Below are 142,767 nucleotides of genomic sequence, written 5' to 3' on the forward strand. Positions count from 1 at the left end.
GCTTTTTGAGCCATACTGGCAATAGAAGTCTAAATTTATTTAGAAGGCCCACTGATCGCGAAATTTTTTTTCTTACTTGATTAATATGGTCAGTCCACAACAGGTGTTCATTAAATATAACTCCAAGGAATTTTATTGACTGTACTCGTTGTAAAATATTCGAATTGTATAATATGATTGGCTCATTATCTATGACTTTATTTTTAGCTCTGAATATTACATACTTCGTCTTCGTGATGTTTAGTTCTAACCTGTTGGGATGATTATCGCAATTGCATGCTATATTAACAAGCTGTTCTCACTGGAGGCAGTATTTCACAATGTGAAAGAATCTTCACTTGGTAGCGCAAGACAAGCGCTTGTCTAACGTCACTCGTACGTGTTTTTCTGCACGCTTTATGTCAAACATGGTTCGCCGACTAGTCCCATACCTTACTATGTTTCTAGCCTTGCTTTAGTCGGTAAACATGCCTTGTTCGCTGCAGGGCGCCTTAGGTGACGCCCTGTGTCACTTATATGTGACCTGCAGTGAAGTGTCACCATACCTGGGTGAGCAATGAGATGTACTATCGGGAACAAGTTTCTCCGGGACGCGTAAGCGGCACTCAATTCCGATAGCTTTGTTTTAAGACAGTGGCTCGAGACTACACTTGTAGAGATGAAAGTTTACTCAAATTCTCTTATTTCATGTAGAGAAACGAAGCAATCTGTCAGAGACGTGGTCGTTAAGTGCCTAGATTGCTTTTCAAGCGTCCTGGAGACCCTTGTCCACGATAGTATACTTGCTTAGTCACGGCTTCCCTTGCAGCTCAGACGAGCCATTAGCGCCTAGGTATCTATACCTGAAAGTTGGGCAAATTTGTTCCCACGTGACATATTTACATCAGCGTATATAAATCCAAGGAGGAAAATGAAAACTAAGACAAGACAGCGCTGTCTACCAACTGATTCATTGAGAAGCCGCGCACAAGCATGGTACAAAGTGAAAGAAAAGCAAACACGATAGTATGAAGATAAAAGATAAAAGCCCCACGCGCAGGTCAGGCAAATGCGAAGATGTGCAGCGGGTACCACCACTCTCGAAGTGCAATCAGCCACTAGAAGCCAGAGTAGATTGCGACACCGCAGTAATCCTCTTGTGTCGATTTTTTTGTCGCTTCGCAACGCATGTTTCTCCTCCTTTTTATTGATGCATTCCCAGAGCAGGCGTTCACGCTGCGTGTCTGCGCTTGACTGGCCTGCACACGTGGGACTTTTAACTTTGTACTTCTGCTTTTGCTTTTCTATCGCTTCAGACCTTGTTTGTCGTTCTTAACTTTCCCACATAATCAACGCTTCATGAATAAAGAAATCAGACGATAGCCCGCCCTGTTGTCTTCACTTTTCACTTTCTTCCGCAGTCTTACGCACTGTTGTGACTGTGTCAATTGAACACTATAAGTTAAGCTACTTCGCTCATTGAAGCGAGTTAGCAGAAAAATCAGCAAGGTTCTGGTTAATATCTTTAAACCACTGCAGTGGCGCATCCTATTGGATGCCGCCTTCTGTTTCGCAAACAATGCCGCCCTCCAACTAAACCTCAGGAGCAGCTCCTGCTGCATACAAAACTAAGCCGATTTTCTTATACTTGTAGCAGCCGGTACAAGTAGGATGTTCACGGGTATCCACCAATTAAGGTGGAGTAAATTTGTAATAAGGGAGTAACTGTCTCCCTTATTAGCTTGTCTAGTCCCTGCAGTGTTCTCAAATTCATGATTCCAAACATTTTTCGCATCTTCCCTTAACAGAGCTTACATTAATGTGATGAATTCGGTTATCGTGACGGTTTATTTTGAACTCCTTGGAGAGTCTGTAATTACGGTTCCTCAAACATATTTGTTACTGCTTCACATCTTAATGGATGCTCCATTTGTTTCGTGGAAGTCGATGGGGAGGGGGGGGGGGGGGACTTGGAAGTCGGAAATTCCATGCTTTCCGCACCCCACTTACTGCGGCACAGCTAACAACCTTTGTTCTTAACAGTGCTGTTTGCTAGACTGCCTGAGCGTTGCCCCGTTATTGCAAGTATCAATGGGAAACGACCAGCAAATAAGGCACTGAGAATTAAGGCAGCCCGATAACTGGTGATATTATGCTGATTAGTTGTCAGGTAAAATTTCTTGAGCACAAATTTAGTTCCGCTGCTCATATCCAGACAATTCTAAACGTGCACGTCTCGCTATTGAAGGCGCAATTCAGCACTTTTCATTCTTTGTACATCCACGTCACCGTGGGTGAGCGGAGTTTCTCACCCCGTCTGCAAGCTGTGCGGAATCAAACGCGAAGTAATGCGATGTGGCCGTGGGATATAAACTCGATAAATTTAAATATCCCGCGAAAAGCCCACTTGTATGGCCGTTTAACCATTTGTTGGCGGCTCAAAGAACCTACCTTCACTATTTGATCAATGGTGGGTGAGCGGTTTTCGGGGGTGGCCCACTGTGGGCCTGAGGGTGAAGGCTTCGGACAGACAAGCCACGGCGTTTCTGCTGCATGAGATGCACACTGCTCACGCAGTAATCGTAATCGTCTCACCGGCTGCTTCTTTTCTCGCATGTTCACCGCGCAGTGCTCTTTACAACACGACCCACGGCCAGAGAAAGAGGCCTCTCAGCTTCTGGAGCGGCATTGTCGTCTTCTCATTGGCCGTCGTCGTGATCGTCGCGTGCCTCTCTGCTTTCTACCTGGTGGCAAGAGCATTCGGCGGCAGTCGCCACGAAGAATACTTGCTGAGTTTCGGCTGCAGCAGCAGCGACTGTTTCAAGGTCGACGGCCTGCTCGGTGCATCCCTCAATGCGAGCGTCAACCCTTGCGACGACTTCAAGGCGTACGTGACATCGCGCTGGCTTGCGGATCCGAGCTGTCAAGTAACGCAGGAGTGGAGGTACCAATGGGACGTGAAGTACCGCTGGATGCGCATGCTGGCCGACGAGATGCGAAGCCGCCGCTACTCCACGACGCAGCTGGGCGCCATGGTGGCCAAGTCCTTCACGGCTTGCGAGAACCGGTCGACAGAGAAAGCTGACGAGACCCGCCGGATGTTCAAGCAGCTGCTGCGAAACCTTGGCGCACCGTGGCCCGAAGTTCCTCTACGAGACGATGACCCATTTGAAGTCCACCTCAAATTGTGTGTCCGGTGGAACATGCCGCTCTGGTTTGACGTGACGCTGCTTCCCGGCCGCACCCTCGCCGGAAGGCAGGCAGTCTACGTCGGCCCGAGTGTCTATGCCAAGTTTTGGAGAAGCCAGTACACTTCCATGAACAGCGATTCCGTAGTGAGCCAGTATATCAATCAGTACCTGGCATACTTCACCAGCCAGAGCGATACAAAGCACGCAGAGCAGATTGCTGACTACAAGAAGGTCTTCAATTTTACAAAACACGTTGTGTTCAAGCTAGCGGAAGTTCACCGGAACAAAGGTTCCGAAACCTTCTCATTCAAGACGTTGGCGGACGCGCTCGGCCAAAAGGCGGACCACTTTGTCTCGCTAATGAACCGATACTTCCGTCCAGAACACGCGTTCGTGCCAGACGATGTGGCCATCGTGCAGAAAAAAGGAACGAGTGAGGTTGCGCGCTACATCACCGAGAGCCACGACCCTAAGCTCATCCTTAGCCACCTGGGCTGGTGGGTGGTTCAGATATATGCACCAATAGCGGACGCCAGATTTTTCATTCAGAAGTACGGAAGCAACGAATTAGCGGACCTTCTTCGTCCACTGTTCTGCGAAACCCAGATGGAGAGCTCCTTTAAGATACTGCTCCTCTCCAAGCACTTCGCTCTCAAGTTTTCTGAAAGAGTGAGGCAAAATATAGACGATCTTCTGCGCAACGTCCGAGAAGAGGCCGCCACCATGTATGAAGAATCCAACTTAGCGCCAATGACCAGAACACGACGGGCACAGAAGATCCGATTAATGCGAATCGATTTGTGGCCAAAAGTGGAGTACGGATCGAGTGACCAGCTCCGACAATTTTACCTTTCCCGCTACAGCACTAGAAAGACGGCGCTAGACCACTGGATTGGCGAACGTCAAGCCAACGCCGATCTCATTGGAACCGAGGCCTACTACGAAGACAAAAGACTGCCCCATTCGTTCTCCAAGGACTCTGTCTACTACGACACGTACCTCAACACGGTCAGCATGTCCATGATCGTGGCGCACGATCCCTTCTACTTTGCAGACGGCGAAGCCGCCATAAACTACGGAGGCCTGGGAGCCGCATTCTCGAAGACTATCGTGGAAGGTGTTGAAACCGATACTGATACCAAGAACGTTGGCATAGTGGAACTTAACGCTGCGAACAACAGCTTGCAAATGGAAGGCGACGAGACAGCATCCCAAGGATCGCCTATTTCAGTAGCGAGATTTCTTCCGGCCTTTCGTGCCTTTCTATCGCAGAAGCGCAGCCCGCCAGTATCGCCCCAGTTTTCTCCGGAGCGACTGTTCTTTATCAGTTACTGTCACACTCAGACCAGGATTCAACCCGCCTTCGACTGCAACAAGGAACTTCGAGGTGTCCCTAATTTTGTATTTGCCTTCCAGTGCGAAAAGGGTTCGCATATGAACCCCTAATGACCGGACACAGTGTGAAATACGTACTGTGGCGCAATCTTTCGGCGTGTTGTATAATGGTGGAGCATACCACCGTGACATGCGCCATTTAAGCCTCCCCGTTTTTTATTTTTCTTTCAGCGATGTTTTTGCTCATGGACGCCTTTGTATCGTGTGTGTACCTTCTGCACCTACGCTCATGCCGACTCTTGAATAGGACAATTGTAGTTTTTGTTTTTCTTTGAATATCAGAGACTCCTAACTGATGCTATGTGAATTTGAGCTCTTGTCACACTTTGTTGCTGTTGACAACGAGAATGCCGACCTTCCAACCTAACATTCCAAACATAATGTCTCAGCTATAGACCGGCTGCACTTTTGTATGTTGCAAGATATTCGAACATATATCTTCATATATTCATTTTTGGAAGAAAACGATCTGTTGTTTCCATTCCAACATGCATGGTGTCCGGTCAGGCCTTTCGACATTGACACAGTTTGTCGAAAATACAGTGTACTAGAAACCAAAGTTGATCGAAACCATGACTTTTGTGAGGATATAGGGTCAGTGGACACCTCAATCGCGCTTTGAGGTACTCGTGCCACCAGCAAAAAACCGCGCTTTCGCGCAATATTTCGTGCTCAGCAATGCTAAACAGCCTAGTAGTATTGTTTACCTTTAGTGTGGGCTGCAAGGCACGGCAAATTATTCATGGTTGCAGAGTTAACCTCGGCCAGCTGCAGGGACTTCGGAATATGGGAATGAGGGGGAGGTGGGGGAAGAGCACCCCAACATTTGTCCAGAGCAGGCAGCGACCCCCCCCCCCCTCCCCCCTTACCTCCATATTTCCAACTGTTTGAGCCCATTATAGGTTTCAGCGCTTCAATTCAGGACGAAATTTATGTAAAGAACAGTACGTGTGGTTCTGTGGACGGTCTCAGCTAGGTTTCCGTTTGAACAACCTAAACCAACCGTGTTCCAAGAAAAATCGCTAACTGACCCCTGTTCATGAGCACGATTATAGCCAGCCAATGGCGCCGACCGATTTTCGTAACCTCGCGACTTATTCTTGGCTAATTCCCGGTCATCCCCACGTAAACGAGATTAACGACAGATGAACCGCGACGCCATGAACATCTGTTGACGTCACTCCCAAGCAGCACAGGTATAATCGGCCTAATATTTGAAATGGCTGGTTTCACTCTGGTCCTTCGTTGGACCGGCCTTTGCCAATGCATTTCCAATATCGGGCCGGTTAGCTGTGCTGCCAGGGTGGCAGCTATCGGCCTCCTTTCAGGGGCATTCGACGCTTCGTACTCCAGTTGTATCCAAGAGCAATATGTGCGTATTTTTAAGGCGAAAGCCTTGCTAGCCCCATCAGACGAAATTCCGTCGGCGACCATTGTTGAAATCGAGAGGTGGTCACAAATTAAAAGATGTCATCGCAGCAGTCGTCGTCTAGCCACCGAAGCGGCAAGCGCGACGACGGCATGCACAACACAGACGTGAAGCAACCACCTCTCCCTCGCCCCCATTGCCTCCGACGCGCCATTTGCTCGCACGGCATGATTGGCGGACCTCCATGTGGCGCCATTCATGTGGTGACATTCATACCAAAATTGTGACGCAACAGTTTGTCGTACAGCGTTCCGGATGGTAGCATGTACAATTTCACGTTGCATATGCATACGCCTCGACAGGTTGGAGGCTAGCTCGCGACAGATTCGAACCGGCGACATATATACCACGAAATGGTTTTCTGCTTAGGGTTCATCCAGACCCTACACTCAACCGAGGGGGGCCTCGGATCAGATCCCGTCATACTAGTGGGGGGGGGGGGGGGGGGGGGGGGGGTCCGAGACTTCTAAGCACGGAACGCCGTTTCCTTGGGACGATGCGTCGAATTTACGCCCGGCGCGCAAGTGCACCGCCTTCGATGACGAGTTTCTGACTGCCCCACCACTGCTACAACATGCTTGGCTACTAAGCCGGAGTACCCGGGTTCGAATCTGGCTGCAGCGGCCTCGTTTCAATGCATGCGAAACGCAAGAGGCGCCCGTGCTATCAACGTTACTAAATCCCTTGCGTGCTATGTCAGTGCGCGTTAACGATCCTCAGGTGTCGAAATTATTCCGAAGCCCTCCACTACGGTTCCTTTCTTCTTTCACTCCAATCTTCCATCCTTCCCTCACGGCGCGCTTGAGGTATCCATCGATATGCGAGACAGTTACCCAGTTGCTGCGCCATTTCCTTTCCACTAAAAAGCCGTAATTCCAACTAATGATTCGCCGTGCCATACGCCTTAGTTGAATATTTGTGGCTCGAACCTTCCATTGCTAGGCAAACGACTTTTTTTTTTTCCCCCCAAAGTGCAGGTCCGACCTGCACGACCGGATTAAAAATTGTACAAATAAATACAGCACAGTGTGCATTTGTCTTCACGCATCATTTTGCACTTTATTTTCGGTTTTAAAAAAACGCGTTTATTTCGGTCAAAAAAATATATACGGTACTTTGAATATAAATTGCAAATCCTGGGACTTAGCTAGGGACACCCCAGTGGAGGGCTCTTTCTGGAATAAACGTGACGTCAAAGGGGCGTTCCCGATTGAAGGGCAAAACCATCCACTTTTGCTTCTGAACCGGTTTTGCTTGCGACGACCGCTCCCCCGCCGCCTTTACTCTTGTTACGTGCCGCTGCCATTATTCTCCCGATTATAGCCTCCTTAGAACACGGAGTCTTTTGCCCGTCGGACGCAAAACACGTGCTCTGATGAGGTGGGCTGGGAGAGATCTATTTAGACCACCTGACGTTCTTTAAAGTTCGCCGGCATCGCACATTTTGCCGCCCTTAGAGTTTCGCCTCCATCGGAACGCAGCTGCCGTGGCAGGGATTTAACCCAGGTCGTCCAGCTCAGTAGCCGAATGATCTAACCACAGAGTCATCGCAGCGTGGCTGAATTTAGACATCACTGATCACTAAAATATCAAAGCACGAACTACCCATTTCTTTTTGCGTAACCTTAACTCATCCAGCACATCTACTAGATGTAAAGTGATTCTCGCTTTCTTCCTGTTGTTTAGCACAGCCAATTACCATCCCACGTGACTTATACCCCTGTCACATGGCATTCCTCTAAGGCCTTTCCAGCAAAGGCACCTTTTTTCACCAAAGGAGCGAAAGTTTAAAGGAGCAGCGACGCAGCTAAACGGTGCAGCCCAAAGGTGAAACGGTCGTTCAGGCTTAGCATCCGCTGCTGTGCTGGAGGTGGCTGAAGTGAGCGTTTTAAAATTAAAGTGGGGTGTTCTGTTCATTCGTTGAGCACAGACAATTTTTTTATTCTGATAGCTTCCTTAAACGTACTGCAAGAGCTACTCTCATCATCAGCAGCAGGTATTGTGTATTGCCTTGGCCGCCAGGGGCATTCGGTGTTGCTGCAACACTTTCACTGTCTTGAAATCTGTGCATAAAATATAAACACCCGCACCAAAAGCAAAGCCAGGCACACCTTTCGTATTTAAAAAAAAATATTTTCAAGCATTGTCGGCTGTATCTTTTTTTTTATTGCTTTTACCTTTGACGGATGGCACTGCGATCGCAGGTTCTCTAAGGCCACGCCTTTGGGCTCCAAAGGTCTCCGACGAGCGCCTTCGCATCCAGAGCCCTTAGTGGCAAAGGCGCAACATTTGTGCCGTGTAGCTGCACACCTTGTGCCTTTGAATATAAGGACTTTATTCTTAATGGCCTTTGCGGTGTCCGTGTGACAGGGGTGTCAGTCTGCTCAGCCATTACAGCGATTTCATAACCCAACAAAATTTTTCAATTTGCTTTCCTTACAGTAGCGGCCCTCGGTCTTCAATAGAACAGAATCAGCTCTTTCAACTCAAACCATCAAAATATAAACACTTTAATAAGGTACAGTTTCACTTCCTCAGCTTCCGCAGCTACTGGTCACCAGGGCCCTTGAAGAGGTCAGGGGTGCTGGGAATCCCTGTAGGTGGGGTGTCTGGCTGGCATGATGGGTCAGCCTTTTTGACAAGTGGGTGCTGCTGGAGTGCCTCGTAGATTCTTCGTATGATTGGAAACGGCGTCACATCGACACCAAAGCGGTATGCGTTGCACACTTGCGGAACAAGGCAGGCATCTGCAAAGGTCACTTCATCTCCGAAACAGTACTTGCCTGCTGTCTCAGCAAAAATGGTTTCCAGAGCTGCAAATTTATAGTGGCAGGAAGAAGGGGTGTGGGAAGAAACAGAAGCACTGAAGTCAGTTTCAAACCTTCGCACCTACACCTATATTTCAGTGAGCCTGAAGTGTCCAAAAAAGCAATGAGAAGTTTTATGGAGTTTAATGCCTTCTCTGGCTCCTTGGCGGTAATAAGCAGACAGAATGTCAAACTTCCCCTAGCTTTCTAAAATGCCTGGCACAAGGTACCAAGTGAACAGAACTGCAGAATTGGAGGTTACAGAGAGACGCAAGCATGAAAGACCAATCTTCCAACACATTCGACTTAAAACAGGCACACATACTATATAAGAATTCGTCTTTTGTGCTAATCTCTGTTATACCTCTTTCTCTAATTCCATCTCCTGTGAATCAAAGATCACAACTAGCTCAGCTGTGCACCATGTTACAAGATATTAGCTTACTTTCAGCATTGAACACAAATGATTGTGACATCACCTGTCAAAATGAAACAAAAGCATGTGTGGTAGAGCACTGCACAGGACTACCAGTGGAGGCTTAGTCCGTCCTGTGCCCTCAAAAGGCTTTTACCGCAAAATGTGGATTTCGAGTTTCAATAGGCCAGTAGCCAAAGACCCTTTTCCTGAACATCTCACCGCTGGACAGCCAAGCACCAGGCGGCATAAAACCGGTCGGTACCTGGCAGCACAGGGTATCAAGCCTTGCACCTCTTGCACATGAGGTGGATGCTCAAATCACCAGGCCAGTGCTCTGGTTATTGCCCCACCCTGCCCATTCCCTACCTTACAGATGATCGCTCTACACATGCCTGGCCCACGCTCACCCAGTTAGCTCAGGCATCTGGGTTAAGCGACAAAGGCATCTGGACTCATAAGCACACATCTCTCACCAGCCTGTCAGATTAAGGGTGAACAAAGTACAGCAGCCTGTAGGAGTTATCATACAGTGGGCACTAAAATCATAATGTACCAGTGACTCTTATAGCGATGAGTTGAGAAGGTATATGAGTATTTACTTAAATTCTGAAGATATGATCGTACATGATGTTTAATGTCCTGAAGTGACACATAAGTTACAATTGGAAGGCTTCAGAATAATTAGGCCACCTGAGGTTCTTTGTCGTGCATCGACATCATGCAGTACAAGGGTGTTTATGCATTTCATCTCCACCGAAATGCACCTGCTGCGATGGGGATCGAACCTGTAAAGCCAATGAGCCACTGCAGCAGGTATATTTGTGAACATAATCGAAAAGAGCACCTTGCGGCTCACCTACAGGCCTTATATGACAAAATGCAAAGAAAGCAAACAAGAAGACTTATACGGGTGCACCCCTCAGAACTCTGCTAAGACAAGACTGCAATTTTGTTCAGCTGAATTCCTCACGTGCTGGAGGAAGTGATATAGTAGTGCTGCTCTGAAATGAGGAATGGAAATGTCAAGGAAGCTCCTGTCAAACGGAACCAGAGCCTAGAGATAAGGGTACAGAGGGCATGTTTATTACAGTGCTCCTAAAGAATAAAAAGAGACATATTGAAAAAGTATAAATTTAGTCTAAAAAAATAAGATTGCAATTACAATATATGAGCATTCATCAACGTTAAGTATGAGGTGGTTTTTAGGGCCTTTCGAATGCTGGAAACCTGCACCATTGCTTTCTGTACTGCCCAGCCGGTGGGCTGGACCAGGTATGGGTCCTTCCAAATGCTCACGCTTGACCTAGGCCTGAAGGAGATCTGTGCTACTTGAAAGCCGGAAAGACAAAAGCCGTAAGCCTGGCCCGTGGACCAAGCTCAGCCTTCCGTGTAGGCCAGGGCCCGTGCAGTGCTCTCAAGTGTGGTACCCAGAGGATCCTGTGCCTTCTGTTGCATTTTATACCCAAGCAGTGCCTATTCATGACCCTGATTGACTGAAAGCACACTTATTCAAATGTTTGGAGCCTTTTGGAGCATCTGCTTTAAAAATCAAATCGGATAATTACAGCCGGTAACCTTAAGGGTATGACAAGTGATAAGTGCTAGCTGGTTTCCAAAATTCCACTACGACTGTGTTCATGTGATAGAAGAATCACAATGAGCACCACTAAACTCAACGATATACTGTAAGGTGAAATAGATGCAATAGCATATGAATAATTGGACGCATTCATGGCTAAGGGGATGCATACTCTTCCCCTCAGTAAAGGTCCCCTATGTTGAATTCAGTTGCCTAAACTGTCCTTTACCAAAGAATGTGGACCAGGAAGAATTTTTTTTTTTTTTGCTCCGAGTTCTCCTCGCCTGGTGCATTGTTACTCTGGGGGAGGGGCCATGTGGACGGAACAACTCCAACGCAAAATGGGGGAATAGGATAGTATAGTACAACTAACACTACGATATCCTGCAAGATAATGAGCCTGCCCATTATATGGGAACTCCTTGCTCTCCTCACTGTTAGCACAGTAAAGAAACCTGGCTGCTGCAGCTATAGCTTGAAGCTTAAATGTGCATTACTAGTTTGACCACAGTATGCATTAGAGGCAAAACATTCACATCACTTGCGAGAGGTACTGGGTTCAAATCCATGATGCTGCAGGAAACTAATTGATTTTGCTTATGGGACCAAGCATCCCATAAGCAGGTGGCTGGCTTCGTGTGGTGAGATAGAAACATCTGGCAAAACTAGTTTTCGTGCAAACGCCACCAAGAATTATATCTGAAGGTGCTCTTGCTAGCAGTTAAACTTCAACTGGTTAAATAAGCAAGCAATAACTGCAGATATAAATCCCTGCATAGTACGCAAAAAAAAAAAAACAGCTAGACGAATTTTTTCGCACTTTTGCAGCCCAGGAAATCACCACTGAGAAAATTAACCCTTAAAAATACAAGACCTGGGCACGAAAGGCAGTGATCGTCATTTATGGTTCAAGCACGACAGCAAAGACATTCGCAGTACAAATGAAAGTGGCAGCAATTCTTTTTCAAGTAAATGCTACAGCCAATCTTGGCCTCAGCTTAAGTTCAGTCCAACAATGCTCTTGCATGACATAAAAACGTAATAGAATACTTTCCCTTCACAACAATTTAATGAAGGTGACAGACCAGGCCGATTAGAATAAGCAGCTAGACTTGCACAACGCATTTGCAAGTGCAGTAACATCAAAAACTGTGTCCTCTAGAAATAAGACATAAGGCAGAAGTTCTCAATCTTTCTTGGTCTCAGGGGAAACCCAGCAACTTTCAAAAGGAGCTAAGGCATACTGTTGTGTCTTGACATCAGTCCCTTCCCCCTAAACATGAATGCAAAAAAAAGAACACAGCAACCCATTCATAAAATGCTAAAATTTGATTAATAATCACTGGCTGTATGATGAGACAGTCTGCTACGAGAAGTCCCAAAGCAATGTGTATGAAGGAACGATGGAGAGGCATGTGTGGATTTAGGTACAAGTATTCCAAGGAACTGAACCGTTCCATAGACGCCGCTTTGAGAACCCATATTACAGTAAAACCTTTCTACAGTAAAGTGACTCGGAATAGCAAAAATGTTTACTATATCAGTTGTTGGTGATGGCACGGCTCTGAGGCTGCTCTCTGGCAATTAATTGGCTACTTAGTAAACATGGTATTGGTTTATAAAACAAACACTCATCTAATATTTTCCATCCTGCCCTTATTGTCCCTTTATGAGAATTATTTATTTACTGTTATCACGTCATGTTATGTTTTCGATTTTGTTTACGTCCTGAGGAAGTACCACATTTGCATAAATACGATACAGCTACAAATAAAACGAGCGAAAACAAAAGTTTCGCATGAACCAGTCATTTTCTGCAGCCTCAGCATCGTTTAAAAGGCAATAGTTGAACGCGTGGCATGGTCGAGGCACGGCAGCACCGCTCACGCAGTGCCACCGCGCGTCCTTTTCTTGCCGCCACTTCTTTGCGCTTCGTGCTGCGAATGTCCGCCTTTTTTTCCCTTCCCTACTCTTCACTGCATTTTTACTGTTTTCCTTATCTCAATGCTCTGCGCCTCCTTCTTTCTGCATTCATAGCCAGCATTACTTTTTTTTCTTTCTTGTGCGCGCCGCACGCTTTGCCTCACGGCCCCAAGAACTTCTATAATTTGGCTTCTTCTCGCAGCTTCTGAGCTTGGGTGGTGAAGCTATCTCAAAGAGCACCGTTTTATTGTCTTTGGTATCCATTTTCCGCCAAATGTCGGCATCACGCGTGCCGCGTTGTCATCATTCCATGATAGGAAAGTCGCCACGACCAGACGCTCTTTACTATAGCTGTCTTTTTGAAAAAAATCTTTACTATAACCAAAAAAAAAAATGTACAGTTGTCTATCGGAGGCGAAACGGGACTGCAGTTTCACTTTACTACATCCGAGCTTCGACTATCTCTGAGCTTACCATAGCGGGGTTCTACTGTATAATGAAAAGTATCAAAGACCACAAAGCACTCATCAGTGACACAGCACAAAGCCCACATAGTCGTACTCTGCTACCCACTCCATCATGTGCATTCGTCTCAAGGAATCACCAAAATAGTTTTCACAGCTGAACGCTGGTCCTGGCAAATTACATTCGTCAGTATGGGCCATAAAAATAAGAAAGAAAAATACCAGTGCCCTCCCTGCACAACCTATGGCACTATGGCCTCTTGCACAGTACAGTCGAAGCAACTCACAATGAAGATTCAACCTAATTTTTAGCCCTGTTTTTTTTTTCGCCAGGTGTACACACTGTCCTCACCTGCGAACCCGCGAGTGATAGTGCGGTCAGCCCACTTCTTCCACTCAGCCTTGCCAAGAAGCGGGATAAGACCAATGCTCTGCAGTGGCTGAACTCCGGAGACAAGCAGTTCCACGACCTCACGGCACTGCGAAAAAAGAGACGCATGCAAAAACTTGATGCGGAAAACAACCTCTAGATGCTAGGAGACTCACCGCCATCAACTTCATCAGCCAAGCCAAGATGTGGACATTGTGAATGTATTCAGCTTACCAGGAGTTCCGGGCGACAGAGGTGCCTCAAAATACCAGGATGTGCATAAGAACATACAGGCACCATGAATACATCAAAATCAAACAAGCACTAAAAAAAAAAATGGGTTTGTCAGAAAGAAATATGTAGGAAGCATTCTGAGAGTGAAACGTTCACCAATTTTTTAACACAAAAATCACAATTAATTACTCACTTAACGCCCACTTAACACCCAATGAGAGTCAGCAGAAGGCTATTGACTATCCCTTCATGCTTTCAGGAAAAAGTTTTCTTTGAAAGGCAGAATGTTATAAAACTACACACTGAAACTCATCACTGCTTTTGCCAGGTTGGCAAAATTCCTCTACGCAAAATGTGGAACAGTTACAGCTTGCCCTGAGGGCACTATCTTCAAGCTACTTCTTCAAGCAGGACACAAACCCCCAAATAAGTCTGACTTCACTCACATATTGGACTTGATAAAAACATCAAACATTGTCAGGTCTCGCTCTCCAGCCGAAAAACTTTTCAGGAGATTAACAGACTCCCTGAGTTTAGGAAATTTAGCAGGAAGAGGACGAGAATCACTGCTGCAGAAATATTTTCCCATTTCTCAGTGTGCGTAAACGAATAGAGTAGAGCCTCTCTATAGTAAAGCAGCTTGGACCAGCAAAAATCTTTACTATATCAGGGTCCTTACTATATCAGTTGTTGGTGATGACATGGCTCTGACTATGCTCTCTGGCTCCTTACTAAGCACAAAGTATTGGTTTATAAAATCAGCACTCAGAAATACCTTACATCCTGCTCTTATTATCCCTTTATGTGGCAATTATTTATTATTAGTTATCAGACGTCACGTTTTCGAGATCGTTTACGTCTTGTGAAAGTACCACATTTACACAAATACAACATGACTACAAAAATAAATAAAGTGAGTTTGATTCCATGTGGAGCGTCTTAAATGAGGCTTCAGCCTCATTTAAGACGCAGTAAAGAAACGCGCGTGACAAACCCAAGCACGGCAAAACTGCCTACGCAGTTCCGCCGTGCCTGCTCTTCTTGCCGCCGCTTCCCCATGCTTGCTGCTGCCAAGCTACGAACGCACACCCTTTTCTTCCCTTTTCTACTTACCACTGCACTTATACTGGCCTTCCTTTCTGAGCGACACGTGCCACCTTCTTACTATGTTTATTGCCAGCTTTATTTTTTCCGTTCGTGCCGCACGCTTTGCTTTACCGCTCAAGGTCTTCGAAAAGTTCTCTTCTCCTCGCGGCTCTCCAGCTTGGTGTTGAACCCACCTCAAAGAGCATATTCGGTATCTATATGCCTCGCAATTCTAGGCTTCGCGCTTGCCGCGATGTCATCATTCCACGGGAAGTACATTGTCATGACCAGACACTGTTTACTACAGCCGTTTATTTTTTAAAAATTTTTACTATTACCGAAAAAAAATGTACAGCCTATGAAAGGCGAAATGAAACCACAGCTTCATTTTACTATAACAGAGTTTTTACTATAACAAAGTTTAAAATAACGGAGTTCTACTGTAGTGCAATAAGCTGGCCCAATTGTTGTGCATGGATATAGTGTAACCAAAGCTGACACTGGCAACCTAAAATCCTGCTGAAAGCATTTCCAGCGCAAGAAATAAATATAAAAGAAAAAGGCCCGAGTACTTATTTACAGGAGAAGTACATCCTGCCCCGTAGAGTTTATAATGCGAGCAACGCGTACGCATCCATTCTGTTCAGTGAACCTGTTGCACTTCCTAATCAAACACTTGTTTCCGACGGGTAGGCTCTGCGTGCCACACAGCTGCAGCTCGACTACAACATTTTTATTTTTTCTTCTTTGCAACTTAAAACAGGTGCACATGGAATGGAAGACACATCGCAAAACCACACGTACACTGTTCGAAGCTACACTGCAGTGCATTATGTTACGCACAGTTTCTTAGCCACTGGCTGCACACAGGTTGCTACCATATTTTAAATCGCATAATGAACGCACTTTTTTCTCTCAATATGTACGTATTTGCAAAAATTTTTGGGTGCCTTCATTACAGAAGGCAACATATTAGCAAAAAACTATACTTACCAAAAATATCCTATTCAATCATTCATTAAGTTAGTAAATATGATAATTGCTGCATAATATGTTATGTACGTGTTGCAAATCATTTGAACACATTTTAACCAAACACTTAATGGAATTTGCTGAAGCAAATGGGTGCTGGGAGGCCACCAGCATGGTTTCCAGCGTAGATATTCCACTATTACCATATTAGGTGAAGTTGTACATGACATTGCCAAATGTATCGACGAAAGAGGGCAAATAGATATCATCTTTATCGATTTTAGGAGAGCGTTTGATTGAATATCCCATTAAAAGCTACTACTGAAACTTCACAACTTATTGAAAAATAATATTGTAATAAAATGGATTGAGGCGTACCTAACGCATAGACAGCAGTTTGTTTTTCTTAATAACGTTGCCAGCTCAAATAAAAATGTACGATCAGGTGTTCCACAAGGCTCTGTGATAGGTCCTTTGCTTCTCTCTTTGTATGTTAGCGATATGAGCACCGGCTTTTCACCAGAGATAATGATTAAGCATTACGCAGATGATACTATTATTTATTGTAATGTAAAATCTTGTGATGATCAGAAGAAACTGAATGACCATCTGGACATAATCAGTACCTGGTGCAAACGGTGGCAAATGGACATGAACACAGAGAAGACTGTTTGTATGCATATAAAAAAGAACCCCTTGTATTTTCTTATAAAATTCATGATGTCATTCTAAAAGATGTCGCTGAGTTCAGGTACTTGGGCCTCAGATATGATGTAAATTAGTCATCGCATGTAGATTAAGTTTGTGATAAGGCGATCAGAAAGCTTTGGATGCTACGGAAGAAGCTAACTGATGCCACGCCAGATGTAAAGTTGTTAGCATATAAAATGACAGTCCTGCCACTATTTACTTACACAAGCCCCATTTGGGAGCCATACACTGAGCAGAATATTTTGAAATGTGAACGTGTGCAGAACAAAGCTCTTAGGTTCATATATAATGCTTATTCTAGAATGCAGTCAGTTTTAGAACTAAGAATAAAGGCTGGATTAACCACTGTTAAGAAGAAAATGGAACACAATAGGATTGTTTTCTTTTATCATATTTTACGTGGCTATTACAAAGTAAACCTCGAAAGGTACATTGTAGCAGACAGTTCCATCCAGTCAAGGACAAAACACAGTAAACATATCAAACCATTGACTTACAGGACAGACTCTTTTCATTATTCTTTTCTCGTGAGGACAATAGATGACTGGAACAAACTACCCAATGAAGTTATAAATTCTGAGACTAAGGGCTTTGAAGCTGCACTATGGGAATATTCTATGAGTGCATAAAAAAATGTTTTGTTACTTGTCACCCTCTAAGTGATCTACGTGTACATTGCTCTCTGTTTTCTTTTATTTAACTTCTGCCAGTCGGACCTACTCTTAACTACAATTGTTGTACTTTGCTATTACGGCCACACGTCTTTCTTCTTCACATTGCACCACAGCGGCTGACGTTTTTGTGCGCTATTCAAATGTTTTATTTTTTTCCTGCCGTCAGTGACGTGCAAAAATTCCTAATGTTCAAAGAGTTTCTTTTTCTGTTTTTGATTGCATTTTACATGCAAAAGTTCTAACAAGATGTGTACTTTGTAAAACTGCAACACCTGCCTTGGCCTGTGCCGGCAGTATGAATAAATAAAATAAAATAAATGCATGTTATGTTATAATATGTTATGTTATTAACACAGTCATTTCATCCATGCACCCATAAATGCTGCTCTATTTAGCTAAATGCATTGGATTAAATGTTGCAGCCTTTAAAACATTTTTGTTGAGTCATGACAGGATTTTACCTGTACAACCCTGTACTGAAATAAACTTCAAACTTGAACAGCAGTTACCTTGACAGCTGCAAAATTGCTCGTGCCAAAGGGAAATTTTCTTTGTTCCTGTACTCTAACTCAAGGATCCGTCAATGTCTTTGAGAATGTGAATAACACACCAATGGACATCAATCTTTTGATTCTTGCATGTAAGCGCAGAAGTAAAGAAAAAAAATTGGACCAGTTATCATGTGCAGCTCCTATTATGCCATGTCAAGCACGCTTGTTGGCTTATAATTCAAGACTGTAGCAACGCAAGGTAGACACCGCCTTTGCTTGTTTCATGGGGTTTAACATCTCAAAGCAACTCAGGGTATGAGGGACACCGTAGTGAAGGGCTCTGAAAAATTTCAACCACCTGGGTTTCTTTAATGTGCACCGAGATTGCACAGTACATGAGCCTCTACCAATTCACCTTCACTAAACGAAATCCCTATTTCTTTGCAGCAGTTCCAATTAAACTGTTTGCAATAGAAGAGCGTCTAAATGACATGCCATTCTCAAGTCTAGAAGTTTGGTGTAGAACGTTCAGAACTGCCAACTCTTCGTGGCAAGTAAAACCATGTGATGGAACTTTAGCGTACCTCTTACAGTCACACTTAAGTAGCTGTGCTTCGAAGCAAAAGAAATGCACCATATAAAAATTTGCAAAGAAAAGAAAAAAAGCTGGAGTTTGCACCAAACTTATACACAGGCAAGAAGCCAGCTAGAAATGCTCCTGCAGGACAAATATAAATGTCACAGTTTTCATGTTTGGTTTTCAATTTAGTACAAGTGTGCCGGCAACCATGAATTATATTTGTTGTTTGGTTTTAACTACTTGCTTTAATGCTGTCATTTTGATTGCTTGGTTCCAATATTTCACCACAGGTGGACACTGATTACAAATGTACCAGCCCAATCACTAATAGTCAAATAGGGCCCAATATTAGCTCATGCCTATTCAACATCGATTCTTGCTACTCCCATCTTCGCAGGCAATACCTGAAACTTGCAGATGAAAAGAATATGCTAAGAAGAAACTAAGCGGAAGTTCCAAAAATGCAATCGAAGCAACCACGTGAAATTAAAAAAACAACTGGACCCTTAGGAAAACCAGTTGAAATCAAAGTGGTTGTAGTTTTGTTTTTTTTGCCACTGATATCAAGCATGTTTTTGGAACTTGCCGTTTCCTTTTTGTTGCCATGGTAGGCACGGCATAACATACGTCGGAACAGCAAGGCCACGGTTGCTGCAATGCAGTCCTTCAACCCTTCTTCTCACATCTCTTTCAACTCTCGGCACTGTCCTCTTCATTCTTCCTACAACCACAACAACACACGGAGACTGGCTCTATCAGCATAAGCCATCAGTTGTGCCTATATTAGCCACGTGACTTCCCATTGGAGACGCCATTAAGCCACGCACCTACCTTGGCCCTAAGGTAAGCGTCTGCAGGCAGGAGTCTCGGCTCTGGATACTTCTCCTCTAGGTACTCCATAATAGCCACCTGTGGTGCACGCAGAGTATACATGCCCGTCAAACAACGTGCAATAGCTTAAAAGAGACACTGCTAACGCTGGCCAACACCTCTTGCCACTGTTCATGCACTGAAATACATTAAACCGCCGGAGGGGCCTGATTATGCAAAACTCATAATGCTCGGTCAGTCGTACATCATTATATTCAGTCTTTTTTGCTTCCTCTTCAGATTGTGACCTGGCTGTGAACGTGGTTCTTATTTCTTCTCGCATGCAGAGATCGTACCTTCGTCACTCTAAGCCATTATTTTAAATCGATCTAATGCTGCTGACTTTAAAACATGTTACACAGCTCAACTTTGAAAGCAGGCCCTATTTATCTCTAAACACCACTTTATCTGAACAAGCATGCTACCCAATCTTGTTACCTTGCAAAATTCTGAGAAACACTTATATAAATATAACGAGCTTGTGTTTATCCCTATTTACAGCACAATCAGCACATTTTGTTTCTTTGTTTCACACGTCACAGTGGCAACTACAAAGTCAGCTAGACTATCCAAAAATTTGTTGTAGTTTATCAGTGCTAGAAAAAGAAGTGTGACATGGTGAAGTATGCACAGAAAACACTTCCAGCACAGCAACATTGGTAATCAGGCTCTCATTTTTATCAGGAAATCGGAAACAGGCAGGTGCTTATAAAGATGGCAAACTAGCAGTAGCACCTCAGTAGTAATCAAAAAGGGCACTAACGATCAAAATACAAAAGTAAAGTATGACCTTTTACCTTCAAGTCATGATAGTAAGCTGGCACTCCCAGCATGAAGTACCATATTTACTCCAACTTAACATGAGTGCTCTTAGATATTGCTACAGTGGAACAGTCCCCTCTCGAATTCTAACCGAAAATAGCATTCCACTGCTAGGAACAGTTAAGCTCTTCCTAAAAGGACAGTTTGCATCATGTAGTTTGCTGTGTTTGAGCCCCGTTCATCTTCCCCATCTGTTTCCAATCTTGTGTACCGAGTTCATTTGTTCCTCTAGTTTTCTTGCCTTGACAGATGCATCAGGAAGGCCAGTCATGCAAGTGCAACAACTCCAGTGGCCCCGTTATGCCTAGAAGATAATATTAGAAGACAGTCCAACACCGCTACATAAATTAAAGCTGTGCTGTCTCACAACAGGAAAGAAAATGCGCACTATAGTACCCCACTGAACCACCGGCACATGTGGCCTGTTTTTAACAGTCGTCTACACTATTTCCTGCCTCAACAGGGTTCAACGGATGTATATTTTTCTTTTTAAAGTTCTGCTTGGCCACAATACAGCACACTGTTGGGAAAAGATAAAAGAACACCATCACAACCTGTCGCGATGGTACTGCACCAAAACAGGAGCACCTGTGTGTGCAAGGAGCTGTTCTAGAAGTCCGCAGAATTGCATTGGTCCGTGGCGGGGAAGGTGGTGTAGACAAAATGGCAACTCAGAAAACTCACGCTGCATTGTGATGTGTTGCAGAATTACAAGCAAGTGCATAACCTTTCAGTAATCTGCTCAAATTAACAGCACTTAACACTTGCTGATGCACAAGGCAGCCAGACAGGTGACATGACATCCAATTCCTTAAACCGCAATCTTTGGACCTGGGACAGAAAATTTACATACCACAATAATGTGATTACAAGCATCTCCTTGAGGAAGGGGAACATGCTTAGCACCGAAAGGCACATTTTGGTTCACTGGTTTAATCTCCTATACTTTATTTCAGTAAATCCGTGTGCTCAGTATTACAGGCTGACCATTTCTGGGACAATACAGTAATTTAAACGCTGGGTTTATGATGCCTGGATGTACTAATTGGCAAGGATAACAATTCTGAACTTAACGCAACGGTAGTGACTGAAAATTTTAACAAATGCCACGTGACAGGCATGGCACATTACCGACTGGCTGATGGGCTTTCCATCAACGAGCAAGACAGGAACCTGGCCCATAGGGTTGAGTGATTTGAACTTGTCAGTTTGCTGAAAAATAAAAAGGATTGCAAAAGCATGTTAAGCTCAACAACCTACAACTTCTAAAGCTGTAGCCTAGAAGACACTATGAAAGGCAATATGAATTTAAATGAATGAGTCAGCTTCTGTTGCATGCTGCAGTTAAAGACCACAAAGGCTATACCTGTAAACAACCCATAAAACCAGCTTTGCTGTTTTCAAGACAAAACCTAAATCATAGAACAAGGATCCTTTCCTTACATAGCCCTCCAAAAGCAAAAGTAATTAGACTGGAATGTAAATTAAAGCATGAGTGAGCTGAGATGTGCAAAATTCAGCATGAATAAAGGCACAGTATAACTTGCCTGCCTATGCAGTCATACAACGCTATGTGCAGGAGGCAAAGAAACTTCAAAGGATGCGTGCGCTCGGCATTAAATTTATTGTAGCTGACTCACTACCCAATCACCAGGTACAGAATTCCTCCGTGACAAAAAGAAGACTATTGCTAAAGCTTTGCTTATTAGTCAAACAAGAAGCTAATCACATGACGAAATTATAGTCTAAAAAATTTTGATGCATCCGTCTTGTTTGATACAGACAAACATTAAAAAGCTGATTATGCTCACAGGCATAATCGTTCAGAAGAGTAATACACAATGCCATAGACTATGGCCAGTGTTACCAACTGCTGTTTCTCTAAGCTGCATCCTACTATAGTTTCTACAACACATTTTTGTGTGTTGTCATTTTGTTGTTGTATTACTCGCTCACACTTTCCGAGCTCACAACCCCATTAAAATAAACAATGTTACCACTTCCCTGCCAGTGTACAGTTTGCAGCAGCTCTGACCAAACTATGGCTTGCATTCTTTGTGTTGTTTCTAGCCTTGTACTAGGCACTGACTGAATTACACAAAAAAGATATCCAAAATGCACTCTATAAGCGAGGAGGCATGTGTCAAAAGAGCTCTTCACAAATCCCAGATAAGTGCATGACTACAATATGCTGCCACTCCTCCCAAGTTTTATTTTGGGCCAATGCCTTCTATGTGATAAGCTTACCTCCCAGAAGTGCTCTAAGATAATAACTGGGGAGCAAATATTGTCGTGTAGCAGGAGACTTCCATGGAAGCGTTTCTTATCATGTGCCCAGAGCACTCTAGATAGCTCTCAGTATTAGAGCTAAAATGCACTGACTGGCTCACTATATGCGCACTATTTGGCTGAACTCCCTTTCTCCAATAAATTATTTTATAACTGATGGCACAGTTTAGTGATTAGCAAAGCAAAATTGATGGCAACAAATATGGGGGTGCGGATCAAAGCATGTAAAATTTATTTTGTATATTCTATGAAAACACATTTATAAGGTGGACAGTTGTGATGCACTTGTTTTGATTACTTCCCTACTTTCTTAACTTGATGCTTTCTTTTTGAACTATGTTGGTGAAGGTAAGAAAAATAACAGCTAAAAAGTTTGTTTATATCGATCTTGACCAACATCCGTGAGCTGAGCTACCAGGTTATAAATACTAATTAAGCCACACACCTGCTCACCATCCACAGGCTTCAAGTCCACAGTCCGGTACTCGTACGGAATCTTCTTAGCTTCCAAAACTGTTAAAGCGACACCGAGAAGACCATTAGTTTAGCAAAACTGCTAACACAAACATACTTGCCTTACCTGCATACATTTGAACATTATGTATTTAACTGAACTGCTAAACTGAATGTGTTTCATACATTGTGTTTCAAACTGAATGTGTTTTGAGCTGAATGTGCTTCATTCAAACTGAATGTCTTTTTATCTGAAGAATGTAAACTGAACACAGTAAACTGACGTTTTTTTCATTTAGTATATTGTAAAATAACTAGTGCCGAACTGTACACAGAGTTTTCTACGCTACGGCATAAGTTACGTTTGGTTGATAAACAGGTTTTCAAACGCTCACGCGCTGCACACCTGAACACACATCGGGGCATCGCCCAAACTTTCGAGGCCACTGCAGTTGCCGCTTTCAATGCTTGCTGCCGCGTCGTTCACCGCAAAAACACTCACCAATGCGAACCCGCCAAGCGCAGGAGCTGAGGTAGTTGGACAAGAGAACCGGCTGGGGGCAAATAAATCTTGTCATCAATCGCCGATAACATGATCCTCTCAAACATCGATCGGACAAAGTTTTCAACTCACCTTCGACATGTTCAACGCTGTAAGCTCCAGGTGCCACTGAACGGACCGCAAGCGGAAAAACTGAACCGCCCCTCACCCATCACACACTTGCCGACTGCTGCTTTGTTATGCTTTGTTTTCTGTTCGCTTCGGCAGCAGAGCCATCTGTTGCTATCCATGAGAGTTCCTTCGACAACTGGAGTTGGAACAGTGGTGTGAAAGACCAGTTTGCGTATGTATACTCTCACGTGTGCCGGTAACACATGCACTATAGCGCAAACATTTCGCTGGTCTCAGTCAATCTCCGTCATTCTGCTACATTATAATTCTGCTAGATGACGACCATATGACCGCTCGGCATGCCTTTATTTTGACGCCTTGCCACCTGCCGGCCGGCGTAGGAGGTGAAGATTGCTTTACCACGGCTTTACGCCAATTCTTACACCGTGTTTGCGCCTTAATAGACACCCTAGTGTTAGCAGCGAACATTTATAACATAGAAAGCGCGTGGAACCTGACGCAACCGCATGTAGGTTGTTGCAATAGGTGCAAAGATTTGCGCGTGGAAGATATCCGTGAAGAAGTTAAGAAAGCGTGTATCTCTTAAAGACGTAACATAAATGAATTAATAAACTTTGTTTTTATTGAGACGAAGGAAGACCTAGCTGTGGCCAGGGCTCCAGTACGGAAAGAGGGTATGAGTAACCCACTAAGGTGAGTGATAAGCCCAACCTCTACGTAGAAATCAACAACCAAAACCCGCAGACAACGCTTTTTCGCTGAAGGGCGGCAGTGGCGCCATCTGTTTTCGGCAGTGGAAAGCGTCATGACAAGGCCGCTGAGACGAGCGTTGAAAGGTAAAGCCTCTTTAAAACTGTTATTCTGATATATTTTCCGCTCAATTAGCCAAAAATGTTCCAAGCGCTTTAGTTGAAGCAGACGAAACGGCCGCAATGGCATATTCAAAGAGCCGCGCTTCTCGAAACGCTCGCCTCGGCGGCCTTGTCGTGACGCTTTTGACTGCCAAAAACAGATGGCGCCACTGCCGCAGTTTAGTGAAAAAACGTCCTCTGCGGGGTTTGGTTCGCCGATCTCTACGTAGACGATTGCGTTTTCGCATCATGCACGGCTCAACTAAGTAAGTACCGTTGTCAAACTTGCTACGATACAAAAGTTACCATAATACGCAAGCTCTGTGTGCAGTTTCACGGCAAATGAGCCAGCGGTTGAGGCAGGGAAAATTTTTTAAGTCTTCACGATAAAAACGCACAACACTATATGTTTGGCTGCCAAGAGGTCCCTGTCTTGATAAAAGAAGGTGTAGTGCCATATTAGGTGAAATAGAGTGTTTGCAATTAAGGTAACAGTGCGGGAATTTCAGTAATCATCCGCTCATGCGGGTTCGGCGACGACGATCGCTAGCGATGGGGCGCGATCGATTTGCGGAGAATGCTATTACAAACTAAAAAAAAAAATAATGTGCACGCATATTTTTACCTTGCACTAAAATTGTTTCAGGTAATCGACAATGCGGATTCAGTTTGAATAACAAAAAGCAGTAGAGAGTGAAAAACAAACTTTCCCTCATTAGCTTTCCTTTCTTCTTGCAGAAAAAAAAAAAAAAAACACTGAGCCACCGGCCGCGGTGGCTCAGTGGTTAGGGCGCTCGACTACTGATCCGGAGTTCCCGGGTTCGAATCCGACCGCGGCGGCTGCGTTTTTATGGAGGAAAAATGCTAAGGCGCCCGTGTGCTGTGCGATGTCAGTGCACGTTAAAGATCCCCAGGTGGTCGAAATTATTCCGGAGCCCTCCACTACGGCACCTCTTCTTCCTTTCTTCTTTCACTCCCTCCTTTATCCCTTCCCTTACGGCGCGGTTCAGGTGTCCAAAGATAAATGAGACATACTGCGCCATTTCCTTTCCCCCAAAACCAATTATTATTATTGTTGTCAGAGCGCCAAATTCAAACATGGTGGTCATGAGCGAGTTTTGAATGGACGGTGCTAGATATAGCGCCTTATTGTATGGCCATTTAGTCCAATAAATGAAGAAAGATTAAATTTTGGCTTTCACAAGTTGACCTAATTTCACCAAAATTTCCTTAAGCACACTTCAACTGTTTATCAATTCAGTATGATGTATCAGCCGCCGCGGTGGCTCAGTGGTTACGGCGCTCGGCTGCTGGCCCGAAAGACGCGGGTTCGATCCCGGCCGCGGCGGTCGAATTTCGATGGACGCGGAATTCTAGAGGCCCGTGTACTGTGCGATGTCAGTGCACGTTAAAGAACCCCAGGGGGTCGAAACCTTCGGAGCCCTTCACTACGACGTCCCTCATAGCCTGAGTCGCTTTGGGTCGTTAAACCCCTATAAACCAACCAGTATGATATATCAGCGTCCAGGGAAGCGATGAGAATTGAGTAAAAGCTGACTATAAAACTTGAGTTAAAGGCTGACGTACTACTACATAATAATTCACAAAACTCGGGGAGTTCGACAGTGATGATCCGTCCCCACAGCTACGGGTGTGCAAGGAATGAGAAGGGAGTGGTCACGTGACAGGTCCCTCGATCGGTGGCCTCTCGAGCAAGTGCTTCTCATGCGCCCGTGGATGCTTTGTCGTCTTCGCGGTTCACTGCTGAGGTCGAGCAGGGCTACGCTGTAAGTGCATGGTTCGTTTGCTGGTTGGTGTAGCAGCAAGATTATGCAACAATAGCCGTGAATAACTCGCGGCTGTGGGCGCTCCGTCGTCTTCTAAGAGCGGAGGCCGTGCGGGACTTGCAGTCCTTCGCCATGGCAGACTTGGGACCATATCGGATCAGCCGCAGTTAGCAGCAAAGATTCGGCGTGCTCGCCGTTGTGAAAGGGAAGAATCCGGGCTAGCTGCCTCTTTGCCGTGCCCGGACCGTCGGCGGAGCCACCGCCTGGTAAGCGTATGCTATTTAGTGGATGAACAGAAGGCTCGCAAAGTCGAGCAGCAGCGGGGACAGCTTTAAGCTCTTGTTCGTGTTCAGCAGCTGCTTAGCCGTTAAAATTTTTCTTCAAATCTCCGTCCCTTTCCGTGCAGTGGCGCAACCAGAAATATTTTGCAGCGATAGCTACATTATGGTAGCATTTCAAAACAGAGCTGCAACAGCTGTGCGTATGCGCCGGGTCAAGTGGGACGAAGATGAAGAAGGAATGCCCAGAGAAATGCACCCTAGCCAATCCCCCGTTGTCGGTACGTGCCATTCAGTCTGAGGACATCATCATCATCAAAGCAGTGGCGAAAGACTGACTTTGCAATTTTTTTTTAAAGTGAAATTTACTGCCCCAGGGCATCAATGATGGGTGAAGGCGTGATGAATGATGTAGTAGAGATTAAATGAATGGAAAAAGGTTAGCTGATTTGATGAAGTCCAGTAGAGAACGATGGTACGGCCCCTGCATCCAGGCAATGTATGAAGCAGGGTTGCTTGGTGAAAGACCTGCTACCATCAGGTGCAGGATCCTTGTAGGCTTGAGAGCTGGGCAGTCCCGCAGTAAGTGATGAATGTCGGCCTCAATGTCCCCGTGTTTACATTTGGACACCCTGGCCGAGGAAACAATTCTTGGTACTGAGGCCACTTCCGAGACTGAGGCCACTTCCGAGGGATGACCGATGACTTTGCAATTAAACTGAACAAGTTCCACACGGCCAGCTGTAGCTGTTGCGTCACTCCAGGTTTAACCAGAGCTGAACCACCGCCAATTTTTTCAAGGGGTGTTATACGCCGCCGGTAAAAATAGAGAGACTGCGCCCAAGGAATATCTTAGTCATTTTCCTGCTTTAATAAAGCTGGAGGCTTAGTTGTTTCGTTCACTGTAATATCTACATAAATATAAAAGAGCACACTAGGACTTCGAGTACTTGATTGATAAAGAACATTTAATTTCTCACTTGTGCGAAAAATTGGAGCTGTTTAGAATATTTTCACATATATAGAACAACACAAAAGCTCAGAAAATTTCGGGGGTGTTCTGACACCTACCTGGCTGCGCCCCTGTTTCCGGGGGTCCATAATCAGTGCTATAGCGTTTTTCCTCACACGGATTAACCTAAATAGGAGTTAAAAGGTAGTAAGCTGTCTTCTAGTAAGCTGCCCTTTAGGGGCAGGATGTCTGCCCAAGCCCTGACACCTAATTTAGGTGGCATGTTTTATTCCCTAAGATGATGTGGAAGACACTACTATGCATGAATCACCATGTGGCATTCTCCTACGACTGCTAAATAATTTATAATTGAAATTTTCTGTAACGGTTTCAACAGCCTAACAATGGCTGTGATGTCAAAGTGCGGTTATACGCCACATGAGGCATAAAAAACGTCGATGTAATCGCTGCTCATCAGTTTAATTCACAACAGTGCTGAAGCCAGCCTTCCTCAAGAGCCGGAATGACAATGAATGCAGGAGCAGCGATTACATTGCAGTTTTTTTATGCCTCACGTGACCTATAGCCACATTTTGACCAACGTTTATAGAAGTATATCTGTAAACGTTGATTTTGACGGCACAGTCATTAGTCAGCTGCTGAAACCAAAACCAAACCGCATGAGAAAGAAATTTGATTATTAATTATATTTCACGCTCGTATGACAATATCACGCGGTAATCCATGTATAATAATGCCATACGCATCATTACAGACAAGAAAACACGCACCCAAATTTTAGGTGTCTATACCACTTTAATAGCCTCCTCCCATTGCTATAGATGCATCAATTTACTATATATGTGCTTTGAGGTGGAAATGCGCCTCCGGTGATATTTATAGTGATTGAAATCAACTCCAGAACTTGGGAAACATACCCTGCCCCTAATACGGAGTGTACTAGAGAGCAGCTTAATTCCTTTTTAGTCCCATATAGGCTTATTATGTTTAGAGTGCATAGCTGGTATACGGGCCATATAGACACCCACAGAGCGGCGTTTCGAAGCGTTTGCCGGCATGTTCTGATCAAACATTCCATCTGATGACATCGAAGGCTGCGCAAGGCTCCGGCTGCATTGTGGGGGAGGTCACCTACTGATCGCGGGAAAGAGCTTCGCGTGATCGGCGGCGAGTGTCCAATAAACAGCTTTCTATTAATCTTTGACCACTATATCAGGGCATCATCGCGCTTCTTTCTGCTCGCAGCGGGTTATACACTACAACACACGTCTCTTAGTGCCAACCAACCTGTACTTCCCAATTTGGCAACTACGAACGAACTGACAGCAGACCTCACATGTAAATTTTCTAACTAAAGCTTCAGGGCTCTGAACCGAAGTTGCGAAAGGCGTGGCCACGAATACTCTGCTGGTGGCTCGTGCGGAAGCGGCACTGGAAGGCCTAAATACTCTGGACTGCATGCTCTGACAGTTAACACTCTTTTGCATGTTTTTGGCTATAGGAGTCACCACTGTTTTCATATAGTATAGTCAGAAATATGTAGTTGCACTGAAGGTGCGACTAATATGAACAACTATATATGTATGCACCTGAAAGTGCATATAGTTGCATCTTCGGTTTCCATCGTTTGCAACGAGTAATACAGAATGTCAATTTCGCTTTTAATTAATGCTGAGCTCTAGCCATAAGCATGCATCCACACAAAGCTTTCGAATTCAATTGCCGGCACAGGCGTACGATGCGTGATGATGAAAGATGATTCAGCATGTTGATGGGTGGGGTAGAGAAAGAAAGCTCCAGGTAGTGGAGCTCGCTGTCCACAAAACGATGGGAGAATCGTTCGAAACGCGCATTTTCCCTACTACCATACGCACCTATAAGCCCGTCAGTCATCAGAGTGTATGATTGACTTGCAAATTATATCTTAGATACAGTGAAAGAATTGCACGTTGCAGAGATATGATGTGAATTTCTTCAATTACTTTATTTCTGGCAAGGCGCGGTGCAAATAAAGACGACAAATTATACGGTTCAGTGTGTGCACACTTTTTGCGATTTCTGAGATTTTCCCCCCCAAGATTTTCCCAATGCAGTGAAACGGCATTGAGGTCAAGTATAGATGGCTGCAACCTCCTAAACGCTTCTCCTGGAGGTTATGGCTGCACCGACATCGTTTAGCGGCTGCCATGCTGGTGGACCACAAACGCCCTGAAAGTCCGCGCACATGTTAATCCGTTCGATTGTGCGACTGTGCCACTGTACACTGCCAAATTTATGCACAGTCCACCATCATATATGTTGCCCTTGACGCGAAAGCAACCTATTCAAGCTTTAATAAGCGAGAAACTAACTTTGTCTTGGCGCAGGTATACAAGGTGTTTCATTGAAGACGAAGTTTTTTAAATATAGGCTTTTTGAGTTAGAAGGGAGCTTTTTTTTCGGCACAGCATTGTCAGTGGTTTGGTTATTTCGACGAGTTACGTGCACTGGAGAGGTTTTTCCTGCAAGCTTCTCGAAGGCGCATGTATTCACTTATATATACGTAGATGTACGTGAACTCTGTACGTACTTACGTTCGGTGCTCCATGTGTGCGATCCACTGTTGAACGCCAGGCAGATATCAATTATTACATTTTAATGTGAAGCTATTGTGTGATGGTAAACTGGTATTAAGGTTAAACCTTTAATGATAAACTATGACTAGATTCAATTCATTCAAAGCACCTCATGGTGTTACGACTTCGATGTGAAGCACGCTAGGCCTAGGACATCGCACCGGGCGAATGGCATGGCGCGTTGCATCAAGGTAACGTGCCGCTAGCGTGGGTGTATCGCAGTCTAGCTTTTGCGCAGCGTAACATGCAGTCCTTTCTGGTGCAAACGCCAAGCGCACAAGGCCTAGCAGTGACGAGGCACCGTGTTCACAATTCCAGAAGGAGCTAGTCCACCACACGGGACGCTGCTTCCGTGGTTGTAGTGTGTTGCTCCCAGCGGAACGTATGACGTGGGCAATTATGCACACATTGAAAGATTCCTTTTGGCTGGCATTTTTTAACTACAGAGAATGTTTACTCAATCACGGATTGCTGCTACGCAGACGACGATGAGCGGGCAGTGCCGCAGGAGGGAGCGCTCGTGCTAGTCCGGCTGTGAACAAACGGTACAGACAACGAATGAGTTTGCTCGGGGTTGGTACCCATCGAATTAGTACTTACGCACTAATACTTGTTCCCAAGTATTCCCAAGAGAGCACCGAGGAAAAACTACTAGAGGAGTTTTCAGTCCTCTACTCACCCAGCATGCGCCTGATGCCACAAAAATCATCTTTCGCTGGCAACTTGTCCAGGGCTTTTTGCAGTACAAAAGCATTGACATACATGGTGCTGATTTCTGAGGTCATGCACTGCTTAAAAAATTCCACAGCACAAAGCACACAGCTTCACCGAGAAGCCTTTATTCGGCTTTTTTTTAATAAAGAAATGCATCATCCTCGCGTCAAAACTTAATTGGAAGTGTTCTGTACATTCCGAAGCAAAACAAGAACGAAGAAATCGCCATCGCCCTGCTTTTCATTCACACGTGTTGAAAACACGATCCTGTACAAAAACCTCTTTTCCCATTCCCTGACGCTACAGCAAAAGTGACTTGAGGTAATTGAGAATTAAAAGCCGGCATCGCAGAAAAATCGCGCCAGGCCAAAGACGCAGTGCATAACAGGTGTACTAAATCTTACAACAAACATTGTGAGCACACAATTTTGGGCAATGGAACTGGCCTGTGAGTTTCAAGAGTTCACCTCTCTGTTCATTCAAGACATAAGCGGACGACATCGCCGACATTAATGTCCTCTTGCCTGCAGCGATATCTGTGCTGGAAAACCCAAGCACAAAAAGTGCCCATATTGTTCAGAAAGTGGTTGCCCGTGACAGCGCACTCAATTTAGCTCGGAACATGACCGAACGCTGGGCTGACGCAAGTTACGCTTGTGGCAACTGCACGAAACCGTCTGCACGCCAAACCAACTCTTGCAGGCACTGCAAAAGCACCAACACCAAAAACGTGCATATGTTCGTGGCATAATTTTTCAATGCTTGATCACAGACCAGACCACCACTAATTTGAAAGCACAGAAGTATAGAGACGATTCCATTATCGAAGCAGTGCGTCGCATCACGGGAAACGCTGCAGAACGACGTTCACGCGTGAAAAAAATTTCACTGTGCACAGGGAGCTCGAAGGCTTTTTGCAGCACAGTTTCAAAGAGGCTCAATTCGAAAGAAAAAAAAAAAACATAGTGAGGAGGGGCAGCACAGTGGGGAAATTGCTAGCAGAGAACGATTTAAAACGCCCTCGCCATGGCAGTACCGCCTATTTCGTGGCTTCTTGATGTAGACCTCGCTGCTGTTTCCGTGTCTCTTATAAAAAGAGGTAATTAATTATATACAGGGATGATGAGAGTTCATTTTCCCATGCTCATGAGGTTGTTGACGTTTCCGCTAGCAGCACCTTGGAGTTGTCTCATCATGTTCTGGAGACCGGAGAATCCACCTGCATAGGAGAGGTGCCAGAACGGACATCAGAAAAGCACGTGACAGCGTTCACGGATTCCAAGTGCGGCTCTTTTCATTCTGCACTTAAAAGCTTGTACCGTACCACTGCTCTGCTTTGTATAATGTTCCCCAAATAACAGAAATAAACCCACAACCGCATATTCAGTAAAACCTCGTTAATACGGTCCCGGTTTGTGCAATTTCCCGATTCATATGCTCAAAATCGCGGACATTAAAAATGTCTCATAGAGTTACACTATATTTTTCCCGGTTAATACGTTCCAGGAAAACACGATTTCCCGGCTACAACGTTTAAAATCTCGACAAATTGTGGTCGTATAATACGTTTATTGACCAACCGAACATGTGCAAACATACAAGTGGTCCGAACGAGCGGGCACACGTTTTTTGCGGCAGTCACCCACCGTGGTAGCTTCTCTGCAGTGCCTCGACGCAACGAGGCGAAGCGCCACCACCACCACCACCACCAAGAACAAAAGATAAAAACACCGCACTAGCATTCGCGACGGCCGTTTCTGCGGCGACGCAATATGAAGAGGAGAAACTCTGAGGTTTCATCGCGGTGCATCAGGGAAAGGAGGCGCAGCTTCTACAAAATTACAGCCATGCACTTACACTTCGCTTCATACATCAGATGCAACGCTGTGAAGGGTACAGAAGCAGACAGGAAAATAAAGGGAGGCATGTTACTCCGCGCTTCTTCTGTGCCCTAGTAGCTTATGGCACGAGAAAGCGACAGAGTGTTGTCAGCAATAACAGTGCATTTAATCAAGATCATGACAAATGAGTAAAGCAGTACGCATTTACTATGTTTTGCTCACCACAAATAACGCACTACTTTTTGGTCGCGGATGCAGGCAGTGCAAACAAGAGCGCCAGCTTTGACAGTATTGCACATGATGTTTGAAACAGAGTATAGATATATGAACAGAGCAGGTCTGGGAAACGCAGCTTAAAAAGCAGAAACACTGCGACCAGCCGCCGTGTGGCTGGTGGCTTTCCCACAATACTTGGGTGCAAAGGAAAACTTGAAAATTGGTTTTTGGGGAAAGGAAATGGCACAGTATCTGTCTCACATCTCAGCAGACACCTGAACCATGCCCTGCCCTGAACGCTGAACCACCACACTGTAAGGGAAAGGATAAAGGAGGAACTGAGAGAGGAAAGGAAGAAAGAGGTGCTGTAGTGGAGGGCTCGGACCACCTGGGGATCTTTAACATGCACTGACATCCCACAGCACATGGGCGCCTCTGCATTTGGCCTCCATCAAACACTGCACTGCACTGTTGCGGTCAGGAGCCCTCCACTACCTCTTCTTCCTTTCCTCTCTCAGTCTCTCCTTTATCCCTTCCCTTAAGGCCCAGTTCAGGTGTCCTCGGAGATGCAAGCCATTTACTGTGCCATTTGCTTTCCCCAAAAACCAATCTCCAATTTTCCCTTTGCACCCAAGTATTGTGGGAAAGCCACCGCGGCGGCTGATTGCCCCAGTGTTTCTGCTTTTTAAGCTGCTTAAGCTGTGGGGCCTGCATGTAAGCCTCGCCTCCTTTCCCTTATGCACTGTGAAGAAACCTAAGCGTTTCTTCTCTTCATATCGCGTCGCCGCAGAAACGGCCGTCGCAAATGCTAGTGCGCAGTTTTTGTAGGGATAGCTACACTATGCCACCTCTTCGAGCCTTCAGCGTGGCCACCCCTTGAGCTCTGTGGGGGAGCCTTGGCTGGTCACATGGTTCGAGCCGTTACGTGACTACTATGTGTGCAAAGCCATTGTGTCTTAAATTTCAACCTAAGCGTAGCCAGGCAGAGGTAGCTCTCGCATCACTCCAGGTTTAACCAGAGCTAAACCACAGCCAATTTTTAATTTATTTTGTTCTTGGTGGTGGTGGTAATGCTTCGCCTCGTCGCGTCGAGGCACTGCAGAGAACCTACCATGGCAGGTGACAGCCGCAAAAAAATGTCACGTGCCCTAACGTTCACACCACAAGGAAGAGATTTCGGTCACTTTCGTCACTGCTGTCGATGGACCAGATGTGTTACGAATTTCCTTCCGCGCTAAAGATAGGCTGAACGCGGACTTTATTCAGCAAGCACTGGAATAGGATCTGTTCAGCTCCTGTGCCAAGAAGTGCCAATCGACATTTTTATAAAGTGAAACTGTCAATAAATGTCCTATTACCTCATTCAACAGTTACATTTCTCAAAATCAGACGGTTTGGATCACACGTTTTCCCAGAGAATACGTTTTTTCCGCAATTAAGAACAAGAACGTGTTAACAAGGTTTTACTGCACTTGTGTTCATCCGTAATGTCCAGCACGCTTGAAAACTTGCAGATAAATTGGCCGTATTCACTGCGCAGTAAGCAACTCAAGTAAAGGTGGCAAAGTTTGTAGCTCACCTTCTGAAGCCAGAGGAAAATTATGCACAATATTTTTTAGTGTTAAAGTACATCGTGCATGTGCCAGAATATCTCACTATTATGGCTGGGTGCTTTACTGACTGAACTGTGAACATATCGTAAGATTACACGGATGATTTGGATGGTTGCTGTGCTGATACAGTATACGGTGGACTTTATATGAAGGTAAGTACATCGGGCTCCACAGCATATGTCAGCTATGTCTAAATGGCACAGCAAATAATGCACTACACGCAATGCGCCCACTGCAGCTCACAGTCAAGGCACAAGTCTGACTCACCCATCTGGTGTAGGACGCGGGGATCCATCATCTTCGCCATCTGCTGATTCAGCTTGTTCATTTGGGCCTGGTTCACATTCTTTGCCATGTCGCCGCCTGCAGATGATTTGCGGCAGATAAACCATCAGCCATCCTCCAGCGGAAAACTTTCATGCACGAAACATGCATTGCCACATCATCTCAAGCTAACAAGCATGACTTTCCAGCCTATGTGAACTGCAATACAGTTGCTGACCAATAATCGAACAGTCCAATAATCCGTGAACTGCAAAAAAATAACCTCTCTGCAAAACACTGGCTTTAAAAATCCGTGATTTCAGCGCTCCACACGTTCCGCTTGCAAACGATAATATTACTCTCTCTGAACCACAGTCATGCATTTGTTATGTCCACACCACCTCGGGTTATGATACCAAACAGTGCGACGTGGCTGCAGGTCATGTCGCGAACTAATGCAAGCACCATGCAAAGCAAGAACAGTCAATTTCCATGGACGACGACACTCACGAAGACTGAGAGGTGTAACCCATGGAAAGATGGAGTGGAAGCGCGCCTCCTAACGCCCCCACCCCCCCCCCCCCCCACCCCCCCCTGCCCATCTTCACCAACCAACTGCGCTGCACCACGCTTAGCGTCGTCCAGGCTGCGGCAGACACTGCAGCTGTCCAGTTCTCAGCGCAATTGCGTGCTCTTTGTAGGCTATCTCGATGGCAACGAAGAACGCGCCAACATAGTATCAAGTGCCGGTGATGAAGAACAAATAGCCAAGGCTATCCAAGCCAGCTTGCCCGATTGACTCCGTATAAATCCAGGATGGTGCCCTTCGCAGCGGCAGAGACGGTTATGACAGCGATGTCCACTCGCGTTGCTTTTGCACTCTACAGAGCTCGAAATATTGTTCGTGAAAATGTACATGTCCATGTACATGGCGTACATGTAAAAATGTACATGGCGTGACGGTTCCTTAGCGAAGTCCGAAGTATCACGCAAGCCCAAATTACTAGTCTGAAAAATCGCTCGGCTACTATGCATGAACCAATGCTGCTTAATGAGCATGAGAACCCTGAGCATTTGAATATGAAGTCTGCATCACTTTGTTTAAGCAGTCCATGTATCCAACAAGCACTGCCTGTCTAGAAATGATACAAAATTATATACAGTCAAACCTTACTATAATATAAAAAAACAGTGATTTAGAAAGAAATAATAGATATAAGGGTTGAATGATTCCCGGCACAGTCATGGTACAGTTCTCCGGACGAGCTGCCAGCTTTAGCACTACATATTGACGCTGGCGCACCAATCTTCACCAAAACTTGGGTACTTTGCCCGCTGCACTATTAGGAGCCTCAAGGGTAGCCAGGGTCACTAAGTTCCCCCATTTTGCTGTCTCCTCGTTGCACAGCACCCGCTTATAGCGCACAGTGCTTCTAGGGTGACGTGTGGAGTATAGTTTCTGTTTTACGAGGTGTGGTTGCATCTTTTGTGACTTGGCGGCGCGTCTAGTATGCTTGACGGTATCTACTTTTCACTTGTCTCTGAAGGCCACGGTCAGAGACAGCAGTAGACAACAAGAGCGCGAGACAATTTCTGATGACCAGAAGGTGGCCTTAATTGAAGGAGTTTCACTTGTCTCTGAAGGCTACGGTCAGAGACAGCAGTAGACAACAAGAGCGCGAGACAATTTCTGATGACCAGAAGGTGGCCTTAATTGAAGGAGTTTCACTTGTCTCTGAAGGCTACGGTCAGAGACAGCAGTAGACAACAAGAGCGCGAGACAATTTCTGATGACCAGAAGGTGGCCTTAATTGAAGGAGTTTCACTTGTCTCTGAAGGCTACGGTCAGAGACAGCAGTAGACAACAAGAGCACGAGACAATTTCTGATGACCAGAAGGTGGCCTTAATTGAAGGAGTTTCACGTGTCTCTGAAGGCTACGGTCAGAGACAGCAGTAGACAACAAGAGCGCGAGACAATTTCTGATGACCAGAAGGTGGCCTTAATTGAAGGAGTTTCACGTGTCTCTGAAGGCTACGGTCAGAGACAGCAGTAGACAACAAGAGCGCGAGACAATTTCTGATGACCAGAAGGTGGCCTTAATTGAAGGAGTTTCACGTGTCTCTGAAGGCTACGGTCAGAGACAGCAGTAGACAACAAGAGCGCGAGACAATTTCTGATGACCAGAAGGTGGCCTTAATTGAAGGAGTTTCATGTGTCTCTGAAGGCTACGGTCAGAGACAGCAGTAGACAACAAGAGCGCGAGACAATTTCTGATGACTAGAAGGTGGCCTTAATTGAAGGAGTTTCACGTGTCTCTGAAGGCTACGGTCAGAGACAGCAGTAGACAAGAGCGCGAGACAATTTCTGATGACCAGAAGGTGGCCTTAATTGAAGGAGTTTCACGTGTCTCTGAAGGCTACGGTCAGAGACAGCAGTAGACAACAAGAGCGCGAGACAATTTCTGATGACCAGAAGGTGGCCTTAATTGAAGGAGTTTCACGTGTCTCTGAAGGCTACGGTCAGAGACAGCAGTAGACAACAAGAGCGCGAGACAATTTCTGATGACCAGAAGGTGGCCTTAATTGAAGGAGTTTCACGTGTCTCTGAAGGCTACGGTCAGAGACAGCAGTAGACAACAAGAGCGCGAGACAATTTCTGATGACCAGAAGGTGGCCTTAATTGAAGGAGTTTCACTTGTCTCTGAAGGCTACGGTCAGAGACAGCAGTAGACAACAAGAGCGCGAGACAATTTCTGATGACCAGAAGGTGGCCTTAATTGAAGGAGTTGCATCGGGTGAAAAGAAATGTCAGACAGGGAGGTTTATTGATGCAGCTCTGAACACACTGCCTAGAACCCTAGGTAACAAAGAAGCAATAACTAACGCTGTTGCTCCTGGTATGAAAGGAGCTAGAAGAAAGCAGAGATCCCTTGTCTTCGAAGCATTTGAGAGTCCTTTTCAAATGATTTTTCATTAGCTTTCGGTCTGGCACATGCCCATTCTCCACAAGACACTGCTGTGGTGCAGTGAAGTCTGCTTGTGCGTCGTGAGGGGAAGACGACCGAAACGAGTACTCGCGCCAATATCGCTGCCGCGTGCCGTTTCACAGCAGTCCGAATCAGCTTCACCGCCTAGAAAATGGCGCTAAATATTTTGAACAGATATCTTCCTGTAGTCTATGACATTATTTCGCCAAGACCCGCTTTCTAGATGCTGAAGCCATGGAGGGCTGCAGAAATTCTGGGCACATGTTAGCAAGATTAGCATATTCGGTTGGTGCACCCATTATTTGGCTGTGTGGAGGGTGCGTGTGCGTGTTGAAGACGCAATCAACACACATCAGCAGCATAACTGAATGCTAACTTGGTTACCCACAGTTTGCCCAGTGTCACGTAAGCCTTTTGCATGTGACAGTTTCAGCCAAGGCCACCTACGGCTGTAACAAAGGACTGCCTATAACAAAAAAAAAAAATGTGGATTAGCTCAGCTAATCCAGGATATACAAAGTGAAAACTGTTGGCATTCATTGTGTTCACTGGCATTGGCGTTAACATTCCAGAGACCAACGATTTTGAGGAAAGGAGGGCGCATGCTCAATACTCTTAGGGACTGCGCCTGAAGAAGGCGCCGCTGACAGCCGCGTGTACAGCAAGCAGCATCTTCAGAGCCTACGGGAAGCTGCTTCTAATGACCTTGAAGTCATTGCCTGGCTTGAGGCTGCCCGTTTAAGTAAGAATGAAGCGCGGAGAGATAAGCACATGTTGAAGACACCCGAGGTACGTAAAAAACGTCTCGCCAAGTGTGTTCGCCATCCACCAGCCACGTCTCCTCCTTGTTAAACCTCAATTTAACGAAGTCGGTAAAATCGTCAGTTTACTTTGCAATATTGAAATTTTGCAAAACCGAAATTACCTCCTAGCATGCTAAGAATCCGCCAAAAAGGCACTGCAGATAACTCATAAGCAAAAGCCTTTATTTGCCATAAAAATGCTTCTTCTGCCCTTTCTTCACCAGCAGCAACAGCGTTACGCGCGTCATGTGGCGAACCGCCCCTGCACGTCCATCGCTCCGCCCACCTCCTGGGTGACGGGAATGACGCACTCTTCTCGAGTTCTGATTTTTCTGTCATCGTCATCCTTAAGTGCCCCAAGCACACCGCAGATATGATGTCGCGTTCTGCCACTGTCACTGCTGCGGCCTCGTGGCCATCGACGGCGGCCTCGCGACAGGCCATGCCATCGGCCCCCTCCCTCCCTTGCACTTCCCTTACTCTGCTGTCCTTCTTCATGTCGGCAAGAACAAGGAGAGTGTCCTCCAATCACCAACCAATGAAATGAAATCAGGCCAACTCCGCTCATCGTTTTCTGCCATAAGCACGTGTGTGTGTTTTTGCACATACGCGCATCGAAGTGAGGTAATTGTCAGGTGCGAAGTGCGCGACAGGCTTCACAGCTGATGGGTGTACCAACGACACTGACCTTCTAGTTTTTTTACCAAGCTTTGGGCATCCGTAAACGTTACAAACGCGGCGCGCTGACTTCGAGCACAAGCAGCGCGTCACATTCGGCGCCGACTCGCCGATTTTGGACGAGATAGTGAGAGCCGCGGGATGGCCTAGCAGGCAGCCAAGTGCTGCGCAGACGCTCGTGTCAGCCTCGCCTGTACTGCACCAGATGGCAGAGAGGCCGGCGGCGCGCTCACCACTGTGATCATTGTCATATTTACGTGTATTTACACCTGCCATGCGCTCTGTATGTGAGAGCAGTGCGGCGCCCATATATTATGGACGCTCTCCGAAACGCGCTTTGGCACGCGCTCAGCTCAACCGCACCTGCGCCCACGATACAATTTTTCCGCAGGTTCGTTTCCAGTCAACAATGAAATTTCGTTGCATTGAAAGTGCGCCAAGATCTACTTCGTTATATTGAGGCTAAAATACATGGTGTTCTATGGACGCGAAATTATGAAAACTTGAATAATTCGTTACATCGAGGATTTCATTATATTGAGGTTCGTTACATCAAGATTAAATCATATCCTCTGCCGCGGCACAGCCGCTAAGAGCATAGCGTATGCGCAGTGAGGTGCAAAACCAAGTGATGACGTCACGCAGCGCTGCGCAGAGACCGGCGAGGCGACTAAGCGTGGCGAACGCCTGCGACTTGGCGCAGCTGGTTGCCATGGTTACAGCACATGCGCAGAAGTGACTAGCGCGGACCACCTGAAATGCGCTGCTGACTAGCCTAGTGTAGCTTTCGCTACAATATATTCTATTTTGCTTTCTCGCTAATAAGCAGCAGCATAGCAGTCACACTGCCAGTTTCCGCATGCGGTTTTCTTCTCATCTGCTCTAGTTGTTCGCACCTGCGACTCAGCGCAGCTGGCTGCCATGGTTACGGCGCATGCGCAGAAGTGACTAGCATGAATCGCCTGAAATGCACTGCTGACTAGCTCAGTGTAGCTTTCGCTACTAAAGACTGTGGGGCCCCTTCGACTTCATTGTTATGAGGTTCAGCTGTACTGCAACAGATTCAACATCCCTAGAGGAACACTGGCAGTGGCGACGTTAGGAGTGGTTTCATTTGTGAACACTGCTTCCCAGGCATTAAATGTTCAGGGCTACTTTTCTTGAGAAGCAAACGTAAGAAAATAGCCCATCATTCTGGAAAGTGTTCTGAATGGCAAAGCCAAAGTGGTTGCCTTCCGACTATCTTATGCAATGCAAGGAGTGAAAGGTCATGTCCAAGGCGTAAAGCCAGCTTCAAAAGCTAAGGCACCTCCTCGCTACTCAAGAAATACTTGCCGATTGGTTTAGGCATCGCAGAAAACAATGTTAACTTGGTGCATTTACGACACAACTGGACTGTTCCCTCCACGTGCACTCTGGATAAATTCCTTCAAAACCGCTCAGGAGAGTTCCCTTCAGATGTGCCTAGGAATATTCCCTTAAGATGTGTTTTGGACTGTTCCCTTCAGATAAGTACACACTGAGCCAGCCTAGGTGACTCACCCTTGAAGAGCCCCTTGATGCCGCCCATCTTCTTGACCATGGCGGCAAACTTGGTGTACTGCGCCAGGAGCTCCTGCACCTCCCGGGTGGTGACGCCAGCGCCTCGGGCGACCCTCGTGACCCGCCCCGTCTGCCGCGAGAACAGCTTGGCCCCTTCCCGGTGGTCCAACTCTGTCAAGGTGAAAGGGCAATAATTGCACAGCAAATTCAGGTTTGCACCTGCTGCGAAAGTTCCACAGCAAGGGGTTTTTCCTGTGCAACACCCTTGACACTAACCCCATTCCTTCGCTTAAGCTTGGGACTGGCTGGAGTGCCAAGCCGACTAGGAGAGGCTGACCAAAAAAAAGATGGCCATGACATCGCTCCACACCTTAGCTTCAAACATTCAAAGCTTACCCGACTTGCTCTAGATTGAATTTATGCCACAGGGGTGAAAAAGAAGAGAAACTGCACCTTAATCCACGAGAATGTGAGAAAAGTTGCAAAAGATGTTTGAGCAAATTACTGTATAAAGCAAATTTAGCTACATCTTGGAAAAGCAACAGGTCATAACAGGTGCAAGAAAAAAAAAAAGCTTCCACACAGTGCCAATCAAAAACAGTACCATTTGTGCCTCTTGCAAAGATTTTGCCACATAAATTGCAAAAGAGTGATCACTTGAGTTCCTCAAAAAGAAAAAAAAATACAAACAAAAAGGGAGGGGTTACATCTGAATATTGCAGCTCACAATTCTAGGAGCCGGTCTAGTCATTGCGCATGGGCCCACACTGTGGCTTCAAGTCTTGTCTATGCACTATTTTATCACCCAGTAACCCAATGCCCTCCCAGCCATAGCACCAAGAGTTTACAAGATCTATCCCTCCCCAACAGACACAAGGAGATATGTGCATTAAAAAAAGACCAATACCTTGGTCATTCATGCTGTCCATGATGGTCATAAGTTTTTTTAGCCTGCCCATGGATTCCTGCTCATTTCCTTTTGTCATGAAGTCGCTGCTGAAGCCTGGAATCATGCCCTGCATAGCATCCAATAGCGTGGTTACTTAAGAACACTGTTAAAGCAAGACAACATGGTGCTATCCATCAAATGTCAAGACATCATCTTGTTACCATGATCTGGCTGAAGGGTCCCATCTTCATGATGTTCTGGAACTGCTCGTACATATCCCGCAGGGTGAACTCGCCGTGCTTGAGCTTCTCGATGAGCTCCTCGTTGTCGTCGAGCTTGAGTTCGTTGACCTTGTCGATGAGACCCTCAATGTCACCCATGCCTGCACAGGATGACAGGAAAACGCAAGTGTGCACTCCAGCCACCATTAACATAAGTGTGTTGCTCTATCAAGCACTGGGAGCACAGCTGGAAGAGAGAGGGGATTTCGGGAGTTGGAAACACGACTGAAAATATGCTCAATCTCCCACGCTCTCTCTCTCTGAGGCCCTTGCCGTATTTCTTGCACAGCCCATCATTTGGTCACACAGTTAAGGCCGGGAACAACAAGTTGGATCGTAAAATCACATATTTTCAAAACCATTTACACATTCTTCTAAGCGAGAAGCCATTACACATAAAATGAAAAGAGCGCCCCGATGTTTGAAGCCCAACTAAAAAAATTGAAGGGGACACAAGCTCCTCACCCAACAGTTTGCTGATGATGACATTATGATGCAATAGCATAATGGGTTAATCCCCACAAATGCAGAAGGTCGTTCTTTACTTTACATTCATATATCCCTGGGAGTCCTCATACCCCTCCCAGCACAGTGGGGCAGCGGTTAAGCGATGCACCGCTGCCCTGCGATGGCAGGAGCTCCTAGCGGTGGGCCTTGTGCCATGGTAGGCAGTTTTCTCACAATCCAGTTGGCAGGTTGTGATGACACTGCAAGGTCACGTGACCTAGGCAGACCACCTGCCTCCTAGGCTGCCCTCTGGGCACCACCTGCCAGAGCCATGCCTATGAGTTTTCGCTCACACTGCCGTCGCCGGATTTTCCGGAGAACGGGGCCTTAAAAAAAAAAAATTGGATCTCGAAATGTTTTTTGAACAGGAACATAATGCAAAAGGCCGAGTGATGTATGCTAATGTTTTCAAGACATTTTGAAGCAATATCCAGAGCACTGAAGCAAAGCACTAGGAAATGCCAAACACAGGCTCCTCACCCAACAGTTTGCTGATGAAGGGCTTGACCTTGAACGGCTCAAAGTCGTCTATGTGTTCCCCGGTACCTATGAAGATGATTGGACTACGTGTGGCTGCCACCCTGCACATATAGAAGTGCGAGAAAAGCAAAAAGAAGGAAAAGGAGCAAATCAGAAAAATAGAACAAAACATCTACAAGAATAACGCAAACACTTGAAGTACTGAGGCCCACAGACAAATGTTTCCATCCACGTTGCTCACAGCACATAGTATTGACACAATGAGGCTAACACTGCTACGTAGAGAAACTAGCTGATAAAATTAAAACCAAATTTTAGCTCGCCCACGTGACTTTCCACTCAACCTCCTTCTCCCCCCCCCTCTCCAAAAAAAATTGGCTTGAGACAGTATTCAAGTTACAATAAGGTAGAAAATATAAGCTGTAGGAACATCGTATACAGTCAAAACTCGATTTAACGAAAGTCCCGATTTAGCGAAGATATCCTGATTCCCGTTCAGATGCCCATAGGGTCCATGCTTTGACCGACTCGAAACAACGAAAAAACTTTCGTCGCCTGTCCAGATTTAACGAACGCTTTCTCAAAAAATGAGTGTGAAGAAGTGTTAATTTTAGGTCTATTTTGTAGAGAATGCTCCAAAATTTATTGATGCAAGCCAACGGCCGTATCGCGGAGTGCCTTCGTCCCAACACAACACAACCGGTTTGGAGGGGAGCGAGCGCACGTCGTGAGCGTGCGGCCGTGAAATGAAAATAATTTTGAGTTGAGTTGACCAGACAGCGCCAGCGGTAAAGAAGTTTTGTGTCGCATGCCATAGATGGCGCTGTAGCGGTTTCTTCTGCGAAAATTACCTCGTGCTTTCGCCCTTCCTTCTCTTTCCGTTTCTCTTTGTGAATGTTGTGTTGGTTGTGTCGTGTTTGCCAAGCTCAGCTTGTTAGGCCTACAGCACCTACAGTCAGTCTAGCCGGGCTGAAGTGCGAAACAAAGATAGACGTTTCATGGCAGTTGAGATGGTGGCGGCGGCTTGGAAAGCAACGAAGAGATCGGTAATTGTCAACTGCTTCAGGGCTGCTGGCTTCGATACGCTAGGCTCTGAAAGTGCCAAAGCTGCACGGGACTGCGCGAGCGCTGTGCACCAGCACGAAGATGCCTGGGAGTATCTATGCTCAGTGGATAACGTGCCCGTAGAAATAACTTTCAACGACTACGCGAGCGCAGACGCAAATGCAGTCATAACGAAAGTTTTGGATGACGGCTTGTAGGAAGCATGGAGGGAGAGGTGGCCAAAGATGCTGACGACGACGATCACAAACACAGATGGATGCCCTTGACCTGCTGCGGCAGTTTGCCAGAACACACGAGGATACCGAAGACGCGCTGGACGCACTTCAGACTTAAGAGAAATCTGTGCGGCCATTGCTTACGAAACACACACAAGAGAAGATTATGGACTTTTTTGCTGCTAAATAAATTTGAAGTCCCCTGGGGGCCCTTCTTGTTGCGGTAATAATTTGTTTCTTTTCATACGTGCTAGTGGTGTCGGCCGTCTCCGCGGGCCGCAGTTTCATTTTAAGTGTATATAGCCCCTTCAGGCGCCAATTAAATCTGCTGGAAGGAAAAATCTTTTGAACAAATGAAGATCAGTACACTAAGCAGAAGTGATGTGCAAAAAATTATGCAAAAATATTCATATTTAAGCATATTTTATTTGTGTCTACATTTGTGGACATAGCGCCTTAAACCTGATACATGAACATAGACACTGCTACATTTGCTTGCCTTTTCTAACTGATCGTTAGACATGAATAAATATTTAGCTCTGGAAATATACATTTCAGAGAATTATTCTGCAGTTCATGACTTATAAAACAGATAAAAGCAGTCATTCTGTGACGACATGCAGAGGAATATTCGGTATTTCGAGCGCCGAACGTGGCTTTTAGACGTGCAGCCTTCACGTCGGCACCGTTGTGTAATTAATGTGTTCAGAAGCTGGGGCCAATGGTTGCTTCCATTACAAGTAATGCTTCAAGTCCAGCAGCATCGAAGGGGTCTCGTGTGATCTGAGCACAGGTGGAGAGGGAGAGAGATAGCATCTTGCGGCTTGCTTTACACGTGGTTTTTGCAAAAATGAGAAATCATTTTTAAAGGTCGTTGTTTGATCAGTTTATGTCAGAGACCTGAAATAAACTGTCCCCTTGCTCTAAGAATGTGATTATTGTTTTGTAGCCTTGTAGCTTAGAGCCAAGCTCTGAACTGACCATGGTGAGAGGACACGGGTTCCGCTTTTTCACCCTCCCTTGTGTAGTGCTGACACTTTGTATTTTTCTCCGTCTTTGGGTTCATACATAATGCAATTATTCTTGCTAAAAACCGCAGCGAAAGTTTCAACACTATAGAGAAAAAAATGTTCTCACCGTCACTGAAAATGGTTGCTTCCTTCAGATTCATGCATTCTACAATCTAGCACAAATGGTCTAATAATAATAATTGGCTTTTGGTAGGGGTGTGCGAATATTCGAAATTTCGAATACGAATTGAATATGTTTCATATTCGGTTCATATTCGTGTTCGAGAAATGATATTCGTGAATTTCCGAATATTCGAAAATTCACGAATACTCGGCAGCGATTGTATACCGCGCCGACTTTCGTAAATGTGATTGTTGCAAAAGCGCAATATCTGGGCAAATTATCTGAATATAGAGTTTAAAGTTCCAGGAAATCAATATAAAGGCCCTGTTCTCTTCTCCATCGTTTATCGCGTGGACCGATCGCATTCCGATGCCGCTAGGCTTGACCTTGTGCGCAATTCCGCAAGTGGGCTTTCCCACATACCACGCGTGCTGCGAACGTGGGGGGCGACCCGCTTCTAACAATTGCAACGCGAAAGCGCGTTTATTTTTTTTATCCTTCCGTAATATGTAATCTAATTAATGCCCACACCAATGGCATTCGTTATGTCACCTTAACTCTCTGAGCGTGACCACCGCCATCTTGTTTTGGTCAACTAAGCTATGCGGGAAAGCCTACTTGCGGAATTTCGCGTGAGGCTCCCGAAGGGCCGAGTCGAGGTGTCACAACAGGGCAAGCGATCCTGTAAAAATCCCGCGTATTGCATGGTGCACTGTAACCCATGCACCTCTTAAGTGGTCGTAATGGCAGGCGTGACGATGTTCGGAGGGTCCCTGTCACTAGGTCAAAAAAATAACCTGGCCGCGTAGTTTTGGTTTCTGAGCTTGGCCACTCGCCCGTTGCAATGGCAACTGTCGGTTCGCGAATTCGCCAGTCGTCCAATCTTAGCACCGTGCCGCTTTCAGACGCTGACTGACACGTCGCTCGTCATTTCTTTTCCTTATTTTAGAAACAGTCTCGCCATTCCGACGTCAATGCGCGTGCCCATCTTGCTTATCTCGCGATGTCTTCCAGCACGCCGAAACTTTGTGTTCGTCACAGGATTACAGGTGTTTGCACAATAGAGCCGCCTCATAAGACTACCGCATTTTCGGTGTCTTTTTTTGGGGGGGGCCGCGGGGCATTTTATAAATCCACCATCAAATAACCTGGGCATTTCTGTCGGTTCTTTGAACTCCGAATTAATAAGGTTTTACTAGCCATCATGTTATTTTTGTTTCCAGTCTTGTCCTGTTATGGATTGCATTTTGCCTGACCACATTACAGGTTGGATACTGTTATGCAGTTCAATAAAGTAGTATACATTTTTGCACACATGTTTTTTTTTTTATACGGTGCTTAGGCAGTCTAGTTTTGTTTATTTCAGTTGCAAAGGCCATACACTATTTTGAAAAAAATATCAGCAACAATTTTTGCTTGTTTATCTTTTTAATAATAATTGGTTTTGGGGGGAAAGGAAATGGCGCAGTATCTGTCTCATATGGCAAGGAAGGGATAAAGGAGGGGGTGAAAGAAGAAAGGAAGAAGAGGTGCCGTAGTGGAGGGCTCCGGAATAATTTCGACCACCTGGGGATCTTTAACGTGCACTGACATTGCACAGCACACGGGCGCCTCCGCTGCGGTCGGGTTCGGTCGGGTCCGAACCCAGGAACTCCGGATCAGTAGCCAAGCGCCCTAACCACTGAGCCACCGCGGCGGAGTTTATCTTTTTCTGAATTTATTTTTTGTGCTGACCACATATATGATATTCGATTCGATATTCGAAGCCATTTTTTCTTCATATTTATATTCGATTCGTATTCGAAAATTTCGATATTCGCACACTCCTAGTTTTTGGGGAAAGGAAATGGCACAGTATCGGTCTCATATATCATTGGACACTTGAACCACGCCGTAAGGGAAGGATAAAAGAGGGAGTGAAAGAAGAAAGGAAGTGAGAGGTGCCCTAGTGGAGGGCTCCGGAATAATTTCAATCACCTGGGAATCTTTAACGTGCACTGACACTGCACAGCATACGGGCGCCTTAGCGTTTTTCCTCCATAAAAATGCAGCCGTCGCGGTCAGGTTCGAACCCAGGACACACGCACAAATGGTCTCAGATTCCTTTCTGAATATTGGTAGGGGCCCAAGACCCTCCCAGACCTCCCTGACTTTAAGCACTGGTCATAGCGCACTGTGTTTGCCCGCAGCAGCTCAGCTAAGTGGCAGTTCTTTGCAACCATCTGCGGGTCTTCATTGCACGATCGGCCGCACTTCTTTGAAAGTGCTTCTCCATCAGCTATTTTCATAAAAAATGCTTCAGCGCTGGAGCCGTCCAACGTTCTCTTTGTACAAGCATAGTTTTAAATGCCCGTAGGAAGTAAGTCCGTTTCGTACCATACGTGCACAAAAAAAATGATGCATTCTGAGGAGAAAATGCCATTTTGATATTTTCGGCATTCAGCTGCCATGTCCACATTTGTGGACGCGCCACTCTGAAGCCTACTGCAGCACTTTTTCTCCGTCTATGATGATGAAAATTGGTGCGCAGTTTCTACATTAGGCTATCGACACATTCTGAGCCCTAAATTGCATCATTCACGATCATTTGTAAAGACAGAATGCCAAAAGGAAAGCTATTTACTTGTCCCGCCAAAAAACGGCGTGATGCACAAATTTTCTATTTTTTTTTTTACAAACGCATTTCTCTCTAGCTGCAAGAGAGGGCACCACAAACTTGACAAGGAGAGGAAAAATGGTAAGAGCGCGTTATTCAAAGGCGGACATTCACTTTGCGTACGAAAATATGAGGAGGCTTAGGTCACGTCCACATATGAAGACCCAGCACCTGAGGGGGTCATGCTTTGCAAATATGATGCTGCGGTAGCTTTCTGGATGCTGCTGCACCATATAATCGATTGTATCGAATTAAGTGATCGACAAATGCATCACTCGATTTAACAAAGTTCCCGATTTAACGAAATAACTTGTGGCTGCCCTCAACTTCGTTAAATCTAGTTTTAACTGTAGTATGGAGTATGGCAAAACTGGAAGTGTTAAGACGCTCTAGCATGGCCCAACAGAACTACACTCAACTGCGCCCGCAAAACAATCATGGGCATCACCGCAGCTCTGAGTCTGAATTTCGTGCAAAAGCTGTGCGTTTGGCTCAGGATGTTTGAAGCTGCGTTGAATAAAACAAAGAAAAACAACCTGCCACTTATGAAAGCTTGCCTCAAAAGAAAAAAAAAACACCACCAACATTCTAAAAACTCTTATCTCATTATCCACGGTTTAATTTCGTGCTTAAAATTATTGTAAAGTTTTGTTACAAGCCCCATTCTTTTATCACAGCAAATGTACAACATTCCATAACTAAAGCGCGGCAAACGGGACACAGAAGAAAGGAACATGCAGGGGACACAACAGAGCACCGTGCTGTGTCCCTGAATGCTCCTTTCTCCTCTGTCCCGTTTGTCATGCTGCAGTTATGGAATACCGTCACCAACTCACCCAATAACTTACCCTGCTGTACGGTGTTATTTGTTATTGGCTTCATTTGACAAGAAGTTATCTGGTCATGTGTGTTCCCATAAGGCGACAGTTTGTCTGTGAATATTGCAATCGCACTTTGATATTTTTATTACGCCCAGTCTGCTCTTGACTGAGTATGCCCCATTCCAAACAAGCATACAAAAGCTGCTTTCTGTGGACTTAGAGACTAACCCCCATTTGGACAATTCTCTCATTTAACCTTATGTTTAAATTTAACTTGAACATTCTATCTTGACATGATTTCCAAGTGCATGTGGTACATGTGTACCCCTTTGATTTAGAGTGGCAAAGCACATGAAAAAGCTGACATTGGAGAAAACTCACGCGCTGAGGGCTCCACCACCTTTTGCATGGCCGTCCAACTTCGTGACGATGACGGCACCGACATCCACTTTCTCTTTGAAGGCACGCGCCTGCATGGAGAGGAGAAAAATTATGGTCGTTTTGCGTAGTTGGGCAAAATGCGAATTACGTGCACTAGCACTTCGGTTTTCACGTTGGTTTCGGTGTTCAGATCCGTTGTTCACGGATTAAGTTGTTTAATAAGTTAATGCCTATATAGTTGATCCCAGATATATAGAACTATAAAATATGCATGTCAAAAGCTTCTCTAACAGCTCCACACATCTCAAGACAGTTTCCCGATGTCGTGACTAACGGGAAGTTATCAATCTGTGCCTCAAAGGCGCGTAAAACAACAAAAACACAGCGCGATGACCAGAGCACTTTATTTCGGAAGGAAAAAATCTGTGACCATTGCTTGCTTTTTCTTCTGCACCATCAACTTCATTAGGCTGTCCTCAAGCCTGCTGACAGTGTCCAAATGAGAAAGGCCAGCTCCTTCCATTGTGCCACAACAGCAACGAATGACGCTGAAAGCTGATGCAAGTTCAGCTGCAGTGCATGGTGGTTGGTCCTCTTCGTTGGAACCTTCACCGCTGCTCGAGTCTGCGTCCTTGTCACCCATGATGTCAGCCACAATCTCCGCATCAGCACGATCCGCTACAGCTTGCACGCTGTCGTCAGTGATGACGAAATCGCGTGCTGTAACGCCGCCTAGGACGGCGCCTGGGAATGCCGAGAGCTCGCGAAATTCGCTGTCCAGGCATCCAGCATCATCGTCTTCACTGTCAAGACATCCGTCGTTTGCAGCTACCACAAAGCCTGCTTTGCGGAAGCAGTTCACAATTATGCTTTTCTTCACGTCGTTCCAAGCACCAGCCAGCATTTGAATGGCTCCGAGGAGGTCCATCTTGAGTTCGATTCCTAATCGAAGGCTGATTAGGAGCCTCTGCACCAGTCATCGTCTGTACCCAACCTTAAACGCTTTCACGATGCCTTGGTCGAGAGGCTGAAGTTTTGCCATTGTGTTTGGCGGCAGAAACTTGAGGGTGATCTGCTTTAATGGGCAGACGACATGATGGGCCGAACAACCGTCAAAAAGAACACTAACTTTGCGGCCAGACTTTTCCAGTTCGGCATTCCGAACGCAGTCAGTGGCGACCGGCGACTTTTTCTCGCTAGCCTCCACCCGTCAAATGATGTCCGCCTTTGTTGAAAAATCTAAATTCTTGCGTTTTTTCGCGGCCATGGCTCCGGAACACGTGCCAAACGTGGAAGAAAAACACACTGCACCACAACCGAGTCTCAAGCCTTCACGTTGGCCTCGTGAATAAAAGGAACAAAGCGAATTAAAAGACGCACCGCTCCGCGTCTCCGCACTACCACAAGCCCAAGCTGCACTGACCACGTTCGTCTCGCTGCCCCAGTGGTGTCAGCCAACCAAAACACAGGAAACGGGTGCCTGCGTTCAGCTTGGTTTCTCCCTCCCGCTTCCCTTTCACACCCAATCGCGCTGCAAGTGCTCCTAGTCACATGCATTTTACCCACACGCCCCTTTCTCAGAGTGTGGGGCGGCGCACGTGAGACCGCGGGAACATCGCAAGAGCTTCGTGAGGAGAAGCGCACTTCCGGGGTGGGACGCGATGGGAGAAGCGCACTTGCAAGGGTGGGGTATGCTGGAAGAAGCGCACTTGCGGGACACAGCTCAGCACGGAGTTCGATACATCGATATGCCGGTGCACGGGAGTTCTATATACGCGAACAATAGCGCTATACTTTTGCATGGGATTCCCAAGGGGATTTTTCAACTGTTCGATATAGGCAATAATTCGATATATCCGGGTTCTATATATCCGGGATCGACTGTATATGCAAAATTTGTAATTCCCTACTTTACATTCGCAGATTGCTGAGAGTCCTTGCACCACTCCTGGCCCAGTTGTGCAGCAGTTAAACAATGTGCCACTGCCCTACAATAGCACATTCTGCCACCAGAAGGGCTTGCGCGCCCCAGGTTGCTCTTCCTGAGCAACCTCTCACGACCACAGCGGGCAGTCTGCGAAAAAAATGTTGTCTGCTTTAGGAAAGCGTTCTTGTGGGCTAGTTGGTTCGTGACTGAAGAATGAAAAAAAACTGTGCAGAGCCTCGGCAAGCCACTGCACCTCTTTCTTCTTTCACTCCCATCTTTCTGCCTACCCCCCTCCCCAGCATTGTTCTGCGTATTTCCTTTCCTCCCTGTCTCTCCTCACCACACCAGTTGTGGCTGCAGTTAAGGTGTTCACTTAGACATGGGACCGTTGCAGTGCCATTTCTTTTCCCCAAAAGACGCAGCCGCATTGACGAGATGCGAAGAAGACAACTCCATGATGGGCGTTTGCAAAAAGTGTGCGCCATGGGACACTCGTAGATTCGCCATGCCGGCGGAAGCAGATATTCTCCACTCCGACGGGAATGTCGAAATTGTGTTGATATCCGAGTTGAAAGCGCAAGACAGCACCGTTAGCGGTGGTGCCGACTCATAAAACTGCAAAGCCTGTGGCCAAACGAGATCGAAACAGAGAGGCTAAGTCAAGAACTGAAACGTGTTTGAAACATACCGGCCAAAGCCAAGTAGCTATTCGTGTGTCAGGTTGGCTTGTCGTGCGCAAAAAAAGAAGTCTGTAAATATGGTTGCGCCAGCGCTGCCACACAAGTTGCATGCATACGCCAGACTGACCTTACCTGCCGGAAACACAGCTAATTCCAAATTATACATATTTTTAGCGCAACCACGACAGGGACACAGAGAACAGAGACAAACACGAGCGCTACGTGTTAGCGCTCGTGTTTGTCTCTGTTCTCTGTGTCCCTGTCGTGGTTGCGCTAAAAATATGTATAATTTGTCACAAATCCAACTAGCCCAACATCTAACTCTTTTACAGCTAATTCCAGCCAGCTTTGGCTGAATAATGAGCTAAACCGGTAAGCTTAGCTCTACTATTTTATTTTTATTTGTTAGCCACCATGTTTCTGCAACTGCTGTACATTTTCCTCTTCAGAGGTACTCATAAGATGCTCTTCATAACCAGACAGCATCTGCCAAATGCACCTGCATCAGCAGGTAGACGGAGGTCAAATCAAAAGCCAGCATCAATCTACAACACGTTAGATGTTTACTGGTACAAGACTGGGAAAGATGACACACAAACAATAAGAAAGAATGACCATGCCTAATAAATAAGCAAGGACACCTTTGGCTAGGGGCAGAAAGAGTAGAAAGTGGGAGCTTTGCCGTCGGAGAACGAACTCGAAACTAGCCAGCTTACCTGAGCTTCACAGGCTTGACCAATTGATGCGTCCATGACGAAGATAATGTTGTCTGGGTTCTGCAGAGACAAACAAAGGGCGTAGGCAGTTAAAAATCACTCAGAAAGAGAACGACCAACATGGCTTCCCACCAGACGTGCTTGTGTGCTATGGAAAAACAGTAAATAATTAACACAAAAGTAATTTTGAACGAACCACAGGAGCATACAGAGGGACAGAGTGGAACAACCACCATTCAACCACCATTCAATTTTTTTCCTGCGTGCAGTGCTGCGAATTTCCTCTGAGCCAATGCGTACCGACAGCCAGAAATCGGGAATTAGGTGTAGATTCTAACGTTTGATGCTGGCAGTTCAGACTTAGTGCATTTAAGGGGGGACGCGGGTCTTGAAATCGCGAAAAATGGTCAAAAATGGCAATTTTCAAAAATTGCGATTTTGAAGTCTTTAATGTCCCAACTATGCCTCTACAAAATATTTTAGCTGAATTCGAACTCAAAGTATGAAAAAAACGGCAATTTAGAAACGTCGGTGAGCTGAAATTGAACGCCAAGCGCGAAGGTTTGCCCCATTTTCAAGCTGCCGTAGCTCCGCGCGACGTGAACCGATCGGCGCCATCTTGGTCTCGTTTGAAAGCTGGTTTCCCGCTCTCCAATTTGGCGCCTTTCGGCAAGCTGTAGACCCTCGCACAGCGGAGCTATCAGCACCCGTTCGCAAGGGGAAAGCGTCGCGAGACAGCCGCCGATTGGGTAAAACGGGCGCCTCCTCGAGGCGCAGCCCTCTGATTGGCCGTGACGCATGCTTTGGCCCCCGCGGCCGCGTTGTACGGCTCCTTCCCGTCGTCTGCTTTCGCCTGCACGCCCGTCATATTTCGCGCTCCTCTTTGTTTCCTAGTATTTTTCGTTCTGCCGTTTTCCTTATCGTTATTGTAGATATTTTGGCTATTGAATCGCTTCTTTTAGCCTCGAATTTCGTGCTTTTGCGTGTATTTGCCTGCCTGGTGTCTTTGTTCCGTGTGTCACGATGGCCCGAGACGTGCGCTTGAAATTAAGCACGCGAAAAGCAGTCGGCAAAAAAAGATGCGCATGGAATAAGTAGAGCGCTGCATCGTCGAGAACTGCAGCTTCGGTGATGCCGCAAGCTGCTGTACCCTCGGTGGATGCGGCTGGACTGAGCTCGCCAACAACAGCTTCGCCGGTGGACGCGGCTAACAAACCCTGTTGACGCCAGCATCGCCGGTGGACGCGGCTGGACAATGCCGATCGCCGTCAACTTCGGTGTTACCGCAAGTCTCTGCAGTGCCGGTGGATGTGCCTGGACTGAGCCCGTGGAAAATATCGACTTTTGATACGCTGCAAGCCGCTTCGAATTCCGTGTCGTGGGAAGCGGCCGAGCCGCTGACCTAAGCCTAACATCGACTTCGGCGTTTGCGCACGCCGCTTCCTGCAGACGGACGCAAAACCGAGCTCGCGTGCTCAACGCTTGGACAAGCACGCGCACAGCGGACCTTGGCAGCGTGCAAGCCGCGCGCCGCTGATAACATCATTTGTTTTTTTTATATATATATTTTGAGGAGAGCTCCTGGGGGGGGGGGGGGGGGGGGGGGGGGGGGGCTCAGCGAACTTGGCAGAGCGCCAAGACGTTGTGCGCTCTAAGCTGAAGGTTGAACATTCGCATTAGACACTCCTCACTGTCCTGTTTTTAACCTCGCAAGAAGCAGTTTCTCGCTTCAACCAAGGAATGGCAACAACCAGCAGAGCTGTTGCAGCACAGCTCGGTTACAGGCCTGGGAGCTGCCTCATTGGTAGGAGCCTTGAAAAAGATAAACAGAGGCTGTGCAGGTCTGATAAGGGTCACACCAATGCTGAAAAGGTGAAGAAGAGGATGGCCAAGAAGCACAAGCCTGACAGCACCCAGGACTACTGCCCAGGACTTTTGTGAATGTGTGGCAGATTCAAAGAAAATAGCAAGTGAATTTCTGAGCTTTTTTTTTTGTCAAGTGCCAATGCAATACAGAGGTTTTCATAATCTTTACATGAACAGATTTCTGTAAATTTGGTGTTATTGTGTTCAGCAATGACTGGGCTGCATGCTAAAGCATTAAATTTTTCCATATGATCAGTAAACAAAAATGGCAGAGTAAGCAAAACTTTGAATGCAATTTTCTCAGCTTTGCTTTTTCGATCAAATGCCTTTGCCTTACGGAACTTTTCATAATGTTTGCATCGACTGATTTTATTGAAGTAGGTATCATTTTTTTCAGCAACACCTCAGCTACATCCTAAAGCTTTCCAATTTTCATTAAACCCAATAGACTAGCAATTAGGTCAGATGTAAGCTAATTACACCCACATTGTTTTTTTTCCTACTTTGTTATTCATTCATGACCTATGTGATGACTTTTTAAAAATTTCTTTAGCTTTAGGATGTGCAATGGGCCCTTAAGAATGACAGCATTACTTTAAAACTAGTTTTTTTAATTAAGAAATCACCATAATGGCCCGTAAGAAAAGACCTAAGTGGAATAAATTATTTTGCCATATCTTCATTTCTAGATGAGATATATAAAATCTGAATATATATTTGGGATTAGCATTCAAAGATATATCTGCATGCCAATTTTCAGGAAGATATGTTAAGAAATAAAAAAAAAGTTTTCAAGACCCTCATCCCCCCTTAAGCTCTCCGTACACAGTGTAAATCAAATAACTAAAAGCCGCAATGTGTGTCACAAAGTTCGTGCCTGCCCTGTCCGTCTTTGACTTTTGCGGCAGCGGTAGCCAAGGCACCGCTGTTTTCCAGAAACATGTCGCAGCATGGCAGCGACGACATTGTACCCCCCCGCATGGGAACGGCTGACTCATAGCGACGCTGGAGGGGTCACTAAAGGTCACTCCGCCCCCTCCTAGCATTGTCGCTGTGTAGGTGGCAAGCGCTTGCACCTGTTGGTAGTGGGGAGATGCGGGTTCAATGCCCGGTACCCTTCGGCAACTTCACAGACTCCTGTCGCTGGGATTAGAGCTTAGGATTAGAGAAATCTCCAGACCAATTCTGCGCGCTGGGCAGTTGGTCTGGAGATTTCGGTGCGTGCTATCATGAGTGAGGTCAGCCAGGGAAGTGGTCGGCAAGCGAGCCTAGGCGCTACCTTGTTGGGCTCATTGTTGTAATATACTGCTGTGGTTCTTTGCCCAAGTAAAGGGGTTTGCTACAGAACTTGCCTACGCCTATTGCTCCCGGTCAACGGCTAACCAGGCGTGGCCCCTATCGCCGGTCAGCAGCCAAATCTCATCTTTTGCACGCGGGGTGGAGAAGCTTGGTCCCCCCCCCTTCCCCCAAACTTCCGGAGAGTGCAGTGGTGGGCAGGTTGGCCCCATTAATTGTAACTTTGGCGCCAACCAACCATCAGCCGCCCACAATATCCTGACAATGTGAAACCGCTGGGAACTGCCTGGCATCCATGATATAACACCAGGGGTCATGAAACCAATCACCTATTTTGGATTCAAGCCACTTTGCCAAAAGTGAACTGTAGGGCCCAGGACAAGTTACGAGGCAACGACCAGATTTTTCGGTGTTGTTATAGATGCCACTGAACCAAACAGTTGTCTCCTGAGTAAATGACAATTTCCGCAGCTGTGAAAGAGCACACATAGACGCATAGATTACTGCACATTTCGCAACTGCTACTCAAGCTAGTAATGGAGACAAGAACTTAGCAAGATCTCCACTTGCATACCTTGTCACACTACCTGATCTGGACTTAATTTTGTCACAAAGCAACAATGAAAGTGGGCTCAGAGTGCCACTAAGAGAAAGAATATTTCCGTTAACATCCTCCAGAGCACTGCCAGGATGCCAAGGTTTTTCAAATGTTGAAGGACAATGCATCCCAGCCCGACTTACAAACCTAATGCCACCTGCTCTCCACCTCAGTGTGCCGATGATTTCCAGGGATGTGCAAGAACAAAATAACATAAGCAGCACAATATAACAATAAGCAACTTAAAAATAGCAAAGACAAAAGAAAATTAACACAGAAGATCTGCTATTCGTTTGCACTCTAAGGCCAATAAGTTTTATGTACTATCGACAGCTAAAGTGCTCTCAGAAAGTAAAGAAAATTTATTCTAGCTCTGCCTTGCGACCCTGTCAGTTGGTATTTTTACCAGCAGGCAGAGTATGCTCATACCCTCATACCATGGCATATTACAGGTGACCGGATTACGTGACTACACCAAAATAAAACTGCTACTGTCTACAGATAAATAAAGCACACTGCCCGCTCCTTGCAGAAGGTGGCAGAGGAGACAGGGCTGTGGCAACCGGAGAATCAGAGAGCAAGTTACAACAACAAATCGCAAGAGGACTCTGTCTGAGATACTCACAGTGGCATTGGACACTTGCAACATCTCCTCGAAGAGCGAGTCCTCCTGCTTGTGCCGACCACTCGTGTCGACGACGATGATCTCAAAGCCCTCGGCTTTGAACTTCTCCACACCCTCCTGGGCGATCACCACTGGGTCCACCTCTGTGTAGCTGCGAGGGTTTGGCATAGGAAAGAATACATTACATATGTGTACACCAGCAAATTGTACACACATATCTGTTTCGCGATGCTACCGATAGGACAAATCAGGTACTGAGTAACCAATTCTTTTTTCCTGCTGCTCAAGGAGCAGAAAGGTAAAGCTGTACAGCCAAATCCATACGCATCACCCTTAAACAAGACTTCGGAATATGATTTTTAAATGTATGCTGATATAAGCTGCAGCCTTCACATGTCAGTGCTGATTTCTTATCACTGCACGCACACATCTTAGATTACCGCGAACAAAGCACCTACTTCACGACGAAAAATATTTCAAAACAACGGTGCAAAAACTTGAAGAGCATGCGCACATCTACTGCACAAATGCTTCAGCGCACCTTCCTGATATCCGAGGTTCACCAGCGCTGAGCAGTAGGCCGATGAACAAACTCAAGCTGCTTAAAGCCTGGAATGCATGGAGGTCATAAAACTTGCCAAGGAATGCTTGCTCTTTGACATAAGGGAACAAGAACTGCCAACATTTTCCACCCTCAGCACCTTCATCCTGGGGACTACACATTTTGAGTACTGGGTGAACATGAAACGTTGAGTCACAAAAAAAGTATCCCCCTTCCTGCAGTTGCCACTGTAAAACAGAACGATATGGACGTCACCCACTGTACAGTGACAGACTGACCAGCCAGTTTTTGTCCCGACTAACAGACATCATGCCCTTCCAGCAACAGAAATCTCATCCGAAGAGCTGCTGAATAATGTGTCATTCACTATACACAGGCGTGACAGGGTGGGACGCAAAGGCGGTGGTATCCTAGTTTTCGTTAATCGAGCCATGCCTTCATTTACTGTTGATATTGAAAGTCATCATGAAATCCTCAGCGTAAACTTATCCCTTCCTGGAAGCTCTATTATATTCATCGCGTGCTATCGAGCACCTGATTGTGATCTTTCCTTCGTCAATGAACTGCACTCGGTACTTCTTGACTTAAACAGCCACTTTCCCAGAGCAAATTTTATACTTTGTGGCGATTTCAGTTACCCAGACATTGTCTGGGATAATTTAACCGCCACTTCTCGTCAATCCAAAGAATTCATTGATCTTGCACTTTTGTTTAACCTCACCCAGACAGTTAACATGCCAACTAGGATCAGTAACACGCTTGACCTGGTTTTTGTTTCGAATCGAGAAATGATCCACTCAATGTTTTCTATAAACGGACTCAGCGATCACAACCTAATGTTATTTAATGTAGCAGTGCTGAAGCCGCTTCACTACCCTTCCACTAAAGTTATCCGTGATTATAAGAGGGCAAATATCCATCTTATAAACGCCGAACTGGACAACTTCTTCCACTTTTTCCAACTGCTTGCTTCTTCAAGAACTGTCAACCAAAATTGGTTATTGTTCAACCGGAAACTTTTGACATTAATTGAAACCCATGTCCCAGTCATTTCCATTCGTGGCGATGCAGGTAAGCCATGGTTAAGTGGTACCCTAAAGAGGCTTTCACGTAAGAAAGAAACGCCTTTTTCGCACTGCTAAGCAATCCAACTCAGCCGTCAGGTGGGAAAAATATTTCACCTGTCCCAAAGACTATGCACGCCTATTGAAGCAGTCCAAAAGGAAGTTCTTCCACTAGGATCTTCTGCACATAATGAACAAAAATCCCCAAAAGTTTTGGAATCTTCTTTCCCCGGTTAGTAATCATACGCACAGCATACCACTTTCAAACTCAGATGGTTCACATGTGCTACCAGACGATCGATCCGATGTAATGAACTCGTACTTTTCTTCAGTTTTTACCCATGAGCCGAAAGATAATATTCCCAACTTTCCTGGTACCAGTTTTTCACAGATGCCGCCCATTATGGTCACTGCGGAAGGTATAGAAAAGCTTATCGACAAGCTGAAATTTTCAAGTAGCCCCAGTCCTGATAGCATTTCTGCCAAAATACTTAAAGCCACCAAAGCCCCAAGCAGCTGCATATTGCAGATAATATTTGCCCAGTCCCTCGCTCAAAGCGCTCTTCCAACAGATTGGAAAATTAGCAAAGTAGTCCCTGTATTTAAAAGTGGCAACCGGTCTGATCCATTAAAATATCGCCAAATATCTTTAACATGCATCGTCTGCAAACTAATGGAACACATCATTTATTCTCAAGTTGCCGTACACATTGATAACAATGCATTCTTCTTCGCTAATCAGCACGGTTTCCGCTCTGGTCTTTCTTGTGAGTCGCAGCTTTTTGAATTCACGACTGAACTTCATTTAAACCTTGATTCATTTTTTCAAACTGATGTTATATTCTTAGACTTTTGTAAGGCTTTTGATCGTGTTCCTCACTTGCGACTTATCTGTAAACTTTCTTCTCTCAGCCTAGACCCATTAATCTTATCATGGATCAAATGCTTCCTCACCGACCGCTTTCAGTTCACCGTCATAGGAGGGCATCCTTCAGCCTCAACCAAGGTTCTTTCTGGCGTTCCACAGGACTCAGTCCTTGGCCCACTTCTTTTTCTCATCTATATTAACAACCTTCCTTGTGGCATTTCATCATCAATACGTCTCTTTGCAGATGACTGTGTCCTCTACCGCCGAATTTCATCTCAAACCGACCAGACCACGCTTCAGGATAACTTAATTTTAATAGATGACTGGTGCAACAAGTGGCTGGTGCAGCTTAATATCTCAAAATGCAAGTTTATGCAAGTTTCGCGGAAACGCTCTAACATCACCCACATGTACTCTTTAAACTCAGTCAATATTTCACAAGTACCAACGTATCGTTACCTCGGTATCCTAATCTCAAGCAATCTAAATTGGTGCGAGCATATAATTAAACTGGTCGCTGAGTGCTCCAAAACACTGGGCTTTATTCGAAGAACATTATCATTGTCGCCCCCGGCCGTCCGTAAACTGGCATATGAAACCTTCGTACGATCCTAAGTCGAATACGCATGCGCAATCTGGTGTCCACATGAGACTTATCTCATCAACTCTTTAGAATCTGTGCAGAACCACGCCGCTTGCTTCATATCTTCAAAATACGACTACAAAATCAGTACCAGCAGTATAAAACCATCACTGGATCTCCCCTCATTAGTCTTTCGCCGCAAGACATCACGACTATGCCTCTTTTGCAAGATATTCTATCATTTCACGCATCTGCGCCAATCTTTTCTTCATCCACCAGCATGTTCATCTTGACGCTTATTCAATAGTTTAAGTATACAGCGCCTGCATGGATCAACATCTGCTTTTAATAAGTCATTTCTACCAATTGCAATACAGGAATGGAATGAATTGCCAAATTCTAGTCATGGAAAGTGACCCTGTCAAATTCAAAGACTGGTTACTGTCTGTCTTTGAACATTAACTCTGTCTATATTTCTTTTCTCACCCTTAGTTTGATGTGCTTAAGCAACTTGTTTGTAAATACCCTACTTTACTCGATTGATTTTTTTTTCTGTAGCTGTTTTGTGTTCTCATTTGATGTTACTGATTGTATTCATTGTCCTAAATGCCCTCATTGTATGTGTGTGTGTGTATGTGTATATATATATATATATATATATATATATATATATATATATATATATATATATATCAATAAATGATGATGATGATGATGATGAAAATGCGGCAACGCAAAACCGCTATAACTAGCATTGAAGGCATTGCAGCTCTTACATTCTCTGCATGCGCTCATCACCAACTCCTCTGTTTTTCCACTGAGGCAGCTTCTCTTCTCTGTTCCCCCGTTCACATAACATCACTAAGGGCACATTTTCGCTGCTCTTTATATCGCCCAAGTCACAAAAGACTAGCATACATTGCGGCCAGTGTGGCTGTGACATCGGTGCACACAGTGAGTGACAATGGAGTTTTTCCTTACCGTCCTGTGTAACCAGTTGTCTGAATTTTAGAAGTCCTACCATAACTACAAATGTAAGCACAAAAACGCAACGAAAAACAACCGCTTTTGTGCACTGGAAACTTAATTTCCCAACATGGACCATCATTAAGATTATAATCTGTCACGTTTTGCTCTGCTTCAGACAGCAGCAATGTCAAGCTGGACCAATTCAGCGCCCTTCCAAACTGTTACCCTATAGCTGCAACGGTGTGCACCTGACGCCAAGCGTGCATTCTGAAGTGACACACAGTGCAGTACACCAAACACATGATGCAACGAAAGTACAATACAGGCAAGCACTGCATCGCAAATTTATGTGCCAAAGCACGCAGCAGCATCAGACCAGATTTCAGCCCGGTTTAAATGCAGTAATGGCTCCCCGAGCTAGACCGCGTGCCACCTGACCACTCACACGGGACCACTTCCAGAACTGGACGCAAGAACAAATACTGACCAAGTTTCTCCATCAACACTACAATAATAAACTAAATTTGAATCCTGGCTTGCACCAAGAGTTTACGCGATGCATTATTTTATTCCCAGAAAAATAAATGACTGGCATGACCTTCATCCACAATTATTTGTCGACACAACTTGAACAGAGAACTTTGTGGTGAAGTTGGAAAGTATATTACGCAATGCGGAATTTGCTACTTTGTATAGTCGAGCTTCTCTGTGTGTACTGAATGCAGCTGGCCATAAAATGGATATATTGAACTCCCTGGTGCATCAGCGGTTCCTGCTCGGATGACAGGCGGAAGGCTTTGCCGTATTACACGGGTGACTGATGGTGGTGCGGCAAGCGTTCGAGCCAAACTTCACACTTCATCTTGCCCTAGCGTTCTAATCTCCCACATGCCGACAGAGCCATGGAAGATACATAGCCACTTGGCCGGCACATGTTTCCACCTCTCGCACCCACTGACAGCGCCCCGCAAACAGTGGCATGGACGACTGTCGCCCTGCAGTGACCATTCAGTGCTCATGTCTGCGGTGAAAACAGAAATAGCTATCACTCAGAAGTACCACTTTACACACGACATGGCCGTACTGCAGGAAAGCCAACTTGATTGGCGCTCGGCTTTTTGTGGCCTTTGGAATCGCTGCGAGTGCCATCGAAACGACACTAACATTTCGGAAGAGGTCTCCCCAGTTCCTTAGTGAGGATCGCCCAAGTTGCAGTCCCGTCAGCGATTAATTTGCACTGCACTTGCATGCATTTTTTCAACAACTTTTTACCAGAAATTTCGGCTATAGCAAGCTGTTCTATCATCTTTTACATCATTGTTATATTGAGGCTTCGCTAATTTAGAAGCTGTTGTCTTCCACTTTTCCTGCTTGTTTATTGTATCGATTCCTAACCTGTGACAGCCTGAAAGAGCTCAGTGTTGTAGATAAATCAACCAGCCAGCAAATAAACCGACTCGCTTCCCAACGTGATATAGGCATCTGCAGCATGGTGGACGACTTGCCATGTCACTTACCTCCCGTAAAAGGGAATCCTGGCCTTGGTGGCGTTCTGCTTCAGCTGATCGAAGGCACCTGCTCGGAAGGTATCGGCGCACACCAGGCATGTCTTCCATCCTTTCTTCAGGTAGTGGTACGCCAGCTGCGAACAGGAGAGAGCACACGGAGAGGCGTTGAAGCAAGTCCAAGCCTAGGAGCTACATGCCATAAACTTTGAATGGACGACAAACAACGTGAGCTTTAGGCCATCAACGAAGCTAAAAATGCCATCAAGAATGTTTTCATTTTATCGTTCAACTGTTCAAACAAAGAAATGTGTAGTTTTAACACCCAGAATCTGCACATAGACCACATGACAGACAATGCAGTGAAGGGCTTCCGATTATTTTTCACTGCCTCGGGGTTCCTTTTCATGAAATGACGCTGCACAGCACACGGCTGTTCCTGCACTTCACATGCAGTGATGTGCGGTTGCTGTGGCTGGAATTCAATACCAGGATCTTGGGTTCCGTACCCAAACGTCATGGCCACTGAGCCGCCACAGCTGATCCAAAACAAGACGGGAGGGCATTGCAACTCAACAGAACAGAAAAAAAGAAAACCAGGAGACAACACGGCCAAGAGTGTGAACAGGGAGCACGAGGGCTGCTGTCGTCCTTTCTTTCTCCTATCCATGATATTCAGATAATGAGCTACCAGCAAGTACATCTCGTTATCTGATGGGCAAAACAATCGTACCGTCTATTAAAGGCTCCCAAATGGTCAGGACAGCGTTTTGTACCAGTGGCACAGACAGTAAAGCACGTGCACACATGATTCTAGGGCAAACATTTAACCAGTTTAAGCATAATGGAACTGCACATACAGAAGCATTGTTAACCAAAAACTCTTATCAGCTTGAACACTTGTAACCTTAGCATATCTGTACTTCGTGACAAAAATTTTTGTTGCAGATTGCTCTTTTCAGGCAGCCTTCTCTCAATTTGCATCATGCTTTATAGCAGAAATTTCCGAGAATGAGTTTATGGTTTACGGGGGTTTAACGTCCCAAAGCGACTCAGGCTATGAGAAATGCCGTAGTGAAGGGCTCCGGAAATTTTGACCACCTGGGGTTCTTTAGCGTGCACTGACATCGCACAGTACACGGGCCTCTAGAATTTCGCCTCCATCGAAATTCGACCGCCGCAGCCCGGGATCAAACCTGCGTCTTCTGGGCTGGCAGCCGAGCGCCGTAACCACTCAGCCACCGCGGCGGCCGAGAGAATGAGTTCGAACCACTGAGATAACGAATACTGATCTCACAGGATAAACCACGAAAAATGTTAAAATCAAGTGCGCTATGTCTGGCAGCTGCTACCTGGTTTCTCCAGTCTAATAAACCTGCGATACCTTAATCGCGGTTAATGGGTACACTGGAGCGTATAGCCTTGAATATTATCAGAGCAATTTAACAGGGTCAAAAAGAACTTGCATATCTACACATTGTGTATCTGTGCACTCTCCATTTCCACCCCAACCATAAACGGGTCTCTAAAGCAAACAGCGAGACATTAGGGACGACAGGGGGCCAGCGAGAGAAATGAAAAGTGGAGTGAAAAAATACAAAAAAAAATACAAAAATTACAAAAGAAAAAAAACGAAAGAAAGCAGTAAGAGGGAGACACCGCAGAGAAGGAAGGTGGTCAAGAAGCAGCCAGCACCCAATCAGTGTGCAAAAATATACAACTATGCATAGAAAGAAAAAAAAAAAAGAGGGCCACGGCGAGGTAGCAAGACCTACGAAAATGCCTTGATGCACACAAACACCAAGCGCTGTCAAATGCATACCTTTGTGCAGGTGGTGGTCTTGCCGCTACCCTGGAGACCAACGAACATGATGACGTTGTTCTTGCCCTTAGTTGGCTGCCAGGCCTTCACGCCAGGGTCCACGAGCTGTGTAATAAGAAAACAAAAAGGCTTAGTTGCAATGGCAGTTAACAACAGCCTTTGGTGCAGTTAATAATGTCACGTTAGACGGACAGGTGATCTAGGCAAGAAAACAATACGTTGCTGTTAAAGACTGCGTTTCTAGTACACTGAAAGTGCACTCAGGGGTGCCACAGGGGTCAGTTCTCGCTCCCTTGTTGTTCTTAGTTTATATATAATGACATATATTTATCTGTTCAATCGCCTGTGAAGATCCGGTTGTTTGCGGACGATTGTGTTATTTATACTAGTGTAAATCATCACTCCGACCAAGTAAGACTTAATGACGCGTTGCACTCAATTAGCGTATGGTGTGAAACATGGGGACTGAAGCTAAACACTTTGAAGACGGCAGCTATTACATTTACCAACAAGAAAGAACCCTTAGATTTTGCTTATATTATTAATAATTCTTATATTCATAAAACCCAGCGAGTGAAGTATTTAGGTGTTACACTCACAAGCAATTTAAGTTGGGAACCCCATATAGAAAACGTTTGCAGCAACGCGCTAAAAAAGCTGGCATTTTTGAAACAGAAATTGCGCCGTACTTCATCAACCGTTAAGTTAACAGCATACAAAGCTCTTGTCAGACCAAAATTAGAATATGCGGATTTAATCTGGAGCCCTCATCAAAAATATTTAATCAAGAAAATAGAAAGAGTGCAAAATTTAGCTTTGCGGTTTATATACTACACATACTCGCGTTTTTCAAGCGTGTCCGTTCTTCGCGACAGGGCGAAATTGAAAAAACTAGTTCATCGCAGAATTGTATCTTGCATCAAATTTTTATATCAGCTGTACCATGGTCACTACAAAATAGCGCGTGAATGTTATTTACCCGAGCCCCTCATGCGCTCTGCTCGTACAAACCACAACAAAACAATTAAGCAACCATTAAGTAACCTTAACATCCATCAATATTCTCTTTTTCCCCATGCAATTTCACTATGGAATAAATTACCCGAAGAAGTAGTTAACGCTAATACAATAGAATCGTTCGTTCAGCTTTCAAATAACCTTTTCTTTGACCTCTAAAATTGCCGCAATGAGAGCAGTTTCTTTTGCGTTACGCTTTTTTATTGTTATTTTGTTTACGTATTGCACTGTTGTACGTTCATGTTTATTTCTGTTACGTATAGTGTTACAATGATGTATGTACATGTTTATTGTGTTCTTAATTGCTAATTGGCAATGGTAATTTACGTTGTTGTATGTACCCACTCCTGCTTGGGCCCGAATAGGGCCTGCAGTATTTGTAAATAAATAAATAAAAAAAAAACATCTTTCCATCGAGGATATTGGCTATGAGAACAGTCCTCCAATTCGCCTATGTGTTTTCTGTATATTACTTGCATGCACTTTGAGAAGTAAGCGCGCAACATGACATTTTCGCAGTTTACAACGATTTTCTTGAACCAAATAATATCAGCAATACTCGTTAATATTAAGATCACGTGTCATGGGTGCGCAACTTTCAGTATATTAGAAGAATCGAGGCAGCTGTCTAAATGCAGGCTATTAATTTGAACGAAACATGATTTTCAGCAAATCTGTCATGGTCGAAGTGTTTGTTAACACCCAAAGAACTTGAGTTCCAATTCATATAAATGTAACTGTTAAGAAACCTGAGCAAATGAACATTCATTCAAATCACACAGGCAGATGTATGAGTAGATTGCTAAAGCAGCTGTGGACAGTCAGATGCCATCTCAAGGTCATTTGAAGTGTAGACATTTTAAGCTATAATAAAAGATTTGGTTTATGGGGGCTTAAAGTCCCAATGCGACTCAGGTTATGAGGAATGCCATAGTGGAGGGGAAGTCTTGCCGATAAAAAATTAAAAAAAGAAAAGCCACAGGAAAACGGCTTCAATGCCCTGGCAACATGGTGCTCAATGTAGGCAAAAGCTTAGTACCTGCAGACGGGTATCAGCTCGTAGCTTCAGAATTAGCTTGGGCTCTGGCAACAAAAACTGAGGCTACATTTTCACACACCAACTAAGAAATATGCACAGCCTTGGCCTGTAAGGAGGAAAAACATCTGGTGGGTATTCAAAAAATGACTCCTAGCTGTGAGCTGAAAAGATAGCTAAAGAAAGACACTCGGATTCAACGCGTAGCTAGTAGCAAACTTCACCTGTCAATCATGAGCCAGCTCCTTGCGGTAATAGTTAAACGAGTCACTTGCCTTGATCAGCTCCTTGAACACGGCAGACTGGATCATCCGCCGCTTGTTCAACCCGGCTGCCATCTCGTCGATGTCGATGACCGATCTGTGCAGCACAGACACATTTGACGGACGGAACCTTCTATGATTGCCTGCATCTGTGTTATTTGCCAGTTGACATAAATGTAATGATGCGCCATACAATATTTCAGAAAGGAAATGACCAAAAAAATGCACAAGGCAATTCAGCACATTAAAGTCTATCGAAAACTGTGCGAGAGAAATATATAAAAAAAAATTGAAACTGATAGAATGACAAATGAGCACATGAGTGCTATGATAAGAGCTAAAACCTCTAGACAGCATGCACAAGCTTTAAGGAAAGGCGCAGTCACTAGAGAATGCTAAACAAAGGGGAAAAAATTCATTGCTCCCTCCATACCAGGCTTGTGGTGCACGACACAAGGCCAAAAACACAGGAACATCAATGCCGTGGCATCTCCACAAAGTGCAATTAACCGCGGAGGAGTAACAAGCAGTGCTGTAGGTGTTACCGAAAAAAAGTAACTAAATACATTACTCGTTACGCTAAAAAAAAAAGGAATGCATTACCACCCTACGTTACCTACAAAACAAGGTAACACGCTATCGTTACCGAAAAAAAGTACCGCACATTACTTTTCCGTTACTTCATGGCCATTAATTTCAATTAGCCTTTGCCTTAGGAACTTACGATAACAATTTTATAAAGCTCAAAATTCATATAAAACTTCTGCCCAAACAAGATTTTACGCGAAATCCTGATTTAACGAGAGCACTTTGCACAAATGTGCAGGAGCTGAGCAGTGGCCTAAAGTTGCCTGTACAGTTACATGTGATAGCTTCTTATGGCACATGGCAAAGCTATTTTCTGAATGTGACATTAAACACAAAATGACATTTCATCACCATGTCTAACTTCACAAAGAAAACATCGCTGAATTCTGAACAAATTTAAGGTAATTCTGAAAAATGTGATGTTCCAAAATGCTCCGCATGCGCATGCTTCCACTCTTTAGAGACTTGTGTGTGCGAGTGGTTTGGGAAGGGAAGGCAGGTGAAGGCAAGTGTGTGATTGGGTGTTCGCGCACGTGTTTCGTGCTTTATGGCTATTCTGTCATTTCCTTTTTTTTTTAGTTGGATGCGTTGTCAAGGGCAGGTGCTTTCTGGCATGCATGCGAGCCGCAACAAGGGTCGTCGAGAGCACCTGTACATTTTGTTTATTTGCAAAATCGCTTCAGGTGCTCTGCGCTCTTTTTTTTTTCTAAAAAGGGGGCGGAGTGGGCCACAAGTGGAACAAAAAGTAACAAGTAACGTGACACCTCACGTTACCGAAAAATGTTAACGTAAGTATGTTGCTCGTTACAGTTCCGGAATGGTAACGAGTACGTTACTAAGTTACCGAAAAAAGTAACATGTTACCGCCAACACTGGTAACAAGTACTCTTACCAACATAGCATATATATGCATCAAATTTGGCAAAGCTCAAGTTAAATGAATTTGGCAGCTGCAATTGGCAGTTTGGTGATGTCTCGGCTAACTGTTGACATTTCTCTGTGCCAAACAGCTCCTGAGGGGCTGAACTCTGCACAAAGATGCCGTAACATTTAAGACAACATCACCTTTGTCTACTCACAACATATACTGCGAGACATTTAAAAGGGACATGTCTGTCTTCAAACTGGAAAGAATTAGGTCACAACTAATACATGGGTCAACTGAAAGTTGAAATGTGCGATGAAAGTTACCCAATATTGGTTAAAATACTACAACAAAAAGTTTTTAGGAGAAACAGCCGCACTGTCAGCGAATGCACTGCAGGAATAACGCAGCTCGTAGGCATGCAATGCTGCGCATATGCGCCGCGATCGGAGCACGCTGCTCCCCGAATGTCGCAATCTTACCTGACATTTTCCCTGAGCTGCTTGACAAGCTTGATGTTGATGTCGGCTTCTAGAAGGGCTGTGCATATCTCCTTTAGCATAGAATCGAGCACCTGCGGATCGAAATGAAAGAGTTAACGGTTAAACGAGCGAGGACAACAAGCGTCGAACACAACGCGAACTGCGCCAAGAGTATACCGAAGATCAGAAAACAAGAGGTGGCAGATGTTGACGAGCGAAACTACGCCACCGTGCTCGTAATACGAGCGCCAGTCAAGTGCAAACATTGAGTAGATTCAGTGTTAGACAGCGAAAGCCCAAGAACAACACCGCTTAGCAAGTTTTCAAGGCGTAATTGCAGCGTTACCGTGCTCGATCGCCGAAGCGTTTCAGCGTACAGTCTATTAGAGCAAACGCAGCCACTTGCAAAGGGCGTCATTGCGCGCGCAACTAAATATCAAGTGCGATTTTCTATCCGACAGCTCGTCGGCGCTTGATCCTAAACTCTGCAGGATCAGAGCAGCTGTCACATGCGGTAGTCGAATATGACGCGTGTAAGCATGGAAGCGAGCCAGCACGATCGCCTCACCTTCCTTGAATCTACGGGACGCTAGTAGCAGCAGCAGTGCGATCACGGACTTTAGCTCGTCACGGGACATTACGGGCAATCGAAACACGAGATGCGGGTTGCTCGGCACAGCAAGACGTGCCAGTGCCGGCGCTGGAAACTTGTAAGCCTCGAGCGGACAGGGGGTCGCCGCGTCGTCGAGACTGGCCCGACAAACTCACCTCTTTGTTGATAATGGTCGCATTGCTTAGCGACCGCAACGCGTTAGTGATCTTGCGGCCCAAGTCGGCTAAAACCATGGTGCCGGTGTCGAGGCCCTGCGCCCACCTTCCGAAATAAACGGCTCACAAACCGAGTAAACAGCTGGCCACGGCATCCACCGAAATGCTGCGTGGAGTATCTGAAGTGAGCATCCCGCCGCCTGGTGCGTCGAAATGAGTACTAACTTGTTCCGGAAACTACTTCATCTTATTCGTTTATTCTTGCCAACCTTTGTGTTGTTCATTGTGTTTCAATAATGCAAAGTAATTTGGCGTCTTTTTTACATTTCTGATTATAAGTTTGAAATCGCTTTTTTTATGAAAACTTTTTTAAGGTTTCAGTTTCGGCGAATTTTTTGCATCAAATGTATGCGCGTCTTGGATAACGCTAGGTGCCACGAAAGGTTGCATGCTTTGAAAACACAAAAATTATGCACAAAATATAGAACCGCTGCTTTTTCGAAAGATATTGTTCCTTGCAGAGCCTTTATTACTTGAAATAAATATTCTATATCTTGCTTATTCATCAAAACAAATGATGTGTTTTGCCCTTAAAGGATCCCTAAAAAGGGTGTTTGAGGCTCACATTATGTAGAGTATAGGCCACCTAGCGTTTATGCCGCGTACAAGACCTCAAGAGTGAGCCGATCAATTACAATATATTGTAAATTCGCGCTTCTATATGCCTTGAGGCGACCAGCGGTGCCGGGCTTTCGCCCTAGTCCGCGCGCAACGCGTCATGCAACGCTCGTTACGTCAGCAGCGGAGACCTATATGGTTCGCCGTGGCGACTTTCTGACGTCACGCGGCTACCATGGCCGCGGTCGCAAGCTCAAAATTCAAACCTCCTGCATGCTCTCGCACAGGAAGAGAGTGAAAGGGAGAGATATAGCATAGTCGCCTCTCATCCCTTCATTTCTCAGTGTGGGCCGAAATTTTGGGGTTGATGCCACACAAGGGCTTCCATCTGGAACCTTACCGATATCAGTGAGAATTGAACTGGTGCCTAGTGGATATAATCCATCTGATGCCAAATTGTTTGAGTTGGAACAGTGCACCGTCTAATAAGCCCTAAACCCCCACCCCGACTATGCCAGCTGGAAAAGCAATAAAACTGTACTAACCTAGCAGGTGCAATCAGTCATCCATTGTGCTCCCAAGGTTCTAGTGCACAATGCACAGTTAACCTCAGTCTTGTTCCAAGCGGAACCATTTAACTCCTAGCCAGTCTTCAATTTGAAACACTGTGCCAAGTTGCTTTCAACAGAACTAGGTTTAACTTCCAGTTGGCTCCCATATGGTACCAGCTGCTTTCCAGTAAAACTGCTACTGTAGCCAACTACTAACCACTTGCCATCCAACTACGACTGGCTAGTTTCAAATCCATGTTGATTCCAGTTGGAACTAGGAGATCGTGAAATCAACCAGACCAGCTTCAAAGCAATGCCAGCCGATACCTGCCAAAGATGGTTTAGTGTCCCCCCGTGGACCTTCAGCTGGACTGGAGAAACGTTACTTTTGTGACATGTGAAATAGTCACGGTACACCACGTTACTTGTTCTGATACGCTTTTCAATCACTCTTGAGTAAGAGAAAATTGGTACAAATAGAAAGAATATGCCAGTCTGGGTTGGATGATTCTTGGCCGGTCACTTATACTAGTATCCCTTCAGGCCGCTTACTGCACAGGGATAGTAGGTAAAACCCATTTGTTTAAGAAAAATACGTCATATGCGCCTTGGAAATCTGCTCATGTAGAGACCTTCTATCCTTTTTTTTTTGTTTCGGTTTTGTCATTTCCTGCTGATTGTGATATTTTTTCTTACCTGTAACTCTGCCTATGCTAGACCAAAGGCTGCAGTTATCAGAAAATGAACATGCTGCGAGTTAAGACCATGGACTGTTGCGCAGGGGGGTCATCGGGCACAGCACAACCAGCAACCATAGCATGGCCCCCCTTGGTTTTCTGTGTAGCTTTTTGTTGGGGCTCCTTGAGCGGCCGCTACCCCAGCACTGTTTTTAACTGGCACTGTTTGTTTTTAAACGAAACATAGTACAGTGCATGCAAGGTTAGTCGACTGAACCGCAGCCGACTGCAAAAAGACGAGGCCTTGCAAGGTCGTGTTCGGGCTGCAAAATTGAGCTGATGCGCGGATACCTGGGGTTTTGAGGGGGGGAAGGGGGGGGGGTGGGGTGGGGGGGTTGCATGCAAGTTATTGCTTTCACAGCACACTGCATGCTTGCAAGTCATAAAACCCGTGGGCATCTGTGTGTAATTTTCATTTTCAGTTTGAAAGAAACTCTCCTGATTGCCTCTAACAAGCTAGATTCCTATTGGCTAAAGAAATGGTTCCCAGAATTCTTGGAAAATGCATTTTAGGGTGGCTTTTTGGCACAAAAAAGGGGGGAAGAGCAGATCGAGCATAGAGAGCTAGGCGACAGTTTGATGGTCGAGCCATGCATAATAAAGTGTACATACATAGTATTCCGGAGAAGTTATACTAGTCTATTCTGCAATATGTCGCCAGGTCTCCAAACTATCAGGAAACATCAAGGTCAGCATCGACGATTACAATCTTCAAAATTAACTCTGTGTTTTTCTCTTTTCTTTCCATTTCCAGTGCTGTATTTTTGCATTGTAATGGCTGGATCTCAATTCACAGAACTGCACCCTCTGTCACTCTTTATTTTTCTGCTCAACAATGCAGCACAACACGGAGTGTAGGCTGTGCATCAGACAATGGCTTCTCATGTTCATGTGGGCTGATGATGTTGACATGATTCAGCCAATAATGTTCTGAGCAGCACTTCAACGTCAAAACTAAGATGCCGTGATATATATATATATTTAAAAGCTCTTTCATTTTTCTTAGACTCCGCAGTGACCGGCTGTTTCTTCATTGCAAAGGCTCGGCACTTCCGTACAAGGCCCACAGCTTGTCGTGTAACGCCTTGCCAGTGATCCTGCATGAAAATTTGTGCATTAAAGTCACCACACAAGACACCACATAACTTTTCTGAGATGAAATTCACAAACATTATGGAATCATTAAAACTGTGACACATTCTCACTGAGCAATCTAGAGCTAAAGTAGCACTTTCTTTTTGACTTAGACACTGATATACTAGTCTCCTGTGTTGAAGGTTATTTCAGATGAACTCAGGACAAAGATAGTGATTCAACACATTACAAGTGAGGACCGCAAAAAGCCACTTAGCACCCTGTGGGCGTGGTATGGCTACTGATATTATTGATAATGACAAAAATTAACCTCCACTCTTAATTTAATCATATTATGCTGGCTAGCCATCATACGCGATTCTTACTTTTCAATAAAAAAATAACCTTGGATTAAGAGCCAAACACCAACAGCATGTATGTGAAAAACAGCAGTTCAAAACGAAAACCCTGAGCTAAAGTTCTTGTCCAGCTAGTGTTTTCAGGCAAATTTTTTGCACCAAAAACATTTTGGTCAGTGCTATGTAATCTGTTGCAAGTACATTTCTATGCCACAAGAAACTAACGTACAGTGTGCACATCTTTGGAGTCCTTGTTTTAGTACTACCATGCCCGAGTAGAGTTGGAAGTGAGAAAAGCATGGTTTGGAGGTTACACTGAAATAACTAGCAAACTTGCGGAATTCCGCCAAATACTGTGCCAGTATGGTTATGTTTCTGAGCCACATTTGTACACAAACGCACCACATCCCTCGGATTCCAATTCCTTGGACGCCAGTGAAATTGGTAAATCATGGAATCGTATTGCATTTATGGTAAGCCATTGATGACTTAAGCTTGAATATCCTAAAATATCGGTCTTGTGCAAATTTTTCTTGTTGCACAATAAACTCTAACAGGTAGTATTGCAGTACATAAAACCTTGCTGGTATGCTCCTGGTTCGTGCGTTAAAAATCTTAGGCATTAAAATGTCCCTCCCTCCGCCCACACATGCATGCACGCACAAATGGCTAACATATGCGTGGGTCGGTGCAGGGGGGATGCGACATGAAAAAAAGAAACGATGTTGCGGCTTCGTGTTGTCTAAGGGCAACGGGGTGATGATGTGCTTAAATATGAGTGGGCTGGGTGTGGAAAGAACCCATCATGAATAGCTGGAACGCTGCGACAGTGGGCCGCCGCCGTGGCTTTCCTGCAGTGCTTGGATGCATGGGGGCGAAACATTCCAACCCGAAGAGGAAGATATTTTGAATACTTCTGCCATAGCCGTTGACGGGGCAGGACGTGTTGCAAAGTTTCTTCCGCGCTTAAGGCAACACAGATGCAGACTGAATTCTGCGAGCACTAAAAAAATAGTTGTTCAGACCTTATGCCAAGAAATGCTAATTCACATTTTTATGAAGTGAAACTGTCAGTAAATGTGTTTGTACATGATGCAGCACTAACATTTCTTCAAAATTAGAAGGTTTCATTCATGCGTGGTCCCGGATAATATATTTTTTCCGAATTTTTTTTAAAAACGTATCAACGAGGTTTCACTAGTACGCTGACGTCAGTGCTGGTCCTGACAGGTTTTCATGGTGAAATTTGGATATCCCAAAATCTGGTATTTCAGACTTCAAGAAAGGAAGGCCATCAGCCAGTGGCTTGTGCAGCCCAAAGCTCAAAGTGCAACTCACACTGTAAACCAGCAACCAAGTCTGGTCTGGAGCAGTACAAAAAAAAAACTCTTCACTGCCACCTTGCAGTATTTCCGACAATCCCAACAATGACAACCAGCCGACATATGACAACTCTTACTTAAAAGCTGTCCGGATTTACAGCACAGATATGATGTGGGGACGGTATTCGTTTCTCATAGCAATGACAGCTAGGAAAACCGAGAGGTAGGGGGACATGAACAAAGGAGCAAGAGCACCGCGGACACCACCATTCTTACCCGCAGTCTTTGAGGAATGCTGTCTTGCCGCGAGGATCCGAGGCAGCTTTATCAAAGGCTTCAAAGAACCTGAACGAAGGAGGCAGTTGGCATCAGAAGCCATGCATTTGACTGTTGTGGTAATGAGAGTATACAATAATGCTTCCTTCAGTATTGCTTTGAGGAGCGCAAACATGAAAACCCACCTCCTGGAAAGCTTTGAGCAACCCACAGAAAGCCATATCAGTAGCAGAGTTGAACATGTGGCTACTGACAGCCTGGGATCATTCATTGCTCTGTGGGCTCCACTGAGGCGGATCAGCTAGCTATCACATTACAAAGTTTGAATCTCGTTACTTCGTGACAGCTGTAGCTTCGTTATAGCCTGTGTTGACCAACCTTCCAAAAAGAATCATCATTCTTTCATTATATCTATAATTTTGTTACAAACTGTTACGTTATAACGAGGTTCGACTGCAATAGCAAAACTTAGTTAATGATTAATGAGTAAACCATGGCTTAAATGCCAGAAATTACACTTTGAATGCCTCATAAATAACTAGCAACACATTAGAGGCATAGCAGCATGCTTGGACCATGCCCAGGAATGCAGCAGTGCTTAGCTAGTGACATAAAACAAAGGAAACATGAATCTTAGAACCAACGCCAACAATTTCCTTCATACGAGCAACTTTAAGATACCTCCATGCCATCAACAGCCCGTTAATGATAATTCGTGAAATAAGGGTATATAAGGCAATGTTTTCTGCCACTTCTAGGGCTGAAATTTGCAGGCAACAATAGAGTTTGTAACAGAGCCAAGAATTTTACAGTCAGCAGCTGAAAGGAAATCGACAGCGGTAACAATGACATGAAGTCACCATGGATTAGGCCGCAAATGAGAGCTATCAAAACCCTCAATCGGCACAAAAAGAAACCAAAATATTATCTTGACAGGCCATGTAATGTGAGGAGTGGATAACCACTGGTCTGTTAGGGCAGCAGATCATATAGGTATTTCAGGAGAAAGAAAATAAAGGGCAGCACACGTCAATCGAGAAATCTTCCAGGGCCCTCAGGTAGGCCTACCCTTTGAGTGAGGCCACTGAGAAGAAAGGTAGGCATAATACAAATCATGGCAGGTAACAGTGCTGCAATATCCGGTATACAGGGCAAGGAACACAAGTTTTGACCTATCAAGGGTGAACGAAAGAAGAAAAAAATAAAAAAATAAATACAGGTAACCAACCTCATAGGTGTTGGGTACTTTTGCACCAGTGGCATCACCTTGTCAAGTGACATTCCCTTGACCTGGAGGATATTTAGGGCCATCATCTCTTGCACTTGAAGGCCCTGTCGAAGAAGATACACACACATATATCCGCAGAAGTTACTTTATAGTTCGCTTATGAACAGACCCAAGCAGAAATCTTTTACCCACACCAGTGGTTAAGAGTAAGGCTTCTAATTTTATGTGATGGAAGATTTTAAACTCCAGGAATTCAGAACACAGATTCTGAAATATTCTGCAGGAAAGATAACACACATAAAATGTTTTTTTATTTTTTATTGTGAAACATGGCTCCCATACACGACATGCACCTTCACTAAAGCTGGAGGCGACTGCCGCAGTTGTGTACAGTAAACGGTCGTTAATTCGAACTCGAAGGGGACCGGAAAATTGTTCGAATTAAGCAAAGTTCGAATTATCGAATGGGTGCTAGATAGAGCGGTTATAGCCCCTGCCGCATGGGCAAAACCCGAAGCAGTCACATCTGGACTCCTTATCGTGAGCTAGTCGCTACTACACGTTTGTGGCGGGCACATTTTGAGAATTAAATTCATCCGGCCCCAGTGGGAAATGAAATACAGTCGAACCCGGATATATCGAACCCGCATATTTCGAATTATTGGCTATATCGAACACACAGATTACCCCCTTGAAAATACTATGTAAAAGTATAGGACAATTGCGTAGTATATCGAATTCCATTTTCGTTGGACATTCGATATATCGAACGGCGCGCTGCACCGCGCCCCTGGAAGGTGCGCTTTTCCCAAAGACATTCGTGTCCGGTCCTCAGAGGTAAACTTTTCCGCAGAGTCCGTCGCCTGCGTCGTCTCCGTCGCCGCCTTTCCCCTGTTCTTGCGCCCCACCGGCGCGAGCTCTCTCGCTCCTCCTCTACCACCGGCGTGTGCATTGGGCAAGGGCATTGGGCAAGGGCATTGGAGCTCATCGAAGAGAGTGCGCGGCATGGAGACGTGGCGACGTTTCCAAGCCACGATTCCTGGGAAAAGAGAGAGAGAGAGAGTGAAGGGTCGGCACGGTCGCTCGTGGGCCAGGGGAGACGAGAGAGCCAGAGAGGGCTCAAAAAACGAACATAGCGCCTTCGATGGCATATTCCGCCGATCTTTTTCCCCGCTCTCTTCTTTCTTTTCCCTTTGTCGTTCCTTCGCAGCCCCGTTGACTGTCGCTCGAACAGGCTTCGCTCGGACTGCTCCATCTGCACATCGTGCGTGTTGTTGTGCGTACCTCTGTTTCAACGTGCCGTGTGTAACGTGTGTGAATGCAGTCATCTGGTGAGCTATGGCATCCGCGGACATAAAAAAGAGGAAGAATCTGGACTTTGCAAGAAAGCTTGAAGTAATCTGGCATGTCGAGAATGGAGAAAAGAAGTCCTCCGTGGCAGATGCATTCGGCATTCCGCGGAGTACTTTAAGTACGTTGTTAAAAAACAAGCAGGACATCAAGCTTAAAGCAGGTGAGGAAAGTCGCTCGGGAGCGTGTCGTGTGCGCCCTGCTGCTTTTGACAAAGTGGAGACACGTGGTTTCTTGAAATCCGAGCGAAAAATATTCCCGATGCCTGCAACGGTTTAAAAACCGCCACGGCATTGTAGGAAAGGCCATTTCAGGCGAAAGTGGGGCTGTCATCAGCCAGGAGATGCAGCAGTGGCTTTCTGAGGAGTGGCCGAAGATCACTGAGAAGTTTTCGCCTGCAGAAATCTTCAATGCAGACGAAACTGGTCTCTTTTGGCAAATGTTGCCGAATAAGACACTCGCTCTTCGTGGAACCACATGCCACGGTGGTAAAATGAGCAAAGTGCGTGTGTCGGTGCTGCTTGCAGCCAACATGGACGGCTCGTGCAAGCTACGACCATTCGTGATCGGGAAGAGCAAGTCACCGCGCTGCTTCAAGAACTGTAAACAGCTTCCCATCCGCTACAGCTGTAATAGGAAGGCCTGGATGACACGTCAACTTTTTGCTGAATGGCTGCAGGCTTGGGATGCTGAGTTGGGCAAGTCGGGCCGCCGAGTTTGCCTTCTGGTAGACAACTGTTCGGCCCATCAAACAACTTGCAAGCTGCAGAACATAGAATTGAAGTTTCTCCCGCCGAACACCACAGCGAGACTGCAGCCCCTTGATTAGGGTATCATAAAGGCATTCAAGGTAGGCTATCGGAAGCGACTTATTCAACGGCTCCTCATAAACCTCCGCATGGGAACCGATCTCAAGATTGACTTGCTTGGCGCGATCCAGATGATTACCGGCGCTTGGGGTGACGTGAAGCAGACCACAGTAGCCAACTGTTTTGGCAAGGCAGGCCTTGAAGTGGCCAGAGATGAATGTCCGGAAGCTTTAGATGACGATGAGTGCTTGGAGGACGCGTTCCGCGACTTGTCCAATTTTTCCGGCACCGTCCCGCCCGAAGTTACTGTTGATGACTTCATTAACGCTGACAGCGAAGTTCAAGCGGTAGCCGACCTCGCTGATGAGGACATTGTGGCAGGAATAGCTGGCGTTCAAGACAGCGATTCCAGCGACAACGAGGGCAACTGTGTTTTCGAAGAAACGCGTCCGTGCACAGCCACTGAACTGGCGTCAGCATTCAGCCTGATTCGGCGCTGTTGCAGCGAAATGGAAGGCACTGGGCTCTCGCACCTAGACAGTCTTGAGAAGATTGAAACTAGTGTTTTAAACTTCATTTCCCAGAGAAAAAAGCAGCCCAAAATTAGTGATTTTTTTTCCGTGAAATAAAGCGCTTTCATATTGTGTGCACATGCTATGTGATTCGCGGCTGTTCCAATTGGTAAGCCACAATTTTTTATGATCGCGAGTGCGTTTTTGGCCTGTATCTGTATATCGAATTTTCGCTATATCGAACTATTTTCCGATCCCCGTCGAATTCGATATATCCGGGTTCGACTGTAAACTGATCAGCCAGTAATGCGCCGGAAACAAGTACTGGAATGCATTCGCGTGAGCAGCGAGCTTTAGTGGTGGAATATATGACGCTATTTATGCTCCAAAACATGTTTATTTATGGGGTAGGGTTGTCAGAATTGAAAGTATTCGGTGAAGTGTATTTGCTTGCGTTTCTTCTGCCGAGAATCCATCAGCATCATCTGCAGCTTGCCGAAAGCTCCTGCGCAATGTCAGAGTTCTCACTGACAGAGAAGTGGCGTGCTGCAACATCAAGTGCCGACGATACTTCATGTGCGCTTGGCGGTGGCATAGTCTCGTCACAGCCGTCGAACTCATCACTGTTGGCTGTTCTCACCACACGTGAGCCCTGCGACGTGTGCTAGGAGCATGCAGCTTCAATTATATCGGCATCGCTAAAAAGGGCTCCAACGTCTCCACGCTGCTGTCCATGTAGCTAGCGCTCGTGGCAGCAAGAAAAGCTGTCATTGCCCGAACCGCCATTCTACGTTGTTTAAACCATGTGATCACAACCCAGCGACCGCGGCACAACGAAAACCTAGAATGGCTCACGCCGAAGCATCAGTGGCGCGGGCGAGTGCTCCGGCAGCGAAAACCTGCTACGGCATGCACCAGAATGCGGGCTCCGCGAGACTTGTGCACTCGGCCTTTTTTCTTTTCCATTGTTTTACATTTCTGGTAAATTTGGAGCCTGTTTTACTTGCTATGGGTCAACTTCGATCTACGAGGAGCGGTGTCAGCCAGTGGCTCCTAGTTCGAATTAACCGTAGCGGATGCCAACTTGTTCGAACTATTGGGAGCTTTCCCCCATTGAAATACATGGGGCTGTGCCGGGACATGGGCGTCAGTTTGAATTAACCGTAAGTTCGAATTAACCGAGTTCGAATTAACGAGCTTTTCCTGTATCGGGTAGCACATGAAGGCTGGCATGTGTGCCACAATGCTTCCCCCTCCCCCCACAAATAAAAAATGCAAAAGGAGAGAATTCAGCTCCTGACACACAGAAAGATCCCAGGAACACACACAAATCCACACTTTTCATTGCATTGAGAACTAGGAGCTCTATTTATGACACCCAGAAAAGCCCCACATGCTACAGAGCTGTCCCTCGCTGGCAAGAAACTAGTACACCTAATACTGAGAAACCTCCTCTGTGGGTTTGTCATAGAACATGGTGTAACCTCACAAAACACGAGCTTATGATAAATTTTTTTTACTGGAAACACAAATTTTTGTTTCTTCACGAGCTAAATACCTCCTCAATACAATCAAATCCTTGATTTTGCCGGATAATTTGCAACTTTGCTTTACTCTCCGAGTATATCATCCTCACTGTCAGGACAGGGCAGCGGTTGATAAAAAGTAATAATAATAATAAAAAAACACAATGCGCACTACAACTCAACGACTGACAGATGGTCACGTAGTTGGATGGACAAGGTAACTGATTTATTCACTCAAATACTATTTTTTAGGGACTGCAAAACTGCTCTAGACCCTATGGCATCAATAAGCATTATCAATAGCAGCACGCATTTAAAACCAACATGATACATCTTTTGTGTGTACCCGACTCTTGATGCCGCCAGCGTTGAATTCCTCCCAGGTAGGCTTTCCCTGCAGGAACTCTTCCGATGACACAGCCTTGGCCTTCTTGGTCTGCAGGTGGCAGGTTGAAATGGCCAGGAAGCAGGCTGTGTCCCGTGGATCACGCGTCCACTTGATCAGGAAGCCGTCCGATACCTGAAGGTGAGGGGGCATGGAGCAGGTTGGTGAAGGAGAACAAAGGATGACAGTACACACAACTTGGCTCCGGGTGACATTCTGCTTCCTTTGGTATCTAATCTCACGGTGCAATTAACGGCCAGTCATCTTTTTTTTTGCAACTGTTAAATCCCCTTTTGGTATTGTGCAATATGTGCGGTTTAGTGATCTGAACCTGCATGTGGGCGATGAGGGGCGACATGGTTCTGTACTCTCACAATACCACAGCTTCTGGCTAAGCAGAACCGCTTGGCGCCAAATAAGAGAAGATTTATGAGAACGGATGTAAGCCCAAATAACAGCATTCATTGCTTTCGGTGCTACAGTGCAACAGATTATAACGTTGAGGTTTTTAACGTGTAAGCCAGGAGTTTGAATAACCTTACCGAAATTACATCTCGTCCTTCTTCTTTTTTTTTGACACCAAATATCAGCTACATGCAAACCAGTTACTATCTTTCTTGGGTGTGGGTCAGGAATGTTTTGGGCCAAAAACATTAAAAAAAGCCATGAAAAAAAAAAACGGTGCAAAAGTGGAAGTTTCGGCACTGCAACCTTGAGAAAACTGAATTATAAGCAGGAGGGGTGCCTTAGTGGTGGGCTCCGGATTAATTTTGACCACCTGGGGTTCCTTAATGTGCACTGCCATTGTACGGCACGTGGGCATTCACATGAAATGCGGCCACCGCAGCCAGTGTCCTGTACCAACACCATAGCCTGTACTGAACACCATAGCCACTTAGCGACTGCTGCGGCCCTTACCCCACATACCACACCATACCCAATAACTGAAGGTTCCTTATGGTGATGGAGTGGATTCCAAGAGATCACAAGCTTACCAAGGAGTGGCAGAGAGTCAGGTGGCTGGATGAGATTAGGAAGTTTGCAGGAATATAGGCTTGCCACAGGTGGCACAGGACAGGGTTAATTTGGCCTTTGTCCTGCAGTGGAAACTGCTGGGTTGATCATGATGGCCATGACCATAACATACTCGAACTTACCATTCCTTTTAATTTCACCTAACACATCTTCAACCTGTGTTCTGCCTCTTGCTTTAATAAGCCTCACATTTTCCCTTGCTGTCATCTTTAGAGATCGAATTCACAGGCTGGCAGAAATGCTCAAGAGGAATGTAGAAGTGCATTACAAATGTGATTATGCCAATACGTATGGTGCCTTTGCAGCTGTTCACACAGGACTCAAGAGCAGTAGCGATCCAGTACAGTGGCACGGAGATGCAAGTGCATTGCATACAGGCAACAAGCAGTTTGAAATGTGCTGTGCAGCTGACTACCAGCATCAAGACGCAAAATGAAACGGCACACTGAAAGCACGCCCGTCAGAATTTGCTTAAGTGAGGACTGAGACCTCTCCCACCTGTGTGTTGAGCACTGCCTGCTCAAGAGCAGCGTCAGAGATGCAGTGCGTTGACTTGCCACCAGCTTCCTCGATAAGGTACACCAGCGGCTTGATGCCGGAAGCCACAAGCCGCACCTGGAGGACACGGCAGATGCAAGGACAAGAATTACAACTACCTTTCCCTGCACTTATGCGGTTTGTTTTCGCAGTGTTTACGCGTCCCTACATTTATTTTCTGACAAACTTTCGTTAACTCGCACTCACATGTCCTGGAATACTGGTTAGGTAGGTCAAATGCTTTCCATGTCGTGAAATAAACTTGTGCAGGTACTGCCTGTATTTGCAGCCACTTATTTTAAAAGGTTTCGATGAAAAAATTCAGCTACCATGAACTTTGGCCCAGAACAACGAAAAAAAAAAAGGAAGAAAGGGCCATTGGCCAGCAGTTTGCATGACATATGATGTGAAGCACTGAGCAAGACTGCATGCTGCAAAGCACCCTCCTTATCAACACTCTGTGCACTGTGTGATTTTGGCCGACATGCACTGCTCCATGTTTCAAAGCTTTAAACCATCTTCGATAAAAAACATCGATGCGCACCCATGCACACAAATGCGCAATTTTATGTTCGATAAATTCCACTTGTGCATGTAGGTCTCAATTACTATTGGCCCCTGCACCCCACAAAGGTTTTGGGGCAACTTTGGGGCAAGTTAATCGAAGATGCCAGTAGAGAGACCATGTTCCAGGGCAACGGTGGTCAGGCAGACCAAGAAATGAGGCACACAGGAAGAAGAAGCCTCTGGTTCATAGCAATGAAGTCATCTGAGCACTACAAGGGTTGAAGTCAGAGCCTTGTGGCGAGCCCTACCTTCTGCTCATGAAAGCGGCCATCTATGATGCTCTTGGCCAGATCGTCAGTGCGCTTCCTCTCCACCAGGGGGCCCAGCACCCACTCGCGCCGCCCGTGGGGGCCACCCTCGGCCCGGCACACCCACACAAAGTCGCCCACGTTCAGCCGCCGAACCTCGTGCGGGATGTTCAGCTCTCGTAGTTCCCTCAAGAAACGCTCCTGCGAACTGCAGCGACAAATTACATTTAACTGCAACACGAAGGGGAACACTCACTTTTCATGCAAGAACAAGTTCTGTTGTCATTTCTCCAGTGGACTTCACAATGCCGTTGGAGTACTACTTGTCCAGGGGAGAGCTATATGGAATAAGAGACAAAGTGTTCTTCTCACCCATACTCATAGAGCAATCATTGGTTAAATGCTCACAAAGTGTTCCCTTTAATATTGGCACAATGAGTAACTACTGTATGGAGTACCTGCAAGGGGCTTGGGGTATCTGTATCATTGTCTGTGTGTGGTGTTTCACTGGAAGAAATGCAGTGCAAAATAAAACTGTTAATCTATTTCTGTGTCAACATACCTAGGCACGTGTAACAACATATTTTTTAAAAATAACAGTGCAAAAAAGGGGAACAAAGAGTAGGAAACACGGGTCAAGCGCTGATGTATCACCAACTCGCCCGCCTAGCTATCGTGTTGTGATAACATCATTGTGCTCGATGATGGAAAAGTCTGTAGATGTCATTCACTGGACTTGCGACTAATGGTGTTACCGTAGAATATCGATGATGTGATCCCGGCTGATATGAATTTTGGGGTGGTAGGATGCATAAAATGCCCTGGCCATAGTGCATTGTGTGCAGTGGGCAGAAATTCCAATGTAACGAATAGCTCCCTGCCCCACTGCGGATGACACGAGCGCATGAGTCATGACTGCACCCTCAGACCTGTTGCAGCTCAGCCAACATTTCTGTCCCTACATAAAAAAACACAATATTCCTCGCAGACGTGTGTGTGGTAGGCTGAACCACAAGAGCAAAGTAGTTTAACCATCCCAAGCTTGACTAACCAAGCTTCTCACAACTTCTTGACATTCGGACATGTGAAAGCTCATAGGACATGTTGGGCTATATGAAGCATAGGTTTGTTAAGCTGTTCTGAGCACAGCATAAAGACATGCAAAAACTGTCAGGACAAACACTACTTATGAGCAATACTTCATGCTATAACAGAAAAGCCACTCAGTTAGGACCCAAAATTCCAACTTCAAGTCTTTATTTCCCTGCAGCAGCTTTAAAACTCCATCAATTTGGAAAAACTGAGACAGGTTCTCAAAATTCCCTGAAAAGACCGGAAAAGTTTGGCTTTCGCAAAATTTTGCTCCTCAAATTCCCTGAAAAAGAAAAATAGATAATTCCCTCGATTAAACATCATTACTGCACATAAAAAAATTTACTAATCAGAAATGGTGCCAATATGCCGTACAAGTGACGATGTGGTAGCTTGAGAATCGCTAGTACATAGATACTCAAACTAGGTTTTGCAGAAACCTTGGTTCCAGTTTCACTACGTCGTACAGACTGTTTCACTACACAACCAGTCATTATCAGGGGAACATAGCACATATATTTCTTGAGGGCTGAGTGTTTGCATGCTTGTTTTTGTGTTCAAGGGTAGAAAGAACCGCGACAGGAACAGGACGTAGGAAGAGAAGTGGACAGGACAAGCGGTAACTAGCAATTGGGGTTTATTTGAATGTGCATTTCAGGCAGGAACAGATGGTAGCCAAGACATAAAGAGTGCCTCAGCACTCACTGAAACCCGCTGAGGGTCTTCCAAGGCTAATAAAAAGATTGAGGACCCCTTTACTAGAGGTCCAATTTTCATCAAAAATAGGGGGCATAAAGTATGACTAAAAGGCATCTCACTGATGTCGTTTCATGGATAATTAAACTTCCTGGGCATTGCGTTTTAAACCATTTCCCCTTTTTCCACCACTTGAATTTGCGTATGAACTAGCTACTAGTATTTCTGATCAGTAGACTTGATGGCTTGTCCTGTCCGTGCAAGCGAACAGTGACCTCACCACGCTGATTTCTAAGCAGCCTGTATTAGACAGTGTCCTTGCATTAACGCTGCATTTACTGGTCACTACAAGAAAAACACTGCAACAGTATTCGGAAAACCAGCAAAGGGGGCAAAAAAACGGAAGAATACAATCAGAAAGGAAATGATTTCAGATATCTCACCTGGAAGTAAATATATGGCAAAATAACATACCCTAATTAGCTCATTTCTTACAGGCTGCTATAAAAATTTAAACTTAAAAGCTAAATAACCTTTTCTAAGAATATGCAGGCATCTGAAAAAGCCCAGCCCACACCCTAAGGTTAAGAAAAATGCTATAAATTCATTTTGTTTATCATAGATGAATAAAGCATGAAAGAAAAAACAATGTGGCAGTAATTAGCCCACACTTGGTATGATTTCTAACCTATTATGCTTAATGAAAAAAGGAAAGCTTTAGGATGTGTGATGGATCTTTAGAAATGTCTATATGTTCTAAGTTTTATTTTAACTGAGCAATTACCATAGAGGCCTAAAGAAATGACCTAATTAGGATGTTATTCTGCCATATATTTCCTTCCAGGTGACACATTTGAAATCTAAATGCATATTTAAATTCAGAGCATGCTAAGTTTTAGCGAAACATAACGACAAATATGAAAACATTTGTGAGACCATCATCCCCTTAAACTTCTTTTGTGAATGTATTAGCTGCAAACAACCAATCATCCAAAACTTCAAGTTTTGAAAGTAACAGCATGCAGCTCTACTTTTCCTAATTTGTCCCCTTGCCACAACTATACTGCTAGGTGTCACGCAATCGTAGTCTGTGTGCTGAGCAGATAGCAGCACTAGACATTGATCAGGCCAGCATTGAGTAAGGACGCCTATCTCACCTGGCGGTCGTTTCACTGCAGTCAACCAGGAGGATGATGCGCATAGAATCCAAGGGGGGTGGCGGTGGAAGCCTTATGACAGAAGGATAGCTATTTGATGAGTCATCATCCGACTGAAAGTTCAAATGCACATTGTCCCCGCCATTCACAGCCTGTGAAGCAACAGACCCAGCTGCTGTGCCAGGCAGCGTTCCTGGTGCTATGAGTCGACAGGCAAGCTCCTCCCCTTCGTCCGTCAGACTAAACCTGCGGAGAAATTTCTCATGAATACTGTTCCAACGTCGACCCCTTTTGAAACGAATTCAAACACGCAAAGCATTCAAACTGGTCAGTAGCCAAGCAGTTTGGCTTGCTTTTGCATTGTCGAAATTCTAAACATGTCGAGGGTAGAAGGGAATCAAGTCTTCACCCCACTAGAGCTTTGAACATCCTGCAATGATAGAGAGCCCCACTACTACAATGTTTAGATGGAGGCCTTTTGGACTGTGTATTTTTGACAAAGGCTGAATGTCACGGTAAGTCAACCAGTATAATATCCCTCTCTTTGGAAAGTAGATGAACAGTGATGTTTCTAGCTGTGGCATACGATGGCAACATCGTTACCCATGAGAGAATACCCCTCCAAACACTGCCTTCCACAACTCATCTTGGCTGCTTTGCGTTAACTACGTCTACAAATTCAGCAGCAAGGAATAAACAGGTCATAAATAGAACATGTAGTACCTTGCTGGACAGCCCTGCTTGGAGATGAGTCCCTTTTTGATCAGCGTTGCCATGCAGCTCCAGGCCGTGTAGTGGGAGTCTGGCAGAGGCTGGCGAGGAAGGCAACAACGTTAGCTCACAGCTACTTGAGGAACCTCAGAAAAGCCCCAAGGAAATCATGCATGCAAGGGAGGGCCAGAGAATTGTTGGTTACACCTGATGAATAAGCTAACCACAGGCTACAGCAAGACCGTGTTGCCATGCACAGCATTCACAACTCGTTTTACAGAATCATCAAAGTGATTGAAGTTTATTGGAGAAAAACGGTTAGTTGCAACACAGAGAAATTCGCACATTTCCTATATATTTACACGCATCACTGGAAAAAAAGAAGAAAAAATACAACAGTACAGATACAAATTATGCTTAACTTACTCAGCAGTATGACACACACTAACGTGAAGCCCAACTGATTGACGAGTTCAGTAACTTTGCAGGAGCTAAGAGGGAGAGAGCTTCCACGAGGCTGCACTGTTGAATTCAGCCTTACTGTCGAAGAAGTTTTGCCCCTTCCACCCCAAACCTCCTGATTTCTTCAAAATCATATGGTTTCTCTCACCACTGTGAAAGATGCATCACAGAGGGGCTGTGCAGCAATGATCACGTCGGACTTGCTCATCCAGTCGTGGCTGCTTGCCCCCGCCCAGGAGGCCTGCATATCGGGCAGGCATTACGACATTGTTAGCAGTTGCATAAAGCAACAGCGGGGGGCTATGAACAGACTATGATGATCTCACACGATCACTTTCAGTGCCCCAAGTGCCACGGTACTCATTTCTCCTGTGAAAACCTTTGCATTCACACAGTGCGTCCTCAAGAAAGAAAAAAACAAGACTGCCTTACTTTCACTCTCGCTCTCTTCTGAGCAGTACTAAACATGTCTGCCTGTTAGGGAAAACCCAGAATTTCTCCTTTTATTTGTTTTGTATATTAATACATTAATGCTGTTCATTAAAGCTCCAATGTAGGACTACTGCACAAGGAAGACACCCACAAATTACTAGCAAGAAAATTGGCCTGTACAAAGGTTGCAACCAAGGCTGAAAAGAATCTTGAAATGAGACTAAATTTTGAAATAACAATCCTGAATTGAGACTGATAAGAATGTTGAAACAGGATAGCGCTGGCAAAGAAAATGATAAGGGTTAAATTAAGCACATGAAAACAGCAGCTTAGACTGTAGAACATACAGGATTTGATAATGCTCTAACTAAAGTTAAGATGAGAAAGAGGACCACCGCAGGACGTGTAATGCAGTGAGCTAAAGGTCTGTTAGCTTCATGCAGAGAACTGAAATTAGCTATTTAGAAAAATGAAAACATTTCCCTTAAATCCCTTGTGGTTAGACACATATGTACAAATAACAGTGTGTGCGATGGTGCACCAGGGTGGCATTTTGTTTTAGCTCGTGCATTATTCCAAGCAGCATAAGCATAGAAATGTGAGAATTTTTCCGTCATTCCAGAGCGGACATGTTAGCAATAGCTGCCTTTACATTTCTGTAATTAAAGCCACAAGTGATTTGGTGTAGGTGCAGAACTCTCACCTCAAAACAGACAGCAGTTCTTTCTAAGGTGATTAGAAAGTTTTTGTCAAGACAACTATTTCACACTCAGCAAAAAGGTTTTCTTGCTAATGAAGGGAAGGCTACAGGGGCGTAGCGTATGTTACTGAGTTAACTAAAAATCAACTTTGAATGATAGACTTCACAAATAAGGCATGAGTGCATTCACATTTAAATGGAGCCCAGTAGTGCAGGTGAGAGAAATATGAGAGGGAACGTGCGGGCGTATGCTGACATTGACAGCACACCTCATCCAGCTTGTTACAAGGAGTGCCTCCTGTTTTGATAACAGTAGCGATTTTAACAGCAATTCCTCCAATTTTAAGGACAGCATTATGCACCGAACAAGCACTTTGATGTTTACATATGCCGTACTGCTTTCTCAAGCAGACAGAACACAAGCATCCCAGTGTGTGTCTTCAGTGACAATTGGCCCATATCAGTATGTGCTAATTTTCTCTTTCATATTGCATCCACTCATACATATTGTGAAAGAAAAACCTTTAAGGGATTCGAAAAAAAAAAAAGAAACGAAAGTAGATGGCACCTTGAGTTCCAGTCGCCGCTTCCCCAAGGTCACCAGTATTGCATGCGCTCCACTCCGTGGCAGCGGTATGTATTGCCGTGGTCCACGTTTCTTTGTGGTTGGGCCTGCGCCATTGCCGGCCTTTTTTCTCTTTGCCTTGACAGTGGAAGCAGGCTTGCCACTTGAAGTTGTGCCAACTGCATCGTCCTGACTGGTTGATGTTTGAGAATCATCATCGTCCGTCAAGTCTAGAACCATGGGAGCAGAATCCGAGGGCAGACACCAGGCAGGATTGTCTCGACGGTGCTCTTCCAGCTTCTTGTCGAGCATGGCACAAAGCTTGTCACCTGCAGTGGTGGGCAGATGGCAAGTCCTTAAACAGTGTGCACATCGGCAGTTTAATGATGAGAATATTTGGAGTGTTGGCATGGACGTTTAATAATTACGACATGCCTTCATCTCTCGCTAACAGTGGCGTGCTTCAAACTTGACAATGAAACTTTACTTCGTATTGTGTCAAAACGAAAGAGAATGCCATGGCTGGAATCTAAAGCGGAATCTAATAGAAGGGTGAGAGCGAATTTTGCAGTAACTCGAAGTGCGAATAGTGTTGGTCAGATAACCTTCGACCAATACTGTTCCCACTTCGGGTTATTGATCAATTTGACATCGCCCTACCATACGCTAGCCGTCCCGGTTAGCTCAGCTGGTAGAATGAATGCTCCGGTGAAGTGATGGTCCCAGGTTCGAATCCCGGAGCAGGACGAATTTTTCTTAAATATGAAGTTTCCGTGGAAGCTGTTTAGCTTTCCTTTGTAGTCATGTGGCTGCACTTAGGTGGATGGCATTGAATAATTTGCTCCCTTATTACAAATTTTCTCCACCTTGGGAGATTCCCCTAAACATTAGACCAACACTGTTCCCACTTCGAGTTATTGATCAATTCGCTATCGCCCTACCACATGCTAGCCGTCCCGGTTAGCTCAGTTGGTAGAGAAACTGCTCCGGTGAAGCAGTGGTCCTGGGTTTGAACCCCCGACCAGGATAAATTTTTTTTTTTTTAACTATGAAGTTTCTGTGGAAGCTGTTTAGCTTTCCTTTGTAGCTGTATGGCTGTTCTTAGGTGGATGGCAGTAAGTAATTTGCTCCCTTATTACAAATTTTCTCCACCTTGGGGGGTTTCCTCCATACATCAGGCCAAAATGTGAAGCAATGATGTGAGAAAGGGTTAGGAAGGCTTCCTTTAGCCTTTGCAACAATCGGTGCATCAAAGGGCAATTCTAGTGACTGGATGAGAGCACACACAATGCCCACCCAGTGGCCATAGCAAAGGAAGCGCAAGTGGAGTGGCAATTTGGATCACATGTTATAGCAATATTCCTCCTTCAGACGCATCAGGATTGAAGTACTGATGTGGCTATAGTGTATACGTTTCCTTTCTCCATGGCATGAGTCTGGTGTTCTTTATGCCAATATTCCATGTACTTTTGTTTGTCAGGTTGTGTGACTGTTTGGGCTTCGGTGTTTTGTTGGTTTATCTTGAGTGACTAGTATTTTCTCAATACAATAGCTGTTAAATGCAGCTTAATAGACTTCTACTATAATACCGCTTTGGGCTAATGTACATATACAAATACATGAACATAACAAAGCTACTCTGCTTTTCTGAAGAAAGCAAGAACCTCTCCTTTGTTGCGTGGTCTGCATTCTTTTCTGGGTTGCCACGGAGCGGACTGAATCACGGGTTATTCATTACTGTCTATGCAGAATATGCAAGCACTGGTTCGTTGAGCAGTCTCTTACCACAACGTATTGCTCTAACAGTCAGAGTTCATCCATGCGGGGTTCTCAAAAGAAGTAAGTGGCATTGCTGGCAATGCTGCTACCAAGCGTTCCTCTAACATTCCCCAAAATTTGTGAAAAACTGATTGCCGCTAGGGCAAGCACATTCTTTCGACGTCTTTGTTTGCTTAGCAGCAGCAGCGGAGACGTTCCAATCACTGGTGTTTGAATAAGCATGCGTTCTTATCCTCAGTTATATCATTCCTACTGAGATTGCCAGGCCCACCCATGGCAAATTAATGAAGGTGATGCACTTTTAATATGTGAAAGCTAAACCTGGGCTAAGAGTTACACCTCAGTGAAGAACTCCAGGTTAACAACCATCATCTATGGCTCTTTAGTATGCACCAAAATCTGAGCACAAGAGCATATCTGCACTTCCCCTCCCTTATAAAGTGGAATCGCGGCTGGGAGTCATCGAACCCATGACTCTATGCTTACATGCAAAACTACACAGCCACTCTGCTGCTGAATCGGTGCTTCAAGAATTAGACAAACATAGTCTTAAGTAGCGAACACTTTGTCACACCCTGACACAGAAAGCAAAGAGACATTTAAAAATGCAAATACACGCTTCAATCATTTGAATTATTTGTGCTCGCTTTCAAAGAAGCGATCTCTCACCGAAATACTCCAATATCTTCGCCTCCTGGCCGGTCTTGAGAACGAGGGGGTATTTCCTGAGCGACTTCAACGCCTGCGTACATTTAATAAGAGCACCAATATTTCTCGTCAAACATCAAACCACTTTCTCGATATACAGACAGCCTCCTACAACCCATTCAATATCTGGGCATCTACTTGAGATCAAAAGAAGCATTCAGGCACATACCAACTTCAGGCACATGCGAGCCCGCTACAGGGACACCGACGTGTAACGTACCCTGCCGTAAACGTGCTGAAGTTTGCTGTTGCTGGCCACGGCGGCGTCTCTCCACTCCTGGAGCCATTTGGTGAAGAGTGGATTGGGATCGGGGTTCTTCTTGGTGATTCGCCGCAGTTTCGTGACAGTCGCAGCTGTAGACATTGTGCGCAGCCGTTGGATCAGGCAAACACAGAAATGCAGAGTCACTTTGTTTCAAAGCGAGCAGACATTCTACTAATTTCAGGGGTTATAGCGGGAAGCACTGACGCTTTAAATTCGGACCTTGCTGATCTTACGGCTCTTGTAATCGACGGTGCCGATGGTTTACCGACGGTTCATGTTGCGCGGCACAGATTGACTTGGCTTGGGTTGACTTGTCGAGACGCAATCAGGCTCAGAAACACGTTTTGTAGGTCTGTAACTTGCATTCTGAGTAAAAAATATGTCTATCAAAGCGTAAACCGAATAAAAGTTATTATGTAAAATTTTAGAGATTAGTAGAAGTACATGGGTTAAAATTTTTATTTATATGCTCAAACATTCCCATCGCGAAGGGTATCATGACAGCGAGAAACCGAAAGTATTTCTAGGGGCCTTACCGAAAGTACACCGGGAATACCTATAGTATGCCTGTAGGCTTGTGGACTTGCTAAAGTTCCCGTAATTTTTTAACATCAGGAAGGTTTTTCTTTCGTTCCGAAAAATGCCGAGGGTTCCTCCTCCTCCGCCGCCTCCACCACCTCCGCCAGCAAGTAGGCAAGACGATGCAATGCTCCAACGCGAACTCGACACGGATGTCAACAAGCTGGACATTCCTTCCGTTTGCTTGGTTGACCGGCAGTTTGGAAGAATCACAGCAGGCTTTCAAGATGCGATCGTCATATCCAGATTGTTACCTTTGAAGCACGTGCTTCAAAAGGGGCCACAGTGAGTGACTGTTTCTTTTGAAGACGTCTAATAGCCCAGCATGCTTATGTGAATTCTTTCATTGCTTACGCCTTGCTCCTTATTTGTAGCATCCCGGACCTTTTGGCAGTTGTGCGTCGAAGCTTGTTTATTTAGCGCTTTGTCAAGTTCTACGGCGGTGAGATAAACCGTTGGCAAATCAAGCCGAAGCTCAACTGCTGTTGTATCCATTGCCAAACGCCGGAAAACTGTTTTGCTGTGGAATATCTGGCATTCATCACGCTTTCGTCTCAATATAATCTCAGGGACGGTTTTAAAAGAGGGGTTGTGATATCTATGCTTGCGTAATGCACTCATTACTGTCATGTAAAATTAGTGAAAAATGAGAAATTAATTCAGAAATACAGGAAGGCACTGCATAATGATTTTATGCAGTGAACAAAATGCAACAAACTGCGCGAAAATGTATGAAGCCATTGTTATGCTATGCTCTTTGCAAGCAGGGCAGTCAGGTAAAAAAATCGGTGTCGAAATTTCCGGAGCACTTCACTATGGCGTCCCTCATAGCCTGAGTCGCTTTGGGACGTTAAACCCGCATAAACCAAACCATTTTGAAAAAAAAAAAAAAAAACTGGCATTTTTACGGAGATCTCAGCCACTTTTTTGCTGCGTATGGGCACAAAAATTTTTTTTAAAATCACTTCTTGGCTGTTTTCGCGGTAAATCTCTTGGGATATAATTAGAAAGTCCGTGTATAGTTACAAAATGTGGTGGTTACGAAAATTTGATTTTTTCCTCCAGATTTTCATGATTTAAAAGCTGCATTCCCTCTTGAGTCGTTAAACACTTGCACATTTTGAAGGCTTGTGGAGCTAATTGCTGCCCTTGCATCTTCTTTTAGGTGTGGGCTGGTAGCTCTGAGCATGGCTTCACAGTTGCTCCAGGGTGATCCAGTGAGTGCCAACACACTTTTTGAAATGGCTAAGTCGCTGCAGTTCACCAAGAAAGGAGAGATGTTTTCAGGTTGTTGGACTTGGAAAATTTCAAAGAGAAATGCTGCTATGCTGTGTTTGCATCTGCTAGGTTTTAAGCAACAAAGTGTCTAAAGATACGTCCGATGTGCCTAGTCGATTCTCATTAAACACATGGCAGACGTTGCTGTAGGCCCGCTAAAGTCTCATCCACGTTGTGCCTGCCATGCTGCTTGATACGCGCTCTTCCTTGGAACAAGTGTGCAAGTTGTTACATTCGCCACTTTTAAGAAGCTGCAAAGAAAATTTCGCCCGTTCTTACTTCTTCACACTCCCCACAAATGACGCTTATTGGTGGCGTCACGCCCGGTTGTGTGTGGCGAGCACCTCTGTCACTCTCACCATGTTGCACTCAACTGACAGTGGAAGGCAACGTGGCGCACACCAGCAGAGAAACAATCGCAAAATTTGTCCCCTCGGTCTGCTTGTAATTTAAGCCAGCTATCACTAGTGTTTGTGCTGTCTGCGATTGTTCACCGACCTCAGAAATGCAGGTGTAAGTTCTGGGGATTGAGGACCCGTACCAAGCACAGCACATCTCATTGTGCAAAACACCTGTAAGAAATTATGTCAGCTCTTCTTTACTGACAAACAGAGCAGATAGGATGCTCATCATAAAAAAATTTTTAGATTTTACCTCACAGCCATGGCAAAAGGCATGTTGAATCTACTTGAGGCCTACGCTGGTACTCGGTGACGACCAGGCCGGTGAGCCTACTGAGGCAAAGACAGGCTTCACCGCTATTCATAGGAGAGAAAGCGGGAAGCAGGAATGGTTTGCTTCCGTGTTAACAGGGGCGTTGTTCGGGGAAGAGGCAGCCTTGTCTTGTCGCAAAAATTCACGTACATGGAGTTTGAAGTTAACGCAAGCCAAATGGCCTCCGCTCAGCCATATCCACATGTGAGCAGATGTGGCACACTTTCAGCTTTGATAGGAGAACACTGCTCGTTGCACGGAGATGAAGCATCTGTGCTCATGAAACAGACTTCAGCACACGACAGAAAATTGCATGTGCCTCATGTTTGCATATGGAAATAGCCAGGAGTAATCTTGTAGTTTGCAAGCTACATCCCATCAACTTGTACCTGCTGGTATACAACCGAAAAATACAGGATGCCTTTGTCATGTGCACAAACAGTTCTTTGCTAGCATACTTAAAGTACGCGCACCAAATACCAATCGCCCAATTCCAGACAGTGGACATAGGTATGCTACCGCATGACTTGTACTTAACTTAGGCAGATATGTCAACTAGATTTTGCCCTTTTATGGCCACTAGTGGATGGAAGCACAGCACTGTACTTGTGATGCCGTCTATGAGAAAATTTTGTGTTAGGTCACACTTTGTAAAACACTGACTGGATTTGTCTGACCTACCTGAGGAAAAAATATGCAGAGTCTGTCTGACGTAGACTTTAGCCACAGCCTCAAACCACACGATCGAATCCGACTGACGTGCTCAGGGGAAAAAAAAATGTATGAGGTCCATCTGACGTACCTTTAGCCACAGCCTTTAATTAAAGGTGTATGTGGTATGAGTCTGAACTCACTGTACTAACATATGGGGCTGAAATCGTTTCATGCTGATGCGCTTGCTCCAGTGCAACATTTAATTTAATTTTATAGTATGTTTTACAAAGCCTTGATATCATGTTTGAAGCATAAACAATTTGAGATTGCATGGATGCTAGCTATTGAAACAGATCTTTTATTCTTGAGCTTCTGATTGCTGTCTGGTCTATAGGTCAGGCTAGAGTTTCCTTGGGCTTACTGCTCTCGTTCCTGGGATTTTTCCAAACTGACAACTTCTTGTTGATCCTGTAATTTTGTAATGGCATGAAGAAAGGAGTACTATCTCATTGGTGACCTGTCTTATTTTATGAGCCATTTAGTGCAGAGACACTGGGGTGCCCTCAGTCGTTTGTTAATTGGCGTGAATATCCTGCATGAACATCCCTACGTTGAACAGGCGATTCTTCTACTTCAGCGCATGTTGCTTGCTGTCTCAAAACTAAACGCATTTCTTGGCTTGACACACACTTGAGATGCTAATTGCAACTTGAACTGACATTGCATTAATGAGAGCGTCCATCGTCTTCTTGCACTTGGTTCACTGTGTTCTTTTCTTTGCACTCCCTACGTGTTGCTTGTAGTTGAAGACATGAAGACACTTGCAAAGACATGCCTACAAGAATGTTCCCTCAGGATTGTCTCTGAAGAGCGTCGTCAAGTGGAAATTGTCAGAAACCTGCTTCATGAGAAGCCGGTGCTGATCCCGTATCCTTTAATTTATACGGGCAAAGTGTCAATGTGACTCATATGGAGAAAGGCGCTTCACCCAGTTAAGGCTGAGGAACGAATGAGTGGTTCTGACATATTTCTGATCAAGGAATGGAATTATGTTAAATTGCTTTTTTTCCAATAAAATTGTGTTTGTCAGTCTGTGTACAATGGCTGCAGAACAGCACATGCACTGTGACATACACTGGAAAAGAGAACGCAGGTGAGGGAAAGTTACGGTAGAGGGTAACAGACTAGAATTGGCATAATGAGCTTGTATTTAATTTATTTTTATTTGAGTGATATTGAAGGCCTATTCAAGCCCAGGCACATACACATACGTGAGAGGGTGTTGATAAGAAGTAAGAACATCACAGAGTCAAAGCATCCAGCTTTTCATCAATGTTTTTACGTTCATGCACTTTGCTCCCCCTTTTTGCAACTGGTTGCATTGACCAGTTGTTCCGAGAGCAGCCTGAAATTTCTACTTCTCATATACTCAACAGCTCCCTGCAAATACATAACTCCATAATTGTTTTTTTTTACCATTTCTTTCTGTGGTACCTAAAATGCCCTCAAAAGGAAATGAGAAACAGATGTGCAGTTCTGGAGTCATTTCGGCATTGTTGTTGAGACTCTTTGCATTTATTATAGTAGTTATGTGAAGAGTTGCATCAACTTTGATCTGGCTATTACAAATTAAATATTCAACAAATTAACAAATGAGTGTTGTGCGGCTTATTGAATATATTTTAGACTATCGAATGTACTCACATTAGCTTTGCTGCCAGCTTTTCAATGCTGCTCATAAATGAGGCATGTTGTAGCTTTTTGTCTCTATTCATATTTGAGCATATATTTTTTGTGTTCGAATTTGCTCAGAAGAAGGAGGTGAACTCACTGACAAATACCACCTAAAGCATTGCACACTATGTGTGAGCTTAATTGAGCTTGCTGCTCTGAAAGCTTGATCAAACATGCACTTAGTTGTAAGTCTAGAAAGTGAAGCTTTAGGTAGGGGTAGACAAAATACCAAAACAAAAGCTACTAAAAGGCATCGTTAGTCTTTAAGGAGACTGGCTTTCACAGTAAATTGAAATATGTGTATGAAATTGCTACTATGCAAGCTGCTGCAGTGGTTCAGTGGTTGTGGTGCTCGACTGCTGACCTGAAGGATGCGGGTTCGATCCCGGACATTTTAGTTGCATTTTGATGGAGGCAGAATGCTAGATGCAACGTTAAAAAGAAAAAAGTGGGCAAAGCGGGTGAGGGAAAAAACACAGGTTTATGACATCCTAGTTGAAATCAAGAGGAAGAAATGGCCTTAGGTAGGGCATGTAATGTGAAGGCAAGATAACCGCTTGTCCTTAAGGGTAATGGCGTGGATTCCAAGTGAAGGCAAGCGCAGCAGGGGGCAGCAGAAAATTAGGTGGGAGGATGAGATTAAGAAGCTTGCAGGGATACGGTTGCCGCAGCTGGCAAAAGATGGTTAACTGGAGAGACATGGGAGAGGCCTTTGCCCTGCAGTGGGCGTAGTCAGGCTGATGATGATGATGAAAATCCTAGAGGCTCGTACGCTGTGTGATTCTAATGTACATTAGAGAACTCCATGTGGTCAAAGTTATCTGGAGTCCTCCTACAGCATCCCTCATAGCCTTGAGTTGCTTTAGGACGTCAAACCTCATAAAACCAAACCAAATTGTTTGTATACAATGCTGCCTGATTTTTGAGTTTGTGCTGGAAGTTCATATTTCATCATGCACAAATCCTCTAGGTTGCTGCCATACAATTGCTGCTATTCTTTGTTCACAGAGCTTGTTTCCTTGACAGAGCATTCAGCTATGATTCTGATGGCAATTTCGAACCCTGCCTCAAGCATGGACGCACAGCACATTGGGCCGTCCTTCATGGTACCAGAGCTGCAGTGTTGCTCATTTTATTTTTTACTGCTCCTATGGAGTAGTGAGATGCATTTTTTTGGTTGGCAGATATTGCATATGTTTTTTGTTCAATTTTCAGTTAAAAGTATCAGTGGAAAAACTGTAGCATTACTGTTGCAAATACAGGTCAGAAAGGTTTAATGATTAGAATTAGGTAAGAAAAAATTATTCATTTATTGCTAGAAAGAGCATGCGAGAAGGAACTATACACATTAAAATGTTGGAAAGATGAGTAAGGCTAGCTGTGAACTCAAAAGCTTATGAAACATAGGCATTTTATTTGAAATACATGAATTACTATTTCCTGCCCAAAATGGTTTTGCCTCTTTGAAGCAGGCAGCTGGAAATACTTATTGAATTGTATTGGTGCACTCATGTGGATGAACACTATCATGGAACAATTTAAGATGCAAACATTATTCTGTGTTTGTACGCTTTTTTAGGGATAGTGGCAGAGCACTGGTAGTAATGACCAGTATAATGAATGGGCATGATTGATTGGGTGAGTTTCAGTACAATCGGAGGCTCGTCTTCACCATAGCATCAAGACTGTAACACAATAAGAAGTGATGTGAAATGCCATGAAGTGATGCAAAATCGAATGAAATGAGTCACTTCTCTTGGTCTGCCCTTGTTCTTTTGTTATGTAAAAAAAAGAAAACAAATTTTGCTTTTCTCTATGGACTCACTGCCCTAACATCTCACACTCTTCTTCTCTAGGCATCTGCTTGGTTCTACAATCATCTTTTAAAAGCACGCTAGAATCCCTGTCGGAGTTGGACCTGAAAGACCACAGAATACTGCACATCAGGAAGCTTATTCCTGAAGAGGCCATCATGGAGCTAGTCAAGCTTGCAGAAAGCGGAGAGGCAGCTGTGTTTGTCTATGCTAGTCAAGGAAAAAGTAGGCATGTGGCTTTGTGGGAGCTGAATCTCCTTTTGGACAGCAACAAAAACCTTGCACATTTCACGCTGAAGCACGACATTTCGGAATTTGTTGTTCCAGACGGTGGTGTAGTCCAAGGGCTGTCGAACCAAGTGCTTCTGTTCACATAGTAGGGGTGTACTTTTGTGAACTGCTTGATGTTTAGGCAGCACTGTTGTTTTTTATTCTAGTATTTATGCTTCTTGTGTGCGATTGTTTTCTAGGAACGTTGTTTCTGTTGTATAAAATATATATTTATTTCCTCGAAGGTGTCATTGAGACATTAGGTGAGGGGTAGGCATTTCCTGGCAAACAAAGGTAATGAAAATCACCATGAAATGTTTTTTGATGGTCCGCTTGAATGTTAGTAGGTCGATGATAGTGGCACCGGTGGGTAGGGCATTCCAGTCCCATGCAGTGTGCAAGAAAAATTGCTGCTGAAAAGTCGCAGTATGGATTTGTGGGGCATACACTGTACTACAATGGTCATGGAGCGGGGATGCAGTGGGCAGTTTTTATGTACGGGTTATCAGAAGGCAAAGAATGGAAAAATTTTATGAAAAAGGATATGATGGACAATCCTGCGGCACAAGGCTAGAGCACTAAAGTTTTTTTTTTACTTTTTAGTGCTGCGATACTTGAATTGTAAGATTAATTGCAAAATGAATCCTGTTTTGCGGTTCTGAAACAACACAAGGGCGTTAGTAAGGCCGTTATGGTGTGGGTAAAAAATTTCATCAGCATGCTTGGGCTTGCGGCGCACAAATGTTGCAAGCTAGGTGTTAAATAGAGGGAGGGGTGAGAGAAAGGTGATGGTGCATATCTGGAGCATGGTTAGTAGAGTTTATTATGCGGTTTACTCCAGGTTATGTCATGTTGTCATGTTTGTTTGGTGAAGTCTATTTGGAGCTGGTCTGCAGTCTTGAACTCCACTGGAGTTCAGGACTAGGGGCCCCACCAGCTATCAGTTCGCACCCTTAGAATCAAAGTTTCTACTCCCTACTGGTTTACGATGAATGATGCATGGTTCTTCGCGGTTGGGTTGCGCTTACTGAGCTTCGTTCGTCGACTTCGCTTCATCTATTTTCGGTCTCTCTCAAATGCAGCTTGTTACATGGTGAGACACACGTGGCAGAGTAAAGCAGCAAAATGACTCTCTTTCCTCGTTGTGCGCTTACAGATGGTGCAGGAAAAGACGTACATGTGTGGCCGGCTACTTCGTGCTGCCACAAACACAGGCCCACACAGCGCTGGCAGTTCTGCATGTCTTTGCTGCACTGCAGCTTTCTGGGCTCTTTCAGTTTCAAGACGCATTACATATGAAAATGGCCACGACCTCTCCTTCGCTTATATGCATCCATGGCTGTACAGAGTGATTGACCTAACAGCATGAGGGAGCACATGCCAAAGTGCCAAGGAGAAAGAGGAGCGCTAGCTGCGCCTATCTTGGAAAATCTTGTTCGGAGGGAGAAACTTGGGAACACAGTGGACACAGCCTCTGACGGCTGACGGCTGCTGCCTCTGAGCTCCGGCACACGTACTCAATCATCTCGAGATCCTCGTTCGACCCAGTGGCGTTCGTCCTGCTCATCGCTGCCCCGACGGCTCTGCTCTGCTGGGAACGATCGGCTAAGTTTCGGGTGGCTGATTGTGGCATTTTCTCTCTGCGTCTTTGCACGGTAAGGCAGTAAGCCCGGGCTATGTCCACCCAGTCTCCCAGCCAGGGGAGTTCCCTCTGGTCGGCTTCTCTGTCCACTGATCTCCTACCGTTGGAAGCTTTTTTGCGCAGTGGTGTCGGCAGTATCCCTGTCGCGCTGGTGCCTAAGGATGGTGGTGCTATCAAGATGAACAACCCTGGTGCTGTTCGGGCTGCTCTCCAGTCGGCGACTTCTCATTATGAGTCAATCTCAGAGGTTCGCCAGTTTGGACGCGGCGGGATTCTGTGCAGATCGCCAGACCTCGCCTGTGTAAGAGATTTACTAAACTCCTCATCCTTTGCCTCCCTTCGGGTAAGTTCCTTCATCCCTTCACATCTGGCGTGCACGAAAGGTATTGTACGAGGCGTAGACTCTTCCCTGTCTCCGGCAGAGACTCTTGAGCTTCTGTCGGCTGCAGGTGTTGTTGCTGTGCACCGCTGTAGCCGGGATGTAAACAACGTGCGGATGCCCACTGAATCAGTGAGTGCTACCTTTGCCGGCACTTCCTGCCCCTCTGAAATCAAGGCATGGCCTCTAATTTTTCGGGTAGACCCATTATCATCTCGGCCTCTGCAGTGTAACAACTGCTGGCGCTATGGACATAGCGCTGGCGGTTGCAAATCCAACTTGAGGTGTTGCAACTGTGGGGATGGTCATTCAATGAGCACCTGCACTGAGAAGAATGAGAAGTGTTACTTTTGTGGTGGTGCTCACTCTGCAAACTACTCAAGTTGTCCCTCTCGAGCTCAGGAAATTCAAATTCTGGAAATAATTGACAGGAAACGCTGTTCGCGCCGTGACGCTATTTCAGAGGTCAAAGAACGTGCCCACGGTTATGCCGGTGTGACCGCTCGGCAAGGTGTCATGTTAGACTCAACGCTGTCCCAGGCAATTGCGGCTGCTGTGGAGGCTTCGATGTCTAAAATGGTAGAAAAGATTGTCGCAAGTGTGTCAGAGTGCCTTACAAATGTTCTAGCGACTCAGATTACACATGCCGTGCAGGCTAGTTTGGCACCTCTTTCGACAGCAATTCCCTCTCCTCTTATCCGGTCTCCAATTCCAGTAGCATCACAACCCCAGGAACAAACTTCTGTCCCTTCCGCTGTACCTACCTCGGGTACTTCGAGGGATGTTGATATAATGTACGATTCCGAGATGGTGGAGCCTGATACGCGGCTTCTTAAGCGCAGTGGGTCCCCCATGTCTCATTCGTTGTCTTCTCTGGGCACCCAGCCCAAATCAAAGAAGCAGCAGCTTGGCACTAAACCCAAGGATACCATTTTGGAGCAGGCAGTTGCTGCTGCTAGACTTTCGCAACCATAGCGTCGTTGCGAGTTCTGCAGTGGAACTGTCGCTCTATTCATTCCGCTTCCACAGATTTACACTGCCTTTCTACTCAGCTTAATCCGGATGTCATAATTCTGCAAGAAACGTGGCTTTCAACCGACGAACATTTTCATATCAAAAATTACCGTTCATTTCGCCTAGACCGCCAGTCAAGAGGCGGGGGTTTAATAACTTTAGTCTCTTCAAAATTTTGCCACAGGGCTATGGTATCTTTTCAACAAATGTCTCCTGACTGTGAGATTTTGGCAATAGACTTTGTACTTCCTGGGTGCTCTCCATTTTCAATAGCAAATTGTTATTTCCCCAATGGAGTCCAGAATGTTAGACCTCTCGACTTTTTACTCGTAAACTGTAAAAACCCAGTTCTCGTGGCTGGGGACTTCAATTCTCACCATGTGTCTTGGGGTTTTAGGACTAATACATGCGGCAAGCGCCTTTGGGACTGGGTTTCTGATCATAACTTGATGTGTTTAAATTCAGGATTGGCCACTTATCTTCGCTCACACACTCAATCTGTTTTAGATCTCACGTTCATTAGTCCTGGAATTGGCGTAACGAATTGGTCGACAGTTGATAGCGGCACCTCAAGTGATCATATACCTATTCATTCTGATATCATATGTCGTGTTACTCCAGCGTCTTCTCAGTTGCGGTCACATGTAAATTATGACAGATTTCAGACGGCGTTGCGCTCTGCCCTTGCTCCAGTGTCTAACATCGCCGAGGTCCACCAGTCAGCAAGCATATGTCTGGCTATTGAGGAAAGCCATAAAAAGTCGGAGTTCCTGGTGAGGCCAACAAAAGGGAATTCTAACTGGTGGAATGCGGACTGTACAAGAGATTACAGGCGGAGGAAGGCAGCATGGAAAAAGCTTTTTCATAACCAAGATTACAGGCGGAGGAAGGCAGCATGGAAAAAGCTTTTTCATAACCAATGTCCGAATAACTGGAGTGATTATAAATTTATTGCAGCCACCTTTAAACGCACAGTTTCTCGCGCAAAGGAAAAATATGACTCGGAACACTTCGATTATCTTTCAAAGGCGGGCAACCGACGTGCACTATTCGGTTTTCTACGGTCTAGGAAACAGCTCATGTCCTCTCATAATTTTCACTCATTAGTTATGTCACCTGTAGAAGCTATCCAGGCGGTTGAATTAATAGCCACAGGCCTGCAAAAGCGGTTCTCGTCTTTACTACCTTTGCGACCATTGTTGTTTGCACCAGTCGTGCCAAATGATAATGCCTCACAAGTAAATCTATCAGAGCTTTCACAAGTTGTCCAGAGATTGCCAGCTGCTGCTCCTGGTCCTGATGGTGTTACCACAAAGATGCTCAAGATTCTATTTGAAGAGTCTGCCAACTCCTTATTGCACCTAATAAACTACTCTCTCAAACACGCTTGGATACCTTCTGAGTGGAAGCTGTCCAAGGTGATCCCTTTACTTAAAAATCAGGGTGGAGGCTACGAATTCGATAATATTAGGCCAATTTCTTTAACATAAAACTTGGTAAAGTTGATAGGGTGTTACTAATTCAGGTGTCAGCCATTGTGGACCGCAAAAGTATACTCAGCCCGTGCCAACTCGGTTTCCGGCCACGGTGTTCGATATGGAATGTACATGCTGATCTTGAGAGCAGAATTCTCCTTGCTCGTCGTCAACGCCTGGTCGCGGATTTGGTTACGTTAGATGTCGCCAAAGCTTACGACAGTGTAAAACACTCCATCCTGATACATAGGCTACAGTCTCTTCAATTTCCAGATTATATAGTTGCATGGATATCTGCTTTTCTTGATAACAGAGAATTCTTTTGCGTCCATAATGGTGTTCATTCAGAGAGGTATAGACAAACGCGAGGTGTACCGCAAGGAGCTGTTCTTCTGTGCTCTTTAATATTCTGTTAAGCTCAATTCCTCTCCACCGCCATGTACGCACTTACGTCTATGTGGACGACATTGCGTTTTTTGCTGCTGCGCCGGATATACATTCTCTGTATGGTCTGTTGCAGTCATATTTGAATACACTTGAGCACTGGTTGAGCGCATTACACCTGAAGTTAAATGTTGGCAAGTGCGCCACTTTTGTTTTCCCTCTATTCACTCCTGTAGTGGTCTCTCTCACTTGTCAGTTAAAAATAATACCGCAGGTTCAATCCCTAAAATACCTAGGGGTCATTTATGACAACAAACTCACCTGGCGACCTCACATTGACCATATCGCGGCGAAAGGGGCTCGTGCCGTGGGTATGTTCGGAGATTATGTCATCACCGGTACGGCATGCGCAGAGATGTGCTATTAATGATCTACATAATGTATGTCAGGCCAATTTTAGAATTTGGATCGGTGTTGTTTTCAGGCTCGGCTACATATAAACTTCGCCCTCTCGTCCTTTTAGAGAGGGAAGCACTTCGCATGTGCCTCGGCCTTCCAAAATTTGTGGCTATCAATGTGCTGTACCTTGAAGCCCGCATTCCGTCCCTCTTATCACGACTGTCAATTTTTAACTGTGCAAACTTACCTCAGGATCTATGAATCCCATTTCCACCATTCCCAAAGCATTTTCTGTTCTCAGCCGACCTCCTTTTTTGGTGTCCCCTGGTCTCGTTTCAATTCCCCTCAGGTAGTGTTTGTGCAAAGATTACTTCAGCCTTTAGATGTAAAAATTTATGATATCCTTCCTGCGCTTCGCAATGGGCCCGCTATCCACATTGTTTTCGACGACATATTCCCAAAAAATGCAAAACTTTTGCCACCGAGTATTCTAAATGGTCTTCTAGAAGATCATCTGAGGACCATACCTACAGATATAGCAATAGCCACTGATGCATCGCAATGCAATGAAAAAGCAGTTGTGGGAATATTTTGCTCACATTTAGAGTGGTCCTTTTCTCTGCGCCTTCCAGATTTCACCCCTATTTTTCAAGCAGAGTTTCTAGCTGTTGTACTTGCTCTACGCAAGCTAGACCCCTCTATTACAGCAGTTGCAGTAATTACTGATTATTTACCTTTGTGTTCGTTCCTCGCTGCACATGTTGACGGTCCCATTTTATCAACTTTCTTATTCCTACTTCCTCCGCATTTGAGCCTTGTTCATTTAGTATGGGTTCCCGGTCACAGCAGTGTGACAGTAAATGAAATTGCTGATAATCTCGCAAAGGCTTCCCTCAGCGGCCCCGTGTTGCCAATCATCCCGGCTACAGACTATATTACAGCATCTAGATTTCGGCGACGTGCGTTTTTAAGCACGCAAGACACATCACTCTTAACATCGGCGGATTATGAGCACCTTAAATATTATTGGAACAGGAAAATTTGCTGCTCTCGGCAGCTTGAAGTATCACTGATGAGGCTGCGCTGCCGCATCCCCCCTTTAAATTTCTATTTACACAAATCGGCTTTGGCGCTCTCTCCCCTTTGTGCATTTTGCCGTGAGCCTGAATCTATTGAACATTTTTGGCTGTATTGTCGCCGATTCAACTCTGAGAAAACGGTTGCTGGAGGACCTTGCAGCATCTTGGCCTTAGTTTGAGCAGCCCGCTCTTGCTATCATTTGGCGCCACCACATTTGGGTTCAGCCACAGATCTGTTTGTACCGCTGTTCTAAATTTCCTGATAGAATCTCACCGACTGCCTTGCTAAGTGTTCCAACTTTTTCTTTTCTATCAATGATTACATTTTGACAAAATCATTAATATTTAATCCCTCTCTTTATTGTTATTCTTAAAATTTTAAAATCAAAACACTCATCCCTTTTCTGTTCATGACGAAAAATTCACCGGGGTTGCGCTTCCACGTGCTTTTTCTTTTTGTTAACTGCGTTCAGGTGAATAGCCAACCGATTCTTGGCCGATCCCCCAGTGTGGGTATGTGCCATCTTTTGATAGGCTAACAACAACAACAACTTGGGGAAGCGAAATGCAAATTGCGGTTGTCTGTGTGAACACGACATCACTCGACGCCTATCGCGAGCCAACTAAAACCAGATGCTTTTCTGTGCACGTTCTTTCCTGCGCGTCAGAAAAATTGCTGAGCCACCTGAACACCGCAGGTTTCCTTGAGAGAGAAGAGGAAGACTATCGCCATTCGCGGCGTGTAGAATGTGCAAAGCACCCTGCATGTGCTACATGGATTCCTGCCGGAAGCTGACTACATAACAGGCCACATGGAAGCAATGGAACGCAGCAAGACACGGCCGAGTTGCCCGATGACCACCCCGGGCAGCGAGGTCGCTCAGGCGCGAAGCAAGACTCCACAGTGTTTCACGATGACCACCCTGGACAGCGACGTCGCTCGTAAGCGCAGCAAGACTCCACCAAGTTCTACGGTGGTCATCCTGGACAGTGTGGTCGCTCGAAGCGGGACAAGACTCCACCGAGTTCCACGACGGCCATCACGGGCAGCGAGGACTCGGGTGCGAGGCCCCTTTCTGCCGCCCAGGGCGACCACAGCAATATCCGGGCGAGTTCCACGACGGCCACTATGGACAGCGAGATTTCGCGTATGCGGCCATTGGCAAGCCCTGCGGCCTATTAGTACTGACGTGACGGCGCGACATCGGCCCCTGCTATTGTGCAGTGTTACCTGAGCTATGCCATTGATTTCTTCAACGCTGGCCGTGGCGCGGGTGCTTTTGAGGACTTCGGCCCGTCACTGACATTCTTTCGGGGTGCCACGCGGGCATTCCTTGGCGATTGCCGTCTGTTGTTTCGTCCCACCTGGCAGCCGTGTTGACGGCCAGCGCTGGCATGGTCTGTTGGCGGCCTCCCACAGTGGAGGTCTTTCTTATGGGGTGATCTCACTGCACCGCCACCCTTCAGTTTCGGATGAGGGCGGGACTACGGGGTGTTCTTCGCCAGTGAGTTGTCGCGCAGTCGGGGTTGCTGGATACAGGAGCCTATCGTCGCGCCGTACGACCGACATGTGCCACTTGGCCGCCCCCGCGTCTTCTCGGTGACTCGTGGCGATCAACATCTTTCTCGACCTTACGACCACCACAAAAACACCTTGCTTTCACCACACATGTCACCTCACCAATCGCAGTATGATTTCCCGGGTAGGATCCCAGCACAGTTCCAGGAGTGGCGAGTCTCCTGTTCTATCAGCCACACCAATACGATGGTCCGTACGGCACCCAGGGAGTTCTCAGGAGCGTCAGCGTTGCCTGCTGCGTAAGACTTGCCATTTCGGGAATCCTGGTTTATCAGCAAATGAAAGAATGAGAGGCGAAAGCACGCACAAGCGGACGCGCAGCTTACCGCTGTGCAACCTTGATTATGTTGAATTTGCAAGTGGCACAAGGTGCACCGAAGAGAAGTTGAAGCAAGGCATCGTAGATGCTATGAATCCAGGATGAGACGTCTCAGTAAATAGGGGACCAGACGGCGCTGTGCACTCGGAGCCAGGCTACACGCTTTTGCATGTGCTGGAAAACATGATAGCGAAGTCATGAATGCATCATCTGTTTCCGCCGACATCGTGCAGGACAACGGAGGTCATACTGAGGTGCATTCCAAGCCAAAGCGTTGTGCCCACACGAACAGGAAGCAGCATAAGCAGTCTGCAGCTACAGAATCGCATGCGCCTGCTCACTTGAAAACACACAAGCATCACTGCGGTAGGCTTTAAGTCAAGGCAAAGTACTCGGGCAGAGTAAAGAGGATTGACTCACTCTCTGATGCTACTTGAAAGCAAGTGTCAGTAAGGAAAGAAGTGAACAATGTCTTGCCCTTTACGAAGAGGAAAGCAGCTGTCACCCTAACCGCTGGTTCTTCGCTGGCTTTATATGTGGCTGCCAAAAAGGAAGACCGTTTTTTTATTTCTGATCACGGCATAGCACAAGTCCAGGAAGCCGCTGAACGTTAAACTTTTCCTTTGGTGATTCGCAAACCTTAGAGCACACCATTCTTGTCAACACGTACTATAAAAGAGTGCCCACCTGACTCCAGAAGCCTTGCTTCCAAAGGTTTTAGAAGCTGCCACAGTGCTACTTCTGCTCTGCTCTTGTATGACCATGGTGCATACGCAGACGTCCAACAGATCGTGAGGACGATGGACATGACCCAACTGTGCCTTTCCCCGCTTCAGACGACTGGAGAAACTAGAGCCGAGTTCATCAGCTCATGTGATCCTGAAGCAGCCGAGCATGCCGGTCGCGCAGAACATGAGGTATCTACTGCTCATCCACTGGTCCCCTTCTTCAGACAAGCGGGAGACATCAATCCCATGGTCAATCTGGCTGCAGGGTTCATTTCGAGGCGGAAACGGTGCAAGCAGCATGCATGAGGGTAACCAAGAACAAAACGTAGTGCACACTTTTGACCTGATTGCAGAGACCAGGAGTGACTGCAGCAGGAGACTGGTGCTCCTGCTGCAGAAGAATCGGACGTCTGAGAGCGAGAGACTGTCTATAGCATCGATTCCGCCTGAAGATGACGGCAATGTGATTGCCATGTCTATGTCCTTTGCTGTACACGATGCGTCCCAGTAAGGCAGTGCCGCATGTGTTCCCAATTCTTCACACAGCTGGCAGTACGATCTCCTGTTGCTGGCCCGTCCGTACACGCCATGGACAATGCTGCTAGCGGTACACCGCTGGACTGCTTGACGTTGACCATTTGCACTGCGCTGCACGTAGATTATTGCCGAGACGAGGATGCGAAGAGCCGGGTTCATGATAACTAAAGGCTGGGAAGACTAAACGGCCACCTTGCGTTGGCATGCGGGGTAGCGATGCTCAGAGAAGCCCGTGCCGCTGTTGACCAAAACTGTGCCATGTTGAAGGGCTTGATCTGCTTGCTCCAATGGCTAGGATGGCTGTGCTATAGGTGACCCCCTTCCCCTCCTCCCGATGGTGTCTTGTTTTGATGTGGAGATTAAGAAGCTCCGAAAACTTATGAAGTATCCTTTGTAGATGAGCACGTTTATGCAAACGCCTCCTATAATACATGTGCATCTCAAAGACCCAATTTCTTCTTTCACTCTCTCCTTTACCCCTTCCCTTACGGCGTGGTTCAGGTGTCCAACGATATATGAGACAGATACTGGCCATTTCCTTTCCTCAAAAACCAACCAACCAACCCCTCTTCGTCCATCTTTTTCTTTTTCATGTGCTTTTCTACTGTTGTCTCAAAGTTTGCTATGTTTCGTTTTGTATTCTTACTGCCTTGATTTCTGTGAAATGTTACGAGAACCGTACCACGACATAACATCGTACAAGGGAGGTAGCTTAACTTTTTATTCACTGTTGTTTTCTTTCGTGTTTGCTTAAGTATAGCACAGTTTTTCACTGAATACAGCTAACAATTCTGAGGTTTGCTGAAGTGGGCTGCATCGTGCTTTTGAATGATTGACATGGCTCGAACGCTGAAAGCTTCCCCTCGTTGAAGTGTGCTGCAATAAATAATATCCTGTTGTTCTTGTACTTGGAGCTGCTTCTGTTCTGCACAACTGCGTTCGCGCGACACCTAACAAGTCACCATCGCCCTTCTTGGGGCCATCGCTCGCTAATCTTATTAGTGCTATGTGGCATCACGTTGCACTACTACTGAGCCAATTTGCGGCGATACAAGAAATGAATCCACATGACATGGCTCGTTTATATCTGATATCTTGCCTCTGCTGCCGGACGTGTGCCGTCTGCTGCGTATAATGCGTATAACGAATGCGTATTTTAATGCGTGTAAGCATTAATTGCCTCCCAGGTAGCGCTGAACATTAGAATAGTGTGGTAAAAATGTTGTGTTGCAGTAATGTTTTCATGTTTCATTGTAATCTTACAGCAATGTTAAAAATTAACATATTACATTGTGTGATATACAGAAAACGCTATTTTAACGCTGTACAGAAACATTGCTTTAATATAGTCTGTGGAATGGTAACCTTATGTTAGATCATAACTATAGAACAACATTACAAATATATTTCAAGCACTGATTTCCAGAACTTTTCACACTGTTTTTACAGTAAAGATGTTTTTCAACTAGCAGATACTCGCCATAGATTGCATGCACCGCCTCATTATTTTGTGAGAAAACTTTATCACCCATTCACCACTACCATTCATAGGACATCCCTTAGTAATGGGTATATAAGCTTCCAAGCAACAATGTACCTCCGCATGTGTGCCCAAAAAGGATGGAATGTCCCAGTCCCAGGGCAACACTTATCAAATTTGGTTTAAACAGCGCAAATGACGCGGACGTAGAAAGGACACACAAGACACACACAGCGCTGACTCTCAACTATGTTTATTCATGAAATTTACATGTATATATACAGATCGCTTAATGCGCGACAGGTGCGAAATACAGTGCGCAAAAGAGAAAGAAGAAATGAATGCTAATCGCGTTTCGCGTGCTTATCCAAGTACGCTCGTTCTTTTCCAGACGGCAAGAGAAGGTGTGCTAACGCATAGGTCACCCAGAGCTAAAATCTTTTGAGCTTCAATTATTTCCCTCGTGGTTCGGTCCTTGCTTCCTTTGAATGTTAGGCACTTATCAAACATGGATTTGCAGACTTTCTTAATTTCTTTTGTGCAATCGAAGCAGTGAAGCGCCAGGTTGCGGTCATTCTTTCAGGTCAGGTTGCGGATTTTAGCTCTGGGTGACCTTTGCGTTAGCACACCTTCTCTTGCCTATCTGGAAAAGAACGAGCGTACTTGGATAAGCGCGCGAAACGCGGTTAGCATTCATTTCTTTTTTCTCTTTTGCGCACTGTATTTCGCACCTCTCGCGCATCAAGCCATCTGTATATATATACATGTAAAGTTCATAAATAAATATGGTTTAGAGTCAGCGCTGTGTGTGCCATGTGTGTCCTTTCAACGTCCGTGTCTTTCGCGCTGTTTAAAGCAAGTATGAACCACCAACTAGCCCGCACGTCTACCCCTTTAACTTACCAAATGTTTCTAGACCATGGAGGCACGACATAAAAGCACAAGCAAAAAGGCAGTGCTCCCATTAAGGGTCTAGAAACGTTTTTCGGGCGTGTTAAGCAGCAACAAAAGCGAATCGTGCCATTTTGGTACCAGAAAGGTAACGGCATAGCGTTTCGGGACCAATGATTTTCAACAGGAAATAAAAATCGACTGCTCTCTCTCTCGCGCGCGCCACAGGCTGCGGAGAGGTTTTGCTCTTTCACTCGTCGTTTTGAAAGATCAGGCAACAGTTTGGTTCGAACAGCCGAAGGAAGCGGTTAACTCCGTACCTTTTACGGTGCATGAGTTTCTGGCTCGAGGGCCGTGGGCTCCCTGCTGCAGGCAGGTGACGGGGGTCTGCCTTTTCATCGCGCCGCCGGAAGCGGCGGTCACCAGCGTGCCCGTCTTCTAGCGTTTCCCTTGTCGACGCCCAACCTCAACATGGTGCTGCGGTCCCTGCAGGCATCTCCGACTATCGGCAGTACTCGCTGCGCCGCTGTCAAGCAGAGGTGCAGCAATGGCGCCCGTCGCTCGCCTGGCTTCCTCGCTGGACGGAAGCCATCTTGCGCACCCTTATTCGCGTGCAAGCGCCAGCGTGCGGCAGCTCTTGATGTCATCACTGGGCTGTCGTGGACATTGTAGCTATAATTAAAGTTACCTTCTCCGCGCACTTCCATGTGCCCGCACCATTCCTTTTGGAACTGATCAGCGGCGGCGCATCGCAAGTTCTTTGTGCAGCTTCATGATGCCGCTTTTCGAGACGGCGTTCGCGGCGGCGGAGTTCGTGGCAATGGGCTACTCCTGGCACGCAGCCTACATTCCTCAGCGCCTCCGACGACTGCAGCGTGCTGCTGGTGGCTGGGCAACATTATTTTTCTTTCTTTTTCTTTGCCCACACTATTATATGTTGGTGGCAGCGTGGCCGTCCACTGCGGCCATAGGCAGGAACTTAGGACACCCACCACCCTCTTGTTGCGAGTGCCCATAGATTAGCCTGCTCTACCTACTTCGCCATCGCCAAGCCATCGCGTTGCAGCGGTATAGTTTGTGTTGCGTTCGCGTTGCTAGTGGGTCCCCTCTACCGGATTACTTGTGCATTGATCTCACTCCCACGCCGGACTGTGCCGCACGCGCGGTCGGCTGCACCATGGGTGCGGCGCGCACGACTCCTACCTTGGTGTCCCCCTGAGGGACATCCTGAGTGAGGTAAGGAATAAAACAGGATCGTTACGAGGGTGCAACGCGTATGTTTGATCGTTCGCTGGGCTGTGAGAAGGCGCAGGACAGAGGGCTGCGTTGAATTCGTGGTTGCGCCTGTTACAGCCTTCTATTTCATCCCTGGGTTTCCGTTGGCAACGTCTTCAAGGTATGTTGGTTTAGACACATTTTTTTCGCCTTGTAGAACTAAGGCTATTATTTTTTTGTTTTGATTACACGTCACTGAAGCTTGCACCGAGGCTCATGAGAGTCTCTAAGCGAGAGGGGGGTTTCAAGATGTAGGAAATCCGTGTCCTGAAACCGCGTATCTGCAGCGTATACCCATCTCGTCTTTTATTTTGGTCACGCAAGTTGTTCTTTACGTGCGTTTGATTTTGCGCGTGCTTATATGCTTCTATAAAACGGATGCTTGTGCGAGTTTGTAATTCATTTTGAACATAACAGCGCGCAGTTTGACAGGGACAACGAGGGAGACACGACACACACAAGCGCTCGTGTGTTTCGTGTCTCCCTCGTTCTACCAAACCGCGCGCTGTTCTGTTTTATGTGCTTCTGTAGCCCTCAGAATTTTTGCTCAAGGCGCATCAACTTCTAGCCTGCATGCAATATGTTTTTCCTGCTTTATTTTTCAGATTTCTCAGACATTATCGATGCATGACTGCAATACTGCAATTATGCATGACTGCAATGCATGACTGCAATTATCGATGCATGACTGCAATACACATCTGGACATTCCTGCTCCAATAGCTGAAATTTTGCGATCACACTCTTTTACGTTCTACAGAAGCGAAAATTTTGCATCGAAAAATATCTTCTTTTCCGCTACAAACTTTTAATACCCGCTGCAAAATGCCCTCCTTACTGCTACAAAACCCGAAATTGCTGCTACAGATAGCGGGTTCCTCTTCCACAAAAACTGCAAGTTGAAACTTCGCGCACGTAGCTGTCTTGTCCTGTTTTTTGTACCAAGTCCTTGTGGCAAAGTATAGCGCGCCAACCTGAAGACACTGCAAGAAGCCCATTGTGAGTTACACAACTGAATATGGTAAGAGTGCGCGGTGTAAGTAAATGTTGCGGACACTCCTGAATTTGTTTTCCCGTCTTGAGTCAAGTGCTTCCAGCGAGATACCGGAGGTGTATTAACGCCAGTGGTCACAAGCAGCCTTTTTGTTCCGAACCGCCTTTATTCACAGAGTGCAAAGCCCTTGCATTATTTCCATTTCATTCATATTCTCATTTGAACCGAAAGCGGTCCGGGTACATGTTCGGAATACCGGTTGAAAATTTTTTTTTCTGGAAACTTAAAGGACGGTGAAAGAGAACTCAGGATTCCTTTCCTTCTGTCATTAGCTCATGGCCGTGGACATGCTTGCGGCGGTGGCATGTGTGCACCTGCAAACTTGGCATCCGTTTTCGTCCCCCACGGAGCACTCTTCATTATCTTTCGGGACTGGGCACCTCACCTGCAAAAGAGGGAAACATACTGCCGCTGCCAAAGCGAATAGTGAACAGCATGAAGCCTGGTTATTATTTTCTAGTTAAATCCACTGATCGAGCAGCATTGTCCTCTCTACACCTGTGGCGGACACTCTGTCTCAGTATAGCTTCTCACTATAACTTTCTGCCGCCGCTGACTGCATTTACATTCGCTTGGAATTCGCCGTATTGCGATAAAGTAATGAGCACCGGCTGCCAATTTCACAGGGTACACGACCTGTCCAAGTTAATGTATTTTTCAATGCCAGATGGCTCCCGCATGACGTCACGGGAGCCATGAATGCGCACAACGCATAATTTCCACCAATACCCGCCCTGGTGGCTCAGTGGTTAGGGCGCTCGGCTACTGACCCGGATTTCTCGGGTTCGAACCCGGCCGCGGCGGCTGCGTCTTTATGGAGGCAAAACGCTAAGGCGCCCGTGTGGCGTGCGATGTCAGTGCACGTTAAAGATCCCCAGGTGGTCGAAGTTATTCCGGAGCCCTCCACTACGGCACCTCTTCCTTCCTTTCTTCTTTCACTCCCTCCTTTATCCCCTCCCTTACGGCGCGGTTCAGGTGTCCAACGATATATGATACAGATACTGTGCCATTTCCTTTCCCCCAAAACCAATTATTATTATTATTAGCTCTGGCGGTGCAAGTGGCGATAAGGGGAGTAGACTAATGAGGAAGCTGTCGTCGTGATCCTGGCTTACCAGCGTGGTGACCAGTGTGACGTCGGTGCAAGCGATCTGTAGGATTAGGTTGTCGTTTTTATTTCTGGACATGAGAGCATGACTTACCCATGGCACAAAGGAAGAGGCATTCGCACTGCGGATGACATCCCTACCCAATTTGCTTGATGGGTGGATCACGTGACGAAAGCGTCATGCTCTCTTGAGCAACTGGGGCGACGTGGACCTCCCCTTAGTTACAGCCTTTGTCAAACGTTTAGAGCCTATGGGGTTTGCTTCGAAGCCGTGTAGTGCAGCTGCTGAAGCACCTGTGGAGGTCGTAACTTTCCGGAGTGTGTGTGCGGGGGGGGGGGGGGGACCGAATCTCTTAATTCCTTCAAGATATTTGGGACATTTGACCAGCACAACACGACGTAGCCCAGAAGCCAACACCCACTGGATTTAAACTTTTGACAAAGGCTATACCTTAAGCTCTATATACAGGCGAACTGTATCTTTGTGTCGAATTATACTACCTGCCAAGGTCACTAGCTAGCTAGGCAGATATCAGGACGGGCAGTACTGAGTAGGAGGCGCTGATATTGGCCCTACCCTGGGACACGATGTAGGCGGCACCGGCTCATGACACATGCAGGCGAGGCATCCGCTGTCGTCCTTCGTCAGCGGGCACTCGCATTTCGTCTCGGGTGGCGGACACGTTGATGGGGCTGGAAAAAACACACAGGGCTTGTCAGTCTCGTCGCCTACGCCAACTGATAAGGCTGTAAAGTGATATAAAACTGATTAATTTCCTTGCTAAGAGCCATTAATTAATAAGCATAAGAAGTTAGTGAATGTCTGTGTTTGAAGACACAAACACTATAAGAAGTAAAGGAGAGCTAAGATCACCTTTTGATGGAATAAACGCATTTCCATATTTCACTTCTTTTTGAGCGAACTATGGTGAGTCTCTGTGCATTTCTCGAACAGACGGGCTTGACGTCCTGTCTGTTCTGCGCCAGGTAGTGATGCGCTGTGACCGAACGGTCTCCGTGCACTACCTCGGACGTTTAACAGCTGGGCGCCCCACCCCAGCTTTTGTGTGCAAACTGTTGTGCGCGTGTGTTTTTATTTTTATTTTTTTTTTCTCATTGACTGTACACGTGCACAACCTGGACAACTTTATTATTACCATTTGTAAATAGTGTATATATGACCACTCCCTACGTCCTTTCTTGCTGTCCCAACTCTTTCATTTCTCCTCTTCATACTGCCTGCTTTCCTTTATTTCCGCTGCCCCAGCTCAGGCGCCGCCGACACAGTGATGGCAGATGCCGGGGTGTGCAAAAATCTTTTAGCTTCCTTTTTATTATTTTTTATCAATATACACTATTACTACTTTCAGTAATTGTCGAACTCCTAGCTAGAGAGCAGTACACACCTGTTATAAGGAGCGGGTGTACTGCTAGCGAAAGTGCAGCCAAGCAGAAAATCTACTGTGGAACTTAAAGTGGAGATTCAACCAGGTCCTACCTCACACAACAAGGCAACATAAATGTGATCCAGAGGTCATCCTGCATCATACCACCATAATCGTTCCCATCAAAATTCTGCGAGACATGCACACGTATCAAGATGGGGAAACTAGACTAGCGGGGGGGTGGGGGGGGGGTGGGGGGGGGGAGCAGGTGTCATGCGCCGCATATACTCCTCGCATCAGATGGCGCTGACCTCGGAACGGAGGCTTTGTCGATCATGATCGCACGTACGGCATGCCCATCTACCATACGACTCTTCCACCACTAAACAGTCATATCAACACAAAAATATCGCAGAAAATTATTAAGATACTCTCAAGAGGCAAAATCGGATTGTGTAGGGTATTGTGCACGGTATGTTCTAGATGTCCTTCCTAGGAGGTCGCTCTTTAGAGTTCGTTTCTCTAGGACTAACACTATTGCTTTTAAATGCATATAGGCGCTTCACTTTGAGTCTTGCGGCTTCTTATTGCATGCATTTTGCAAAATTTATTGTTCAACATGATGGAAAGGAACAGGGCGCAGTCAGGACAGAGAAGGGAGACGACATCCTGCTGTCTCCGCGCAGCTAATTTAAGTCATGTCGAGCCAACCAGGTTGCAGCAGTATGCAGTGGTAGAGCGGGCCAGTAATCCACACATCGCTGCCGCGTTAGTTTGCTAAGCTCAGTATGCGATCAAACAATCAAGACAGTAGCTGCATAACACAAAAAATATTCCTTCAGGAGCAATTTCCTGGCATACGGTACGTTGAAGGTTTGCCCTACGTGTACTGAGGTCACTGGCATCCTGTTACATAATTTACTGCCTTAAAAAGGCTGTGTAACTTCACCTACGCTCACTTCAAGTATTTGCACCACAATAACACTTAAATGTGGACTATTTAGAGGAATTTTTCCGGGCGAATTGTAAATACCTACGGGGATATAGCAGGTGAGTTTTCTTTGGGCCGAAGCCCAGGTCATTTTTGCGAAGCCTTTTCTTTCGGAAGGTCGCTGTCATGAAACAAATAAGCGAAAACTCGAAAGGCACTCTCGTATCGCATAAAATCTTCTCGCTTAGCGATCGAGCTGTAATTGTTTCGCAGAGACTACAACAGTTGGGAGACAGCCACTTCCGTTACTCTTGCATTAACGCGAGTGCATGTCCTCGCTCAATTATGCTCATCACCCTTCTTTTTTTTCATTCAAGTGGAATGATTGATAAAGATACCTTGTGAGAGGCGCCGTTTACAGCTGAACATATAGCCTTACTGCATTACACAAGGGAAGAAATGACCAACACCTTCAAAATCCTTCTGGTTGTAAAGGGAGTGGCAAGGCAGTTCTACTTTCTGATGAAAGGGTCATTTCACTCTTTCGGCAATATGCCTATGTGGAGTACACAGCTGCTAAAGAGAGTACAGCAGCCTATTCACTCTTTTCGAAATAGTACCAGTTTTTAAAATGATGCCGGACTGTTCGCGCAGCATGGGCGCAGTGCGACACATGCGTAAGAGGAACCAGTTGTCTCTCAGTGTCAGTTGGTCTCTATGTGGGAGGGGTGGGGTTTGAATGAAAAATTGCAACCAATGCGCTTGCTGTGTGAATTGCGAAATTAGCCGTACCTAGCAAAAATAGTATCAGTTTTTTTTTCATTTTTACATCTCTGTCCAATCGACCCTCCTTAAACACTTCACGGTAGGGTCCAGGTCTCGCCCTGCTGAGAGCCTGCTACCGTGCCTTCCCTTGTCGCTGCAGTTAACTACCGCAAAGACGCGCATTCTCTGGCTTTTAACGGGGCGAGTACGCTCGTGCCTTAGCTGCGCGTAGCCAAATGTGAAGCGCACAGGCGATAGTGTTATCTCCGTGTTTCCTGCATTCTGTGCCGTCATCGCAGCATACAGATGACGACGAATCTTGGTTTCCGCATACTCCTGTTACATTTCCTACCCCTACATCTCCTACTAATTTTGCCTGTTCTTCAACTTCCACGAAATCATACCACGTTGTCTCCTCATTGAGAAATATGTTCTGAGGGGCAATTTTCCTGCTTGAAATAAGAAAGCTACACAGTTTTATGAACAGGCTTTTTTTTCTACTTTCACTTGTGGGAGAGGTTAAACACCAAGACCTTACGTCTTCATGTGACGGCACCTGAATAAACGTGCGTTACATAATTATCATCAGGGAACAAATATTTTACTTAGGTTATCGTCTTCAGTTAATTTGAAAACCTTTTTGGACCTCCTTTGGCGTCCTTGATTTCTGTCTTGCGCCATCTTCCTCAATGCATCGTTTCCAGCAGCAACCAAAAGTACGATACAAAGAAAACTTGAGTCAATTTCAATAAAAAGCGTATTTGTATAGATTTAAAAATTTTCAAATTCCTTTCATGTTTCCTTTCTTCCGGCTTTTGAGCCGAAAGTGAAATTTATCGCCTTCTGAAATTGCAAACCAGATGACACCTGAAATGTTTCTGTGGCACTTCGTCGATTGAGATCGTCATCACCATCATAATCATCAAAAAATTTATTTATCAACTGAAGAGTTTGGAGCACGCGGTGCTCCCGGGCCCGTGCAAGAATCCACTTCACTCAAGCGTTTATGTTCCTGCTGTGCATACCGCTGTAAAACCTCAAAGTACTCAAGTACAATGAGGACGACGTATTTGTATCGCTATATTTTGTTTATTTTCCCAAAGAAACACATGGGTTATGAAAGCAGAGGAGACCTCCGGATTGATTTCTACTTTAGCATGCAGTAACATCGCACAGTACACAGGCGCCTTGCATTTCACCTTCATTGAAACGCTGCTTCCGCGACCGGGATGCGACCACCTCCTCGGGATTAGCAGCCGAGCGCCTTAGCATTGAGCCACCGTGGGGAAGACAACATATTTAGGCATTGCTGCATTTAAAAAAGTTGTACGCCGTAATGGCGCGTATTTTTAACAGTACTCTGCAATGATGACGCAATAACTCTAATGGCGCAACAGGTGTTTAAGCTGTTTGAATGCAACATTGGCGATTTTTTGCGTTATTAAGATCAATAGCATACATGAAACTCGATATAAAATGTGGACTTCGAGGCACACGCAATCATGATCCACGGACTGTCTCTGATTCTCTCCGTATATGAACTGCAGTGCTAATTTTAACGGCTGCCGCAGTCCTTGCCTTCAGATTTCCCCTGTCCGCTCTTACTCCCTCTCAAAGCTTATTGCCAGTGTACTGGAAGCTATGACAGCGACGCGCTGCAGCTTGCGGATAGCTAGAGCTAGCGGAGGAGTCCGCAGTATTCAAGAGCTAGAAAACAAAACTTTTCGCAAGGAAGTTGGTTCGAAAGTGATCCCCAGGAGGAGCCAAGACCCATGAATTATGGGCATGTGACTTCGAACGCCGAGGATATTTACGGCCCTTTAACGTGCCATACTATTGTAGGATTAATCCAGGTCATCGCGAAAGATTTTTAACTTCCCTTAGGAAGTCCAGTGCCGTTCCGGCTTTGCTGTCCAGCCCCTAAAGCACTAAAGATTTCGTAGAGAACTGTAATAAAGAGTATTTTCGGGACGTATAAAACATATTTCTGAAGTTTTTTCGAGTTTCAAATGTTTTATGTTTTCAATGATAACGAACTCTGCTCAGTGTGAGAAGCTTGCGTGGTCTAGCTTTTTCAGGCAATGATTGGCACTGTCTTCTGCGTCTAAAGAAAAACGTATGACACTCAGTAACACAATAACCTAGCTGAAACTTTAAGGAAAATTGCAAATTACGAAGTTGCGGGCATTAACAACCAGAAGCGACACAAACTATTGGAGATGCCTTAGTCCAAGATTAGGGTTAATTAATGCCATCTGGTATTCTTTAACGTACGTGGACATCGCATCGAACACAGTAGTTTTTGAATTTCACCTTATCAAAATACGGCCGCCGTGGGTGGGATCGAACCCGGGACCTTGGGATGAGCAGCCGAACGCCAACGCCCCCTATCCACGAGAAATAACCACGACCGGTTATTTGAGAAAAAAAGGTAAGAAACTAATAAAGCAACACGACTGTCTTGGGACGGAACTGTTGGAAGCGCTCTATGTTGTCGTAAACGACGTCGAACGCAAAGGCGCCCTTACATGCGGGCAGGACGCCAGAGGTTTCAGCCAACTCACGGATACCAACCACTTCAGATTCATGCTTGAAACCCAGCATGTATTGGCTATGCAATGTTTTGCTGACGTGACCTGCCTCCGTGACCTGTTGTTGCACGTGGAGCTAGTTAAACAACGGCAGAATCTAGGGTGTCAACGCAAAGGAAGCAAAAGTAAAAAAAAAACTGTATGTCAAAAGGTCTGCTTTGCAGTTCACAGAATGAAAACAATTACGACGGCGGATGCACGCTTCGTTACAGTTTCTGTAAACACATCCGCCCCCCCCCCCCACCCCCCGCAAAAGAAAGACATGACGAACCCAGCCCTTGTCTGTAAACTTCCGGTGTTTTTTTTTCCAGGGTGCCTAGGTCATGTCTCCATTTAGCGCCTTCATCAAGTGAGGAAGCTTACAGGCAAGCGTAGGTGCTGACTGTACTCATGCAAATTGGCTGTGGTCGACGTTAGCCGATTTTTAGCGAAAGAGAGCCGCTAAAATCCAGAACAGAGCTTAGAGGCAATGTGCTTAAATATGCGTTAGGAGTTGAAAAGCATTAAATTAACAATTTACCGTGTGTAACGTAGGGCGTAACGACACTATGCAGGTATAGGAAGGTGCAGCGGCAACTGCCCGCACCGCAGAACAGTGTCTTCGGACACCTATCACGTGGTTTTGGCCTGCTCCTCCAACCCGGCTATTCCCCCATCCCCAACCCAACCTGGGAGGACTGGGAGGTGACCCTGCTAGGCTGCCTCGACTTACAGGCCCAACAAGCCTTAGTCGAGCACGCCCGGGTGGCGGCCACCGCCACTGGGGTCCCAAACTAGGGATCTCCACCTAGTGCTTGTTCTTGCTGTCCCCTCACCTTTTTCATTTGTCTTCTTCATACTGCCTTCTATCCTTTATTTGCGCTGCCCCAGCTCAGGTGCCGCCGACACAGTGATGGCAGATGCCGGGGTCAGCAAAAATCTTTTAACTTCCTTTCTAATATTTTTTATCACTAAACACTAACTACTACTACTACTAGTGCTTGTAAGGACTGGTCCCTTACGGGCTGATCCAAGCAAACCTCCGGTCCCCTATATACCCAATAAACGCTATCACCACCCAGCCTTGCATCTCTTCTGGGTCGTTGTAGACTTAGGAAATGTACGTAGTCTTTCGCAACCTTAATGCATCGCAAAGGTCACTTTCAGAGTGCTCCTGGGCAATGCCATGACTTTCCTGTTCGGATACAATGCAGGGCGTAAGTTGTTTGGTGGCTTCTTTGAGAACTCAGCCTCCTCCCCCAGCCCAGGTAAATCTGCAATTTATATCAGAGTTCAGTTCCGCACACACCGCTCGACCTTTCACGGTGGTGCAACACACGTCAAGAAGTTGTCGCCCTTCTCGTAAAACCTGCACGCACACCCCTTATTCTAGTTTCTTTTTATAGTCGTCCTGGCTCCGCATCTCCCAATCTGGGATGGGTTCGTTTTCTACGTTCTACCAACTCGGGTATCCCTATTCTAGTTGGTGGTGACTTCAACGGCGCACACTCTGCGTGGGGTTACCCATCGGATTCCTCAAGGGGTTCACACATCCAAGGGAGCTTTTCAAATCATTCCTTTCAACTTTTAAACCACCCGAATACTTCTACCCGCCCACGAGGTGGCCCGTATTCACCTGATTTGACTTGGTGGTTAGGCCCCGGTAACCCTCGTTGGGCTGTTGATTCTGATACTTGGGGTAGCGATCACAGCCCTATTTTTATCTCCCTCACGCCTACGCGTCTACGGAAAATACGCCGCACTGTACGAATAACATCATGGGATTCTGTACGCGCAGACAATCATTTATCTACATTCAACCCCTCTTCAGCATTGTCTACTCTATCTGCTGTTCTCGCTACTCACACTATTACCACTACTGTAAATGAAGACGACCCAAACCCGGACATACATCTCTTGAATCTGTGGGCTCTTCGTCGCCAGGCGGATCTTTACGCTACTCGTCACCCCGATGACCCTTCGGCTCTTCCTACTCTTCACCGCGCTACCGCACAGGCGCGGCGCTATGCAAAGCGGCTAGGCAGGCAACGCTGGGCTGCATGGTGTGCCCGCCTGTCCTCTACGCAGGGCAATCGACATCTTTGGAGAGTGTTTCACGCTATGGAGCGCCCTTCTCAGGTGGCAGATTACACAGAGAGCATTCGCCTCGCGCTAAATGTGGATGAGGACACATTTGCACAACAAGCGGCCCGTCAATTTTTTCCAAACCATGACTGCAACGCTACGTCTCCACCTGACTTATCGGTAACAGAGCCCCCCGATGGGATTACTTCTGACCTCACCATGGCAGAGCTGCTGGCCTCCATTGACCGTTTAAAAACTACTACTACTCCCGGGCACGACGGCATACCTAACTCCTTATTCCGTAACTTGGAAGGGAGGGCTTTGGAAACCCTACTTGATACTTTTAACGAAGTGTGGCTTTCTGGCGTCATGCCGGGAGACTGGAAGCATTCTATTGTGGTTCCAATACCCAAGTCAGGTCAGCCTCCAGTATCTCTCTCGTCTCTTCGTCCAATTTCCCTTACCCCTACCATCTGCAAGCTTTATGAAAACATTCTAGCCGCACGCTTATCATTGTGGCTGGAATCCCATGATTGTTACCCAGATTCACAAATTGGTTTCCGCCCACAAATTGGAACGGAGGACGGCCTTGCTACTTTGGCCGCTGACGTGCTTGACCACTCTCTACAGAGTCACCTTGTACGAACCGTAATCGCTACAGACATAACAAAGGCATATGATAACATCCTTCACTCTGCCATTCTTGCCTCCCTTCAAACTCTTGGTCTCCCTCACTGGTTCCTCCTCTCCATTCACGCCTTTTTAGCAAATCGAACCTTCAGCGTGCGTGTCCACGGAAAGCCCTTTGGTAATTTCACTTCCAATAGAGGAGTGCCGCAGGGCTCCGTTCTCGCCCCCACATTATTTAATGTGGCTTTAATTCCTCTTGTTCGAGCCCTAGAGACCATCCCTTCTATCCGCGTGCTTGCATATGCCGATGATATCACCTTGTGGTGCTGTCATCCAGGTGCGTCTATTCATCAGTCGGTCCTTCAACACGCGCTGGATGTATTGACATCTCGCCTCCCACCTCTGGGTCTAACACTCTCTCCTACTAAATCATGTTTCATTCGAATTGGAAATAAAGCCGCCTTACGGAAAGCTCCCCCTTTAAATTTTACGGTACATAATTCTCTGATTCCTCAGGTAGAAACTGTTCGTATTCTTGGTCTTCTCCTCCATACATCTGGGACTGGCATCCCGTGGCTGACAGCCACCTGTAAATCGGCTCACGCTACTCTAGGTCTGATTCGTCGCATAGCTATGCGCTCTGGTGGCGCACGTGCTCATACGGCCCGCCAGCTTGTGCGCTCTATCCTTCAGCCACGGATAGTATATCTGGCTCAATTTCAACGTCTCACCCGCAGACAGCGGGACTCCCTTGAAGCTATCAATCGTGAGGCTATGCGCGTCATAACATATCTGCCTCGTTTAACACCCATACCTGTGCTACAGGAGTTCGCCCAACTTAATACACTCAGTGAAATCATCGACCAACGGGTGGCAAATAGAGCTCGAAAACAGTCTCTCAAACTTCATCGTTTAAAGACACTTCCACCGTGGTCCTATTGCCAGCTTACTGACAATCGCCCAACTGTTTCCCCGTCGGTATCAGCAGCGTATCTGCCTGAAGGGTGCATATTATACACGGATGCATCTCATTCTGCAGAGAGGGGAGTCACTGCTGTGCATAGTCCATCTCATCCGCATCTCAACTCTCGCGCGACGTATACTGCGGATACGTGCACTCCCCTGGCATTGGAACTTCAAGCCATTTACAATGCCATTGCTTCCCTTCCGCTCGTTCCAACATTCAATACAGTTCACATTTACACCGACTCCCGTGCCGCCCTTAAACAGCTTAAGGCTGTTCGACGAACGTTCCAGATTTCACAATCTATTCATGTGCTCTGCGCAAAGTATCCATGTCCTGTGCGCATACACTGGATTCGCGGCCATGCCCAGAATCCACATAACATTCAAGCGGATGCTATGACTCATCTTCATACATTAGACGATCCGCCACCTTCCCCTCTTCCCCCAGATCTGTTCCTGTCCCACGTTTCCGATTCCGAAGTTCTGCGCCAGCGAACACGCGCTCTAATTCCTCCGTGTTCGCACCCTCTACCCCGTAGTCTTACTCGGCAGCAGGAGGTATCCGTGCGCCGGATTCGGGCAGGGGCGGCTCTGACACCATCTGTCTGTCATCGGTGGCGTGCCAAAAATCTGCCACTACCTGACAGGTGCCCTCACTGTAGCGCTGCACCGGATATATGTGATGTGCGGCACTTGTGGACGTGCCCAGCGACGGCTGCTATCAGAAAACGGCTCCTCAGGGAGGTGGGCCTGCGGTGGAACCGCGAAAGTGACTTCGTGAAGTGGACAATGGACAACCGTTTCATTAACAACCTCTGCGACTACCTCAGCGCAACGGTTCTTCACTCCTTCTTTTAACTTTCAATCCCGTGCATTCCTTCCCCCCTTTCCTTTTTCAACTTATGCCTCATGGCACACTTCTCGAATAAAAAAAAAAGAGAACTCAGCAACGACACTTATCAACAGCATGAGATCAGCCATGAATCGGGCACATGAATTAGCAGAAAAATAATAGTACAGAAACGTAGGTACATGTGCATGATGATGTGTGTCTGCAAGCTCAGTACGAAGCGAACAACTGCACAATTCTAATAGTTTTCAAATCGGAACTAAAATTAAGCGATCGCGACCATGTAAACACCACATGTTTATAGACTGAACTGAATAAGGTTAAAAGCTGTACAGAAAGCACACTTTTCTAGCAATATTCTTTAGAGATGGAAGAAGCGTGCTTTGCCAGAATCAGATGCAAAGCCGCACTGACGCATGAAGCTAAGCTGACTGATGTCATGCCGGTATACGAAAGGGACAACACGGGGAAATATTAGTTGGCGTCTATTGATAGTGTGCCACGTTCAGATCAAAAAGCGGCCACTCTAATTGAAAACGAAGTTTTTATAAGCAGGAAAAAAACAACAAACGAAACAGGTAGCGCCATCGCCGGCCGATTTCTGAAGTAAAATGCGTGCGTCGACACCGATTTCTAGGTATGCGGATCCCAGAGGCTGCGCTGTGCCGCCAATCATTAAAAAAAGTTAAGGCGGGCCCTTTAGGTCCTTTACGTGCTGTGAGTACAAAACCATCATTCCACCTAAAGACCTACACACTAAAGGCCTTAACCATAAAGGTCGTTGCCGTAAATGCATTTTTTTAACAGCCTCTGCCACCAACAAATACGTTCATCATAAAGGCCTTTACTATCTTGAAGGCCTTTAACATAAAGACCTTTACCGTCAAGGCGTTTACCTTGAAGACATTCACTGTAAAGACCGTTCACATAAATGCCTTTGTAATTGCCATTGCCATTTAATGACCTCACCCCAAAACAGCACAGCCATCGCCAAACATTCAGTCTTGTTGAGAAACTTCAGAGGTTTCACAACACACCGGCATTTCAGAGGTTTGGAGGCCAATGGTGCGATCGCACTAAAAAAGTGGCAACCTGTTCTTTTTGCTAAGTGCTCCACGGGTTTGGATCGACTTACGGAAAGGTTTCTAAATCTAATATTCTCGGCCATAAGAGCGGCTTTTGCTGCCAGACAAGCGTCAACGTAGCCAGCGAGATTGAGAGAATGAATTTTTATGGCGAATAAAAATTTGATGAAGTTGTTTTCAGAGGCCCTATAAAGGCAGTACCACTATGATGACCATGGAAAAACCCGAGCACACGCGGTGTCACCTAGCATTGTTTTCGTTTTCGTACTTGGAAACGCAGCTAAGATTAAGAAATGAAAAATAAAGTATGATGAAAGATGAAAGAAATAAGAGAGAATAAGAAACCAAAAAAAATCAGAGTCCACTGTAAGCAAAATAAAGTGAATAAAAATTTTAAAAAAGAATAAAAGAAAAACTCCAATCAGTCCATAAAGAACCAGTATGGATAATCTAGTTGTTGATTTAAAATCTTCATGGGTTCTCTTCCTGCGTAATGAACCTGTCTCCATTAATTGTTATCGCGCGTGGTTTGATACTTCTCTCGTGCCTGCGCCCCGCTTTTTTCACGACCTGCATTTACTCGGAGTGTAGGTGACTTGTGGCGATGGAAAACAAAACTGCACCCTGTAAACGCTCCCAACGGATAGAGATGTTGTTTCAGGGGCTGATGGCTCTCTCATGCCAGATAGGTTACGTCGGAGAACACGGCAGGAAGGACAATCGTAAGTTTCAGGCATGCGAAAAAGAATATGCCTCGACCTGCCCCGCTCGCACACAAGGCAGTAACAGAATTTGTCCACGGGGGTAAAACAGAGCGTTTATACACCAGTAAAATGCAGTAACTGCCCCACTGCTCAGTCGTCCCTTTAACTTCACTGTGAAGGAAGAGATGAATGAGGGAGTGAAGAAGGAAGAGAGAAAGATGTGCCCTAGTGGAAGGCTCCGGAATGATTTCGACGAGCTGGATATCTTAAACGTGCTCTGACGTCACAAATATAAATGGATATTTGGGGACGGTGAAGCAGGGTGTAGGGAAAGGATAGACGCGGCAGGCGTCTCATTTGGGCGCCTTAACCGTATGTCTAGTACTGAACCTCACTGTGAGGGTAGAGATGAATGACAGAGAGAATGTGCCCAGGCCGAGAGAAAGACAGACAGACGGCGACAGACGGCGAAAGACGGCGAGAGCGTATGTGTGTCCTCTCCTGGTCCTGCGTCTTTTTTCGCTGTTTCTTTTTCTTTTGAACATGTACCAACTCGCCCAGCAGTTCACGCGCCTGAGAGAAAGATGTGTGTTCGTGACTATTGCTCATTTGTACGCGGGTCCTTGTTATGGCAACTTACTGTACCCCTGTACGCGGCAGACGCATTTACATTGCGAGACGACATGCGCACACAGTCCCATAGCTGCTAGAAATCGTATGCCCCCTGTGCGTCAGTTGAGGCAGTGACGTGGCTCATCGCAGACGAATTGGCTGAACGTGAACGCGTCGAACCTCAGGCCGCTGAGACCTCGGCAAAAGTGCCAGGGCTAAGGTGCGCCAGGAATAAGGACATGGCCGCGGATGGTTGTGTCCGTGGTCTTGTCTGTACATTGTCCCGGTCAGTGAGACAAAAAAAAAAACGATTGAAACTTTGGCCTTATATAGTGCTGAAGTTTATTGACGGCGATAACTGTGTAGCTTACCACGGTCACAAATATTAAACTATCAGGCCCACCTACACCATATGACTATCGGGGAGAGCCCTCCATTCCACGGGATCATGCACCTCACGGCTTAGACCCGCGTGGATAGCTTAGCATTTGTTTCCTCAGCCGGGAGGCTGCTCAGGTTACAATATTCTACCACGAAGTCATTCGCCTCGGAAAGACTCCTTTAAGGAGTTCTTTTTGAGCATAAATAGCGAACATTGGAGGGACGTGCAAGCACTTGCTGTGCCTGGAGATATAGAAAACATCGTTCCTGTTTTAAACATTACCGTGTGAGCGATAGGATAGCATTAAACTTGTGTAGGCACTTCAGTCGTCTTCGCTTGCTCGAAAGAGTTGCTTAAATTCTTATTAGTTCATAGATAGACAACAAAAAAATCTTCAGAAGGACAGGCGCACTTCTGGACAACAAAGCGCCATTGTCATGCAAGTCGCTGCAACACACCTGTGGCTACCATCTCTTTCAAAGATGCCGTATCCAGCAGACAGTGTGAATGGATGTCGTGAAATCTGATCTTTTTGGCGTTTGGCTGACTCCCTAGGGTGTGAATTCTATGCCATCAATGCTGCTGCGAGGCGAATAAGCACTTTTTTTTCACGGATCCATGCTTTCGCGCAAGAAGCTGGTGTGAGTGAAGTGTGTGGCTTGCGTTGTTCTTTATCTACCTGGAAGTAATTACAGGTACCCCGGTATACGAAAGTGCATGGCCCGCAAACAGTACTAGTGCAGTGAACTGCCAAGCGCTTGACTGTGTCTTCACATACGATGATTCACTGGTTATATGGTTATATGCACGATAGAATCGGCCGAAAGGATTGCCCAGACTTTGCCTGGCGAGCGAAACTTGAAAAAAAAGGCGCTATCAGGTTTCTAAAATTCATCATGTGGTGCCAGAGCAGCATTTGTAGAGAAGCTTCCTTCAACACTTACCATCAGTTGCGCCGGTTGCGTGCGCAATTGCGCAGACCACGAGGATCCCCAAACTAGCGAAGGCGGTCATGTTCTTCAGGCTTGAAACTAGTCAGGAACAAGCGGCAAACAACAAGGCTCCTCCTGGCAGAAGAAGCGACGAGGACTATGCAAGCTACCGCACTCGTTCTTCACCGATGTTTACCAGAACGTCCTCCTCTCGTTTCTGAGTAAAACTGCGGCTTGGTTTAGCGCAGAAACTGGAACCCAGCGAGCGTACAGTAAGAACGGCCCGCACTTTTGTTTTGACGACGACGCGCCCGCCGAGCGTGTTTTTCACTGCCCTGCTTTGAGTAGGCGGCGCACGCTGACGCTTCGCGCGGGCAGGAAGCTCACCGCTGTGGTACGAAACACTTCCGCCCTTCATGGCGTGGATCTTCTCGTTCTGCAGCGGCGTCACTCGCGCGGCGCTTTCACTTTGCGCGGCCATGCGTGAAGGTCCCGGACGTCGCTATGCGGCACGAGAGAAACGTCGCGGCCTGCAGTGCGACAGCATTCGGAGGCAGCACCGGCAGGATCCTCACCACGTGGTGGCGTCACCACAAGAGGATATGGCCTCGTGGTAGTCGTCCTTAAAGTGAGGTGGTTAAGCGGATTCTTTCGTGACTGATGTAAGCTTAGCGTGAAGCACCCTGCGTCGCTGGGCGGGTATGTAGTGCGGACGGATGGAATCCGTCCGGATCAGGCAAAACGGTTCCGGCTGGGGGATTCTGTGGATGGCGGTATTTGTACACGCTTTCATTGTCTGCGCTGCATGCCGAGTGTATTGCGAGACTCCGACAGGACTCGACGAAATCACGTGTAACGAGCGCCTGAATCACTGCTTGTTGGCGACTGAACCGCCACGTCACCTTTGTACCGGAGTGCGATGAATATACATGTATCGGAGGAAACCACAAGCCTTTCCCCGATGAAATCCTACTCCGCAAGGTAGAAGAGAGATCCCGCATTGCACGTCACTTTGGCGGCAGCTGCATTGATGGTTCATTGCTCGAGCAACCTTCAAAGGATATTGCATACAACTGTATCCAATTCTGCGCATTAGTAAAACTAGATTATAGCCTATACGCTATGGTGATGTTTGACAGCGAAAGGCGCATTTATTGTTGAACAAACAGCATTTAAACTTGACATAATGTCGTAATGTCAAGACTGTGACTTCTGTTCGGAAGTGAATGGTGCTGTAGCTGAGCAGCTACCGCAAACACTGATCACGTGGAGACCTTACGGCTCGGCAAGCACCATAATCCACGCCGGAGCAACAGCGAATACAATAGATGAGCGTGCATTCAGGTCATTTGAAAAGAAACCTGACCTGCAAAGCTCGTTGCATCAAACGTACTTGATATTTGCATGTATGCATGTCATACAGATGTGCAGCCACTGCATACCTTTAGTGGATTGCCGGTGTGAGAGAGAGAGAGATAAAACATTTATTATTTCATTGAAGTGTTCTACGAGACAAGTAGGCGGACTCCTCAGTTCAGGACTCCGGTGGCTTGGGCGGATGCCTGGACCAGTCTGATGATGCGACACTGGTCCTCCAGACCATTGCTGGTCAGGGCTGCCTCCCACTGCTCGTATGATGTCTGTAATGTTTTTAGATGAGGTGGTTTTTGGGGACAATTCCAGGAAATGTGAAACAGCGTAGGCTTATCGCCGCACCAAGGACAGAAGGGGCGGAATTTGGTAGGGTGAATCAAGCTGTACAAGTACAGGTTAGGGAAGGTATTCGTTTGTATTCGCCTCCAAAATGTGGCTTCTTCTGTGGTGAGTTTAATATGGGGAGGGGGATATATTCTACGATCTAATCTAAGCATCTCCAGCCGTTCCCCATAGTTTGATGGTAGAGGGGTGAGGTACGGGCAAGGATCCGCTCGGTTTGTTAGCTCAAGAGCTAGATCGTTTGCCGCCTCGTTGCCTTCAAGACCTGAATGGCCCGGGGTTTTCCATTGAGGAAAACAAATGTCCCCTAGTGCCATTGGTGGAACTTGATTCAGCCACGATCCTTGGACTGCTGCACATCACACAATTGCCAAGAACTGCTGACCCTCTTCGCAAGTATTGTGAACGACGAATGGCGTTGGAAAACTCAGCAGGACTCAAGTGCATCTAAGCAGTAAATCTGGTGTGCCATCTGTAGTCCCAGAACCCTACCGAGTATCATTCCACATCCAACGGAAGGTAGAAATCGAAATCAAACCTCTTCTGGCTGCTGACATCGAATATGTCGATGAACCAACACCTTTTGTTTCTGCAGTTGCACCCGCCCTAAATTACCTGCTTCAAGCCCGGTTCGCCTATGTGTCTACAGGCGCAAAGTCAACATGCCTATCGAGAAAGAACTACAAACAGCATCCCCACTTCATTACATGGCAGCAAAGTTGACGCAGTCCAGGATATTCCCCAAGATTGATCTGAGACATGGCTACCACCACTTGGGACCGGATGAACATTCTGGTATGGTTGCTACCTTCACAACGCCCTCTGGCCTGCACCGGTAAAAACATTTTTTTTACCGATGTCAGCTGTCGAAGTGTTCGAACGCGCTATCTAATATTTCAGAGCAGATATACCTGCCACCCTCAATACCAGTGACCGCATACTTGCCCACAGTGCATAAAAAGATGAACATCGCAGAGCACTGAACGCCACACTTGAACGACCCAAACACTGTGGCCTAACACTGAGCCCTGCCAAGTGCTCCTTTCATCAAACAAAGCTTGAGCTGCTTGACATTGTCTTTTCGTGAAGGTCTCAATGTATTGCCAAGCTAAGAAACACTCCTCCAAAGGGCAGTTACTCCAAGTTCTGCGAAGGAACTCTGCTGTTTTCTTGGTTTTGACACCTATTGTTCCCCTTCAACCTCCACGTTGCTCATAACTATGCAGCTCTTCGTCAGCTACTACGAAAAACGCTGAATGGCACGGAGTCCAGGCGAGGCAGATGCGTTCAAAAACGTCAAGGAAGCTGTTGCACAGGCAACAACACCTACATACTTGAACCCAGCAGCGCAAACCGCCCTTATCGTGGATGCAAGCCCAGTTGATAGGGTGCAGTTCTAACTCAAAGCACTGTGGAAGACCCCTCTGCAAGTCTTGTATGACACGCTAGCTACTCACGCCAAATGAGCAAAACTACTCGCGGACTGAGCGTTTAGCCATTGCTATAGCTCGGGGTTGTAGCGTTTTCATTTGTATGACAACGGACTCGTAAAGCATTACACGGGCCTCATTCTGAGGTTCGAGCCCTGCCCGAGCCTGGCCCATGCCTCGCCCGCGGCCTGAAGCCCGGACTTAGCCCGGGCTCACTGCGTTATCCCTCTTCTGACGCCGGAGCTGACTGCACAAGCTCGGCGTGAAGCCCGGCCCAGGGCCGGCCAGGGATCGTTTCCTCAACAGCTCTTTACCGTTATTTACGGTGCACTGGTATCTCGCAGCACATGGGAGCCTTTTGCGCTTCGCCTCCGTCGAAACGCAGCCGCCACGGTCAGGTTCGCACCCGGCTACTCCGTCTCAGTAGTCGAGAGCCCTAACCACTGCGGCGGGTGAGGGAAAATTCAGTACCATATATGAAATAAACCGGAAATGAAAGGTTTCCATCATAATGGAGGATGCTGATTCTGAGGAGCACCGGAAAGCAGGACATTCCATTCGACTGCTCTCTTGACAAAAAAACGAGGTAGGCGCACGGTGGTATGTGCGTGAGAAGAATAAACGGCTTTAGTGTGACTGATGAAAACAAAGACGTGATGAGCTGGTTGTAAATATGCAAGGTATAAGTGATAAAATTTGTGAAAGGGGTTTAGTCTGTATATTTTGCGTCGCAGCTCAGTGTCAGGCAAGTTAGCTTTAGAGTTCATGGCACTAAGACGGTAAGAGTAATCTGAGAGGGTGTACCAAGCTGCGCGATTTTTCTCTCATTCAAGGGTTTTAGTAAAATTAGAAATATGAAGGTCTCGTACTGCGCATGCATATTCCAGCTCTGGACAAACTGACGTCAGGCGTGATGCTTACCAGAAGATGATTCTTACGTCGTAAGACAGGACATGATTAATCTATAGTTATTAATTGCTGCAATACGGACGGACTAAGAAAGATTTTGCGATGTGTTAATTTTTACGTATTAGCATTCTTATGTCGGAGAAATAAACGACGCCACAAAGTACACAGGCGTTAATTGGGTAAGCATCTCTGCGATGAAGAGAAATTATCAGTTTTTTAGCGCACTCAATTCATTAACCATATTTCACAAATACTCAGTGCGTAAAAGGTCGGTTTGGAGGGCCACAAATATGGTCTTTATTTTTAATAGGGTGATAAATAAGACAATGGTCAGCAAATAAGCTAATAGGAGAGCAAATTTTTGAAGGGATGCTATATATATATATATATATATATATATATATATATATATATATATATATATATATATATATATATATATATATATATATATATATATATATATATAAGAAAATATAGCTAACCGAGACAGTGCGGTTAAGTGTGCATAAAAATTACGGGAGACCTAGAATAAGCGGTTATTAACGTAGAAAAACTGCCATCGGTTAGTTAAAAAATCAGAAATTGAACCATCTGCAGATGCAGACTGTGGATTAAATCTAGGTAGCGTAGAGCATTCACTTTGCTGCGGCTTAACCTGAACGGCAACGACTGCAAAGATTGATGTGTACAACTGCAAAACCGACTTTGGACACATTTGAAGAGAATGAGATCAGTTTAGTGATACTAAGAGCAAAGAGGTCGGCCAGCAAAAACGGATGTCTGACCTGCTGATCTGCACTGGGGAAGAAGAACGAGTGTCGTGATGGGTGACGTGTGGTCAGAATAGAGATGAGAATATATGCACGTACATTTGATCGCATCACAACCGCGAATCGAGGCACGTGCCGCTCAAGAAACGGACGCATTTCAAAGCAACCCACAAACCATTTCAGGGGCGCACACCATCGACGGCGACTGAAAACGCGATTTGATTTGCTTAGAAAGAGCGCGTTGTTCTCTCGTGGGGAAGCAAAAAAGAAAAAGAAAGTACACTCCTGGATTACTGATTGAAGCTGCACAAACGGCGGTGGATCACTGCGCCTCTGCTCAGCTCTGCCGTTGTTCTTTACAGAGCTCGCATTCAAACCCATTTTATTGTTTTTGTGGTTCTTAAAATAGACTACGGCGCGTGTGCTAAGTCTTCCTCTTCTCCATAGGGCACTTAATCTCAAGTTCACTTGAATAACAAGCATAAGCTAGCCTCCTACCAGCGTCACCAAGTACGCAGTGTGCGCTTTAGGGCATGGTTGTGTAGGGGATATACGCTTGCGATGACGTGGATGCCTTTTCTTGTTATTCAGCTTAACATAGAGCTGAGCACTGCTGGCGCAAAAACATGTCTTGCGAAAACCTGAAGGGAAAACTCCTGATTCCGCATCAGCATCAAAAAGTGCACGCCTGAAATGACGAAACGAGACCTATTCATCACCATGAACGACCTGGCTTACTTTGGCCAATTTTACTTTTTACAGGCTTTGAAGAGCATGTGTTAAGTATCTGCATCTTTCTCTCTTCTTCCTTACACTCTCCACTTCATCTTATTCATTGCGGCGCTGTTCATGTGCCCACTGAGAGTGAGACAGTTTTTGTGCCTTCCTTTGTTCTTAACAAATCACAATTATTTCCATAATCACCTGCTATGTCAAAGTTACTGCAGTCAGCCATACAGGTTCGAGCGGAGGAAGAGATTTGCTCGTTCTTGTTCCGGCAGTTGACATTCTTCATTCCTAGCAGTGAGAAGAATACAACTCTGCGAAGAGCTTATCTAAAAATTCTCCTCACTCGCTTAGGGCTTCCTCTTTCCATTGCTGTTATTCTCTCCTTTGGGGCAAGCGCCAGGGTATGTGTCCTGAAACCAGTGTGCGATTATCTTCGTAATTACATCATTGCTCTGGGTAGTTATTCATTCATTAGCTGTAATTATCAAGTTATTTCCATTCACGCAAAATTGCACTCACCCCAACGTTATTTGCGCAAATATGTCAATATTGTCTGAGTTTGCAAGAAACCCTGGCTAATCCCCTTTTATGGGTATGTGCCATTCTACCTGAGGTTAACAACAGCGACATCAAGCAGAGCTTCGCGCTCTGTGTGTGGTGACGAAGAAGGCAAAGAAGGGGCACACGCATTAGTTAGATTCTTCCGCCAGAATGAGAATTAACTGCATTTCTCAATTTTTTAAAATACAAATTCTAATCTAAGACGCAAACATATCCAAATACTCCACACCTGGTCCATGAGTGAGTTTGTATCCCCAATGCACCTTGGGCAATCCCCCGCGTGGGTATGTGCCATCAAGCCTGAGGACACCATCATCATTGTCTCTAGCGCCCAGCGCTTTACCGCCAGTGGTCGCTCGGAGCGGCGCCTTGGCCTTCCAGCCTCTGCCATCGCTGCTCCGTCCTTCTAGCCGCGAAACTATCCGCCGCACATCCGTACCAGCTCGACTCCAGGAACGCCAACTTCGGCGTACCACTCATGGCGGATTCGCGCCAAGGAGGGCCGACGAATTCTGCCGCCGCCGCGTACGGTATGGAAGGAACGGACGGCTGGGAACTGCTGCCGAAGGGCGGAGGCGACTGCCCTGAGGCGGCACGGGCTACGCTACGGAACGAGCAGAGACACCGTCGTCGGGCTCTGAATGAGCCGATTAACAGCGCCAACGGTGGCAGAGGATACCTTTACGACCTGGAATTCATTCCCTTCCGACTGCTGCCCTGGGCCGCCACAGTGCACAAGACCATGTACGCCTTCACTTTCGGGGTGAGTGGATGCACTGCGTCTATTAACAGACCACCACGTCGCGTTTTTTTCCTAATTCCAACCGTTCTGCCTTTGCAACCGCTCCACGGAAGATGAGTATGGAAAAGGGACATCTTTCTGAAATTCAAAGTGTAGGACCGCGAATCTGGGCAGATGAGTACGAGCAGAAAGATTCGTCTACTTGTGATTTGCGGGCGTAATGCCTTATTTTTGGAAGTAAGAAAGCGCAGTGGGTGCCAAAATCAAAACGAGTTAATAATGATACACACGACGGAAGCCAGCAGTCACCGATACCAGACAGCATAGGGAATGTATTTTTTAATTTGTAGTTGCTTCACCAGCGGGGATTATTAAAAGGAGAAAAAAAACAACCACATGTCGCTGGTGATACCTGAACCCACGACTTCCGAAAAAAAAATACATCCCCTATGCTCCATGATTTCGGTGGCTGTTGGCTTCCGTCATGTATGCAATTACGAGCACCTCTTCCCCCTTCACTTGTATGCTTAATAATGTAATGTGAAATGAATCAGAGGAAATGGACAGGGCATGGACCGATGATCCATTAGGGCAGCGTGATGAATTTCGGATTCTAAGACACTGAAGATGTTGCAAGGTGGCGCACAGAATGAAGTATACAGGTATGATCACGCTGTTTGCGGGCGCTGCTAGCAGCAGCGCGCTCAATACAGTGCTAACTGGATATCAGATGGAGAGGCCTTATCCTTTAAGTGGACGTAGAAAGGCCTATGGTATTTGCCGCTTAAGGATTTTCACGTTTATCTTAAATTACCGCTTTGCAGTGACCGACAGCTCACCTGCTCCTGGGACCGCACTTTACTTTCGATTCGTTTCGCTGTGGTTTCGCATGCTAAACTCCCATTGGTCGCTGCTCCTGATGACGTTACCTTGGGAGATGACGTCATGATGGTGGGGAGTAGGTGGACGGCCGCGGTGCGACTTAGTTGCATAAAAGCGTCCCGTGCCAGTGCTGCATTTGCGTACATGTGACGACAAAGAACGACGACGCGTTTAATATGCCTCAAGAACATTCGTTTTAGCTGACGGCCTTTCATTCTAGCGCAGCTGCCCGGCCGTCCTGGGCTCTGATTCGGCCATTTGCTTGTCCACCGGCGCTCGGTTTACTCATAACTGACGTCACAACTCAGTGCAACGAAAACAAAACTAAAGACAGCACGCCCGTAAAGCGTGCTTTGTGGCAAGCAGCCCGCATGCCCACCGGGTTGTGGGTAACTTGCCAGCTGTGCACAGCTGGCTGGCCTTCACCTGGGTGAAGACCCGGTTGGATACCTGGCTGAAGGGTGCGCCTGGGTGAAAATTTTCAAGGGTACGCCTGGCCTTCAAGGTCAATGCCTTCAGGGTAAATACCTCTAGGTGAAAGGTCTTAGGGTAAAAGCCTTTATGCTGAAGGGCTTCATGGTAAATGTCTTCCCGGCAAAGGGCTATAGTTAGATGGCCTTTGCAGTAAAGACCTTTAGGTAAAGGCCTTTATGGTTAAGGCCTTTAATGTGAAGGCCTTAAGGTAAAATAATGCTTTCGCATTCACAGCACCTAAGGACCCTGAGTGCCCACCGTAACTACGGCTGCTGCAAGGCATTCCGCGCTCTAGGCATGCTAAACTGTATGCTCATTTTTTTCGCGACCTGCGCAGTACCTGCCTTTCATCACCTTTCTGCACTCGCTGCTGATTCCCGAGACGCCTCTGTCCCTCCCGCCACTCCCTGTGCTCCCTGAGAAGATGTGGCTTCCGGCCTTCTTCCTACTGATGTGCCTTTTTCATGCCGGCACAGACATCATCATGTACACGGTTACAATCTGGATGCGCCAGTTTAACCTCGGTACGCCTTTCGGCGTCTTTCTCCACATCAAGCTGCTGTTCAGGCTGTCGCTGTTCATCCCGGCCAAGTACTCTGCTACCCTGCTGACACTGGGCATCAAGGTGAGGGTGGAGCTTTCGCAAGATGAACTTGTAAGCGTACTTGACCAGATAAAAGATTCGCGCTCCGGTTTCACTTATCCTCCGAATCTTATCTCCGACAGAATGCGGTAGCCCGTGAAAGTCATCGAGGTGTAATTAGCGGCGCTAGTTTTTAGGGCAAATCCGAGAAATGACAAGAGGCGTACGTATTGTGAATCGAAATATTAGCCATACGGTCGATGAGTTATTATCCAGACAAAGTTTTTAACGTGATAGCGAAGGCCCCGTTACACAGAATACGGCGTCGACTTTGTGAGCGAAAAACCACGAGCATCACTTTGGCAGGTCATGCCCAGAGAGCAGCCTTGGGGGCAGTTGGGCCATATAGGTCACGTGACCTTAAGGCCACAGCCTGCCCAACATGGCGGTTTAAGTGTCCACACCAATTTTTGTACAGGTTGTTGCAAGCATCGTTTGAATGGATTAATATCTTTTCTCCAGATTGTAGGTTGCCTTCAAACAAGAAGAGGTGCGAAAAACGAGGGCAATGAAGAACGATAGAGAAGACTGGACAAATGATTTATTTTTCCTGAAGCCGACCTCTCCTGGTCACTGGTGATACCAGAAAATTGCGTGAGCCCTCCGCCAGTCTTTTAGCACACTGAAACAAACCAGCACGAGAAGCACGGGCTTAGAGGAGAGGGCAAATAGGGCGCCATGTTTGTCCTTTTCTCTCTAAGTCCGCGTTTTTTGCGCTAGTTTATTTGAGTAACAATGTCTTCAAACAACTAGTCCAGTTCGTCGTCCTAATTAGTGTTCTAGCTACTGATCTTGTCGCCAGAACGTCGACGTCAGCATCTCCGTGATTCATCGGGCACAGCCCCAACACTGTTCAACAACCCGAAGACGGTCTTCATTTCTCTTGCCACAATATTCTGCCCGAGGGAATGTGACAGGATCCTTGAGTTGCAGGTGCGGATAGCGATAAGTTTGGCCCGTAAGATGGCCATGACTTGTGCGGCTTTTTAAGCCATATGGAGGAGAAATGCACTTCATTAACAGACTGGCGTGGGCCGTTCAGTTATTCATCTCTAAATATTAAGTGCTTATCTGGTCGTCTGTTTCAATAACGTTCTAAGAGTGTGCACCAAATTTCTCACTCTGCTATGTGATTATTTGGCAGTTTCTGTTGGGTCTTCGTTTGATTTGACTTAGCACTCCTTTCATTCTTTTGTCAAAAGAAGCCTGCGCGGATATAAATAAGCGCATTTGAGCCAATTTGAAGATGCAGTGCAATGTGTATAAGTAGAAAGCAGGGAGGTAGCAGAGCGGGTGAGGAACAAGCTAGAAGAAAAAGAGGACAAGGGCAGGGCATACCTGCCGTATACCATGAGACAAAGGAAGTTCACACTGAGACCAGTTTTCTGCTGCATTCGTTTCGCATACCTGGCTGCGGATGATTGCGCGCGGATTGTCGCAATAGGCTCCATGTATTACGTCAAACCGTTCAGAGCACACTACACCACAGCAGTGGGTCAAACGGGCACGAAAGTTGTGCTGTGTACATAGGCCCACAGCAGGACCTAACGCGACACTTGGTGTAGATCAACACGGGGGGGGGGGGGGGGGGGGGGGATGGTCTCAATTTGCATTCTTATAAAGGTCAACCTGATCACTAGAATAAGATGGAATAGTAATTGCGGTTGGTGACATTGTAATAATCTTTACCAACTCGCCTAAATTTTTCACTTCGATTACCACGCCATCTCATAACTGCCCATGTTCATTAGTTGGACTTGGACCATGTTACCACAATTTCCCTCACTCTCAGTATCACTGAAAGCCAAAACCAATCAATGGGACATTGTCTTTTGGCGGTAGGTGGTAGTTGTCGAAACAATTAGGAATTTCTGAGACATAATTAAGCTCTGGGACGAGGAAGAGCCAACAGAAAACATAAGAAGCATGCTCACTCATGTGACGTACCCCTGCAGAAGAAAGGGTGGTCACGCATGACTTGACGTATTCGTCATTTCTTCGAGATACGGCGTGGTGATTTATGCTTCAGGGGTGCGAATGACATCGTTTGCCCGGTCGACACAAATGATCTCCTTTGCATCCTCCTTTGCGTGGTACGGGGGGGATCGGCACTGCTTTCGTCGAGCGTCTAGGAAATTCACTTTATAGGCAAATTTAAATTCCTTCTAACTCTTAGATTACCCGGCTCCAGAAGGCAAAACAACTGCGTGTGAGTAGATAGGTAATGAAATTAACAGAAAATGCGAGTGTGGCTATTTCCCTCAGAAGCTAATGTTGTGAAGAAGTTTAAAGCAGGCGAGCTGCTAGGCTCTGTCAGTTGACTGTACGTAATCTAAGTATTGAAGTGTGGATTCAATATGAGACTGAAGTGTGGTTATCCTATCTTTTCGTCTTGCGTGATTTTGTGAGCTCAGTGGTAGTATTTTCAATATAATGAGTACGTTCTGCAAGATGATATATCTGGTGATTTACTAAGGCGGTTGTTGCGGTGTTTAAGCGGTGTGGAAGGAGGATAAATTCACCGACCGTTCTTCGGGTAGCGGAAATTCCAGCCATAAACTGACTGTCGCGAAGCGCTGATGCCAGCCACTGCGTTTAGCAAATGTAAACAGGGTGTGGGTTTCTTGTTGGGCTCATGCTGTAACACTCACATGCCACTAGATGAAACTATAGTGATTCTTTTTGCCAAAAGCTTGGGTTTATGGGGGTTGAACGTCCCAAGGCGACTCAGGCTATGTGGACGCCGTAGTGAGGGGCTCCAGAAATTTTGACCACCTGGGTATTTTTTTACGTCTACTGACATCGCGCAGTACACGGACCTCTAGAATTTCGTCTCTATCAAAATGCGACCGCCACGGCTGGGGTAGAACCAGTGTCTTTCGGGCTAGCAACCGAGCGCCCTAGCCACTGAGCCACCACGGCGGTTTTTGCTGAAAGTGTTGGAGTAATCGAGTGAAGTAAGCAGTATAAAGCAAAATGATGCGGCTTGTGCGGAAAACGCCGATAACGATGACCGCGCACTAATGTCTCCAAACGTGCCCATATACAGCTGTCGAGCGCGGATGCATGGCACACGCGCAAGTTGACCGTGCTCTTTCCTGCTGTCAGCAGAATCAGCACTGGATACCGTTTGGCTGTGATAACAAACAGCGCTGAACTGGTTTTTTTCCCACAGGCGACATGGAGGCACCTTTTTATGGCTGCGACCTTGGACGCCCAGGCAAGCTTCAGGAAGTGCCTCGGCCCCCTCGCTGCCTGCCCCGTACACTGCCGGACCTGTACGGCCCCAAGACCTGCGCAGTTTGGCCGTGGTGGCAAAAGGCGTTGGGACACTCGAGTCAAGCCGTGTTCCGGGCTGGTGCCTGCTTGTATGAAATGTTGCCCAGGTCAGAGAACGGCGAGCCCATCCAGGTATGTGGACCATGTCCTATTCGGGATGGGACCTTGTCCATGGTCCCATGTCCTATCGGGAAAAGGACCCATGCTACCGTGATCGCTTCGCGAGGGCTAGCTAGGCAGCAGAATTTGTGGATCAACTTTCACTTGCGCTCTGAACATAGATTTTGGATGGAAACCTGCGATTTGCTTAGGCCCCATACGCGACCGAACGAGACATAGGGTATTTTAGAACCTCGTTATTGTTGGGGCGTCCTATTGACTCCGCCCCAGCCTTCACCTTACCCAGAAACAGAAGCGAATAAAATTTAAGAGGTGCGAACGGCTACTTATATTTTTAGACAAGTCCGTAGTTGCTGCAGGTGAGTGGGTATCACCGCAGGCAGATCAGTAGATTCGAATTGCTCGCGCGTAGTGCCTGATGCTTGGCGTACACGCAGATACACACATACTGAAAATAGTTTGTGGGAAGCCTTGAGTGTTTCACTTATAGGAAATATGACGCGGTAACCATTTCTTGATTTTGTAGCTTTATTTGATGTAATGATATACACGTTCGGTGGCACTCATTTCGAGTCCTAAGACATCATAATCGTACTGGCTGAAGCGCGCGTAGTAAACATGTAGTCACACTTTGAACGTCATTTTTTTCTAACCCTCGTACTTGCACTCACATACAAGCAAACACAGGCAGTTACAGCGACAGAACAGATTGTTCTACCGGTCGCGAAACAAATGAAAACTAATTTGACTGTCATGTCAGTTAGACGAAATAAACAACTACCACTGAAAGTAAAGCAGGCAGTTTAGGTTCTCCTTAGTGACCTCGAGTGTTGTGAAGTGTGCACTCTGTTTACTGCAGATGCACCGCGAGAACTATGGAGAGCACATGCAGAACTTCGAGCGAGACAGCATCCCCTTGGCCTGCGTGTGGGTGTTCGTGCTGTGCGTGGTACTGATGGAGGCTGTCGCCCTCTCCAAGATGCTTTTGGATGACGTCGCCGCGCTCGTGGCTCTTTACAAAGGATACTCGAGACAGCAACGCCGAGGAGCGGTCACTCGGAGCGAAGCGTTCCACTCAGCGTCACTGCACTGCTTGCGAAGGACCCACTATCCGCTGGTACGTGTCTCATCCCAGGATTCTGTAGAGAGATGCATGCGGGGTGACGAGCGCAGAGCTGGGCATTAGATGTCTGTCCTTAAGCACGATGAGACGCAACAGTGAGTGCGGGGCAGTCAGCTGCCTTTGATACGTGACAGATTGTAGGAGTCTGAGCAACTGTGTTTGAGAGATCACATGTTTCAGAAAGCTGGGCCAGTCGGCCGCTTTGAACACGATGTACCACGGAAGTTCTTGCAGATGCGCCACTATTCGTTGGTATTTGTTTGACTGTGGAAGCCTGTGTACAGCTGCGAGTGTGGTCACATATATGGTAGCCACAGGTGATTTAGTTTGTTGCTTCAAATGCTGTGACTCGTAGTGACTCGAAGTGCATATCTCCTCTTCAGCCTTCGTTTGTTGCCACTGCTACTAGGCCTCATTATGTACATAGATGTTCGTTGATGCTTACTATTGATATGCTACTCTTTCTCTTGCGGCTGCAGTGACAAGACGTAGTGAGTTTGGCGACGCATAATTTACATTATACTGCTCGGAGGTGACAAAAATTAGCTCGTGGATATCGAAAGATGTGAAAAATTAAGCTATAGAGAAGTTTCGATAACAGCAGAAAACAAGCTACGTTACGAACACTGTAGTTTGTGAACCAACCTTTGCTTCATGTAGAGATGAAAAGATCAGTTACAAGTAGTAATCTAGGTACTGCAGTTTACGGGGCGGAAATATGACAGATTTCTGAAGCTGAGGCTCTGCTGTGTTTCTTTTGGGACATTGCTCCAATCAAGCACAAATAACCGGTAAAGAATTAAGATTTATTGCGGGTGATTGGTCTTGGTTTATGCGGATTCAACGTCCCAAAGCAACTCAGGTTATGTGAGACGCCGTACTGAAGGGTTCCGGAAATTTCGACCACCTGGGGTTCTTTAACGTGCACTGACATCGCACAGCACACGTGCCTCTAGAATTTCGCCTCCATCTAAATTGGACCGCCGCGGCCGTGATCGAACCCGCGCCTCTCGGTCCAGCAGCCGAGCGCCATAGTCACTCAGCCACCGCGGCGGCTCGATTGCGGGTGATTCAATAACGCGGACGGCGCTAAAGACGCAGGGATGGAACATGACAGCTTGAGTTCTCTCCTTGTAAAAATGGTGTATAGACTGTCTATAAACTTCTTATAGACTGGAACGTTTGGAATTTCATCCACATCTCTAAATCTCTAATGCTTCCTGCTTTATTTTCTTTTTGCTACAATCAAATCTGTTACCCTGAATGAAGGGCCAGCAGTTGTCGCATTTTCGAGTAACATGCCCTGCCAAGCTTCATTTTTTGATTTCATCAAGCATAATATAAAGTCACGTTTGTCTTCGGACCTATTCGGCTCTACTGTTAACGTTAAAACTAGTTTCCGTTTGCATGCTCCCTGTGCTATCAGAACAGTAGTTTCAATATTGTCGTTAGGATTCAAATAGTTTTGCCCCTATGAATGGTTACTAAAGGATAACTATTATATATATATATATATATATATATATATATATATATATATATATATATATATATATATATAGCGCACATCTATATATTTACACATTGAAATGCTTTATTATTCTTAATTATTGACATAACCACCTGTCATGAAGCAACAGAGGCAGCAGTGATTAGTTATGATGCCTACGTGTAAAAGCGGCCTCGGGGGGTCTTCAAACGCCTCTGTTGTGACTCAGCAGCGAGCATCGCCGGACACCTTAGTGCCCCCGGGGCAGATAACGTGACGAGGCACATGCGCCGACAAAGGAGTACTGCTAGGCATTTCTGGACACTGTTTATGACAGCAAGGGTTTCGGAATATGCGCGAGATAGCGAAAATTCGATAAGCCACAGCGCCAAGGCGGATCATGATTCTGAAATTCCTTAAGCTCATTAGGCTAATATTGATAGTGAGATACAAGTAATAAATTGCAACCAGGCGCCTCACATTATTATTAAGGCGAAAATTTTACTAGGATATGTTGACAACGTCGTGTCTGGAAAAACGTGTCCGCAGCAGTGGTGGGGAACTAAGAAGAGGTAGCGTCAAATGAGTGGCTGTAATCGAAAGAGAATTATGTGAGGATGCTGCGCAAACAAAAATGTTCGAAATCGGATGAATAGTTAATAAAATTAGACCGCAAAATAGCCAAAAAGTTGGCGGACCAGAGCAAAAGTGGCGCCAGATTTAAACACCCGAAATGGATAATGAGGTGAAACGAAGGGAACTGCTCAGTTAATCGAAATCCAATCAATTAATTATTGATTATTGACAAGTGTGAAGTAATGGCGAATTAATGGTGAAGTAATGCGGAATT

At 45.9% G+C, this 142,767-nt stretch overlaps 7 protein-coding genes across 7 annotated transcripts in view; 3 read left to right on the forward strand and 4 right to left on the reverse strand.

The window, feature by feature from the left end:
- Positions 1–1,007: 1,007 nt before the first annotated feature.
- Positions 1,008–4,616, forward strand: LOC144134238 (neprilysin-2-like). The gene is made up of 2 exons (XM_077667195.1): positions 1,008–1,039; positions 2,609–4,616. The coding sequence occupies exons 1-2, from the start codon at positions 1,008–1,010 to the stop codon at positions 4,614–4,616; spliced, it is 2,040 nt and encodes a 679-aa protein (XP_077523321.1).
- A 3,872-nt stretch (positions 4,617–8,488) lies between these two features.
- On the reverse strand, positions 8,489–24,065 carry LOC144132788 (maleylacetoacetate isomerase-like). Its single transcript, XM_077665443.1, has 7 exons — positions 23,372–24,065; positions 23,240–23,291; positions 22,730–22,797; positions 21,127–21,207; positions 19,135–19,212; positions 13,538–13,664; positions 8,489–8,807 (listed from the first exon to the last, which is right to left on the reverse strand). The coding sequence occupies exons 1-7, from the start codon at positions 23,378–23,380 to the stop codon at positions 8,542–8,544; spliced, it is 681 nt and encodes a 226-aa protein (XP_077521569.1). The 5' UTR covers positions 23,381–24,065; the 3' UTR covers positions 8,489–8,541.
- A 6,629-nt stretch (positions 24,066–30,694) lies between these two features.
- Positions 30,695–69,253, reverse strand: Srp54k (signal recognition particle 54k). Its single transcript, XM_077665444.1, has 14 exons — positions 69,064–69,253; positions 68,296–68,387; positions 66,373–66,457; positions 64,045–64,149; positions 62,235–62,359; positions 56,672–56,822; positions 52,287–52,346; positions 48,964–49,052; positions 42,692–42,792; positions 41,645–41,805; positions 41,442–41,550; positions 40,535–40,705; positions 34,527–34,622; positions 30,695–31,808 (listed from the first exon to the last, which is right to left on the reverse strand). Exons 1-14 carry the CDS (start codon positions 69,139–69,141, stop codon positions 31,720–31,722), a joined length of 1,512 nt encoding a protein of 503 aa, XP_077521570.1. The 5' UTR covers positions 69,142–69,253; the 3' UTR covers positions 30,695–31,719.
- A 2,516-nt stretch (positions 69,254–71,769) lies between these two features.
- Positions 71,770–91,062, reverse strand: mus81 (mus81 structure-specific endonuclease subunit). Its single transcript, XM_077665445.1, has 12 exons — positions 90,720–91,062; positions 90,461–90,533; positions 88,016–88,341; positions 86,464–86,556; positions 85,866–85,954; positions 85,143–85,388; positions 82,198–82,405; positions 81,344–81,460; positions 79,772–79,945; positions 75,229–75,332; positions 74,001–74,069; positions 71,770–72,066 (listed from the first exon to the last, which is right to left on the reverse strand). The coding sequence occupies exons 1-12, from the start codon at positions 90,861–90,863 to the stop codon at positions 72,000–72,002; spliced, it is 1,710 nt and encodes a 569-aa protein (XP_077521571.1). The 5' UTR covers positions 90,864–91,062; the 3' UTR covers positions 71,770–71,999.
- A 196-nt stretch (positions 91,063–91,258) lies between these two features.
- On the forward strand, positions 91,259–108,249 carry LOC144132791 (actin maturation protease). Its single transcript, XM_077665446.1, has 6 exons — positions 91,259–91,628; positions 92,509–92,630; positions 94,793–94,916; positions 96,759–96,829; positions 97,580–99,268; positions 104,741–108,249. Exons 1-5 carry the CDS (start codon positions 91,405–91,407, stop codon positions 97,912–97,914), a joined length of 876 nt encoding a protein of 291 aa, XP_077521572.1. The 5' UTR covers positions 91,259–91,404; the 3' UTR covers positions 97,915–99,268; positions 104,741–108,249.
- Positions 108,250–112,128: 3,879 nt separating this feature from the next.
- Positions 112,129–127,379, reverse strand: LOC144135094 (uncharacterized). The gene is made up of 3 exons (XM_077667850.1): positions 127,060–127,379; positions 113,728–113,843; positions 112,129–112,427 (listed from the first exon to the last, which is right to left on the reverse strand). Exons 1-3 carry the CDS (start codon positions 127,127–127,129, stop codon positions 112,311–112,313), a joined length of 303 nt encoding a protein of 100 aa, XP_077523976.1. The 5' UTR covers positions 127,130–127,379; the 3' UTR covers positions 112,129–112,310.
- An 8,424-nt stretch (positions 127,380–135,803) lies between these two features.
- Positions 135,804–142,767, forward strand: part of LOC144135095 (uncharacterized) — an 8,331-nt gene continuing 1,367 nt past the window's right edge. Inside the window, exons 1-3 of the mRNA XM_077667851.1 lie at positions 135,804–135,888; positions 139,082–139,317; positions 140,165–140,422. Of these exons, the coding sequence (XP_077523977.1) occupies positions 139,087–139,317; positions 140,165–140,422 (489 nt within the window). The 5' untranslated portion in view covers positions 135,804–135,888; positions 139,082–139,086. The remainder of the gene's footprint in view (positions 135,889–139,081; positions 139,318–140,164; positions 140,423–142,767) is intronic.

The sequence above is a fragment of the Amblyomma americanum genome, chromosome 5 (genome assembly GCF_052857255.1).
Source record: "Amblyomma americanum isolate KBUSLIRL-KWMA chromosome 5, ASM5285725v1, whole genome shotgun sequence".
NCBI lineage: Eukaryota > Metazoa > Arthropoda > Arachnida > Ixodida > Ixodidae > Amblyomma > Amblyomma americanum.

What these genes read in the sequence shown, in the direction of transcription:
- LOC144134238 (XM_077667195.1), top strand. Translation starts at nt 1,008, where the DNA reads ATGAAGATAAAAGATAAAAGCCCCACGCGCAG. An exon ending in GATAAAAGCCCCACGCGCAG is followed by an intron (nt 1,040 to 2,608) that starts GTCAGGCAAATG and finishes TTCACCGCGCAG; the next exon opens with TGCTCTTTACAACACGACCC.
- LOC144135094 (XM_077667850.1), bottom strand. Translation starts at nt 127,129, where the DNA reads ATGACCGCCTTCGCTAGTTTGGGGATCCTCGTGGTCTGCGCAATTGCG. An exon ending in CGCAACCGGCGCAACTGATG is followed by an intron (nt 113,844 to 127,059) that starts GTAAGTGTTGAA and finishes TGTTTTTTCCAG; the next exon opens with CCCCATCAACGTGTCCGCCA. An exon ending in CGCCTACATCGTGTCCCAGG is followed by an intron (nt 112,428 to 113,727) that starts GTAGGGCCAATA and finishes CCTCTTTTGCAG; the next exon opens with GTGAGGTGCCCAGTCCCGAA.
- mus81 (XM_077665445.1), bottom strand. Translation starts at nt 90,863, where the DNA reads ATGTCTACAGCTGCGACTGTCACGAAACTGCGGCGAATCACCAAGAAG. An exon ending in TGCAGTGAAACGACCGCCAG is followed by an intron (nt 82,406 to 85,142) that starts GTGAGATAGGCG and finishes TTGTCGCTGCAG; the next exon opens with TTCGCAGGAGCGTTTCTTGA. An exon ending in GCCGCTTTCATGAGCAGAAG is followed by an intron (nt 81,461 to 82,197) that starts GTAGGGCTCGCC and finishes CGTGTCCTCCAG; the next exon opens with GTGCGGCTTGTGGCTTCCGG.
- Srp54k (XM_077665444.1), bottom strand. Translation starts at nt 69,141, where the DNA reads ATGGTTTTAGCCGACTTGGGCCGCAAGATCACTAACGCGTTGCGGTCG. An exon ending in TGCAAGTGTCCAATGCCACT is followed by an intron (nt 52,347 to 56,671) that starts GTGAGTATCTCA and finishes TTGTCTCTGCAG; the next exon opens with AACCCAGACAACATTATCTT. An exon ending in GGTGGTGGAGCCCTCAGCGC is followed by an intron (nt 42,793 to 48,963) that starts GTGAGTTTTCTC and finishes CTATATGTGCAG; the next exon opens with GGTGGCAGCCACACGTAGTC.
- LOC144132788 (XM_077665443.1), bottom strand. An exon ending in CGCTTGGCGGGTTCGCATTG is followed by an intron (nt 22,798 to 23,239) that starts GTGAGTGTTTTT and finishes TCGCTTTAACAG; the next exon opens with TTTTGGAAGCTAAGAAGATT. An exon ending in AGCCTGTGGATGGTGAGCAG is followed by an intron (nt 21,208 to 22,729) that starts GTGTGTGGCTTA and finishes TTTATTTTTCAG; the next exon opens with CAAACTGACAAGTTCAAATC.
- LOC144132791 (XM_077665446.1), top strand. Translation starts at nt 91,405, where the DNA reads ATGCCGAGGGTTCCTCCTCCTCCGCCGCCTCCACCACCTCCGCCAGCA. An exon ending in GAAAGGAGAGATGTTTTCAG is followed by an intron (nt 92,631 to 94,792) that starts GTTGTTGGACTT and finishes TGTTGCTTGTAG; the next exon opens with TTGAAGACATGAAGACACTT. An exon ending in ACATTGGGCCGTCCTTCATG is followed by an intron (nt 96,830 to 97,579) that starts GTACCAGAGCTG and finishes CTTCTTCTCTAG; the next exon opens with GCATCTGCTTGGTTCTACAA.